The sequence below is a fragment of the Chelonoidis abingdonii genome, chromosome 7 (assembly GCF_003597395.2).
Source record: "Chelonoidis abingdonii isolate Lonesome George chromosome 7, CheloAbing_2.0, whole genome shotgun sequence".
Classification (NCBI taxonomy): Eukaryota; Metazoa; Chordata; order Testudines; family Testudinidae; genus Chelonoidis; species Chelonoidis abingdonii.
The window spans coordinates 14,584,055-14,720,150 of NC_133775.1; the positions used below are offsets into that span (position 1 = coordinate 14,584,055).

Sequence of the window (136,096 nt, forward strand, 5' to 3'; positions counted from 1 at the left end):
CAGAGTGCAAATGAAATCCCCAAGGGAATTCTGACTTGCAGGCTTTCATTTTGGAACAGTGTGCTGGTTATTTATTTATTTACTTATTTATTTGTTTGTTTGTTTGTTGGAAAATAAGGACGTTGCTTATGTTCAAAGGCAGAAGAAGCTACTCTATGTGAAGAAAACCCAGCTGCTTTCCATTTTTAGTGCATTCTACATTCTTCAGAAAGAATACAAACAATTGTTGAACAAAATAATGGTGGTTTTGTTTTCACTTGATTGAAAAATGAAATGCAGGATTTGTGACAATTTTGTAGACAAAGCAGTGTGACAAGAATAAGTTTCATTAACAGCTGCAGCTTTTATGTAAATGTTTTAATGGGCAAACTGCTCTTAAGAAACCTGTAGCTGACCTGACGAGCTTGTATCCAAGAATCTGTACACTGTCATATCTGATGAACACAAACTGGCCAAATAGCTGGTGATGAAGTATGGAGAAGAGCTAACCTATAAAGTATCCTGCATTCTAACAGCCTGTTTCTCCATTAAGTTTTTTTTTTTAAAGAAACCAATAGAACATATAGCACTGTATTGTATGTTACATGTCTGTGCGCTGTAAAAAACATTAGCTTTGTCAACTGAATACTTACCTTGATGGTATTTGCAACAGCTGGTGCTGAGGTGAAGACATTGCATCCTCTTTATTTTTGATTGAAAAGTTACATTTGGTTGTATGTGGTCACATGATCAGCAGGTTTCGCCCAAAATAAAACAGGAATTTAATTATTATTACTATTTGTAGTGTGGAAACACCTAAGATGCTGGCCCAGACCACCAGTGTTCTTGGCTCTGTGCACATGGATGGTCCTTATCCCAAAGAGCTTCCAATCTTAAATCAAGTTGGACAAATTCTACAGGGTGGCTGCTCCAGGGTAATGGAGGCAAAATACATTTACACAGCCTCTTTCATCTGGGCTTAATTCTGAAACAAAGGGCAGGAATAAATGGTCAGTTTTTAGAAGGGAGAGAGGTAAATAGAGGGGTCCCCCAGGGATCTGTCTTGGAAGCAGTGCTGTTCAACATATTCCTGAATGATCTGGAAAAGGGGGTAAACAGTGAGGTGGCAAAATTTGCAGATGATACAAAACTATTCAAGATAGTTAAGTCCAAAGCAGACTGCGAAGCATTACAAAGGGATCTCACTAAATTGTGTGGCTGGGCAACAAAATGGCAGATTAAATTCAATGTTGCTAAATGCAAAGTAATGCACATTGGAAAACACAGTCTCAGCTATACATTTAAAATAATGGGGCCTAAAGTAGCTGTTGCCGCTCAAGAAAGAGATCTTGGAGTCATTACCAATAGTTCTCTGAAAACATCCACTCAATGTGCAATGGTAGTCAAAAAAGCTAATAGAATATTGGGAATCATTAAGAAAGGGATAGATAATAAGACAGAAAATATCATATTGCCTCTATATAAATCCATGGTACAACTGGCATACTGCACGCAGATGTGATTGCCCCATCTAAAAAAAGATATATTGGAATTGGCAAAAAGTACAGAAAAGAGCAATACAATTATCAGGGGCATGGAGCAGCTTCCATATGAAAGCGAATAATAAAATTCGGACTTTGGAATAGAGACAACTAAGGAGCGATATGATAGAAATGTATAAAATCATGACTGGTGTGGAGACAGTAAATAAGGAAGTGTTAGTTATTCCTTCTCATAAACAAGAATTAGGGGTCACCAAATGAAATTAATAGGCAACTGGTTTAAAACAAACAAAAGGAAGTATTTCTTCACACAACGCATTGTCAACTATGGAACTCTTTGTCAGAGGATGTTGTGAAGGCCAAGACTATAGCAGAGTTCAAAAAAAAAACACTAAATAAGTTCAAGGAGGATAGATCCATCAATACATATCAGCTGGGATGGGCAGGGATAGTGTCTCTAGCCTCTGTTTGCCAGAAGCTGGGAATAGGCAACAGGGAATGGATCACTTGATGATTACCTGTTCTGCTCATTCCCTGTGAAGCCCCTGGCATTGACCACTGTCAGAAGACAGAATTCTGGGCTAGATGGAGTTTTGGACTGACCCAGTTTGGCCATTCTTGTGTTTTTGTGACCTCAGAAGCCAGAGCCTTACTAGTGAATGGGTTTGTAGTTCATCAAGCGTAGCTGAAGATTCCTCATGAGCAACACTCACAAGTGGGACTTACTGTATCTTTAAAAATATGTGGTTCCCACTTCTCCCAGTGCTGGCCCTTGTACAATATGCAGGGCCTTGTTGGTCCTCTGCCCTGCACCATCTCTAGGATTTCATATCACTCCTGCCACCACTATATTATGTGTACTGTGTACTTCATGTTACATCCATGCAACAACCTTCATGCCCTCTTTGAACTAGAACCCACTGATGGCTATGCAAGTCTGGTCAGCCCCCACCACACAATGCACTCAGCTTTCTGGTTGCCTCCTGGAGGTGTGAATTGGAGTTAGCCACAACTCAGTCCTAACTATGTAAGCTTCACAGTACTTAACATATTGTTACACTTATTGTTAAACTAAGGATTGTTGAGGTTAAGTGACTTGAACAAGATCTCAGTAAATCATTGGGAAGACAGAGAATAGAACGCAGGATTCCTGGCTCCCTGCCTCTTGCTTTAACTACTAGATCAATTACTTATCTATAAAATATTGTATTCCACCCCTGAATTATCATTAAAGACCCTTTCCCAATGTGCCAGTAATACTAATATGTATTTACTCTTTTAATCATTATACATGCAGCAAGATCCCTGGGATCCAATGCATTTCGTATCTGGAAACAACATAAATGACTCCATCACAGATATACACCTCAGAAAACAGGGAATCATAGCTAGAGCAGAGTGCTGCAAATGTTGGCATTCTAGCATTGAGAATATAATAATAACTGGAGATATACCTATCTCCTAGAGCTGGAAAGGTCATTGAGTCCAGCCCCCCCACCTTCACTAGCAGGACCAACTACTGATTTTTGTCCCAAATCCCTAAGTAGCCCCCTCAAGGGCTGAACTTGCAAGCCTGAGTTTAGCAGACTAATGCTCGAACCACTGAGCTATCTCTCTTACTAACCAGTCACTAACAAGAGTTCCTAGTGCCACTATAGTCATCAGTGTTACATCTCCCATCCCCAGTATTATCAGTGTACTTTCTTTATCATCTTTGAGAGCTCTCTGTTTGTTTGGGAAGCATTTCAACATAACGTTTAATGGTCATCCTCTATATTTGTACTGTATATGGGAGTTTACATCCTCTGCCTCTTCCGCCTCACCATTGGCTCCCTGGAAGAGAAAAAGCACACGCAAGGAACAGCACAACAAACAGTTCAAAGGGATGGGGGTGGGGGAGAGAGAACAAAGAATCTTCAACCTTGTAAAAAGTTTATAGTGGAAAAAGCAGTAAAGCCCAGGTCAATACCGGTAAGAGTATTTAAAAAGCATCAGGAAAGCAGAACAAAAGCAAAGATAATTAGGCTTAGCAGTACTTCTTCTTGTGCATTTTTTAGACATCATCCATACATGATTTTCCATATATATTTTCAGATGGGAAATATGACCCCTATTTATGAAAATTGCACCCTTTCTTGGGTATTTAACCTCTAGCCTTTAAACAGTGTCTTAAATCAGCGAATAGTTCTGAATGGGCAAGATGTTCTTGTGATCCAGTATGGGTCTACAGATAATACACCAGTCAGAACCTACTCTTCTCTACCCTTCCAGACACCCAGCTTTATCCTCACATGTCCATTGAAAACAATGTTGTTATGATCATCTTTTGGATCTGTTGTTCTGATGGTTTCACACACACACACATATACTCCACCCCACCCTACCCTTTTGGAGTCCATCCAAAGTCTCCTCTTTCCCTATCTTATACAATGACATGTTCTTGACCTCACATTTATGAGTTTTGTTTCTTCATATTTATCTGCTTTTGTAGCTTATTGCAGCCTCTAGTCCCCCCCACTCCATCACTGAGGCCAGTCTGCATTACCCATTTGACCATTTCTTCTACAAACACCTTTGTGTGTTCTTCCATACAGGCCTTTCAGTGTAAAACTCCCTCACTGAGCTAGTTGATAAAGCCACTTCCAGTCCTCTTTCTAGTCACTCCCCAAGACTAACATGATACCTATGATAAATTACCCTCTGATAATAGCTAAACAGGTAGCCAGCAAGAGATACCAACATCTATTTCATTTCATTTTCCTTGAATATTTCTTATGCTGCAAAACAAACTAATTAGTTAAACCATCTAATTCTTTGTTTTAACCTATTTTTGTTGTAACCCACTGGTCAGTGTTTGTTACATGTCCTCTTCTGTGCACAGTCCATACAGGATGTGAGTCCAGTACAACTCTCAGACAGGCTGGCTTTTTAGCTCAAGCTATGAAGAAGCATGCTCTGAGCTTCAGAGAGCTGTAGTTCCATCTCTGATGTTGGTTAAAATGGCAGCTATCACATTGTGTCCTGTCTTAACGACCCTGAAAATAAACACAGAAGCAGCATTACTCACAGGAATGCTCTCATTGAAATAAATGGGACTGATCGTGTGAGTAAAGTTACTCCTTTGTGTAAAGGTTTACTAGACTGAGTTCATGGATTATAGAATCTTCAAGTCATGGACTGTTTCTTATTACTGTACATGGTTGTACAATGCTTAACAAGATGGAGCACTAGCCCTACCTGAGGCCTCTGAGTGTTACTGTAATAACACAACGAATGACAAAATTACCATTGATTTACATTGGCCCCAGATTTGGAGTTTTATAAATAAAAAGGAATTCAAAGGAATTCCATTTCAAACCAGTTGCATTTAGCGCTGTATGGAGTTCTGAATTTTACTGTAGCCCTGTGACTCAGGCTAAGCCTGTCTCAGTCGAGCAAGCAAGGACTGGAAGCTCTGATCTTAGGGTATCAGTGGAAATTGCACTTTATCAGCTCAGTGATCACACACTTGGTTGACAGAAAAGTGAAGACATGTAAATGGTTGGAGGCATCAACACAAGGTATTTAAAATATCTAATGAAGGATTTTAAAAGTTCTGGTTTTCCTAAATTCTAGCTGCAAGTGCTATTGCCAATTTCATGCCAGGAATAATCAGTCTAGAAAACACTTGGGAGCTCATCAATGTAAGTGCCTTCCCTGGTTCTGCTGGCCTTAACCATACAGAGCACCCATCAAAGTCAGTGGGAGTTCTATGTGGAGGAAGACCATGGGATCAGACCCATGGAAGTTTCTGCTTCATATCTTGGTTAGTCTTCCAGTTTTACTATGTACTGCTGGGCAGTCCCATGGGCAGACTGATTCCAGCTGGGCAAATAGTAAGAAAAGTGGTCTGTGACCATTTCAGCAATTTCTGAAGAAAATCTTGCTTCAGTTCTGCGTGCACCCCTTCTTGTTCACACAGGGGTCTGAACAAACGCTCATGCAAAGTTTTGTTTTTCTGCATGGTCACAGAAAATGAATTTCAGTCCTGGAACTGATTCAGTAAGCAAGGCAATGAATAAATTGTTGGGGGAAGGAACACTAAACATGCCATGGAGGATGTGAGACCTTTCAAATAAACGCACTGAGAGTCTCATCCCTCAGTCCATGCCCACCCAAACTTCCACTGATTTCAGAGAGACTTTGGGGTCCAAGAGTAGTGTAGCTACAGAACCTGGGACTGTGTAATTATGGAAATAGATGCAACTCATGCATTCACCTGAAGGTGTGATCCAACTTTTCTATTGTTTTCAATTTCCTATTAAGAAAATCTTCCCCCTCATCCTAAAGAGATTACTTGCAAAAATCTGTTATTCATGAATTTATTGTAAGATTGAGATTTTAAACACATAAGAGTATGAAAATGTAAAGTTATCATTCCCATTAAGTCTGCCTCATTGTACATCCTAAGGCAAAATAAACGAACACCTAAATAATGACCCAATCAATCCCTGGACATAGAAGCTTGTTGTTTTGGTAAGCGTGGGGCTGGAGCCCACATCATTATAAATAAGGGGCAAAAATCCATTAAAATAAATGGAATTACACTGCAGTAAACTAGCTTAAATGAGACCAAACTCAGGCCCCAATAACATTGATTTTTGCATTCCTTACTCAGACAAAACACTCACTGATATCAATTGGAGTTTTGTCTGTGCAGAGATTGCCAGATCACAGCCCTAATGCTTTTAAAACTAAACTGGATGATTGCATGAGCTCAGATTTTTTTTTTTTTTTTGCACTGAATCTTTTGTTTCAGTTTAAGTAATTTACTGAAATGTTCCACTGAAACTTGTAAATAACATTTTTTCTCAATTATTATCCTAATAATTCTCTTGAGATTAAAAAATGTGTTTATTTTGACTCAGACTGTAAAACCACAGAAATAAAACAAGTGTAGGCTGCCAATGCTTTATTTAATTTCTTCTCCTATCGCTGAAGCTCTGAGAATAGCTGCTGTTTCCTGCTGAAGAAGGAAACAGTGTTTTCCTTAACTTATATAAATATTACTTCCTTGCTTGTACATTTTCCCAGTGTTGGAATCATATAGGCATCTTCCCAGACATGAAGATTGCAGCCTTTTTTAAAAAATTGACCTACACCCAGTTTACCTTGGACTGACTTGGAATGTTTACAATTTCCCATAAGGAAGTGGTGTGGCTGCATTAATCCTTACGTTCATAGATAGGGTCACTTGGAGCAAATAGAAGGTGCACCTCAGCACTGTGCCTGCCAGCTCTCTTGGAAACAGTTTGACTCCTGATCAGAGAGTGCTGACTACATTTTGACCTCAAGGGAATGCTTCTCTGTGTTCATTTTTCTGTGATTTAAGTCTCTAGGCTGTAACATATAATCAAGACTTCCCTTACTAAAAAAAACTCAAGCTAGAACCAAGAGAGTAAAATATAGGCTAGACAAGTAATGCAAGCGTGTGAATGTGGATGGGAAATGCAAAAGAGAGGATCTGAAGGAAGAGCTCCAATAGAAAAGTAACACTGACATCAAGAATTATTTATATGGCATGTATGTAATCATATGCTACTATAGTACTGGGAAGATGTAGTGGTGAACGTCAAACAAAGGATACAGATGCCCAGAATTCCTCTGGATATTTATTACAGCAACATAATAGCATAGCAAAACAAAACAAAGACAAAAGCCTACATTTAGAGTGAACGTAGCGTGGTCTTATTACCACTGTGTATAGCATTAGTGAGAACAGGACTGGACTGTGTCCAGTTCCGGACCCACAGTTTAGAAAGGATGTTGACAGACTGGAGAGGGTTCAGAAAAGATCTGCGAGAATGATTTGAGGTATAGAACTGGGTTTCTCATCCCGTGGGTCACGACCTAAAATTGGGTCTCCAGAATGTGTCAAAGGGTCATGGGGTTGGCTGGGTTCAGCTCTCTGCTCCAGGTGTTGTGATCTGGTGCATGGAGTCAAGCACTGCCAAGTTTTGTCTCAGTCACCCATCCATGATGATGACAGGGGGCTGGCTGGGCCTGATTGGAGGGAGTGGCTTTGTGACCCCATGCACCAAGTCACAACGCCACTCACATATCAAGGGGGCTGGCCCAAACCTGAGGTGGTACCGTGACCCTGGAGGTTGCAATGCCCTGAGCAGTGGGCAGGACGGGAGCCAGAAGGGTGCAGTTCTCCAGTAAATACTGTCCCCTGGATGTAACCCCTGCCCCACAGCCGGGTGATGCCCTGTATTCCATATCCCCAGCCTGCCCCCCAGCCCAGGTCTGTGATGTACCCCTTCCCCACAGTGGATAACTCCCCTTTTCTCCACCACCTGGCCCCCAGCCCACAGATCTTCCCTCACCGCAGCTACAGTCTCTTCTGCCTCGTGACCTTTTTGCTTATTCCTGATGTGATGGCAACTCCCTGTACCAGTATAATCCTGTGTAATTTATCATAGTAAGTCTGCTTTTCTAACATATGAGGGAGTCTATATTAGCTACAACATCGAAAGAGAACCTTACACTGCAAACCCTATTGCTAGAGTGGCCCCTATCCAAGTTTTCCTAGGCTAATCCCTTTCTGAGGTAGCTGTCCTGGGAAATCAGTAAGGGTGTTCAGAACCCACTGCCAGCTGTCCAGTTTTAGGGGCTCAGCGTCATCCCAGGGGTCCAGGTTTTTTCACACAAAGGTGGCAACACTATGTGTAGTATATACGTTCCTGTCAGGGTTTATGATCTGATGGGGGAAAGCTACACTGCTGCTGGTAACCAGGAAAATGTGGTGGTGTGGTGGTCTGCTTGATGAACTACAATGATTGCTACAAATAAGAGAGTCAGGGAAAGAGGGTGAAATAGGGACCAGTGGCCTTCCCAAGGGAACTGGTTAGGAAATAATATGCTCAGTCATGTAGCTAGGTTCTTTTTTTAAATTGTCTTGGCTGTATAAAATGGGTGCGTCCCAGAAGCTCAGGAAGCATCTCCATTAGATAGTGCAGGATCCTGCTTGGCTTGCTCATTTAGAGACCAAGTCTGACTTATGCCAAACTTATACTCAGGATAATCGGGTCCATGCTCCTCATTTCTAATTAGTCTACCCTGTACGGTAAAGTTCTGTCTAAATCTGGGAAATAGAGCTAACATCCCTTTCTCCCTCTCTCTCACATCTGTCCACATACTCACCCCTCTACTTCTTTCTGCTATTGTCACTCCTCTAGTCTTTATTATTTCTCATATTTCCCTTCCGTATTAAGACTTAGTAAGCTAGAACCCTGACAGAGGCTGAGATATATTACCTGAGTGGAAGGGGGCTGTAAACGAGTGGACTCACCCCCGCGGCACCTCCTGCTGGTGACTTCAGGGAATTAGCTCAAATTCCAGCCCAGAGCACCCTATGCAGGTCGGTGATCCACCTATCCACTGCTGGCTCCCGTGTCCCTCCATGGACCCTGGTGCTGCTTTAACTGGGTCTCCGCCCTCCCAGGGGAACCCTCACCCCACTATCCCCTCTTTGCCTCAGTCGTGGCTACTGCCAGTCTCTGTTTAGCCCCCTGCCCTGGGGCAGACTGCAGTGTATCAGCCGATCATCATAGGCAACAAGGGGTTTGGACGAGCTGCGTCTACCCACCCTCCGGCTGCCCCTCTGCAAGCCCAGTACCTCGAAGGCCTAGAACCAGCTCTGCAGCCTCGGGAGTTGCTGGCCTAGGGCTTCCCAGCTCCTAAGGCCTTTCCCCAGCCCTGCCTGTCTCTAGGTCCCCCACGTGAGTTCCCAAGCAGCCAGGCCTGTCTCCCTCTCCAGTCAGAGAGAGACTGTTTGCCCTTGGCTTCCCTGGCCTTCTTATTAGGCCCCGTGGCTCAGTTTGGGGCATGGCTCCAGCTGCAGCCACTTCCCCAATCAGCCCAGCTTAAAGGTTGCTTTCTCCAGCCCCAGCCCCTTCTCAGGGCTGTTTTTAACCCCTTCATGGCAGGAGCAGAGGTCCATTCTGCTACAGGGGCACTTTATGACACCTTTTGTTCCCCCTTCCACCAATCCTGTGGTTGGCTAGGGGTGGGTATAAGTTAGAGCAGCCTTAGGGCTGCTCTTAATTACATATCCATTCTCCCAAGGAGTGTATTCAAGCATTTGAGAATCATTGAGTCCCAGGGATTCCCTGGACATCTCTTTCTCCTGGGAAATTCCCAAAGGCTAGGAGGAAGGGTAGTATAGAGCAACTACATTGGCTCTACAGCCCCTGAGATTCCCTCACTGAAAGAAAATCCATCAAGAGGCTGGTAAGGTGGATATAGCTGCTTTGTACTGCTGGAGCAAACCTGAGAATTGGGCCCAGTATCACTGTGTTGTGAACTGCCATATAGCGTCTCCTTGGTATACAGCCTACAGTTTCAAATAGCTAAATCCAGGAATGAAAACAACTTAGAATAGTTATCTCTGTCTTTATTTTTTTTTCCCTTTGGATGATAAATTACCAATTAAAAGAAAATGACCATCTTCCTGAAATTTCTGCATCTTCTGCAGACTCCACCTCTGCCCTTAGCTCTTTCCTGGAAGTGTTGGAAATCTGGTTGCTGAAGATCATGTCCCCATTATTCTGCTTTTGTCATCTTCTAATCTACAGTTTCTCTCACTCCATTTTTTCCCCTCCTTCCTTTATGGTCATTATGGCCAAATGTTACCACTCACCTGCCCTCTTCCGAAAAGAAAATAGGATTTGCTCATAACCTTTATAAGCAAGATCTTTCACTTTTGAAACACACAAAAACACCCAAGTTGTTACCTCTTGTGTAACTTTGGGAGTCCCCTCTCTCCATGGAGAAGAGTCCCAGTTCAGTTCTGACTGAGTTCTCTGGCTCTTAGAAGATTCTGAGCGCAAATAAGTAACACGTGTTTCGCATTACATGCAAAATTCTTTGCAGAACCTCAGTGACAGTACATTTTACAAAATAGTGTCTTATAGAAAGAAGCCAGCATAGGGGGCTCCATCCTAAGAGCTGAAGACTCACAAAAGGTTGCATCCTTGTTAGAACTGGCCCCTAATAAATGGAGAAAAGGGGAACTTGATAGAACAGTGAGAGCTTTGAAACACTCTTGAAACTAACTTCCAACCTTTGTTTTTGTGGCAAAAAAAAAAGGTTCCCCAACCAGGCCAGGCTTAGGGATGTAATGTTCACAGTATTTATTTTGATCCATGTTATATCATTCTAGGTTGCTCCAAGAAAAGGTCTTGTTTACATTACCTCACTTAACTGGAGAATTCTTTTCAGTGCTGCTCTCACACTCTGACAGGCTATTCCCTCACTACACTTGGAAGTTTTCCCTTACTTCCAGCAGCGTGTTATAATCCCATTTGTTTTTCACTATCAAACCAAACCAGCCTACTACGTGGCTTTCCCCTTCTCTGCTGTTCATGTGTGCAATTTTGTGCTTGCTTATTATACGCAATGATCAAAACAATATAAATATAAGTATAAATCTCATGGCCAAGCTGTACCGCTGCTAAACATATTTGTACTGTTTGATGGTAGAGCAATCTAAAATGTCCTAATGCAGTCCAGATTATTCATAGCATCATCTTACTCATTTTTATTTGAATAAGCTCCCATATGAATGGCATGTTTATCAGATATTCCATTACAGTCACTGAGAATTATAGCATTTACTCTATGGTAAGACCATGGATTCAGCCATTAAATTCTAGGAGCAGCGGTTAAATGCCAGACTAAGCTGATTGGGTTTGCACAGACCATTTTGTAAAAGTTTCATCAAGTGTCTTCAGCCACCAGATAAAAACAATGAGGAGTCCTTGTGGCACCTTAGAGACGTATATCCCATGAAAGCTTATTCCCCAAATAAATGTGTTAGTCTCTAAGGTGCCACAAGCTCTCGTTGTTTTTACTGATACAGATTAACATGGCTACCCCTCTGAAACCAGTCACCAGATAGGCTCTGAAGGGCTTAACCTAAAATATTAACATTAAAAAATAGTCACCGGCTCAAATTTTGTGGCCAGGCACAGGGAATTTTGATAATGTAACCCTGGAGGCAAATGGGTAGATTATTCAAGAGTAATAAAACGCTTGCTCATTAGATGCAATTTTCTATCTAGAAAGTCTTAAAATGGATAAGGTTTTCAGAGCTGTTTTATCTCCTTGGAATTTGAGGAGTGTTTATGGTGCCACTCGACTGACAGGACTGTATCTGTGGATGTTATCAGTTGAGTCTTGAGTTGCTCACCTTTTCAGTGCAGCTCAGGCTGTTGATAATAACCTTTTCCCTAGCTTGGAATGTTGCTAGTTTTTGTTTGGACCTGACATTCTACCAGTATTCTAGAAGGGTGTTAGCCAGGCTGCTTTTACTTTATCTCTCACAAGCCTTTAGGAATCTCATTCCTTTTCCATTTTATATCTCTGTGTGAAACTCTAAAGTATCTGCTAATCCTATCTGATGTCCACAACTTGGTCCTACACATTCCTTGCACTGGAGCTGGGAGGGAATTAGGTGCTCAATTCCCTATGAAACTCCCTTATGCAACTTTGAATATCACAGTCTGAGTCTTCTCCCCGGCCCTTCCCCTTTGACTGATTATTCAGGAGATTAATTTCATTTCCCAAATTAATTTGAGAACTGTCTTTTCTGCCAGCTCAAACATCTGCTATGATGAAATGTTGACAGTTACACCCTCTTAACCTATTGCATAATCAGAAAAGTAGCGCTTATCATTCTCTCATCACTGATCCATTTATCATGACCGTTAGCACCTAAATACCTGATCTGCGCATTCAGGGCAATGGATATCACCTGATGTCTGATTCAGTTTCCTTTTAGTCCATGTGACCTGTGTAAAACAGGAGGCCACACAAAACTTTGTAAATTTCAGGTTCAAAATGAGAAATGAAACCAGGTGAGTTTCATGCAAAATTTAGATGCTCACATAAACCTTTCATTGAAACTTAGGTCAAATTCAATTTGTGGCTGGTGTAAAGAGTTGCATCAGGAATTATTTTTGCCCCTAAAAGTAAAAAAGGGGTTTTGACACTGAGTTTCCTGGTTTCGTTTTGATTTTGTGACACTACCGGCAACTGTTTGTCACACAGTAAGGCAATGTCTACACTAGCACTTTTGTCTGTATAATTTATGTCGCTCAGAGGTGTGAAAAAAACCAACCCTTTGAGAAATATAAGTTACTCCAACAGAAGCACCGGCAGGGCCGGCTTTAGGCCAATTCCACCAATTCCCCCGAATTGGGCCTCGCGCCTAAGAGGGCCCCGCACCCAGTGAGAATCCCTTCCCTGGCTAGAGGCGCCTTTTTAATTTTTACTCACCTGGCAGCGCTTCGGGTCTCCAGCGGCACTTCGGTGGAGGGTACTTCGCTTGCTCTGGGTCTTCGGTGGCACTTCGGTGGCGGGTCCTTCGGTGCCGCCAAAGACCTGGAACGAATGAAGGACCCACCGCCGAAGTGCCACCAAAGACTCAGAGCACCGCCCGGTGAATACAAGCCCCACGTGTTTTTCTACAGGTGTCTTTTGTTGTTGTTTTTTTGGTTTGGTTTTTTTTTTAGTCATCCCTGTCGGGGCCCCGTTGAAACTGTTTGAATTGGGCCCTGCACTTCCTAAAGCCGGCCCTGAGCACCGGTGTGGACAGCACTATGTTGGTGGGAGACACTCAGCTGCTGACACAGCTATCGCTGCTCATTGAAGGTAGTTTGATTACATGGACAGGAGAGCTCTCTCCTGTCGGCATAGAACGGCTAAAACAGTGTTCTTATAGGAGCACAGCTCCATCAGTACAGCTGTGCCACTGTACGCTCGCTAGTGAGCACCTGGCCTAAGTCTTCTGTGTTGAACAAACCATGTTATCCTGACTTCTTATAAAACCTTGTTAAGCACGGAGCTTAATGAAACTCACTAGTAATTCTCCCTTCACTATACTGGGATCAAATAAACCTGAAACAATCTCTGAGGATTAAAACTGAATTACCTGAAACTGATTTAATAGATTGTTTGAACAAAAACTGGCAACATTTACGCTGTCGTACTTCTAAGGACTTTAGAATGCCAATATATTATACTTGCTCTTAATCCTCAAGCTATTTATTTGTAGGAAATGTACCTGTTCCTCCTGTGTACGTGAGTGAGGGTGGGTACAAAAGGCCTAGATAATACAATACCTACGTAAATTTCCTGTAGTTGATTTACATAATGAATAAAGCATATGCAGACTGCCAAAATTGTGGGACATGACTTTTTCCCATCTTTTCAACATCAAATACCCTCTGGCACCAAAATGTGAATTACAAAACCCAAGTGATCCTTGCAAGTTGGTTTGTTTCTGCACAAAAGGTTACCCAGTCACAGGCAAGAACCCAACACATTGCAAAACCCAGTACAAGTGATTTCACACATTATAAACCATCCCTGCTCAAATATTAGGAGAACTGTTCAAAAATTTGTTTTCTTTTAACTGCACTGAGGGTTTTTATCCCACACCCACACCCAAGATGCAGCGTTTCTTGTCAAAAAACTAGTTGATATTTTCCCTGGAGCTGGCTTTTGGAATGGAGTTGAACTCTGATTAATTATGAAGCGGTTTGAAATGAAAGTCTCTAGCTGGATAATGTAATATTTACTTCTTTCTTAAAAGGATACAGCCAAGTACATACGTGTGTGTGTGTGTGTGAGAGAGAGAGAGAGAGAGAGAGAGAGGTTTTTTTAGCAGCTGAAAAACAACTTTTCCTCACCTATTTTTGTCCTTTTCTTTTTATTAGAAATGAAAAATACTAGAAATGGACCTGGAGAGAATTATGAATGAAGTAAACAAGGGCAAGAAGCATGTCTATTCATTCAGATTTCTGGCATGTAACTCACTGAGGCATGTTTCCTCCTAATGCTCATGTTTGTTACCTATCTTGCTTGGACAGAAGCTATTAAAAGCTCTTTAGCATTTCTTCCCCTCCCAGGAAAACCTCTCCAATCTCTAGGATGTGATGTTCAGCTTTTTGTGTGAATGTGGCAGTACATAACCCATTCATCTTCCTAATAATATCAGGATCATCCGTCATAAAGCTCCAGCCCATGTCTCCTAGTCGCCTTACTGACTCCTTGCCGGTTTCCTCCTCAGATATTTAAAGACCATCTTAGCATTTCTCTTTATTTCCTTTGCTATTTGTGTTCCATATCCTTGGCCTTTCTTATCATCCTTTTAATCCCTTTGTCCATATTTAATCAGAGAGTTCACATTCAAGGTTACGGATAAAAAAAGGAAACCTGTAGAACAGGTCCATGATGGCAGGTCTTGAAGAGTCACCTCTTAAATACAGAATACAGGGCCTGACACAAGTAATTTATATAGGATTCAGGTTTCCTATTAGTTTAGTCCACAACCTTTTCTGGTATGCCAACCTTTTCTTAGTGAAGCGTAAGTTCTATGATGTAAACTATTGTTCCAGTGAGAACTAAGCTCAGACCAAGTTTCTTTTCCTTTAGGACCACAGGCTATTCTTGAGTTGCAAGGGGACAGACCCGATGATTTATCCACTAAGCCATACAGGCCCCTCAAACTGTTTCTTAATATAAAACGTATGTCAGCAGGCCCAGGCAGTTAATTCTCACTTTGACTTTGTTCAAACATTGACTATCGCTAGACAATAGATATTTTCAGTACGGAAAGCAACACTTCTGTATTCTTCCTTAAATGAGTCTGCACTTTTTCTGTTGGCAATTATTTTGACTCAGATTTAGTTATTTACATAATGTAACAAAGGATGATTCATTTGCCTGCTTTCTAATTATGATTTGCTTATGCAGCTCTAAGTACTGTATGTTATGGTGTTTAGGACAAGTGCAATGGGCCCCGTTTATTGCCAGGACGTACGCTCTTGTGAACAATGTGTAAGTGGGTTGTTGCAATAGGTGAAAATGTGCATATAACCTTTATGGAGGTTTCTGAGGTTATGAGGGAGGTATCAACGCTAACTTACGCTGAGAAACAATTGGGGATCATCCAAGAATGGCTATACGGTGTGTGGGAGTGAAAGAAAGCGCTATGTACACCAGCTGAGGAAGTGGTCCAATATATCTGTTTAGTAGCCTGAAAAGGGACTGGCAAATGAGCCGATTCTTATTGAAGTTAATAGCAAAACTCCAGTCAACATCCATTTCTGAAGACCCATTCTGTGTAAATATATTGGACCACTTCCTCAGCTGGTGAAAATGGGCATAGCCCTATAAGTTTAGTCTACACTGCAATTAAACACCCACAGCTAACCCATGTCAGCTAACTCATGCTCATGAGGCTTGGGCTAGGGGGCTGTTTAATCAAGGTACAGATGTTTGGGCTTGGACTGGAGCCTGGTCCACGCCCCCCTCATAGGGTCCCAGAGCCTGGGCTCCAGCCCAAGCCCGAACATCAACACCACAGTTAAACAGTCCCTTAGTCTAAGCCCGCACAAGCCTCCATTAGCCACATATACCCATAGATGTCCATGGAGTAATGTCCATTTACACCAGCTGAAAGTTTGGCCATTGATGAGTCTTTCCACTTAGCATAGCTAAGAAATCCCTTCTATTGTTTTGGAGTATATTGAGGTACTTTCTAGAGTAAATAAAACAACAACAAATAGAAAGAACCACCAAATTATAAATGTATCACAGCGAGGATAGCCTTTCTGTTCGGTGTATGCTGCCTAATACCGAGGGGCTCTGAACTATAACTGGGGTCCAGAGGCACAGCTGCAATACCAATAATAACACCACACAGAGCTGGTCAGGAATTTTTTGTCACTGGTTCTTTGATGGAAAACTCCTTGCTGCAAAATCTTTCCCTTCCCTCTCCCCCTCTCCACTCCCGCTCCCCTGTAGGGGAAGTATTATTCTTCTGTGGAACCAGTGTGCTGCATCGTGGTAGCTTTATCGCCACAGTGTATCATGGGAGAGGTAGTTTGGCCCAATCATCCAGCCCATAAGGGAGAAAATGGGGCATGAGGCACCCAAAGGCACTTCAGCAGCTCAGATAGATGCAGTTCAATGTCAGACTGACCCCAAATGACACATTTTAATTCAGGAATGGCAAAGCATTTCATTTCCATCAAAAAATACCTACACAAAACATTTTGATATTTCCAAAGGGAAATTTTTCAGAACTTTCCATTCAATGAAAAATGTTAGTATTTTGACTTTTTTTGTCCTGATTCAGAATGAAACAAACAAACATAAAAATATCAGAATTTCTCATGGGGTAGAAATTCCAATGTTTGACCAGCTCCAGTAATTACAGAAATGTGTAGGAGAAACTCTGAAGCCTAAGTAAATACATACATCTAGCATATCTACTGCCTTCAAATAACTTCAATATATTTCACAAGACTACACAATTACTTTTGAATTATAGTGTATTATGGTTGACCAAAAATGATTTCTGGAATCCGATTGTCACTCATTCTTAAAGGAAATAAATGAATGTCTTATTCTCTCATTCATCATTATGAGACTCAATTCAAGGTTTTTCCATAATTCATAGATTCCAATGCCAGAAGGGACCATTGTGATTATCAAGTCTGGCCTCTTGTCTAAAACATGCCACAGAACTTCCCCAAAATAATTCCTAGAGCAGATCTTTTAGAAAAAAAACATCCAATCTTAATTTTAAAATTGTCAGTGATGGAGAATCCACCACAATGCTTGGTGAATTGTTCCAATGGCTAATTACTCTCAACGTTGAAAATTACCCCTTATTATAAAAAAATCATACATAAAGATAAGACAACATAGGAATATAGTTTAAAATAAGCCGATTTTGTGAAAGCATCCTATAAAAGAGAAATGTATTCAGGAATCCATTCACAAGATTCCTCCACTTCCCAAGAGAGGAAGCAGGAGGATCTTGTGGTTAAGGCACGGGTCTGAAACTCGGGTCTGGGTTGAATTCTTGGCACTGCCACAGACTTTGTGTGATCTTAGGGAAATCACTGTATCTGTCTATACCCCGGTTTTCCATTGTAAATTAATAATAATGCTTCCTTTTTCCAGTCCCTTTTCAGGCTACTAAACAGATTATGAGCTCTTCAGAGAAAGGATTGTCTTTCTATGTATTTGTACAGCATCTAACACAATGAGATCCTGATGTTGGTTGAGACCTCTAAATGCTATCGTAACATAAATAATAAAGCTCCAGAAGACAAGGACTGAGACATGGCCTCTGTGCTCCACAACACCTGTTGGAAGAAGGACCTGCAGCAGAATGACGGACAGGCCAGCATTGAGGCTGGCCTTCCTTTTATAAGGTTGAGATTTGGAGGAGCAGGATTAGTATGTGTGGTTCTTGCAGACCAAAGGTCCACCTGCAGCACTAGTTTGGTGGTTCTACCATGCTCTGCTGCTTTTGGCTAGTCTCCACCCCTACCAGCCAGGCACAGCTGCACATCTCTTGGTCTCTTCAAACTAGACTGAATTACAAGTTACTCTTGTCTTGAGCAGTAGAAATGCCGCATAGAAGTCCCTTGAGGACACTTCTCCTCTGGTGACTTACAACTGCCCTGAATTCTCACAGAGCTCCCAAAGCACAGTGTGAATGGCTTTCCATTGGCTGAGAAGGGGAAAGAATATAGTGTAGTAAAATACTAACCTCCATCTGGTGACTTTGCCCCATTTCCAATCACATTTGTTTCCCCTCCATGCTGTTTATTAAATCTCTTATCTGTATAATGTGATTCCCTCCCAGCTCCACCCCCCCCACACAGTATAGGTAAAATATGGCAGCCAATATAGGAACAAGGGCCTGTTTCTTCCTTATCCTGCGTTGCTCCCTATGTTCTGGGGAGGCCTGGGGGCAAAGGGGCAGTGTAGAGGCTGGCAGACAAAAAGATGAAAGCGGATTGTGGAAATTTATTCTGTTTTTCCCACCAGGTAACCAAAAATGGTTTCTTAACTAAGCATTACTGGGCAAGCAAACTCAAAGTACAGTAAGTGTCCTGCACTGGAAATATTTATATTTTGCTTCTAATAAAGTATACAAGGTATACTGATAGCTTAGTTATATACAATACTCAATATATTATACATCACTGTTGTAGTTCATGCATGTTTGTCCCTCCAGCCTGATTAGAGATGCTAAATTGTTCAAATACCACACCAATATGTACAAACAGTTGTTCCCCAATAAATCAGAAAAGGACTATATTTTGATGGGTCAATTTGCTCCCTGGGTATTCCTTTTTCTAATTATTGTCCCTAGAGACATGTGAGCCTTACAATACAGCTGCTCTACAGGAATACTGCTTTGCACAAGCGTTTCCTTTGAAGATTTAATCCGCATGTTAAATTTATAGCCAGGCCCATTCTCCATCTGCTTTTGGGAGCTACTGTATGTATTGCATGACAGTGCATGCATGGCTTAACACCCTGAGTGACTTTGCCTTCCATATCCAAATCTCAGTGTGGGAGCCTGAAAATACAATTACATACCTATTGTAAATGCTGTTTTCAGGGGCGCAGAAGGCATTCAAGATCTTTGAATATCTTGTCCTTAACAAATACAAGTGAAAAAAGCAACCTTCCACTGACTGTCTCCCTGTAGATTAGTAGGTCAGGGAGCAGCCGCTGAGAGAGAAAAGTCTGATGAATTATTTTAAGATCGCATGAGCCAGTGTCTATGCACTTATCCATTATTGACACAATGTACTGTTGTTTGTTCGAATCAAGGCCAATGCTACATTTGCCTGTTGTGTCTTTGCAGGCAAATAGTTGCTTTTCAAGAACTTGTGCGGATTTCTTACCATTTCTTTGTAACAATGTGTCTGCATTGCCCTGGAAAGCTGAAATTATTATACACAATACTTCTACTGCGTGAATATTTAAGGTGCTCATCACCAGCAGACAAAGTCTGCTCCCAATGAGCTTAACTCTCCAACTTCACCTCCTCACTTCTCAGGAGAGGAATTAGGCTCCAAAGACCTAAATCTAGTGTTGTATTGATTTTCCAACTTGGTCACTCAATTGACTTGATAGGAATCACCCTTGATGTATACCAGTGTAAGTAAGAGGATAATCAGACCTGAGGTAGCGTTTGGAGGATGCAGCCCATCTGCCTCAGGGCACTCCCTCAGCTACCCAGTGTGCGGCACTGCCTGGCCTGTTTGGGTGGTCTCTCATTCACAACACACACACAGCCTATTTCTATTCCCCAAGTGTACCTTTAATCTTTAGATACCAAGCACTGCAGAACATAGCACAGGCATGTGTCAGGAGGAGTCTTCCACCCAGCTTTCTCCACACACCCCACTCACTCTCTGAGCTCTCCCTTTACTTACTTTTCCTGCCAATTACACGTCTTCCCCTTATTGAGCTAATTACATCATTAATCCAACCATTGCCCCCAAGTGTCAACAATTCCCACCATAACAGGTTCATTGATTCCAATTAAGCCTGTAATCTTCTCTGTTGTGCAATTACCTAAGTAAGCAGGGTGCTACCACTAGCACGCTATCACATACCTTCCCCTTTTTATGTCATTTGAGACCTTTCATTGCCTCCTGAAAGGGAGGGGGCTCTTTGCAGGGCTGGGGTTCTACCAGATCACTGTGTGCCCTTTTACACTGGCTGTCCATGGGGCACCAGTGGAAGACAGGGGACAAAGTTAACTCAGAGACCGAAGGTTTGTCCCATATTTCCACCTTGACCTCTAGGTCACCACACCATTCGTGTCCCATTGATCTTTCCTCCAGCTTTCTTTGCCCCTGGATTGTATCTATATAGGGATTTCTGTCTTCCCTCAATTTACCGTGCCCCAGGCTAGAGGTTATCTGCCTAAGATCCTTCTCTTCTCCCCCAAGGTTTTGTTATTAGGGACCTCATCTCCCTCATTAGTATTTTTTCCATCTTGGGCTTTGCCTATGGCTTGCTCCCCCTGGAAGCTGGCTGAGACTCTGCCCTCCTTGTTCACTAGATCCATCACTCCCAGATAAAGTGCCCCCTTTCAGTACTTCTCCCTCCCCACCCTTAAGTCCACTAGCATTTGGATTCTCTCTGAGTTTGTTGGCGTGTGTCTAGCATTATTTAACACTAGTCCTGAATGGTTGCCTGGGGGGTATACGACAGAGAGTTCTTTACACAAGCCCCACCACGGAGGTTGTCTCCTCCGTTCTCCTGCTTTTTTTCTACCAGCAATGGAGACCAGTCCATTCTATCATTCCTGCATAGGGCAACAACTTCAGAATGCCCACTCTCTGCCACTTCTACCTCAACTGGAAAAACAGCCACTGGCTAAGTGTTCCTTTCCCCGTGGGCACAATTCTTTGTAATCAGCACCCCTTTCTGTCACCACTGCAGCCTGACCAAGGTGTGCTCTGCACCAGAGAACATGCAGCTGCAGAATCCATAATTGTGGCTGTCCAGCTCACTTTGATTGGAATTGTCCGTATCCCTAGACTAGCCTTTACCTTTGCCCACCACAGAACTCAAGACTCCCACAGTCTATGCACAGGCAGTCTTTCTTTATCTATCCTTTGCCTCACTCACTGATAACACACCACTGGGTGGGCACTAGAGGCACCCTTCTTCTCCTTTGACATCATCCCCTTTCCAGGCTTTGGTGATGGCGGCTTCTCAAACTTTTTCTCCCACTCCCTTTCTGGGGTGGGGAGGAGAGAAAGCTCTTTTCTTGGAAAGTCTGCCTCCACATATTCCTGTGTTAATGTCACAGAGGACTCCAGCTACTCCAGCTGGTACCTAACCTTTCAGAGTCTCATGGAGGCTCTGTGTTGACTGTTCCAGAGTAATTGAATCCACTACAGCCCCTGTGTGCTGTCTTTCTGGCCTCAGCCAACAATTGGCCCAATCCAATAGCTTTTGTATGAATGCCTGGGGATGTACCCCATCATTCCATCTGGCTGCCCTACATTTTTGGTGGTATTTTTCCACTGACGTGCCCACCCTATCCAAAATAGCAGCCTTCAGTGTGTCACAGTCTTTGGCACGATGTTCCTTTAAGCCACCTGAGCCTCACCGGTGAGTTAAGGGGCTAGTTGCAGCACCATGGCCCTTTGTCCCTTCTGACACTCCTAGCCAAGTGCTCAAACATTATCAAAAAGGCATTAGGATAATCTCCCAAAGCCATTGTACATAATCCCAGATCTACTGTCCAATGTCCTGTTCCCTCATTAGCATTCACCAGCCTCTGCTGGAGATGCTGCTGTACCTGGGATTGCTTCTCGATGGACTCCTGTATGGCCTGTTGCTGTCTGATCTGCCAACCCAAAAGTTCTGGTGTCTCTGCCTACTGGGTCCTCCTGCATCTCTTTTTGTTGTTCAGTTAGCCAGTGCAGCATCTCATCCATCCATTGCATCCAGATCTTCTGCCCTAGCACAGCCAAGATCCCCAGTATTGCGCTAATTACCTCATTAGCCCAACCATTGTCTCCAAGTGTCAGCAATCCCCACAATAACGCTTAATTGAGTCCAATTAAGCCTGTTAACTTTTTGGTTATGCAATTACCTAAGTGAACAAGGTGCTACAGACAGAACTCTGTCACACCATCCATTAGGTCTTCCTGAAGAGATGTGTCTTGTACCCTGCCGTGGAAGTGGCAAGGCTTGGTGGAGTATAATCTCTGTTGGAAGCCAGCTCTACAGTGATGAATCAACCAACAATCCACTTGAAACATTGTTGTCTCCTCTGATATGCACTCTGGGCTCCATTATCTGGAGACTCTGGGTTGAATATGGCATCAGTACAGTGGGAAAAGTTTACAAAATTGTCATTCTCCAGGGGACTGCAAGGCTTGGGGCCTTAAAATGGAATAAGGAGCCTTTTTCTTATGGGACACTAGGAGAAATCTGATTTCTGACTAAAAGTTACTCTTATCTCATGGCTGTTTGGTGGCTTATATGATATGAGTTGATGGTCACAGTGTGGTGCTAAGTGGCCATATCACTACCAACACATTTGACATCAACTGATGTGACAGTCTCAGAGAGGGCAAAAGACAGACTGAGTGTAATTCTAATATTAGAATAATTAGTGATGAACAAATCCCCATATTTGATGAGCAACCGCAGCATGGATGCATATCTAAAAAATTGGGGCAAAGATCTAAGATGAGCAAACAATTTTGAAATTTTCCCAACACTCCCACTTCCAATTTAATTTGTAGCACAGAAGCAAACAAACAGCTGAAAATGAAAAATAAGGAAAGAATTAGCAGTGCATTGATCACTGGAACAGATTGCCAAAGGATGTGGTAAATTTTTCATTACTTGGAATCTTTAACTCAAGATCAGATGCCTTTCTAAAAGATATGTTCTATCTCTGCAGCAACTTGTTAAGGTAGATGAAGAATCAGTAGGTGAAATCTGGCCTGTGTTATGCATGAGGTCAGACTATATGACCAAAATGGATCCCTTTGGCTAATTTGGACAAAGTTGTTGCATGAATCTCAAATATGGTTCCAGTTGGTCTTGATTCAGTTTTGGGGTGACATTCAGGAGAGGGGAGCTGTTATGTCAACCACATGGATTAGCTATGCCTCACTGGTTTTACTAATGCCCCTGCTGTACCTGTTCTGTGGAAAGGAGAATGACTTAGGCCTTGTACACAAAAAGAAAGTTGCACAGGTTTAACTTAAATCAGTATTTAAATCTATTTAGTTAAATCAGTGCAAACCTCTGTGTGCTCATAACAGCAGGTTGGAAAATTAGCTTTATTTATTTTGCAGAAGATTGCAACTTTTCAGTGAAAAATCAAACACCAAAATATTTTGGCTGAAAACCAAAATAGTTTGATTAGAAAATGCTGTTGTGGTGCCTTGTGGGAGTTGCAGCTTTCTTCTGAAAGTTGGACTGCCAGATTGGACTACATCTCCCATGATGAATCATGGTCTCCTCTTATAATGAGGGGAGTTGGTTGCATCAAGAGAGACCCTCCCATGAGGGATAGCTGAATCAAAAAATTTTGGGGTTTGGCTCAAATATTTCAGTTTTCGGGATGCCATTTTTTTCAACAAAAACTGAAATTTTCCCAAGGGAAAAAAAATCATTAATTAAAACCTAGTTTCCAGTATTAAAAAAAACCAAAACCAAACAAACAAAAAGAGTTTCAATGGAAAACTTCCAACCAGTTCCTATTTTGTTTTCAGCTGTATTATTTCTGTTTAACTCAATCCTGTTCCTAACCAACTTAAACTAAACAGCAATAAGTTTGGTGAAAAATGAAAGAAAAGCATCCACACAGTTTTCAGCATTGGCTTAACTAAATTGGTTTAAATTCACATCTTAAGTCAAACTAGTGCAACTTTATTCTATAGACAAGCCCTTAAAACTCCAGAGATGTTATTCATGCACCTTCCACCAACATTCAAATTTTCCTGAAAGAAAAAGTGTTCATTCTCCAGCGTAAATTGATGAGAACACAATATTTGTCCATTAGTTGGCAGTACATGCCCTCACTTTTATCTTGAAAACAGTTTTATTTCTGAGACTTTTATTAAAACAGCATAGTTACTTTTGGTGTCTCTTTTGGGAAAAAGTTAGCATAGTGTAATGTGTGTGCTCTCTTGCTTAATTTATACCTCAGCATGAGCTCACCCAACACTACAGAACTGAAACCACACATACACACACACATATATTTATAAAAATATTGGATAGAAAAGCCAAGCTGTTAGTACCAGTTCCTGTAGAAATGAAATGAATTTTTCTTACTTTGGGGTGGAGAGAGAAATTATACCTTTTAATATTTTGGACTTTTGCCTAATTTTAATTACTTCAAAGATTCCCATCAGAAGTGGTCTGAAGTAATTTCTGCACAAAGGGGTCATAGTGACAGAGCTGGGATAAGAATATATTTATATATTTACAAATTTCTGCTGACATGGCAACACTAAAAGGTGTTTTTTTTAAATAACAGCTCTTTGTTCCTTCTGGTTATGAACTTTTAATATAAAGTGAGATCAAAACCTGTAAACTTTATGGCACTACAGGCTGCATATGCCGATATTTTAGCTACTACCAGTGAGTTCACTAACAGACTAGTATTGTGAGGTGTCCCAAAGCGTGACATTGAAAGTTATCTGGTTACAGAGAGATCAAGTTTATTTCCAGATTAAATAAAAAGATACCTTATTACTTGAGGCAGCACCAATACCATGATTACTAGGAAGGTACACGATTACTTAGTGACTTGCTGACATTATTAGCAGTAGCATTACCATAACACCTTGGAGTGTATTCTATAGGAGCTTAGTCCACAAGTAGAGAATAAACTTTGTAGACATAGACTTTTCTAAGGAAAACAAATGATACATGTGGATAAGAGAATTGATCTCTCTTGTGACTTCCCTGCAAGTGTTGGTTGAACAAGAAATTCAGGATCATTTCCCTTATCAGCTGTGGATAGGGTGAAAACAAGGGATTGGGCAATTAGTCATTGCTGACAGTTTGATCAGTACTATACCAACACATAAAGAGACAGTCTGTGCCCTGAGGAATTTACAATCTAGCCATAACACAGTTCAGACATACATAATGCATCTGGAACCAATATGAGCTTGGGGGGTAGGGTGCAAAGATCACGGCTGAAAGACTTTTTGGGAGGTGTGTGTCTTAGAAGGTGATGTTTAGCTGATCCTCCCTGTTACCCCCAAACTTTCCCTAACTTCTGCTTCATTCAATAGAAATATCAACCTCCATTCACAAGTATCCATTAAACACTGGAGATATTTGGCAGGCTATATAAACAAGTCTATAAAAGGTGGCGACGAGGGGAAGATCAGTCAGTTCATGGGGAGTGGGGAATAAGGAGGGAAGTATGTCAAGGGGAAGAAGTGGTCAGAGGTACGGTGGCGAGAGTGAGATCATGGAGTCAGAGGTGGAGACAATGTTTTTGGAAGGTCTCAAAGTTTTCTTAGATCCGGGTTGCATATAGTCTCAGAGATGGGTATGGCCCAAAACCCCAGCTCTCAATGTTCGGAGTGTTTGTTAATTGAATCTGGATCCAAATTTTATTCTTGGTTTTATCTTGATAAAGAGCGATGAAAAACCCTGTACCCAAACATTGGGCTATTAAAAATCTAACGTAAAGATCTCGAGTATTAAATTGCCTCTGCTTGTGGAACATGCGGTGATCTTCTTCCTGGTATGGAAAGCTACACACGCCAAAATTACTGAACAGTACCAGAATACCTTTACTGTCTGAAGATTGCTTAGACCTCTTTTTGGGGATGGCAATTTACTGTTACAGAAAGTTTCAGATCTTACCTTGGAGCCAAAGTCTCTACTCCATGAAATGCAGGTGCTTGCATGCAGCCACATGTGCAAATATGTTAAATATGTTTGCATGCAAAACTATAGGTTTTTGGTAGGTGTTCCCCCATAGCTCTGACACTTTCACAGAAAGGCCAAAGGATCAAAGGCTGAAAGCAATTTTTCATGCTCTCTAGGGGCTGACATTATCACTTCCAAGAATGGCATCCAATTTTTTTGCAGTACTAAGAGCTATATCAGCAATTTACCTGGGGATGGAGCAATGTTCCTAATTTGTAGAGATGTGCTTAATTTTTTAATCCAACTCCACCAGCCATCCAGGTACTGATAGCTTTCCCAGTGTAACTGAAATAGCTGGCTGATTGAGTTCATCAACAATAAAATTCCATATCTGCTCTACTTCACCTAGTGGACAAGATCTATACGCTACAGATGAAAGCGGGCTGCATTTGGCCCTTCTTTAGACAGCTTCAATTTACAACTGTAAATTGAAGACCATCTACTGGAGAGAGATTCTGACTTTTGGCCACTTCTAAAAGGCTTGACTTACCTCACTGGACTTCAGGTTGCTGCCTTGGTTTGCTGTCTCCTTGTCTGGTTCTCCATTTCACTGGCTCCTCATTCACTTCCCTCCTGCCAACTACACTTTGATCATGACCTACCTGTTTGTCTCCAGTTGAATGCTTTACTATCTGCAGTGTCTGCTGCTCTTTCTGGAATCTAGACCTTTTTAATGAAGCCTCCTCTGCACCCACAGGGTATGCTAGACCTATTCTGACCTTTACTCACACTATCCAGTCTTTCCTCTTTTTCTCCTACCTGACAGTCCTGCTACTTTGGACCCAACCATCTCTGATCTTTACTAGGCCCTCTGCAGTGAACCCTGTTCCTATAACTTGCTACCTGGTCTTTAGCTTCCACCCCCTGAGATTCTCCTTTTCTCTTTGCTGATGCCATTCTTCATCTAGCCTGTTCTCTGTTTTGTTTTTGTTCTGCTCAAGCAAATGTTACTTCCTTGGCTTGCCTGTCAGCTTCTCTTGTCTGTCTTCTCTGGTGTGGTTAGTTTAAAAAATAACAACTTTTGTTTAATTTTCATTATCTCCTCCTCACTATTTTAATCCAGCTATGCTATATTACCAACACATACGTGATGTTTAAAATACTTTTTTACTGCTTGCTAGTGGTACAATGGTTGCCAGCTAAATCACACACCTCTGCAGCTATTGAAGGCCTCTGCTCTTCTTAACTCTGCAACCTCATTTCTTTGTAAAAGTCAGAAAATTACTCAAGTGGTACTAGAAACTGCCACAAACCTCCATGGCTCCTTTCCATAATATGCTTTAAATCCATGATTCGTTAACTTTCATCAATTTATTCTCCTCTTATATGCCTGTCTCCCATAAACCTACTCTCTACTAGCTTTTATAGGCTCTTCACTAATGCACCCTACCCATATCCCAGCAATCTATATCTTTCCTCTCCATTTGCTAAATCTTCCTCTATTAAACTGTCTTCTGTGTGTGGCATCCGAGCACCTCCCCACTCCTTAATATTCCCTGCCTGTAGGCACTCTTCCAAAACAAGCGTACTCCTGCATATTCCCTTAGACCCATCTCCACTCACTTTTTAGTATTTATGTTGCCACAGTGCCTAGATGCATGAGCTGATATCAGGGTCCCATTGCATTAGGCACTGTACATACACAATGTAAGAGACAGCTCCTGCCCTGAAGAGCTTACAATGTAAATAGCCAAGACAGACAAAGGATAGGAGGAAAAATAGCCCCAGAAGGGGCCATGCTTACCTCAGGTCACACAGCAGATCAGTGGCAGAGCCCTAGAAATAGAACCCAGGTTTTCTGAGGCCCAATCTGGTGCCCTGACCAGTAGAACATGTATTGGATAAAGTTCCTGGAGGATAGGTCCATCAGTGATTATTAGCCAAAATGGTGAGGGATACAACCCATGGTTGTCCTTAAACCTCCGACTGCGAAAAGCTGAGCCTGGATGACAGGGAATGGATCACTCAAAATTGCCCTGTTCTGGTCATTCCCTTCAAAGTTATGTGCCACTGGCCACTGTTGGAAGACAGGATACAGGCTACATGGACCATTGAGCTGAGTCAGTACAGCCGTTCTTATGTTCTTCCACTTCATTCCTCTTCTTCCACTCTCTTAACTGACCCAGTCTTTCTGCCATTCCTCATTTTGCGCTTATTAACACTTCCCTGAAGCAGTCAGAAACACCAGTCTCTCCCACTGCTCTTAATAGCTCCTATTCTGCTTCCCATTTCCTTTGACACTCCTCCAATTCCTACTCTTCCACCCATAGATCTGTATTCCTGCCCTCCTGCCTGGGTGGTTTAAGACCTGACATTAAAATCCAAGCAAGCACTTCATTTAGTCCAACAGTGCAGACTTCCTTAAGTTTCCCTTCACAGCACTTAGAGAATTTTGCATTCAACTACAGTCTGTTTGTGGGCTGCATGTTGCTAAGCCCAGACAGTGTTTCCCGCAAGGGAAAATTCAGGCTGCTGAAGATGACTCAATAGGGGGCGACTCTTCCCTCTGAGAAAGCTTTGGAAATATTATCAGACACAGTGCAACTAAAGATGTCATCTTTCAGATAAGTCCTGCTGATGAATGTTAATATAAAAAATCCCCTTGCACTAAAACAGGAGCATTTACCCAGCTGTACCAAGTTTCAGTATGAGTAATAGCAACTCCTACCATGTTCTGCCTGCTTAATTTCCCCCCTGCTGTTTCACTTTGAAGTGGAATTCACATCCTATCACAAACTGTCATGCATCTTTGCTGCTACTGTGCTTCACTTCAGAGTGAGCTATCAGCGATATACCTTGACTTTTAACTGCCACCTGTGTGCGGACATAAATAGATGTGGGCATTTTTTATTTTATTTTTTTTCACTCAGTAAAGATCTTCCATATCCATCTAGATGAAAGTTTCCTATTACATTGGAGAGTTGTTGGTCTCAGAAGAAAAATGTGTAATAGAACGGGGACAAAGTAGATTTCTTTGCAAATGCTGAAAGGTAGAGCATGGAAAGTGGCAGGGCTGCAGGCTGTGGCCTGTGGGTCTTTGGCCTGTATACAACAGACAGCGTGAGGCTGTTGTGCTACAGTGCAAACACGAGCAGAGATAACACATGGGCACACGCAAGGTTAAGTACCTGGCAGCCCTTGATGTTAATTAGAAGCACTGTGGTCTACTCTAGCGGATAGAGCGCTGGACTGGAAAGCTGGTTCCATCGATGTAGGAAGCATCTATACTACCACTCTGCAATGGTGCTTCTGTAACACCCATAGTGTGGGCACGCCCTTGGTGACCCCCACATCAGAGCTCTCATTTAAAGTGAGATCAGGTTCAGGACTGTTTTTAGCCTGGAACAGGTGTATGCAACATCTACCCAGTGCAACGTAAAGCCCTAGATATACCACCCCAATGCATTTTCTTCAGATTAATCTAAGAACAACACAAATGCAGAACATGGTTAAAATACGATATTTAGTTGTGTTATGAGCTTTTATTTAAAAAGCACATTTATACAGCAATAATTTCGCAGATACAAACTTCAATTTTGTATTCTACAAAAGTCTTTGAATATTCTTCTCTTTACAAAATGAAACATTACAAAAATACAGACAATTTAATATGATTTTTTTATACAATTGTCTCTAGTTGTAGTTATTTTCATTAAAATATTACTACCACAGACCTACAATATTTTAGTCAACTACAAAAAAAAATTAATTCAATGCTTTTTTAAGCAGCAAAATGTAAATAACACAGGTCAAGACACAGTTTATAATCATAGTGGATATATCTAAAAAATTGTTTCAGAAATAATATTTTACATAGTTAATTTTTAATGTTTTATACATTATTTATATAATATTTATATATAAAAATCATAGCTTGCTATAGCTGAAATGATAGGACGGATTGTGTAATACAGATGTGCAAATGGCCATTCCACGTGGTTTGCATGATCTCTTTTCAATTTAGCTTTTTTTCAAAGTTTTAAGATAGATCTTCAATATTTGTCTTTAACTTCCATTAGAAAGCCGAAAAGCTAGGAGAAATAGGTCAAATTCTGCTCTCTTTTACACACTCTTGATACACAACCCGATGCAACTGAGATCAGAATTTGACCTAATGTCTATTGAATGGCTTATAAACAGGACCCTAAACAGAGAAGATGAGGGAATGCTCAAAACTTGTTTGAAATCCAGGCTAGGACGTTCCACCCAGCAGTCCGTCCTAAAACTGCAGAATCATTGTTCCTCGGGACTCAATCCCAAATTCATAGTGCTAACATATCTTCAACAAGATCTTCCACTAACAACTGACGTGACGTGAACTCCCAAAGGTGGCGGCGATAGCACAGAAAATCCTTCTGCAATTTATCAGGGCCAGGAGTAGTGAAGGGAGCCTTTTTTAAAATTAGGCCATTTGTCAATTTTGGGTAGGCTTGATGCCTCGTACAGTACTAATGTCACCAGGTACAAAGTGGAAATGAAGAGATTTGGCTTCTAAGTGGATAACGGATTCATTCATGCACAATTTGTTGTGGAACCACCTTAGATTGCTGGGGTTTTTTTTAAGTTTGTGTAGTATGACCAGGCACCCTTCTGACATTTTTGACTGGGCAAGCTTCTTCTGAATCAACATCACAGTATGGAACGGAGTCAAACAAAGCAATATTAAAAAGAAGGAGGGAGGGGAAAAGAGCAGTGACACTTAGAAACCAATCCCAAATCTTGAATCAGTGCTGTTTCTTGTAAATAGTGCTATATAATTTAGTTGTGAGTTTTTCTTACAGGTATTGGAAATCTTCCTAGTAAAAGCTAAGATGGCCGGCTTTACATAATCGTTTAGTGTTCATTGTGCTATGAACAGTTTGGGTTCACTACAACATGAACACTCAACCAATTGCACGTCCAGAATTCCGGCATCACTGTTTGTGTGTTTGTTTTTATCATTGTTGCTTTTGACTTAGTTGAACAATACCCATTTCATGCAAATGTTGCAAGTGAAAAGGCCAGAGAGTAAGACCTTATTAGTCGGACAAGAAAGTCTCTCCCTACATTCTACTGTCTGATGAGATTTGAGAGCAGCAGGTAGTTGCTGTCAGCAGTCATTTTTGCAAAAAAAAAAAAAAAAAAAAAGGAGGGGAGGGGGGAGAGGATTGTGGAGGGAGGAGGGCTGCAAAGGTCTACACCATATTGTGGTGATTGTTCCGTTCAATGATGTCCACAGGTGAAAGGATATCTTTCCGGATTGGAGGAGGAGGCAGGGAGGTCCTTATCTTGGGTTTGAAGAGATCTGACACATAAAACACCTGTAAATAGAATTTAGAAATCAATGGAGCGACATTTGAAGTTTTCCTTAAACAATATTTGATAGATTAGCAATGAGAGAGTATTCGTGTTCTATTTTACAGCAACCAAATTCTTTGTTTATTTTTCTGACTGACTACAGGACTGGGACCCAGGAATTCCTGAGCCTGAATCCCAGCTTTGAAATCACCTCACTGTGTGTCTTTAGACTCAGGGTCTGGTCTCAGAAAGTGCAGAGCATCTTCAACTCCCACTGGGGCAATGGGAGTACTTAGCATTTTGTAAGATTGAGCCCTTAGCCTGGGTATGGCTGTTTTCCTAGCTGTGGCATAGGCATGTACGATACTTGACTACAAGCCACATAGGTGTTGGAAGGTTAAATGATAATGGCTCAGTATGAACTGTGGTGGGCATTAATAAATGATTGCATTTATTTGCTATAAATAGATTGATAACACACAACTCCAGAGCATAGGCTTGAAAGCCCAGAAATAAAGAGAGTTCCTTGGGGCAGGGACTATCTTTTTGTTCTGTTTGTACAGCACCTAGGACAATAGGGTCCTGGTCCAGGTATACACCTCCTGGGCACTACAGTTATACAATAATAATAATAACAATGATAATAATAATGACGATCAATATACTAGGCTCAAAGACCCCTCTCCCCCCAAAAAAGTTTTAATCCTACTTGCCTGACTCACACAAATAGCCCCACTGACTTAACACTCTCTCTGAGGGGCAGTTAAAAGCCCTAAAGTTAAAACTACTCTACAAACGACGCTATCTGTAACAGGCGGGAGGGATAGCTAAACCCAGGGTTGCGAGTTCAATCCCTGAGGGGGCCATTTGGGGATTGAGTTGGAGACTGGTCCTGCTTTGAGCATCAGGTTGGACTAGATACCTCCTGAGGTCCCGTTCAACCCTAATTATCTATGAATCAGGGCCACCTGATATACTCTGCTTTCCTCTTTTCTCACGACACGACCTACGAAATTGAAGTTTAGTCAGGATGACTGTCTAGCAGTCAGAGTCCAACAGAAGGAGGAGATATTCCTGAATCCCTTTTCCTGAATACCCAATGATGTAACCGCGCTGCCGGATGTGAAAAGGCCAGCGTTTAACAATTTAGAGAGGCAGAAACACAATAAGAAACAGAGTGCTGGGAGGAAACCTTCATTTCCTCCTTGGCAGCCTTGGCCTAACCCTTATCAGTCCGGCATGACTGCTGCACTTTCTCTCTTACTAAACTTAAACCTGAAGCCAGAAGGGAAAACAGTCAGACAGTGTAACTCTCCGTAAACAACAAAACGCAGAGAGGACTCATCTTTGCTATTTAGCACCAGAACTTTGATATAAACAAAAACGAACTTCAGTGACTGGTGAACACACATGCCAGTAAGCACCATGGCAACTTCCCAGCCCCACTTTTGATAAGTCGGTGGGTCAGAATTTACCAGCTGAGCTGAAACTTATTTTGACACTGAAATTTGACAGCTGTCCATAGAGAACGCACCGCATTTCACTTCAGCCAAAGTGATAGGGAGAATGATACTTGGTATTTTAATCTTTGTAGAATCATAGCAATGCAGGGCTGGGAAGGACCTCAAGAGGTCATCAAGTTCAGCCCCCTTTGCTGAGGCAGAACCTGAGAGGTGTTTCTCCAACTTGTTCTTAAAAACATCCAGTGATGGGGATTCCACAACCTTCCATAGAAGCTTATTAGTTCCGAGCATAAGCCAAACATTGCCTGGTGTGGGGTTAAGGTTCCCTTAAGGAAGAGTTATCCTTTGTAACGGTCCATTATGGGGTTTCTAAAGCATCTGGTGGAGACAGGATACTGGACTGGATGGACTGGTGAGCTGATCTGGTATAGTAAGCCTTGCATTCCTATCAAGCTTATAGGATGGCAGCCTTAGAATAAGAAATGTATTTGTATCTCTTCCTACTGCAGTGTCTGGAAGTGCCCTTGATTTAACACAATCAAATGGAAAAGGGATAAGATGCTTACATGAATAAGACTAGACTACACAATTACACTAGCTAGTCCAAATACAAGGGTTATTGAGCTGCATGCTTCAGGGTGGTTTATTGGTAAAGACAGGAAGACATTTCCCTCTCATTCCCTTGCTCATCGTATGGCTGTCCAGATGCACTATTCAGCAGGAGTATTCCTTTTCCGCCTCAACATCTTTCTAAGCTACTATCAGAGACAGGAAACAAGATTATATGGAGAATTGGCCTGATCTGAAATGACTTCTAAAACTGAGAAATTGGGAGTCTGAATCCTTCACTTTTCAAATTTTATTACTTATCCATAAATATTTGTCTGGAACAGAAAAGCATAAGAAGCCCAACATTTAAAAAAAAAATCTTTTCCTTGACTGAAAATACGGACATTCAGATGTCTAGCTAAATAACTGTGCCCACATATCTGCCGATTAGACAAATAAATGCTAGCATTGTGCTACAGTAAACTGAGGGAGTAAAATTGCACCCACAAAAACACAGGGTTGGATGAGTCCTTTTAAAAACAAACAAAAGTTATGCTCAGAATGTCCTAACGAGAGAATGCATTGCTGTAAAACATTTTACTTTTTTTGGTTGTTAGTACTCAAAGAATAAAATAAAATAAACCAGCTGTTTTGGAGTAATTCTGTTGCCATTTCTCTCCCATGCCTGCCCCCTACCACTGGATTCAATCAGAAAGGTGTCCAACTTCTACATCAAGAAATCCATGACAAATCAATTTGTGGGAGGAGGTAGGTGGCGGTTGCTACGTGCAGGAGGCAGATGGAGATTATACCGAATGTGGCCTTATTTTATACATGAGTCAGTTATGGACGGAGTATCATCCTGTGGTTGGTTGTTTTTTAGCCTTTCCTCTGCAGTTCATTGCTTTTGAGGGTTTAATTCAAATACTTGGTAGTAGTTTTAATTCCCCTTTAAACTGTATTTCTCTCTAGCCTGGCTTCAGGCTACGTACACACTTACAGAAATCCTGAAACATGATCTTTTAGGGTCAAAACAGTGTGTTAAATCCTCCTAACACTTGAACTGTTTAAGACTAAAAAAGGTAATAAAATGTGCAAAGTTTTTACTTGGATTTATTCCACTTCCTGTAGAAGGTGCTCTCCACCCATAAAGAAAATTTGACAGCAGAGAACAGGAATTGAACTGTACAAACTAAGTCAGTATCTTATATTTCCATTTAATAATCCCATTTCTTTTCATCATATTAAAGAAATCCATACTCAGATACACAACAGTAAAACAAACTAATATGACCTTTAAGAGTTGAAACCAAAAGGTATCTTGTCTCTTTAAATGTTTCCACTTGTGTAAACTACGTGATACCTATTAGTCTGCTTATCCTGCTATTTTGATTTTCGGAAATTCTCATCATATTTCACTTTGGATCCAAGTAAAAATGTTTCATCAGCTGGAAGTGCTTGACACAAATGTCTTCCATTTGTTATTTCAGGCCAAGAAGGACAAATGCATCTGCTACAACTTTTAACTTTGGTAACTCTTGGAGATGAAACACACAACTGGCTTCCATGGAGAATTACAGCATGATTACTACTGCACTTAACAGCCTGAGAAACAGTTCTTGAGTCACAGCAGAAGGCTGTTCTTCAGAATGATTTTGAGTCACCCTTCTCTGACACAATGTAGTAGGGAGTGATAAAACTGTGGCTAAGCCAGGAGGCCTTGAATGCCCCGTGAATCAAAAGGTCAAGCCTGGCTTTATCATCTTTACCAGCTAGTAACGTAACACAGAGAGAGCCCCAGACAAGTGAAGGGGAAGTTACTCAGTGTGCGTCTCCAGAAAGGTTTCCCTGACAAGAAGGAGTTTATTGTTCTATGAGAAGAGCTGATTAGCTCAACAAGGAAAGGGCAAGCCAAAGAACTGCATGACATATAACGGTTGATATTAACTAGCAATTCATTTCAAGGCAAATCTTGCCCCTGCATCACTGGTTCCAGTGAGTTTCCAGCTTTCAGAACGGGTCTGAAATCTGTTTTGCAAAGGTGTAGCAGAATCCTGGGGGGAGGGGTCATTAGGTTGATATGAAAGTGAGAGTGGGGCTAGGATCTGGCAGGGAGCATAAGGAAGTGAGTTGGGAGCTCCCAGGTAGGGTGACCAGACAGCAACTGTGAACAATTGGGACGGGGGTGGGGGGTAATAGGCGCCTATATAAGACAAAGCCTCAAATATCAGGACTGTCCCTATAAAATCTGGATCTCTGGACAGCCTAACTCCTCTTTTATAGGAGGGGATGTGATGCGATCCATTAGGACTCTGGACACTGCAGCAACCTCAAGGTTTCAGCTGTGGCTACAGAATGGCTCTGCAGCTGCACTGTGGCTTATGCGTCTGACGAAGTGGGCATTCACCCACGAAAGCTTATGCTCCAATACATCTGTTAGTCTTTAAGTAAGGTGCCAAAGGACTCTTTGTTCCTTTGAAAACTTCTGGTCTACAAGCAGTTAGCAGCTGGGCAAGAGAGGGAGGAAGAGAAAGTGAAGAGCTAGGCGTGGGAGTGCAGGGAAATTGTGCAGCCAGCCAATGAGAGCTGACCCTGAAGTTGCGGGTGGTGGGAGGGATGCAACCCTGTGATCTCTGAGTTGTTCTGGGACATCATGGTAGATGGGGCATGCAAATTTGTAGGATCTAGGGCTATCAGCTGGGGTGAGTCTGACCTTAGGCTAAGGATGGAACTGGAAGCTAGTGAATTCTATTATGAAAACAAAAGCCTACTGCTTACAAGAGAAGGTCTAAGGTCGGACTTAGACAGAGCCTGATCCTGGCTCCTTTACTCATGCAAGCCGTTCCTCTGACACACCCACAATTTAATTTGACAGGAGGTGGGAAGGTTGTTCATTCCTACACCACTGCCTGATTCCAGCTGCAGGGAGCCCTGGAGTGGCTTCACAGTGGCAGCAGCCTAGCAGCTTTTTAGAGCCTGTGGCCCTTACTGTTAAGGGAGCCTCCAACCATCCCTCCAAAATGAAGAAAAGAAATATAGGCCCATACTGGGCAAATACTAACCCTGGTCCTCATTTTTTTAAACAAGTGAGTTCAGGATTCCAAGAACATTTTAGCTGTTTGCACCTGGACAAATATGTGACAGGGGTTTGGGTCTGAATCCCACTGGAAGCCCCTTGTATCTTTTCCAGGCAGTAGGAACACGGCAATGAATCACCAGTGCCCTCTCCACATCCGGGCTTGCAATGTAGGCCTACAAAAGAGCAGTGAATAGAGTGGGTGTGCCCTAGGCTAGAAGAGAAAGATCAGGCCTGTTTGTGAAATAACCAGGCAGCTGCTTCCTATGTTGATTTATTTCGTCACAGGAAAGTCAGCCTATGGGAGCAACATTCTCACCCTCCTCCTGGCCCACTACAATTTGCCATCTGCTAAAGGGTCAGGGAGGAGACCACCAGATTTGCAACTTGTCACTAGGCAGGAAATGTATGAATGTCTATCTCTAGCATCTGGACTCCTATTGTCTTTCAGAAGCCACTACTTAGATCAATCTCATGTTTCATCCTTTTATCATGTTGTTCATATTCTTTCCCCCCCTCTACCTGTGACAAAGCTTTCAAAAAATGACAAAAAGAAGGTTATGAGGATTAGGAAATGCACACATAAAAAATCAGTCTGACTACATATACAGTTAATGCCCAGAGCAGTGCTGCCCAAACTTGGGACGCTGCTTGTGCAGGGAAAGCCCCTGGCAGGCCAGGCCAGTTTGTTTACCTGCCCTGTCCGCAGGTCCGGCCGATCACGGCTCCCACTGGCCGCGGTTCGCTGCTCCAGGCCAATGGGGGCTGCTGGAAGCGGCGTGGGCCGAGGGACGTACTGGCGTGCTTGGGAAAGAGGTGGGGAGGAGTGAGCTGGGGCAGGGAGTTCCCTTGCGTGCCGCCCCACCCCCTTACTTGCTGCAGGCAGCCCTCCCTGCGCTCCCCTGCCCCAGCTCCCTCTGCCTAAATGCCAGTGGCAACCAGGGCGGCTGAAGATATGGTCGCCGCGGTCACTGCCAAAGAAAATAGTGCCCCCCGAATCCTAGCCCCCTCGGCGACCACCTACGTCACCTAAATGGTTGCATTGGCCCTGGATATGAAGCACCTGAACTGAGAAAAACTGCTTCACTGTTCCAAAGCTTGCCTAAGACCTTTTTGCTCCCAGAACTTTTAACAGTGATGTGTTGTTGCTTTAATTGGCTGCTAAGGATATTAAAAGGTTTCTAAGGCTTTGAGGAAAACCGTGACATTTTAACAAAAGATATATATGAACCATAATGATTTTGCTCCTGCTATGCATAAAAGAGGCAAATTTAAGAAGGAAAGTCACCCATTGCAGTGGTCTACGTGGAAGACTTCCACCAATTAACCCTTTGGCACTGGTATTTAGGATTTACTGACACTAAGCCATAACGGTGCATGGACACTTGGCAATGGCAAAACCCAACTCTCACACCCAAAGGGGTTAATCATTTTTTAAACAGCTAGATTACAACATTTTTTTCCTTTTTTTTTTTTTTGTTGCACAGGTTTAGCATTTTATCAATAAGTGGAAAATGCACAAACAACCTATTCTCCACTCCTGTGAATAAACCTCTAGGGAACTTTATTCCTTGCCTCGAGGTTTACTTTACTTTCAGATCAAGCAAAATAAAAAGTGTGTAACCTTTTGAAAACTTGGTTTTTAGGAGTTTCTAAAGCCACATAATTACTTTAGTCCCCAGTCCCTTTGTTTCTAAACAAGATAACTACACTGAAAACAATCACGTCATTACACAGAGCCGGCGCCTCCCATTCTGCCTACATTAAACGTTTACATGTGTCACTTTGAGTTAAAGGACTGTGCAATCAGGTCATCCTTTGGAAAGTAAATTGCATGAGAACAAGCCAGGCAGTGACAGACAAGCAATCATGGCTTTTGTAAACCATTTTCTCACAAACCTTTTTGCCACATAAAGAACAAAACAAAAAACCTGCAATCAAAAGAACAAACCCAAGATCCACATTCCCAGGAAGGGAATTTTTTTGGTTTAACTCTGAAGGGAACATATAAGTTCCCCACCTCCAAGACAGTCTTCTGGGATCTTTGATTCTGTATAGATCCTCTGCAGAGCCTTGACAAGCAACACAGCTTTCATCAACAAAGGAGTGTTTAGCCTTTGAGGAAAAACTGCCACCACTGTTTGCATGTTAGCCTCCTTAAGCTGCATTGGTAATTTGCTTGGATTGGAGAGGGCCACTAATAATTGAATCCTTGCTAATCAGCGAACATACTGACCCTAATGCTGATAGAGCAGAGCAGAACTCAGCTGCTTCACTTAAGATGCTGTGTGGGTTTTACATAACTAGGGTTTCAGAGGAGACTCTCTACATTTTACATATGGACTTTGATCCTGCAAATCCTTGGCTGGTGCATTGTTGGTGCTGTTACTCATTAGCACGAAGTAGGGGGAAGCACTACGTGTGGTTGTCCTCATTGCAAAGCATTGTCAAGTGCCCCGCGTGGGCTCAGGGGTGGAGAACGTGCACAGCTGAGGATACAGGGGCTTAACAGCCATCCTCCTGCTAATGAGGCTCTCAGCTTTTCCACCCCGTCTAGACTACGCGCCGTATCGGCGCGTTAAAATCGATTGCTCGGGGATCGATATATCGCGTCTGATCTGGACGGGATATATTGATCCCAGAGCGCGCTTAGATCGATTCCGGAACTCCACTAAAACAAACGGAGTTCCGGAATCGACATGGCGAGCCGCACACATCGATCCCACGCAGTGAAGACGGGTAAGTAAATCGATTTTAGATATTCAATTTCAGCTACGCTATTCTCGTAGCTGAAATTGCGTATCTAAAATCGATTTTCGCGCGTAGTGTAGACGTGGCCTTAGCCTCAGAGCAGTTGCTGCACAGGAGTAACTAGGTGGCATTGCAGCAGTTCTCTGATGCAGGATTGAGTCCTCTTTGCCTCCCATCTCATAGCACTCCCGACCTGCTCTGTGCAACGTCCATGCCCCCAGTGAAGACAGAGTTTTAGAGAGGCATTTGGTTTACACTGCAGCCCACTTGAGAGAGCCATCCACCATGTAAATGTTAACTCTCAACACCCACACCTGCCCTAAAGTGGCTGGATTTCCTACCATGGTAAATAGCCTCTCTCACAGGTTATGCCCATCAGCATCTCCAGTGTTACCAGGATTGCCCTGTCATCAGTGCAATAGTAAGAGATGCCACTCACTATGCAGTAAGCCACCAGGGCTCCTTGTGCAAATCCTGCCAGCACATCTGTCGGGTGATGCTTGTGGTCAGACACACGGGACAATCCTGTGTAAAATGCCATCATGATCAGGGTAAACTGCAGAAGGGGACGTAGCAGACGGGCTCCTCTCCATGTGAATCTGGCCTGCAGATATAACTAAGGAGAGAAAAGAAAAACAAAGGGGAGCATTAATTTTACATCTTGGTCACCGTGTGCGCAGCAACGGAGAACAAATGCTTTAGCTAGCTGTAGCAATGGAGTGGAGGAACGTTGTTCCGCCCTTGGATGCATGCAGCTGGCTGCACTGGATACAGCATGAATTTCATGCATGTATCTAAGGGCAGAACTTGGTCCTTAGTGTGTTAAGGCGGAAGGGGACGGGGGTTCTTTCAAGGAGATGAATTACTTCAGATAACAAAAACTGCCCTGGGTGCCTGAGGTAGTCATCATGGCAGCACAACTGGTGGGATTCTAATCCAGTGGTGAGAGGCAGGGGGAGCTGGCTTTCTGGGGGCCCAGGCTGGACCTTGGACTGGGAGCCAGCCCCAACCCCTAGGCTTTAGAGCCTGAGCTCCAGCCCAAGCTGCAATGTCTACCTAGCTGTTTTTAGCACTGTAGCACAATGAGAGTTCATATTAACACTATTTAGCCAGACTGAGAATTAGGCTTGGCAGAATTCAATTGTTATTTTATTTTTATAATTTGAACAGATCACATTGATGTTTATTTTTAAGCATTTTTTCCAATTTTATCTATTTAAATGTTCAGTTATGCAGAATTATGGGATTTAATATCTTTTTCTATTATCCATTTATATTTCACAACCATGGGAAATTGGGCATGGGAGTGTCAGACAATAATTACTTAAGGGCAGTGTAGACCACAAAGTGCCAACAGCACGTGTCAAAATATACAAAGCAAATATCCTTATAGCAAGCGCTGATAAGTCCTCACTTTTTTCTTTGTCCATCTGTCAACTTCTATGATCATCAATGGAAATATGTTTTGTTAGTTTGTATGGAGACTGTGAACTTGACATTTACCGACATTTACCAATAAAAAGCTAATCTGAGAGGGAGGCGAGCTGCTTATCTAAAGGCAGGAACCCTTCAGCAAGAAAAAGCTGGTGCTCTGCCCATAGCCACCTGCTTCAGTCTGTGCAAACAGGATAATTGTTAATGGACCTACAAAGAGTCAGCCCTGCTCCAGAATAACTGACATGTTACAATGGGGTTCACTCACTACTTGCACAAGCAGACCTTATGTTGGGGCTACTCACATCAGGAAAGACTCTCTGCCAGCTTGAGCCCTGATCCTTCAGCATACAGAATTCTGCAGTGCCTTTGTGTTACTCAAAATATAGAGGAGTGTGTGTGGGGCGGTGGGGTACTGTTACTTCTACTTACAAGGGGAAACAAAAGGACTTGACCTGAAGTGAAGAAGTTGAAGTGACGTCAAATGGGTATTGTCCCCCATACAGTTATCTTGAGCTTTTTTCCGTTGCAAACGGTGGGCACAACCTACTTCCCAGGTTCCTGTGGGAACTGGGGAAACCAAACGGGAAGAGACGACAGGAAAACTGGAACCTTCTGTCCACAAATCAAAGTTGCCTGAGGCCGATCACCCCCCAAGGCAGAGCCAAGAGGAGCAGTGCCCTCCCAGAAAGTGCTCCCTTCCTGTGCACGAGTGAGGAAGTGGAGAAGGGGGTGAGGAAGACTCGATGGGGGAGATGTGGAAAGGATGTAAGTCAGGAAGTCATAGCACTGTCTGGGGTGTGTGGATGCCTGGGCAGGGGACAGGAGCAGTAGCTTCTACATTAACGTTTGCAAGACTGAATACAAAACCCCGCTAATGTCTAGAATTGTGGCCCAGCTAAACACCCTGCACAGCTCTGCCGTCCTTACCAATGAAATAGACAATATAGCCAGTAGCCACATGTCAAAAAATGGTGATTCAGTAAGGTTTCTAGGCCAGCCGCTCTGCTGGCAGAATGGTGTAATGTGGCCTTTGTGTAAATAAGAATCAAGCCCAGGGATATTTCCATAGCACCCCCAAAACCACAGTAACACTGTGCAAAGGCAAACCTGGAAAGCTGTACTGAATCGTTTAATATGTTGGGTTTGTTTCACAAACCTTTCACTTGCCCCTTTTGGAAAAAGTACACAGAATAACGTTAAAATGATCTGAAGAGGCATTTGCACCAAGCTAGCAGATGCTTCAAATTATCCAAATTGATAACCAATTAGGATTGAATAGAGCAGTACCAAAGCAGCTCAGTGTTGGCCAAAGCACATTACAGAGTCTGTGGAATACAGCAACATATATACTGGTAAATTCACTCCCACTCATTTGTACTTCCATTTTTAATAATAATTTATATGCTAGGGAAAGAATTAGTTCTTCATAAAAATGCTTTATAAACAGACTGCATCTTTCAACCAGAAGGATTTAAAAGCACTGCTCAAAGTACATGCACTTCAGCTACTGCTAAAATGCAGTCATCTCTGAAGTGGAAGACTGAAGCTGTTTAATAGCACAGTGCAACAGTACATAGCAATTTAAAACTATTTAACAGTAGGCACTTCCTTATTCACAGACCCAGCACCTTCCATGTGTTTCATTAACAGTGAACTGGTTTCTGAATGGTTTTCAAATGTCTGTGTGCTCATTCTAGGCCAAATTCTGATACCCTTGGTCATACTGAATAGTCCTTTACTCCTTAAGAAATCAATCAGTGGGAACTAATTGTGGAGATAAGATGCTGTGGAACAGGATTTAAGGGGCTCACAATCTGCTCCTGTTATCATTCAAATGCACTTTCCTGATGTTGTTATACAGAGACAGTGCTGTCCCTTTAAAAGTCTACATTTTGGGAGCAAGGATGGTGGTTTTTAAAGCAGCTGAGGGACATCAGCTAAATTTGCATTGCCAATGATGTTCAGATGCAAGATTGCAACCTCTGCCTCATTCAGATACAAGCATGGACCCTGTATACAGCATTACACTTTACGCACAGTGCTCCTCAGCTTTGCTAGAAGAACTCAAGACCTAGTTTCATGCATAAAGCTTCATGCTGGGTTCATTCCAGTTCTTTAAGAAAGAGGTTTCAAAGGTTTGATGTGCAACAATAATGCATCTATCCCCTTCTGCATACTGATTTGAATTACTTCCCTGTCCTCTCCTCAATGCAGCCCAAAGGCTTTGACTAAAGAGTTCAATCAGAGTAGAGAAAGCAAGAATTTAATTTAAAAATGACCAATTAAAAATGAGCATTGAAATTAAATAGAACATAAGCTCAACAGTGACAAACTCAAGACATTTGGGGGTAAAATGAGAAAAAATGTCTTCAAAATGTTCCAGTGCACCTATTTGTGTCCTAATTGTGCCACACATCAGGCACTGCGTGCACACAGTTCAGACTGGCACATGTCCTTCTGTAAATACGGGACAAAAGCAATGCATGCCTGTATTAGGTAATTAAGGCTTCTAGGTGCCCGAGTTGCATGCACGTCAACACACAACACACAGTCAACTTGTGGCACTCGTTGCTGGGTGATGTTGTGAAGGCCAAAACTATAACAGGGTTCAAAGAAGAACTAGATAAGTTCATAGACAATAGGCCCATCAATGGCTATTAGCGAGGATGATCAATGATGCAACCCCATGCTCTGAATGTTCCTAGCCTCTGTTTGCCAAAAACTAGTAGTGGATGACAGGGGATGGAGCACTTGATGATTACCTGTTCTGTTCATTCCCTGTGAGGCACCTGGCATTGGCCACTATCAGAAGACAGGATATTGGGCTCGACTGGACCAGTATGGCCAGTCTTATGTCCTTATGCACATACACCTGATTCTGGACATATAAAGAACATGCAAGTACAATAGAGAGGGAAGTCCAAAAATCAGAGCACTAGCCTGGAACTTGGGGGACCCCGAGTCAATTCTTTGCTCTGCCACAGACATCTCGTGTGACCATGGGCAAGTCACTAAGCCTCTCTGTGCCTCAGTTCTGCCTCTGTGAAATGGGGATAATTACACTTCCCTCCCTCACAGGTGTTAGTGAGAATAAATACATAGAATATTGTACCTAAAACATAACATTTCCAGGCATGAATTTAGGAGGCTGGACTGAAGCTATATTGAAACTGTAGCCCTTGGAGTGTGTGTGTGAAATACATATCATAGGAGAAGAAAAGAAAAGCAAATCAGAAAGCTAATGGAAAAACAGAAAGCATCAGAATCTCCTGGCACAGAAAAATCAGTGGCATAATGTAAGGCAGGAAACCCCCAGCAGCTTCTCCGCTAATCTTTTTCAGAGCAGACTGTAAGCAATTTGCAAGTGGCTTCTGCTAAATGTGTAAATGCTGCCATGTAGGAGAAGTTTATGGGTGAGCCTGGCTGGGGGTAAGATAATAAAGTGGTCTAGGGACATTTACGTTGAACACATCACCGGCCACCGCCAATACCAGGAGTGAGCCATCGTGGCTTCATGCACCCACGGGGGAGAGGGGGAAACCCTTAAAACCCCCTACTAAACTATATCCCCTAAGTCCTGAACCCACCGACCTGGATTCACCACGTGAGGGTCACCCTGTCTTCATTACCCGGCCCACCTACTCTAATCATGGCTATGTGTAACCCATTATATGAGCGATGTACCCTCACTGCTCCCCTACTGTATCTTGACCCCACCCACCGTACACCCCGCACTGGGGACATTACAGACTGTATATGTTATATGCTAGCCAATAACCAAATACCAACGTCCCCTATACTCTGTATGTTACCCCTGATGACTAATAACTGATGCATCAAACTCTGTGTATCATCTTTATTTAAATATTCTCTAATAAACATTTATATGTTATTCCCACTGTAGCCCACTGTGTAGCATTAAAAGAAAGTAACATATAATGATTAAAAGGAGCAGGCCTGACAAAACGCAAGAGGGAAGGAAGGATGAAGTGATCTGCAATAATATGTAGTAGTAGCTATTTAGAGAGCCTATCCATTGTTAGAAGTGCTGGCAGAGGAGCAGTTACCACTGAACAGATGGCTTTAGGAGCAATACATAGCTTTCCTCCTGCCAGGGAACTTCCACTGATGTCAGGGAGAGCAGACTGTGGTCAGCAAGTGAGCCTAAGCAAACAGAACGAGACAACAGTTTGTGTCCATCTGCAGGATTACAAGTCAGGAGCAGGCAGGCAGAGAAGAATATATACACTTAATCCTTGTACTTTGGAGTCGTTTACTGAGGAAGGTGCTGAGTAAGTAACGTGGCTGTCAAACAGAATTCTCCACTCACCCCATCCATATCACATGGCTGCATTCAGCCAGATCTAGGAAAGTTATCATTTTCTTTCCTAAGATTTTGCTCTGAGCATTGGCAGGGCCTTATCATGTGTCCCTGATTGGACTCTTTACACTTGACCTGACGTTATCTTCCATGTAACACGCCCTCCCCCCACCCTTGAAGAGGGCACAAAGCCTGGAATGCTTATTTGGGCAAAACTCTCTAAGCCAAATTCATCCCTGGCAAAGTCCACTAGCCTGACTGGATGCAGTTAACTGACTGATGATGAACTGCGGGATTAGGAGCACAAAAGACCTCATAGGAGCAAAAGCACATTTGCATTTTCTTCCTTTTGTCGACGCGTAATCTGAAATTTAATTGCAGATGGTTTACGTGGGGTCACATTTTGGCCCTGATCCCATCGAAACCCCAAAATTATCAGCCAAGTAGGACTTGAACCAAGCACTTGTTTTTCTTAAATGACTCTTGCCAGCAAGTTGAAGAAGTACGGACTGGATGAATGGACTATAAAGTGGATAGAAAGTTGGCTAGATTGTCGGGCTCAACGGGTAGTGATCAATGGCTCCATGTCTAGCTGGCAGCTAGTATCAAGTGGGGTGCCCCAAGGGTCGATCCTGGGACCGGTTTTGTTCAATATCTTCATTAATGATCTGGAGGATGGCATGGACTGCACCCTCAGCAAGTTTGCAGATGACACTAAACTGGGAGGGTAGTAGATACACTGGAGTGTAGAGATAGGATACAGAGGGACCTAGACAAATTAGAGCATTGGGCTAAAAGAAATCTGATGAGGTTCAGCAAGGACAAGTGCAGAGTCCTGCACTTAGGATGGAAGAATCCCATGCACTGCTACAGTCTAGGCAGCAGTTCTGCAGAAAAGGACCTAGGGGTTACAGTGGACGAGAAGCTGGATATGAGTCAACAATGTTGTTGCCAAGAAGACTAATGGCATTTTGGGCTGTATAAGTAGGAGCACTGCCAGCAGATCGAGGGACATGATCATTCCCCTCTATTCGGCACTGGTGAGGCCTCATCTGGAGTACTGTGTCCAGTTTTGGGTGCCACACTACAAGAAGGTTGTGGAAAAATTGGAAAGAGTCCAGCAGATAGCAACAAAAATGATTAGGGGGCTGTAGCATATGACTTATGAGGAGAGGCTGAGGGAACTGGGATTGTTTAGTCTACAGAAGAGAAGAATGAAGGGGGACTTGATAGCTGCTTTCAGCTATCTGAGAGGGGGTTCCAAAGAGGATGGATCTAGACTGTTCTCAGTGGTACCAGATGACAGAACAAGGAGCTCTCAAGTTGCAGTGGGGGAGGTTTAAGTTGGATATTAGGAAAAACTTTTTCACTAGGAGGGTGGTGAAGCACTGGAATGGGTTACCTAGGGAGGTGGCAGAATCTCTATCCTTAAAGGTTTTTTAGGCCCGGCTTGACAAAGCCCTGGCTGGGATGATTTAACTGGGGATTGGTCCTGCTTTGAGCAGGGGGTTGGACTAGATGACGTCCTGCGGTCCCTTCCAACCCTGATATTCTATGATTCTATGACTCCAGATCATCCCCTGAGCTTCCATCTGCATGCCACTAAACTCACACCATTCTTGGACCAGAGAGAATATTTCATGACCCAGCTCTCCCCACCAAGCCACATGCAAAGAACAATGCTAAAGGATTGCAATCAGTCAATTAATCTACGGTGACATAATAACAGCAAACCTAAGTAATAACTGCTGGCATCTCAGTTCTCATGAGGAAACAAGGATCCCTGGACTACAAAAAAACTCAGATAGTTGTGAGGTTATTAGGAAGATTCCGTCACCATGTGGCATTGAATTGCAGGCTAATAACTGATGTTTCTCCTTAATTATGCTCACTGACATGTGGGGGGAAATTCTCTGCTATTCTTGCTTTCAGAGAACAGAGAAAAGAACTCCGAGTAAAAGCCTGGTTCCCAGAACAAAGCTGAAACTTTCTGCAGGGCTTGAGGAATAGAAATCTCCCTTCAGCCCAGTTCAGGGCATTAGGGCATCAACGTAGCTAGTCCAAAGATGTTACTTCAGGTTAATGACCACCCTAGAATCCACCGGCTTTCCCCTTCTTCCGCACTGTGCTTAGCTCTATGATCCACATGGGCTGAAAAGTCCTATTGTACAGGCCATCTGCATCCTCGTAGTTCAACATTCTTATGGGCCTTATCTGACCTTCCGCCTTGGCTTCACTCAGAGGAGAAAAAATGATGTGTTCTTAACTCAAGTTAACTACCAGGAAGTAAAATCCTATTGCAGATCAGACAGTCTGTAATTTTCACATTAGTGGGTTGAGATAAACCCCAAGCTTCCCTGGAGTCTTTAACTTGACCTGCTAACTCCTGTGAAAACTACAAACCACCTTGTCTTCAGTAGGGTTTTATTTGAGTGAAGAACACCTCCTAGTAAAGACACGCCCTTAGTGTGCACACGAATACAGTTAAACTTTCTCAGCCATTTCCAAACCAAATTGTATAACTCCTCTTCACCCATCCCACTATAAAAATTACAATAAGCATTATGGTTCTACTCAGCCAACTGGTAACAGGGCAAGAAAAATTAGTACAAACAGGATTACCAGAGAGTCATTTCCTTTTGTAAACTGTTATACAAAGCAAGTGACGTTAATTGCATGTTTTTGATGACAAGAAAATGACACAAAACGTAGCCCCGAATCTATGTTTCAAATTGAGCCCCAAGCGCTTTTTGTGTGTATTAAATGTCTTCCTGGAGACACTTCCATAAGGATTAGGAATATAGAATCCTCTCTGGTATTTAGTATTTATTCCTATTTCACTAATGGGGGCAAATAGTAACAAAACTCTTGGCCTCATTTGGATATTTTATCAGTCCAGTTCCTAGTGGATAAATGTTCTCACTGGGAAAAAAAAGAAAAAAAGAAAAAAAAGCCACTACAATTTATACTAGTTGACAGCATCACCAGGGAAGCCAAGGACTGTCCCATCTTCTCATCCCCAGGGCTAAACTCTCCAGGTCAAAGTTGGAGCACATGGGTTGGGCACTATGGGGGAAACTTGCACTGCTATTTCTGCTCTAGATCGTTTCTGTGGATAAATGACAGGCATCCGACGAAGTGGCTATTCACCCACAAAAGCTCATGCTCCAAAACGTCTGTTAGTCTATAAGGTGCCACAGGATTCTTTGCTGCTTTTACAGATCCAGACTAACACAGCTACCCCTCTGATCCTTCAGGAATGCTAAATCCACCCCATATTTGGACACCACAAAATGTGCACATTTTCTAAAGCTGTCTGACAGTTTTTGGTAGTGTTTCCCCACACAAATACGTATTTCCTAGTGAGTTTGAGGTCTCCAGCTAGACTCTTATGGTCAAAGATCTGGCCAATGAATGGCACAGACCTGTTGAAAAGGAAGGTTTGCATGAACGATATTTTTACAGAGGATTTTGCACATCAGTGAATTATTTTAGATACCCACCCACTCACAAACACAACATCTTGATGGTTTCCTGGGGCTGATCATTTAAGAATGAGATACTTGCTGAGGGTGAGCTTCACCACTGAATGAGTGTTCTGCATTGTTCACTAAGCCCCCATAAATTTGTCCAAGCACATCCGGGACTAATGACCTCCAATGTGCAGGACATGCCTGAAAAAATGCAGCTAGTTCCCTGTTCCACGGGCCCCTGCCAAGCCCTTCATTATACAAGCCCTCAGCAGTGCAGCAGCCAAACTTTTGCTGAGCAGCTTCTCAGGAATCGGAGAGCAAACTATTTGTTTATATCAAGATGATTCCTTGATTGCATCCATCAAACTTACTGACATCCAGACATGTTAGAAGCATGCAAAAATAGTGCTCTGCCGTGATTTATGTGTGTTTCAAATCAGTCTTACAAAGCTTCTCTCACCCAATCAACTGGGAAGGAGAGAGGGTTTTTTAACACCTGCTAATACAATATCATTAGTTTTTCTATCGTTATCAGCTTTCAGTACAATGGATTTTGTGCCGGGGTGGTGCATTTTCATTATGTTTTTGGTGGCAGAAAACACAAAGAAGAAGACTCTCGCATGGAGTGGCAGGAAGGTGTGGAATGACAAAGAGGAAGCCACTACTGGACAAGGAGAGGGACTGGCTTGCTGACGTCAGACACAGACTATACACAACTATGTCTCTGTTTGTTTCTTTTTTCTCTCCCTCTTCAATTTCCATCAAACCCATTAGCGTAATTTTTGTCCCAGCTCTATGAGCACAATTGAACAGATAGCCTGACTGTGCCTGCTACCAATCCTAGCTCAGTCTTTCAAGCCTTAAAAACCTCTGGGAATTTTGGACCAGTAAGCCTCCATCCAGAGGGATAAATGGAACCAATCCAGTGTCACAGGTCAGTTTGTTATATCCCAGCCAAGGAGCAGAGGTTGGTGCCTTCCAGACTGCAGTCTTGGAGGCCATAGGCTATACCGGTCAAAAGCCAGTTTCCACAATGTTTTGTTTTCAGTCTCTAGTGGGTTGGGGGAGAGAGGCAGACGCTGCAGAGCGCTGATAGCCAAAGTGCTTCCATATGAGGAAGATGGGAAGGAAAGGGACAGGGAAGAGAAATCAGAGCTTGATTACTGTTGGTGTATGCCATGGCCGCAATCTCTCTCTCACTCTCTCTGATATATCACCACTGCCTGCTAACAGCTGAAACCGAGGCCCTGTCCCACAATGCACTTCTCAGTAGATTCAGATGAGCGTGCTTCCCCTCTGGAGGAGCTTAGCAGAAGGCTCATGGGCCGCAACTATTCAGCTGTGCGCTATCCCAGTCATTAAAAGCCACATGGTAGCCTACTGTGGAGCTCAGAGAAAAAAATACGGCAGGCACTGGGGCAAAGTGGTGAAAAATGGCAGGACAAAACAAGCATTGTTCCTAACGTCCTATGGGAGCATCTCACGCAAGATGCCATCTCCAGGCCTGGCTACGGCCTCTGCAGGGAACCCAGTGCACGGAGCATTTATAGGTCAGGTCCATCCTGCATATCTGAACTGCCAGTGTGCCGTTTTGTTTCTAATGTGCTGTATAACTGCTGGCCTTGCAGAAAAAACCTGGCAAAGTTTGTGAGAATAAAATAATCCACCCAGTGCTTTTAACATAGGAGAGAGAAACTCGGAGGTCTTTAGTCAACTTCCATTGAAGCCAGTTGGGCAAAAATCCTGAGAGATGCTGACCTGCATCTCTAAGTGTTGTTGAAGGCACCCGGCACATCTCAGGAAGGAGGTGGAAGGGATTTGCCTGAGTCAGCACTTCAACATTTGTCCCCATGTATTTTAATAAAGGAAGCAGCAGAACAGAGTACTGATGATTTACGAATGCAAGCCACTCTTTGTGGTATCAGGATCAGCAGAAGCCTGGAAAGGGTGGTGGCAGAATCTAGCAAACAATGGGATCAAACACAGAAAGACAGCACCAGTCTCACTTATTGTTCTGACAGAACCAGCCACCTGTTTAATTAAAGCCGCCAGTCCTCATAGTTTCCTGAAGTCAAGCCTGAAACCCTCTTAGAGATGACTTACTTGACTGCTTGCAGAACCTTATTTAATGCTCATGGCAAGCAATGGCTCCAAGCTCAGTTTGGAAAGTTTTTGCAAATCAGCCATTAAGGGCTTAGATTTCTGTGAAATGTCACTGCGTTGGCTTTGGCACTATGAATGATTCCCCTCCTCTCCTGACACAGCAAAGGAACTTTTAACCTGTTAACTTTAATTAAAGCTGCTGCACTTAAGGGTATATAAATAGAGATCACTCGCTGACAGCATGCTGGGGTCGGGGGGAGTTACTATTTCACGGAAAACTGAAGTAGTGATTTTTGTTGATGGGTAAAACAAAACAGTTATTCAGAAACCTTTCGTGCAGAACTGTTACCACAACCCTGGGTCTCTCTTTCTCTTACACACACAAACACAACATTCAACCCAATTTTGTTTGGGGGGGTTGGGTGGGGTGGGAAATGTTCGATTCCTTTCACATCACATATCCCCAGCCATTCACTGACAAGGTTGTTTTAATGTCGCTGAGAGGAAATGGCGTGAATGTTTCCAGAATAAATTTGAAATCTTTCAAGAAAAGAAAAAAGCAAATGAGGAAATCAATTAATGGAACCCCCACAACTGTCTAAAAACCCAGTAATTAAATTACAGAACCTGCTTCCAGCCTGGGGGAAGGAGGTAAAAAACCAGGAGAGAGCAGTCGTAATTTATCTTTTCAGATGGCAAAGTAAAGAGGAGGTGCAGAAGTGCAGCCCGTGGATAAATAAAAGTTCATGTTTAAGGTTTTCATAAGTGCAGGGCTCTTTCTTCGATTTCCAATCTAAGGTACAAGAGATATGGGGGCTGCAAATCTTTGAAAGTATCCAAAAACCTTTTTCCTAATTATTTTTTGCACAAATCACTGTCCAAATCCCCTTTCCAAAAGAGTTTACTGTAGTTCCACCCATAATTGACCTGTGCTGGGTTGTTTCATGAGTGCTATCAAGCATGCCTCTAGCAACTACAGGCAGGAAGCACCTTGGCACACTGCTCTATTCAAGGGCAGAGTAGAGGAAGGGCAGAACCATTTTTCATTGACAAAGAAAAATAGACCAGCCCACAGTTTTGGATCAGACTGTGTGGGGAGGCCAGTTCACCTGCTTTGCTTTCAGATTTGGCCCCAAATGTGACATGGAAACCAGACTTTAAGCTATAGGGGCAGCCAGTTAGGCTTATATATTCATCAAGTGCAGAGACCAGAGCAAGCTGCCTAATATAAACCTAAATAGAGCCCCTGTGCGTTGATCTTAGGTGATGCAGCTTCCTTGTTTGGCTCACCCCAAACTCTTGTTGACTTCAGTGAGAGTTTGAGTGAGAAATGCAGGATTGATCTGGAGACTTGGTAACAGTCCTGGTGCAGCCAAGGTCTGTGTAATCGGATAGAAATTTCAGGAGTCACAAGACCAAACAATGCTAAAAAGTTCAAGTATTTTTGAGTTTTTAATGGCAGTTGTTTATTCAGTCCCTGCAGTCTTCTGATGTAGTGAGAGCAATGTAATCAGCTGCCAAATTGCTACAAGTGGGGGTGAGCGTCCCATGTGGGGATGCTGCAGTGTGGAAACAGGTTTGGCTCTCAAAAAATTAAGGGTACTCACCACCAAATAAAGCATGGTATAGAGCGAGAAGGAGGCGTGACCAGAGAAGAAGGATTTCCTGCAAGACAGAGAACATGTATGAACCAGTTATTGAAATATTAGATTGAACCTGCCTATGAATAATGAAGAGGCAGGACTGTGACCTGCCTCTTGCAACAGGAGAATTACGAGATGTAAGGTACACCCTTATTTTTTCAGTATGGGCTACCTGGCATTGTGGATGGGGAGGCAACTTCTCTGGGGCTGCTGTTCCCCCCATACCCCGCAGGGTGGAGAGTGAGTGGATGAGCAAGGTATGTATTGAGCATCGGCTCCACCTCCATCCTGACATTACAGCCAATGCAGCTGAGCATGGTGACACGACAAGAAGACCAGTAGCAAATTATTTCCTCTCTGGATTAATAGGGTGAGAATCATGGGATCGCAGTTCCCTTTCTGGTCTGCTTTTGGGGCAGCACGGCTATGAACTGTTATATACTCAGCAGACTGCTAACCTACAATCTAGCCCCAAATATCTGGGAATTTCTATAGAAATAAAGGTAAACACCAATCCAGGCGCATTAAGTATAACTTGTAATACCCCCCTCACCTCCTAAAAAATCAAAATTAAATATCCAATGAACACGACACAAAAAAGACTTTGCAAAAGAGTTCCTGACACTGTTTGCTGTCTTTACACAAAGGAAGGGCTGCTTTGCCGTGTAGATCCAAACCACTGAACTGTGATGTCAGCTTTTATGGTAAATTCCCACATTGAGCAAGCATTCATAAAACAGTGGTGTGGGAGTTAATAGAAGGAAGGAGAAGTATTATTCAGCCGAGTTCAGTAATTCCTTAGGGAAATTGCCAGTCAATAGTAGTAGCTCAATGACAGTCTTTCCACAGAAGGAGGTTTCCAAATGATCCATTTCTGGCAGAAGGGACCTGAGGAGTATTTTGTGGGACACCATTTTGGCAGAAACAACAGTTTCCCCCCCTATATTGTCAAGGAAATGCCTCTCACCTGGCTTCCTGGACTTTGCTGTCATTTCCCCTACAGGTGTAATTTTGAACGTAGCCTTTGGAGCAGTCGATTACTGAAAAGTCTGGATTACAAGCTTCCAGGAAATGAGGTCGCAAGCGTCCGACGGACACTTTGGCAATGTCTGTGAAGGACTGGCTGATGGCACAGCCAAAGGCAAAACAGCCCACTTGTTTGTAGAGAGCCGCCACATATGGGTTCGGGATGAAGGACCGAGACTTCTCCTTTAAGTAGTGAATCCGGTAGAATTCCCCGGTTATGATCTGAGGGAGGAATTTAAAAAAATCTATAAATAAAAAACACGTTTTGCATTAAGAGGTCACATGAGGTAAATGTGCAACCACACAAGATAATAAGATCTCAGAATAAATGAGCATTTGTTAAGAAATAAACTACAGGGCCTGCATTCAAGTCATTCAGAGCCCCATTAAGTACTGTAGGCTTAAGGCCAGGTGCATATTAACACTTCTTAGTGAGAGAATTTTTGTTTCAGACAGAAGGCAAGCATGTTTCTGAATGATACATATTTATCCGCAAATCCTGTCTCAGAAGCAGACTCATGTTAAATAAATATTGACGGAATTCCAAGAACAACTTTTCCCTCTGAAAACTATTAGGTTCCATTATATCTCAGACTCACAATTCTACCTCAGAATGCAACACGGGGTTAAAAAACCATGCTTTTGTTTATTGCAGGGAGCACTGTAAAATGGCACTTACCAGTCTCTCTCTTTCCCCCCTCTGTAGGTTACAGTGACATGCCCAGAGACATGAAGAAACTGGCCTAACCTCTTTTTTTTGTGTGTAGATTCTAGCTATCCCATATTACTGTGTCAAAAGCCATCAGTCACACCTAAAAAAAAATTAGCATCCCCATATCGGCGATTGGACACTTGCTTCATGTACGTAGCAAGATAAACAGTGCAAATCAACAGCAAATGATTCCAAAAGGCAAATACTTCCTAAGAAGTGCTCACTTGGCTTGAGTCAGTCAGCTGAGCAAGAGAGAGAAAGAGCCCTAGGAATGCCACTATTCTTAATATAACAAAACTGCAGTGGATTTCAGAATTTTCACCTTTTTGCTGTGTTTTCACTATGTTGTTGATGCATAAAGCAGATAGCCCAGCCACAACAGGAAGGTAAATAAAAGGCCAGTGTATCAATACACTCCTTTTCAGAAATGTCCAGCCATTTCATTTTCTTCACACATGGATAAAACTGAACTTGGTCAAACCAGAGATCCCTTAAGTTCCAGAAAAACCTTTGTAACCGGATGATGTTCATGGAATCATAGATATGAAAGACAAAAAACCCCTGCTAGGTGTTCTGTTCTTCTCCATCCTCGTGTAAATTGTTCCCTAATTATATTTTGTATAATTTACAGTGCTTTGCTTTTTCTTGTTCTGAATATCTCAAGTAATGGGGCTTCCACCATGTCAAGTGGGAGAGTGTTCCGCCACCTGCAGGATCTCACTGTTTGGAATTCTCTTCTCCGACACATCCTAAATTTCCCATTTTTCTTTATACTTTCCAGAAGTCAATACCAATACTTTTTTTTTAAACATAAGGAAAAATTCTAAGGCCAAGCTAGTCATTGGATCAAAATCTGCTCTCTCATACATTGGTGTAAATCAGGAATAACTGCATTGACTTCAAATGCTCCAACTCCTCCAGATTTATACCAGTGTAACTGAGATCAGAATTCAACTACAACCTAATCAGAGAGACAAAAGAATCAAGGCTCCTTGAGGAACAAGGTTACTATGTTAAATTCCATATAGAAAAAAATCTAACATTCCAGAGGTGGGGTTTTTTTAATTATTTTTCATAGCTTTAAAAAAAATGAACACAGAGAATCAGATTCTTAGATCCTCAAAGTATTTAGAATCTGGCCCAAAATTTGCAGTGGCCAGACCCAATTTAAATCATACAAAGCTTCCATAAACACAGGACTTTCCTGGGAATTCCAATGGTCCTTGTAGTTATTAAGCAGCAAATTATGTATTTCTTGTGCCATGTAGGGGGGGAATGTTGTGGATTTGACAATGTTGTCATAAATCATAGTTATGAACCTGAGGACCTGGCTTCTTGTAATCCTAACTCTTAAAAGAAAATTTAATGAAAATCAGGCCATGAAATGAAGTCCAAATGTCTCACCTCTCCAAAAGAGGCAAAGGCTTAAATTGTTCTGTCACGTTGCACACCTAGTTTTTGAGCTCCAGATTTACAGCTTTAGGATTTTATTCATTACTTTCAATGTTTTTATACCTGAGTAATAAAATGAGGTGTTTTTTTTTCTCCCTCACTCCCCTTTCTGTTCCAGTCAGCAGCATTGTGATATGTAAATTTAACTGTCAGGAAAAATACCTTCATGCTAATCCCTTTCTGAAACAGCTCGCAATATTCTTCACAGCATGGCAGCCAGCCAACTCCATGCAGAAGAGAATTCTCCCCTACCTACCTTTTTAAAAACTTGGCACAACTTTTGGAAACTAATAAACTGGAAAAGTATTGCAATTAGACTAAGAGATGAAACTGTATCATGGTTTGAACTCTGAGTACTAGGGCTTGAAAAACAAAGGTTGACCTAAAGTAACTGAAATAATAGCTGTGCAGGCTTAATCAAAGGGAAGTAAAAAAAAAAAACCCATAATGCTGCAAGCAGGCCCTTATACTTCCATACTTCTTGGAGAAAGACATCGGGGCCATTGACCTGCCATGGAGGGTTTACAAACCACAGTCACACTTTACAAAAGAATATTAGTATCGAGCTCCCTGTAGGCTTGACTGAGGTTGTCTGGTCTTACAGCTGACCTGTTCCAGAATCATTTGGAATCTCTTGAGAATCCAAATGCTCTGCAGATGATGATTTATCTAGATTTTGGACTATCTTAAAACACAGACTGCGAGCCAGGAAGTATATTTGCATGAGGACCAAAAAAGAACGTCTGAACATTTCTCCTGTGGCAGAAAACAGTTCATTTGTGTCATGGAAAGGACATTCATGCTTTCTAATTGTCATTTGGAGGCAGTTTTTCTCCCTGCCGCTGTCATTTCAATTTCTCTCTGTGTTCGCTCATTTATCTGCAAATGAGTGGTTTAGGAATCTCCTGTGGGTTTTGTGGGCACTCGGGAATCTATTTCCACTACACACAAAGCCCTGGCCTACACGTAAAATTTAGATTGACCTAGCTGTAGTTAAGCCAAGCTAACCACTGGGTAGCTACCGCCACTTAGGGAGCTGGGTTACCTACACTGACAGAAAAAGCTCTTCCATCAATTTAGGAAGTGTCTATACTATGGCACTACAATGGCATAGCTGCAGTTGTGCCACTCATAGAGTCGACATACCCAAAGAAATGGCCTGTGGATTTTGCCACTCTCAAAGTGAAGGTGTCCAGTCTGCAACTACATCGCAGAAGGATACCTCACCCCAACTGCTTACTACAACTTTCTTTGATAGCTGGATGCATATAGTCATGCAGGGAAGAGGTGCCTGCATCTTATAAGGCTTAGAACTGCCAAGGGAAAATAAATTCAATTAAGGATGATACTTGACACCACAGGATGTACCATTATTCTTAGAGTTCACAAATGGATCCTCTTAAAGCTTAGACATGTGACCATTTTAAACAGGGACCAACAAAGTCTAGGGATTAATATTTTTTCTCACCGCTGGTGGTCTTGGTAATTGCACAGATGTAGCAGATTGTAAATTGGAGACTTCAGTCTCCCGCTAACACACTGCTGGGTAGACATGACCCCTCCCTATTTTAGTTAAAATCATGGCTGAACGTTAATGAAAAGCTAAAATAGGGCGAAGTTGTTTTTTTGGCAATGCTCTCCCTGATAAAGAGGGACTTAGAAAACTAATTCAGCACAGATGTGCACAAACTGAAACTTCATCCTGAACAAACAAGTCTTAAAGGTATTAATCTCCTTTTCTGACTTGTGTCTCCAGCAAATAATTTGCATGTGGCACATAGAGAATTTCCCTGTGTGAATTGCTGGAAACATTTAACATAGTCACTAGTAAGGAACAAATATCAAACTTTTCTCTCTAGTATCTTCTACAGTCTTTCTGATCAAGTGTAAGTTTTATATGCAATTATCATCAATCATCCAGTTGCCCCAGTAATTACACTTTCAGGGTCTTTCTAATCAGTTTTGTCTCCAAGGTATTGTTTTTCTGTGGCTTGCCAAATGGGAGCACTTAACATTGAAATACAAAGTATCTGACTATCCACATTTGTATTCTTATAAATGAGCTGATCTAGAAAACTTGTTTTTTTTTTCTAAAGCTGTCAAGATCTGACAGTACATGGAGTTGGGTACAAACAACAGTATTAGCCATAAGGAGGCTCAAAAAATGGAATAAAGAACCTTTTACCTCTAGGGCATGGTGTAACAATAATGAAATAAGATATACCTATCTCATAGAACTGGGAGGGACCCTGAAGGGTCATCAAGTCCAGCCCTCTGCCTTCACTAGGCAGGACCAAGTACTGATTTTTTTTGCCCCAGCTCCCTAAGTGGCCCTCTCAAGGATTGAATTTATAACCCTAGGTTTAGCAGGCCAATGCTCAAACCACTGAGCTATCCCTCCCCCTGAAATGGCTTCAAATCCAAGCCTAGCTGGAAGTGATCGCCAGTTGTTATCACCTGTTTGGTGGCCTATGTGAAACAGGTTTGTGGCCTCACTCAAGATCAGAGGGTTTAATTCATTCCTGTGCAGAAACCCACGATAAAGCTTGTGCACCACAGACGGCCCTCTTTGAGGACATCAGTGATGCATAAGCCTTGTGCTGTCCTCTGCACAGGTTGAATTTCAGTCCTAGTGAGCAATTGCCCCTCACTTGTTAACATTAGGAACAGAGAGGCCAAGAACTGAAGGGACATGAATAATTCTCTCCCTGATACAGGGAGTCCCTCCACAACTGGCTTTTAATGCTTGCTGGCTGGTCAGCACGGAGAATCTTGTATTATCACAGCTCATGCCAAGCCTCGTCTATGGATAAAAAGAGGCCTTCAGTCTCCATGAGGGTCAAATATTTTCCACAAGTAAAAGCACAGAGGTTAGGGGAGTATTACAGGAGTGAGTCGATGAGGTTTAGTGGCCTGTCATGTGCAGGAGGTCAGGCTAGAGCAGCGGTTCTCAAACTTCATTGCACCGTGACCCCCTTCTGAAAACAAAAATTACGACACGACCCCAGGAGCAGGGAACCAAAGACCAAGCCCAGCCAAGTCCCACCATCCCAGGCATGGGGGGCGGGAGGGACAAAGCTGAAGCCCAAAGGCTTCTGCCCTGGGTAGGGGCATGAAACCTTAGCGCTGGGCAGTGGGGCTTGGGCTTCAGTCCTGGGCAGTGAGGCTTGAGCGTCAGACTTGCGGGGGCCCAGGGCCAACACCAGCCTTGGCGATCCATTTAAAATGGGGTTGCGACCCACTTTGTGGTCACAACCCACAGTTTGAGAACCCCTGGACTAGATGATCATGATGGTCCCTTCTGATCTTAAAGTCTATGGGTCTATGAGCATTTAGTGGAGGTCTGAAAGCAAAAATCTTAGGGGCAATTAGTATCTCAATGCCAAGGGCAGTCTTTGTCTCCAAGTCAGTAAATATGTGGGCGCTGAACACAAATGCATATCCTCCTATGTCCTGACAGAAGCAGAAGTATTCACCTCTAAAGTTTACTCTGGCAGTCTTCAAGACACAGAAAACACAACCCGGACCTTTCGCTCTGGCCTAAAGATTCTGCAGGTGCCAGTATTTAAAGCTGGGAGTTGGGAATGTGAAATGGTTTTGTTTTATTTATTGTCCTAAATTGCCCCTACCTACAGTCATGTCTTTGAAGAGCAAACATTTCAAATGAAAGAAGAGATATTGGGGCTTTGTGGATTTGGAAGGATTTCATATTATGCTACAAAAATTCTGGTATCTGGGTTACATCTGAAAAAGAGGTCACCGTGACTTGAATTTTCCACATATTCTGCCATAGCAAGAAATCTGTTTCTTAAATCACTTGTTAGCCATTTGTATCACTCAGCAACAAATAACTGAGCTTTGTATTTTCCTTACCAATTTACTTTTGTTGTGAGTGAAGTGAAACCTACATAGAAAACATCCATTTCTTTCAGGGAAATTTTTTTTTGTTTTAATTGACCTGCCATTTCATGTTAGAAACTTGATGGATTAAATAGTCAGTTGATTATGTTTCCAATTTCAGTTCCAACTCTTGTATTTGCCACTGGCTCACTACTGATCAGAAGCAGATTCTGCATGGAGCCGACATGACGGTATGTCAGGCAGTAATGTGAAAATGAGATTTTTTTTTTCATTTTATTTTATGGCTTTTCCATACTTGGGGGTATGGAATTTTACCTGCAGGGTAAAAATTTCTCCTTGTTTATAGATTTTTTTTTCCACTTTCACTTTTGGAATGAGAGACAGAGAATTATTGGGACTGTTTGCCCATGGCTCTATGAATAAACTGGCTGGCAAACAATGCTGCAATCAATGAAAGCTGAAACCTGGCTTCATTTCAATTCTGCTTGGGGGAGGGGGGAAACTAACAGATAATTATCTTGGAAATGGAAAAAAAAACAAGCCAAAGGATGACTTTGAAAAGAAATCAGCCATCTGTTTGGTAGACACAACATAATGAGTCATATATTACCCTCAATCTATACATACGTTACTCCCATTGACAGGAGAGAGAGTTCCACTGGGGATCGCTTCCTAGTTTTGCACAGACTATAATGTAGCTTTAATCACTGCTGAAAGGCTCAGACAGTAATACTGAAATACATGTGAAATATTTCCCAGAGGGAAAAATTCATAGGATGAAATTCATCCCAGTGCGCAGGTTCAGCATAGGACCCCTCTGGACAGCTTAAGCCTTGAGCTGGTACACTATGCAAGCTAAGCTCTCTCCCTATGGCCCTGCAAAGGCTAGTGGGTAAGGCAGTAATTGGGCCAAATCAGAGGGAGGGTTCACAGAATCCACATTCACCTGAAAGGGGCACAAGAAGGCTGTGACTGCTACTGTATCCCACAGGCTTGCATAGCAGCTACTGAGGGCCTGTGCATCAGTTCCTCATGCTGCTCCCATTGGGAAGTGGATTTCACATAAACAACTCTCTCCCTGACAATTCTTCCGCACAGCCCCCAATAACCTCCCCGCTCACACACACCCCGTGTACACTTCGTCCATGCAATGCACAACAGCTCTGGCTTTATTCAAGTGAAGTGAATTCTACCCAGAGTGCATGAACCTTCTAATCAAACAGACAATATCATGATTCTGATTAATTTACAGCTGTAGCTTCTGATGGAGTAAAAGGAAAGGAAAACTCATGTGCACAATCTACTATTTGAACCACCAGTGTATGAACAAACAGTATAAAGCTTTGGTGTCCTAAAGATATTGGACATTACAGTGCTTGTAGGACAAAGAAAGAAAGCTAGGGGGAAATAGGAGCTTAAAGTCAATTCTGTCCCTTAACCCAGTGGTTCTCAACCAGGGGTCCGAGGCCTCCTGGGGGGCCGCCAAGCAGGACCGGCATTAGACTTGCTGGGGCCCAGGATAGAAAGCCAAAGCTCAACCGCATGAGGCTGAAACCCAGGGCCCTGAGGCCCGCCACCTGGGGCTGAAGCTAAAGCCTGAGCAATGTACCTATGCAGGAGCCCCTGTAGTGAGGGGCCCTAGGCAATTGCGCTGCTTGCTACAACGCCTGCCCTGCTCTTAGATGCAGAAAACCAGTTGTTGTGGCACTGGTGGGCTGTGGAGTTTTTATAGTGTGAGTGTGTGAGGGGGGAGAGGGGGGGCTTAGAAAGAAAAAGGTTGAGAATCCCTGCCTTAACCTACCTACTCACAATACAGTTGCTTTAGAGACAGAACTAAGCAAAGGACTGTTCTGAAAGTGATCCTTAAGGAAAAACCTAAATTATGCTCGAAGCAGGATAAAGGGAAACTTCGGTACTTCTCATACAGAAACGCTGGGGGTGGGGGGGGAATGGAAATGGTATCTTGGTATCAATGTTTAAACAAAAATTAAGGGCCAGAACCTTGCCTGTGAATGAGCTATGCTTGGTGCCAGACCTGTGGGGCTAGCAAGGAAAGTGGGTCAAAATCCCCTTTGCACTCTCCCAGTCGTGGGGAGCTTGGGTTTGGCACCCATCATACGTTAGAGCAGACTGCAGGCTGCTTTAACTTATCCTGGCCACTAACACCTGCCTGGGGCCATTATGCAGCTGGAGAATGGCAGAGTGCAAATTCTGTCCACACCCCTCACCTTCAGGATGGGATGGGGTGGAGCAGGTGGTGCAGAGCTGGGTAAGTGTCACCAATGGCTGTCCCCACATCAAAGGAATCCCCAGATATCCTTTTGCACTGCAAGAGTGGAGCCAAGGGACTAGAACAAGGGCAAAGATCTACCACCTCCAAAGGTGTTATTTTGTTTTTAAATACCAAACTGCGCTTCATTTCAGCTTTTCATGATGGCATTACAGACACCGGTCACATTTTAGTAGAGCACTGTGACTTGAGTGTAATGAGGCTTCCTGTTACATGTTTAGCCCAAGTGTTTTTAGTAAATAGCTGACAAATGTACTGGTGTAAGGAGCCTCAACTCAGCTGACTTTCCAGGGCTGGATTTGGCCCATTTGCTGAAACTTAAAGCAAATATGTTCACACACAACATAATCCCTCCACACAGCAGTGGGAAATTTGATAGGGAAAAAAAAAATCGGAGTAATCAGAAAGGCGACACAAGTAAGATCACAGCAGCAGAATTGCACTTTAATGGACGTCTAGCTTATTATTTATTAAAGCCTAATACTGCCTCCAAAACTTTTCCATGCAGTAGTTGGCTGCAAAGGCACAACCTCTTTTTAAAAACTGCATGAAATGTGGAATATGTAAATACCACAGCAATCACTCAAATGTGGACACAACATGCCAAATCCTTATTGGCACTAAATCCTTTAGCTTGTAAGGAGCATGCTTCCTGAAACGTGAACTCTATCTTATATTGTAACGTTTGCAAGACTTGTTTACTTGCTTCAGAAGTAATCTTACTCTTCCTGCTGTAAGTTTTCATTTGCCTGACTGCAGATTGTTGTGCGTATTGTGGAAGATGATTAACAGCACTGGAAATTTATGCCTCATATACTCAGTAAAGGCACATCAATAGGATGATGCTTCCCTATGCTGATAATCTGATATGGAAAGGGCTTCTTGCATTGGGACAGGAGGCCAGTCTCATCAGTCCCCATCCATTTCAAATCAACAGAAAAACTGCCTGGTTTCAATAGGTGCTGGAGCAGACCTTAAGCCTTTTAGTTTCTCTCCTTCAACTGTCTGCATACAGGTCAGTGCTTATTAGTATAACCGTATTTGAAATGGGGAGATCTTCTGCCACAAATGAAGCAAATCAACCCTCAGCTACCCACCAAATTATTAACGGATTAATTTCACCAGGGACACCAGACTGTGTTTGGCTGGTAATGAGTTTCAGTCACTAACCTGGACTGATTTTGAACAACTGACCCAGAGGTGAAAGGCTTCATATCCTATTACCAACACCATCTTGTCCTTGTTGCTGTTGAGAAGATTTTTTTTAACTTGTTCCAGGCACAGTCCTAACTCCCAATCCTTAGAAAATCTGTGCTCAGCAATTAATTTAGAATAGTTTTTTTGTGTTGATTGGCACGCTGTCTGGGAGTGTCAATAGGGCCCTGTTGGCATTACCTGCCTAGGAGACGACACAAACATACAGTCCTGTCAGAGAGGGGCAGAAGAGTGTGACCGATTCCACTTACCGCAAGGATGGCAATGAGAATCCCTGCAGCACACAGAACAGCGTCGTTAATCGTCTCACCCATTTTCAAAGGGTACTTGATACTCTCATCGTTGCAGTAAAACCCCCTTTGGTACGGCTGTATTGTGCTCGTTTCAATTATCAGAAAGGGTAGACCGGCTAGGGAAGAGAAAAGACAAACAACAGAGAACAACACAAAAGAAAAAAATCAGTAACATGGACACATACGAACAAAAAGCAACAAAGAGCCCTCCCCAAGAACTCCGTCAAACACAATGCACCACAACTTTGATGATGCTTCTCTTTTTTTCCTAATCCATTTCCAAAGTGCATAGTGTTGGGAACTGTTTTATTGAGTTTCTCCTGGGGGAAAGTACCTATTCTGCTATGGTTATCAGATGTACATGGTGCATGGTCCCAGTGAAGCCTTGCGCACTGCAAATATTAACTTACAGGAATGAATGCCAACAGCATCACTGCAAGAAAGCATGGAAAAGAATATGATACTATTCCCCACAGAGTGCCTGGTGCTGCGACCAGAGCACCAAAATATCTCTCTGACATGACATGATGGAAGCTGAGTTCAGCAGGGCTGTAGGAGGAGTTGCTGAATAAACAAACTCAAATGATCAAATATCAGATCATGCTTTTCCTGCCATATTGACCAGGCCAAGCCCCATCTACACTGGCTTTGATACAGTGTTTAAAAAACAAAACAAAGCTGCATTTCCATGGTTAATATACCTCTGTGTCTTAAAGGGGTTCCAACACAGTTTGCCTGGCCAATGTGGACAAAGGATATAAACATCATTAGCACAACCTCTCTTTGAACGCTTTTTGAATGCTAGTCAAACACAGCATCTATCCAGCCATCTACAATAGCTGGTGAAACTACATCAGATCCTATTGGCTGCAACCATGAGAAATGCCTTTTTAAAACATTGTTTTAAAGACCTTAATTGCACACTGTAGCTGGAACTTCAAACCAGATATACAATATATGGTCACAGACCAATAGAAACTGGTTCTAATACAAGCTAATAAAACTTAGAATTGTATAATTCAATAACAACAATAATAATGCTATTTCAGAGGAACGTAGCATTGTCTAGAACAGGGATCGGCAATGTTTGGCACGCAGCCCGCCAGGGTAAGCCCCCTGGTGGGCCGAGTCAGTTTGTTTACTTGCCGCGTCTGCAGGTTCAGCCAATCGCAGTTCCCACTGGCCACGGTTCACCACTCCAGGCCATTGGGGGCGGTGGGAAGCAGCTTGGGCCGAGGGAGCTGCGATCGGCTGTACCTGCGGACGCGCCAGGTAAACAAACTGGTCCGGCCCTCCAGGGGGCTTACCCTGGTGGGCTGCATGCCAAACGTTGCCGATCCCTTGTCTAGAAGTTAGAGTAGAGAATTGGAAATCTTTCATAGTTCTGTCGCTGATCCTAGATGAGTATGGGCAGGCCACTTAACACATCTATGTGCCTCGGTTTCACCAAGTGTTTTGCAGTTGACTTCAATAACAGCAGGATCAGTCCATTTGATCCAAAAGCTCTTTGTAACCCTTTCAAAGTGATTTACAACTACACATATAGGAAAATCTTCTTCCATCTCTGAAATAATAGCCCCACTGAGGTAAAACAAAAAACAATTTAACAATGCAGCAACACTACTTAACAGTTTGGGACATGACGCAAATAGCAACAACGTTTGACTGAAACTACAGGGGATAGCATTTAGGTAAGCAAAATGTAATTATCCAAGTTGGCATTTGGCTAAAACACCAGGACTGCTCACCCTACTGCTGCAAAAAGTGTCATGGAATATTTATTGACCACTAACTGGGTTAAATGTCTGAGTTCTAGTTTACACTCCTACAACTTTAAAATGATTAGATTTTTTTCTCTTAAATTAAGAAATGTTGCTTCCTGGTTTTCACTTGATTTGCCTAGAGCAAAGTTTTACTGCTGTCATAAACAGCTACTCTGTAATTAGTGAAGGATTTTGTCCAGAAAGGTAAAATCAAAGGCTCATTTTAAAAATGGTTTCAATTTGTGTGTAAACAAGTTAAGGTGCTGACATTTTGTAATCTGTTTTGGAGTTCCTTCATTCTGTTTTAACAGATTTTTCTAATCCATAGTTATTACTTTCTGCTGATTGCCTTAAATAAATGATTCACAATGTGAAATGCATAACTATACTCTGAAAAAGGTCTCTCTCTCTCTCTCTCTCTCTCTCTCTCTCTCTCTCACACACACACACACACACAGAGCTAAATTCTGTTCTCAGTTTCTCACATATAGCCAAGACCACAATTTGGCACAGTGTTCTGGGTTACTGTGTGTGTGATTTTCTATAAGAATATAAGGAGCTGGTAATATTAAACACACAGAGATCCAGGCTGCCTGCAATGGGCTGTCTGTTTTCCAACTCACTAATGAAATCGTGAATAAATGTCTCAGAACTATTCCTCTTGTCAACTCATCTCAGGCTTTGCAAATAAAATGGGACATCTCATGTGGATCCAGCTCATCTTCATTCTGCTCTCAAAGAGTTTTGAAACCTAGCCAGTTTGGCTCTGAAAGGTACCTCTTAAGCTGGCAATATGATATTAATAGCCTTCTTTAAAGACCCAGAGTAGCCTGATGAAAAATCGCACCAGAAAAGCTAACTCAGTTTGGTGCAAGCCAGTTTCACCACCACTTGAAACAGCAGCATAACAGTTGAACTTGGGGAGTGGACATACCACAGTTACATGGCTTATTGTTATTTCTCCAGTTCCTCTTTTTAATAGCATTCACATGACAGGTCTGTAAAACATATGCTCCCACAAACAATGAAACACATCTGAAAGAAAGAAAGAAAGAACGAACGAACGAACAATAGTGTTCCTATGTACTATAAGAACCCAGGAATAATAAAGATTTGTTTTCCCTTCATTCATTGAACAGCATGAGGTTGTAGTGTTTCTGTGTGTTCAATCATATATTTGATTGCCACAGCTATAATAAGAGGATATGTGGCATACATTGGGTATATTTGCCTAAAATGCACATAGACACAGTTCAGAAAAATCCAGTGGTTTTGTTTCTCTCCTATAAACTTGTGGTTTAGTGGGATATTGCCAATAGAGTCTTGACATTTTTCCAGCAAAACAGTAACCTCAGATTCCTTTCTTTTCTTTTTCCTTTTCTCCTTTTTTACAAGAGAAGCATAAACATACCCTCAATAGCTCAACGGATATTGCTTAGAAGACATAATATACTCTAGATTGTGGGCTAGAGGCTGTTCCTTCAAAGGTTATTATCCAAGTGACAGAAGGCACCACTCTTGTAATAAAGAATGTGCTGCCAGACACTCTGCTAAAGATGGCCCTTCTTTGAAAAGATTCTCTCTCTGAGCACAGATTGTCTAAGTGACTGTCACCACTCACACTTTCAGGCACTTCACATGCTTTCTGGCAATGGTTAGCACTGAGACTGCAACATAGGGAAGCCTGTACTGGTACCAGAAGCTATTTGGAGACTGGATTTTACTGAAGATGCTATGGATGAAAAAGAACACAGTAAAGGAACAAAGGAAAGGTCCCTTGAGCGTTCCTTACAGAGATGCTCCTGATTCTGCTTCCATTTACACTGGAATATTCACCAGAGAGTTAAAGACTTCCAGATTAGAGAGGTTGCACTTGTCTATCAGAAAGAGAAGGCAAGTGTCATGGAGGGTGAAACAATGGAGTTGAATCAATCAAGTTATAGCAAGTTTGGCCACATCACTTTTCCTGTACTAGTGCCATAAGGAAAATAAAAAGTCCAATTTTCCACTGTGGCATCTTAATAAGACATCCACATTTTTCATTTTGGATGCTCATATTGACACTTCCCCATAAACGTACATGCTGTGCCCTTATGAACTGATTTGTGTATCCAAATTCAAGATTTGGACAACATTTTAAGGCACCCACCTTTTAAAAGCTACCATCCTCCATGATCCCTTAATATCACTAGAAGACAATGGCAGAAGCCCTCAGAGTGTTTAGAAAGCAATGACAGTCAAAGAGGCAGCCCTTAGAAAGCAGGGGAGAGGTGGTAAGTCCATACCAAGGCGATTGGTTAATCCATGTAGTAGGCAATAGATTGTACCAATGGAATGACCACTCCATCCTAAAATGATCTCTGGTAGCTATTTATCCTGGTGCTTCTGTCCATGGCTCATGTTCATCTATGCCAGCAATCCCCAAACTGTGGGGCACCCCCTCCCACCCCAAAAGGGCACGGAGGAACAAACGGGGGGTATAGCATGGTTAGGGCAGGGCCAAGCCAGCCCCCACAGTGGCTGGGAGGGAGTGTCATCCAGCCCCTCCTGACTCCACTTCCGCTCCCAGCCATATAACCAACTCCCCGGCCCTGCGCCTGGCACTGTCCCCAGCTTTGGTGTGGCTCAGCTCAGCTCCCGGCCTCGCACCAGCCGCCAGCCTCTCATGCTGGCCACATCTTTGTTCTGCACCCGGCCACCGGCCCAGGTGCCAGCCCAAACCGCAGCCCAGATCCTGCCTCGGCCCCTCGCTGCAGCACCGCTCCCAGCCCCAGACACCCTCCCAGCTGCAGCCCCAGCATCAGCCCCCTTACCCCTGGCCAATGGGAGGGGGGCAGATGGGGTAAAGGGGGGTGAGACCTATGCTTTCAGTTCCATGGGAAAGGTCTGATCTATGCTTTCAGTTCCATGGGAAAGGTTGGCTTGAATAAACCTGTCCTCCCTCTAATACTGCTGCAGCGCAAAGCGATCACATCGTCTTTAGTACTGACAGTTCCCTTCTGAACACCCAGATATTGGCAGGCAAACTTTACTGTAATGCTTCAAGAAAGTACAATTTCACTACTACCCAAGGGCAGGTCTGCACTACCGCTTAAGTAGATCTGATTTATGTTGCTCAATGGTATGAAAAAGCCTCTCCTCAACCCCCAAGTGATGCAAGTTTTGCACAGTCCACACTAGCACTACATCTGCAGGAGAGGCTCTCTCACCAACATGGCTTATGCTTCTCGCCAAGATGCAGTAATTATACCGACAAGAGAGCAGCCTCCTATCTGCACAGTGCATCTTCACTAGACACGCTACAGCGACGCTGTGCAGATGTAGCACTGTAGTGTAGCCTGGCCCTGAGGCATTCACACACAGATTTGCCCTCACCAGACCCCTGTAAAGTAGGGAAGTGCTATTATCCCCGTTTTACCTATAGGGAAACTGAGGCATAGAGCAATTAAGGGATTTACCCAGGGTCACACAGGGCGTTTTGGCAGAGAGATGGGAAATGAATCCAGTTTTTTTTGGATTTCTAGTCCAGTCTCTTAACTGCAGGACCATCTTTCTAGCCTGAGGTCATATAAAGAGTTTTGGGTGTAATAACATAACAATGAAATTCCAACCACACACCCTGAACTAGATATGCTCTGCTCCCCAACAGGGCTCTGCCCCAAACCATGAACATAACAGAAATCTCTTGAGGCCTGATCCTGGACCATTAAAACCAATGGGAGTTTAGCCATTGACTTCATTTGAAGCTGGATCGAGCCTCTGCTAAATGCAGCGTGAAGCAGGTGTGGATATTAATGAATTCAGTTAGGCACTGCAGGACTCCATGGTGCTGTGCAGTGAAAAATTATGTTACTTTTGTTGGGAGGAAGTCAAAGCGACTTTCTAACCCCTCACTGCTGGTGTCCTACACTAAGATATTTCAGTAAAGGATTTAAATGTATTTGCCTTTATATTTAATAAAGCACATTATCCTGGAGACCAATCAGGTTTTGAAATCTAGCATTGAGGAGAGACATCTCCTCCCCTGTTTATTAATGCCTTGTCCCAACAATCAATTCATTTTCAATACCTCCTGGGAATGCTAACAACCTATAGGGGAAAAAAAAAAACCACATGCACTCACTGACCAGCTTCCAACATGCATAAAATCAAAGGCTGAAGAAAGGATTCTGTGTTAGGTTCAATGCTTTGAAACTTGGAGTCTTTGAAAAGCTAGCACTTGCACAGATTTAAAAAAAAACCCCAAAAAAAACAGGATAAGCTTTCATTGGCCACCCATTGATAAAGTAATGTGGGAGGTGTTACTGGGGTGACCCAGCCATGAAGCTCTGATCTTCCCAGCCAAAACTTCACCTTTGCACTAAATTAAACACAGTCTTTTTTTTAACAAAAATCCTTGGAAGAATCTTTACTCTTTGCTCTTCCTAGACATCACAAATCATCCAGAATTATATTTCCCATCATAGGCATCTCAGCTAAATGTCAGGAATTGCTACTTGAGCCATGGCTACAAGTATTCTGCCCTGTATTTGCTTTAGAGTCTACAATGCTCAGACCCCATAGAGGTTTTTAAAGTTTCACTGCATTCGGGTGCTAGCCTAATAGTTGAAAAAGATCTTTGAATACTACGGTGGGGTGGGTAGTGTATCTGATTCCTCACTCAGGACACAGAGTATAAATATTTGGGTTACATGTAAGTGACAGGGGTTCCTTTTAGAGTAATTAATGGCTGGGCTTGGGAATGTATAAAACTTATTTGGTTTACAATATTTCTTCAGATTTTGAAGGTTGGATAAAATCCAGATTAGACTAAGGTGGGCCCCTATTGAGACTTTCCCCAGCTCTTCAAGAAGAATTGCCATTTCAGACAAGGAAAGCACTAGCCCTGGCTGCTGCTCCTAATGTGAAATAGTCTGAGTATGGCTCATTTAGAAAATAAATATTTATAAGAAGACTTGAGCATTAAGGTGCCTCCCCCATGTCAAGCACAGGGAATCCTACCATGCCAGCCTTATCAAGGTGCTTAAACTGCAATGAAACCAGCAGGATTTTTATCAACTGTAAAAATAATTGAGGGGCCTGAGCCAATGCCTACTGAAGTCAATAGAAAGGATCCTGTTGACATCAGTGGGTGTTGGATTGGGCCCTAAGGCTGCGATTTCGAAAGCAGTCTGCCCAACTCCCAATGAATCTGCATACCTAACTTCTTTAGACTCCTATGGAAATCTCAGCCTAAATTACTAATATTTGTGTCCTATTGAAAGTAAATGAAATCGCTTTAGCTCCGTATTTTAATGTCTGCTTCTTTTAACTGTTATTCCTTTGGTTTCCAGCAGTCCAGTAGACCTCTCTCTGTCCTTGTCTACATGGAAATTGATCTGACTTCATTAACAAGTGGCCAAATTTTATCATCAACCCCCATTTAAATAGAACTCCCCATTCAAATCAATTAGCAGTTCCACTTCTCTTATAGGAAAGTCCTACAGAAATGAATAGGGATAAAAATGACTCCAAAACCCCACTCAATTTAATATCAGAGGGGAAGCCGTGTTAGTCTCAATCTGTAAAAGCAGCAGAGAATCCTGTGGCACCTTGTAGACTAACAGACGTTTTGGATCATGAGCTTTCGTGGGTGAATACCCACTTCGTCAGATAAATGTCTGACAAAGTGGGTATTCACCCACGAAAGCTCATGATCCAAAACGTCTGTTAGTCTATAAGGTGCCACAGGATTCTCTGCTGCTTTTACTCAATTTAATATGGGTCAGAAGCCTGCTTTAGAATCCTACAAATCTTATAGAAAGTCATCACTCGCTATTCAATTTGATTGTTTATGGAAAAAGTAATATGATACCATATGTGGATTTTAAGGAAAATATACAGGCTTTAGTTTATTTTCTCCTCACAACAGATTTTGCTACACAACTCACTCAGCTTTGTTTCTGTTTGTGTTAGTTTGGTCTGGCGTCCCTCCTGCTTACAAGAGGGGTGGTATTTCATTTCACCTTTTTTTACTACCATTATTAACTGCATTTAAGCCAATAGGTAGAGACATAATTTAACTTAAGCATGGACAAACCGCCAAGTCCATCACCTGCTACAGAGCCTAGAGGTGTGCTAATGGGAAAGTAGTGCAGGCTGTGATCAAGACATGAATCTTGCTGTCTAATTATTTGCAATGAGCTCGTTATTCATGTTTTCTGAGCAACATTAATCTCTCTCTGTTTTCCCACATGATACTTGCAGTCTGCGTCATATAACCTGGAAGGAAAGAATATTTAACTCCTGCATGTACGTCCCTGTATGTTTACAGTCCCAAAGAGATGTGCTACTAATGACCCTTATGCACATGTGTATTCCTTCTGAAGTGAATGAGACTGTGATTTGGTGTAGAGCAGTGATTTTCAACCTATGGACTGGGGGTCCACAGACTATGTCTAAGATTTCCAAAGGGGTCTGCACCTCTATTCGAAATATTTTAGGGGCCCACACATGAAAACAGGTTGAAAACCACTGGTGTAGAGAATCCCACTGGAGTGCTGAGGCCTAAGGCAGGAATTTACTTGTGGTACTTGAGCTTGATGTTCCATCCATCACTTCACAACAATTTTTTGGGATACATGAACCAATAATTTGGGAACTGCTGGCCCAAGGCAAACTATGTCTCCACCTACTGGTCAAATGCATTTTTCAGGAAAGCAGCAATGAACAATTCCAAGATTCTGAGGTACCTCTGTAAGTATAACACTGTTAAAAGGTCAGATCCTGACAGTGATTACCTGTGTGGGCTTTCTGGGCTGGTTATATAAAAAGATCTTGGTAGCAAACACATTTAAAACGAATAGCAAATCATCCTCACACACTGACAGATCATCATCAAATTCTTTCTGATTCAAAGTCTAAGCAGAAAAGGCTTCACTCTACTATTGGAATCTTAAGATGCCAGGTCTTGTTCTAAATTATATGAATGGGAGTTTTGCCCTTGATTTTAGTGGGAGCAAGACTGGGCCTCTAAAAGTGTCTGCTATCTATTTACTGAAGTGAACAACACATACAAAGAAAGAAAGAAAATTACACAAGAAGAAAATATCAAGCAGTAAAGTCACCTGTTCCTCCTGGGAATTCTACCTGCAGTTCTATATCTAAAAAGGCTTACATATTAAAGTATGCATTTATTTTTGTAAGGGATAAAAATGCACCAATAAGAATTAAAAGTCCTTATCCAAGACACACTACCCATGTGTATATAGAATTCTGTGCTCATGTGCTAAAACACAGGACCAGATGGGCAGGACAGCCAGTGTTGGACAGGGTAAATACAAAAGTTATTATAAATGCTAAACCACAGTCAACTGCAGCCCAACAAGAATGGGAACAAAGACATCATTTAAGATGGTCTAAAGCAAGAAATAAAATGTGATATGCAGTAAAAACCCAGAGTGTCAAGATCTTACAAGACACCTCTATAAATCTGAAAGTTTGGAAGAAATAGACAGATATGACATGGCTGACCTTGGATGTCCCAGCTAGAATGGGAAATGGTTTTAGAATGGGTTTGCAATGTCTCCGATACTCATGGAAAATACACCATGTGAAAAATATTCTGAGGAGATTATTATGTTTTCAGTTATGAATGTAGTGAATGTAGTTTACTATATTGGTCAATGGAATTTTGGACTGAGTTTTGCTTCATCATGACTTGCTCATGTTTGTGTATAAATTGCTCTACTATGACTTGTCATTCCAATGGAAGGGCCTGAGACCACATAAGGCCTCTGGATTTGAAACCCATGATTAAGTTCATAATTTGGGGGGCAGAGGTGGTGGGGGTGGGAAAGAAGGAATTCCACAAAGCCCAAATTATATTCTTTCAAGGAAACCTGGGAGCTCTTCTTTAAACTGGTTTAAGAGTAAATGGAATCTGTTCCCTCCTTGAGAAACAGTACTCCCATTGACACAAATAGGAATCATGAACAACCCAAGTACTCAGAGACTTTTTATTGTAATTATGGACCAGATCTTGCTACTGAGGTCAATGTGAGTTGTGTGCAAAGAGAGGTGGCAGGATTAGGTCTATTCCATCAGTTGTTACATATGCTGAAATTTAATGGAGTTATTCCTGTGAATAGGGACTGATGGAGTTTGCCTTTAATATATATGCAAATAACACACAGTGGCCTCAATATCTCAGTACACTGCCCTAAAACAGCATAAGCTATAACCCCTGGCTACTTTTCATACAACATTCATTATAACATCCCTGCAATTCCATGAGTCCACATTTTGACATTCACAAAACTTCATATATATTGAAAAAAAAACAAAAAGGTGAATGCAGAAGCTTTTGGAAATGAAAATGAAACCAGTTCACCTTCTCCATGTGTGGCCTTTTTTTAAATTAAATTTTCAGTTTCATCTGTTTTACTCTCAAGCTTTGTTTGCTCTCCCCCTGAGATTCCTGTCCAAGCATTTCAACTGTAATTACGCATGTTTTTGGAGCAACTTTCCTTTTCCAGCCTGCTCAGGATACAACAAGCCCCAGACTTGTAGCACTGAAGATTGCAGCGAGGAGCTTTCTGATCCAGCTCTGTCAATGTACCTATTGTAAAGGCAGAAACCTTCTTCAGATTTGAAGCAGCAGTCACCTGCACAAATAATGGAGCGATATAACTCTGTAACTAAATACAAGTACTGAAAGCTTAAAAAGTCTGTAGTCCAAAAAAACCCTTTTGACCTTCTACTTAAAAGTTCACTAATCACACTTTTTATTTATAATTTATTTCCTCTTGCTATATTTGCCTTAAATAATACACTTTTTTTGGAAGTTCCCCAGGAATAAATGGTATTACACAACTTCCACGATTAAGTGGAAGTGAAACTTCCCCCTCCCACTCCCCTCCTCCTCCCCTCACCCCACATGCCCGCCAGATAATCAAGGGTTGGTACATTTTCCACAGACCTGTCCATGAAGCAATATGCATCACACAACAAAGAGAAAAGGGCAGGTATTTAAGGGACCAGTCAAAAGCCCATTGACATTACCAGGAGTTTGGCTTTAATGAACTTTTGATCAGACCCTAACAAGCTTTGTCTACACACTGAAGATGTACCAGTTTAAAACTTTGCTGTTGTAGTTAAAGCAGTACACACACACACACACAGCGTGGATACAGTTATATTAGCATAAAGGTGATTATATCAGTATAGCTTATTACCATTGAGGAAGGGGAATAAGATACATTGTTATAAGACACCTTTATACCACAATAACAGTGTCCACACTAGAGGTCACATTGATCTAAAGATATCAGTTAAAAAAAACACACCCCTAACTGAAATAGTTATTGTGTGTGTAGACCAGGCCTCAATAAACACTTTCTTATCAAAAGGCCAGCACTGAGGTCGTTACTCAATCCTTATTGAGGTCCATGGGCGCTTTCCTGAGAAAGGACTGATGAACCAAGTTGCCCACACAGATTATGGGCCGTGTTCTGAATGCCTTGCCCCCAATCTTTGCCCATTCTTTTCTCATACCAACTCATGTTCTCCTTCAGGTGAGGAGCTTGCCTGGAAGCTGCAAACCAGATACCCATAGCAACCATAGTGCCTTGAGGATATGGACAACTGTTAAATGGATAACAGGGAGAGCAGAACTAAATCAGATGTCCCCTTAGAGCCATTTTAACTAGGAATGAAATTTAAATCTTGGAAAATCCTGTTTCAGTCTCCTCAATCTCCTGGTTTCACTGGGAATACAGAAGTGCTAAGTCTCCTGGATTTGCTTTGTGGGTACACAGGTTCATACACAACCACATCACAGTGAACTGATAGACCTTTCATGGTTTCAATTACTCCAGTGTGAAGTAGCTAGAAAACCTACAGTGAAAGGGAAAGCCACTGTCTATAGGACTGAAAAATCCCTCACAAGCCATTACCAGCGGAGGATGAATTCTCCACCCTGACGTTCCTGCCACTCTGTGGAAAGGTTCATAGGCAACTAATTTGCCTGCACATTATTTATATTCCCAATATTCTTTGGGTTGAGATTTTCAAAAGCGACTAGGGATTATGAGCACTTCCATTTTTGGGTGCCCAAATTGCAGGTACCTTAAATGGATTTGTTTTTTTAGAAATTGCTGAGCAACTACATTCTGAAAACTAGGCCCCTTGTAGGTGTTTCAAGCTGGGCACTTAAAAATATATTACCTGCTTTCAAAAATACAGGCCCCGGCTTCCATATAAGCAAGGAGCAGCAATAGATTTTTACTATGTCATCTTAGCTTACACTCTGGAACAATTTCCCACCCTTATCAAACTAGCTCCTACCATAATGCAGCTGAAGTTGACACTGTAACGGCAATAGCAATGCATTCGAAGGGCTGATGCTTTGCCCAGTTGCGTTTTGCAAGCAGGCAGGTCATGTGCTGGTTTATGCACACGTTTTCATCGATTACAGTTTAAATCAGGCCCACGTTTGTTCCTAACTCTAATGGTACAGGCAGCAGCTAGCCTGCTATTCACTTGTACTCCCAGGACACAATGTGTGTAGTGTTCTTTTAAACACAAAAATGGATAACTCCCAACTTCCCTTTTCAGACCTCTTGTAACAATGCAGTGCCCCACTGTCAAGCAATGTGTGAATAAATTGGGGAAAAAAGGTTAAAGAAGCCCAAGGGAATGGCAGTCCCTTTTCTTTATTGCGGTAAATTTCGACAAAGCCTTCACTGTTCTCTCCATTTTTTTCTGAAGGGCTTAGTGCCAAGTAACATTATTCCTCTTCACCATGGTACTGCCATGAAATCAGCCTGGTATGTTTGCCTGAAAATCATAGGTTTTCATGGAAATTGTTTTTCCTCCACATCAACTCCCTTTGTAAAATTAGACATGAATAGAGGAGGAGAAGCACTCAGGCTGAAATCTAATCACAGGAACAAAGCACTAAGCAAATGCCACAGCAACTACGAGAAAAGCACAAATAACATCTGAATTCAGCATTGCACAATACGGCTCCCAGAGTTCATTAAAATGTATACTTCCTTCCCAGAGAGTAACATTCTCAAACTCCTTTACCACCTACCTTATAACATTGAGCCTAGTATAGATATGGAGAATGCATTTTAAATATCTTTTCACAGCCAAGTATTTTAAACATTCTAATTACATGAAAGCATTTTTTCCACACCATTAAAACTATTTCATGATTTCTAATAAAATAGTCTATTTTCTTAAAAAGGAATAGTCCTGGCTCCTGTTAAGAGACAGGATCTCTGAGAATTCTGAGGAATGTCTTCTATTTCCAATCACTGCCTCATTTAAAAATAAGCAAATAGATGCTTTAGTCCTCAGACTGGGCCTTGGAGGGTCTTAGTTATTCAACAAACTAACCTTTATTAAATCCTGTCAAAAGGAAAGATTTGATGCTTTTCAATATGCTTACTATATAAACTGTTGAAAGGCCAGCAAACTTCAAAAGTTTCGCAAACTGAGCTCAGGTTTGGCAAGAGTTCATTAGCTGCCTCGGTCTTTTCTGTGTGTGGCTTGTAATTACATGCAGACTTGATGCCAGATCTTAATCTATTAAGGGTACCAATTAACATGCTGCTGGATGATTCACAGGTAGTTAATGTCAAGACGTATGCGCCCCACACACCAAACTTCATATGCTGATTTCAATTGATTTTTTTTAAAGTAGTGAACTTTTGTGGTGCTCGGGAAAGGAGATATTACCATGACAGGTGGTAGGAGAGTACCGAACAAGCTTCCTCATGCTTTCTGCTAATAGGACACAAATCAATGAGCCTGATCTCGCCATTTTTTCCCAGGCAAAACCTCCCATGGAATTCATGTTTTGCCCAGTCAGTGGCTGTTTTGCCTGAATGAGAACTGAAGGATAGGGCCCTAAATCTGATACAAGCCCAGTCATTTCACTGTTGCTCTCTTTCATGAGCACAGTTGTGCCATACTTTGAAGGGGTTTTTATTTCTGTAGGCAAACGTTCCCTAGGGAACCAGGTTGTGACAATGCAGCTCATTTTCTTTATGACTTGATTAGAATTTCAATGTAGATCTTCAGAGGCACAGAGGCTCCTGTATATATCAAACCCACTATTATTTCCCCTGTCAACACCTTTCTAAAAGCAACCTAAAATCCCAGCAAAGGCTCAACCAGTTGCCCTCAACACTATGAGACATGGTGTCATTTTTCACTCACTATCATACTAGTTGGAAAAATCTCTCCCTTCCTCCTCCCGCAATCATATGCACCAAATTGCTTTCTTCCTGCACTTCTCAATGTTAAAGTGCCACCTCCCCTACCAAGAATGCACATGTTACTCCTATTACTAACAAAGAAGCATTCTCCATCTAACATTCAGTGAAGCATGATGCATGGAGGCAGTTATTTCGCAACTATGTAGGAATTAATTAATGATTAAGAAATAATTATGAGTTTCCATCACTGGAAGGCACCATGCTACAATCCAATTTAACTGAGCAAAATTTACATTAATCCTTAACCTTGATGGCTGGAATTAAACTGCTCATTACCCACCCACTAGGCTATGTCTCTTTGCTTCCCCATGGCACCGGATAGGCATACAAACTGAGTCATGCCTGGGAGTTTTCAGGGAGTGAATCTATTTTATAAACACTACAATCTTTAACCAAAGGATCCTACTTTTTCCTGAGCATTAACATCCTTCAAAGTGGAATAAATTGCTTATGGAGGTTGTGGGATCTCCATCTCTGGAGATATTTAAGAGTAGGTTAGATAAATGTCTCTCAGGTATGGTCTAGACAGTATTTGGTCCTGCCATGAGGGCAGGGGACTGGACTCGATGACCTCTCGAGGTCCCTTCCAGTCCTAGAGTCTATGAATCTATGGTTGGTTAGTGTCACTGGTGTTCCCTTTGCGGGGAGGAGCGGGGGGCGGGCCCCAGGCCTTTGCAGGGGGCAGCAGGGGGCCTGGCCCCAGGCATCTGCGGGGGTGGGGATGAGGAGCAGGCCCCAGGCCTCCGTGGGGACTAGGGGCAGGGCTGGCTTGAGGGGCAGGGGGAAACTACCCCCAGCACTCAACAGTGGTACGGCTGGGGCCTGGTCACTGCACTCCCACCACCGATGAGTGCAGCCCCAGCCCTGCTGCAGAGCTCAGGGGAGTGGGGGCGGGGCTGGGAAGAGGTGGGACAGAGGAGGGGGCCATAGGGAAGAGGTGGGGCAGAGGCCACGGGGAAGAGGCAAGACAGGGGCTGGAGCAGCACGCAGCTACGTAGGGCACCAGGTGCTCTATGCAGTTGCGTACTTTGCGTATGGGTAAGGATGGCCCTGAACCCAGGACCTCCAGAACTAAAGCATGAGCTTCTGTAGCCAGAGATAAAAGACTAATTCTTCTAGCTGGCAGCTATAACAGGTTCATATTCTTTGTGGATCAAGCCTAAAGGGCCATGTGCACAACAATGGGCTGCACTGTCATCTTTGACTTTCATGGGATTGAACGGCTCTACATATGATCTGAGTATATGCAGAATTTGAACCTTTCAATCATAAATCAGAAAAAAATAATGAGCAAAAGTGCAGCTATTCAAGAGATCTTATTAAAAGGATATTCTTCACTCATAGGCTAAGTGGCAATTTTTTTGAAATTTTTTTTGATGTGCACTGTTATAAAAATTCCTCTAAATGATACATTTTTTAGGAAACGTAGAACTGCAATTTTGTGCAAAAAACCTATGATTTAAGGATTGTTCGCTCTCTTGACCCACAGTCATCTGAACGGGCTAAAAATAATAACAGATTTCCAAATACCCCAATTTATCACAATGATTGGTTTGCCAGGTGAAAACTAAGAGTCAAGGTCTCTTCTTTCTTATCCTACTTGACACACTCTAATGATTTGTATAGCGCTTCTACAGTCCCTGGATCGAATGCATTGTTTTGATAGCCAATCTTCATCTGCATCCTGCACTAGCCAACAACTTGCAGAGGCACCGTAAAACCAATGACTCATCTTGTTCGCAAGCTCTTAGTTCTGAGAACAATGTGCTGATAGATTGTGCCACCATTGTCCCTCCCGGCTGTTCTGCTTGCCATAACCCAGGAAAAAGCATAGGGACTTTCATGCCTATCTTGGATTTGGTTCCAATCTCATAGCTAAGAGGCAGCCTCTTCTGGAAGCCTATAGTGGGAATCCATTGGAAGATAGGAAACAAAAGAATGGAAAAATGATAACGCATATCTAACAACTGATTAGTGTTGCTATGGACATGCCCTCAGGCACCCAGTGAGTTTAGTATTTTGGATGCCATTCAGCAGATCAATCAGAGCTCTGCAGAGGTATATTTGTTATTACATTAAGCCTAATATTAAATATACATGTTAAATAGTCTGTCAACCGTTCCATAATACTACACTCCGGCAGGAAGGTAATACAATGGCAGGTGTACTGCTCCAATTAATCTGATTTTGAAGGAATAGGGGAAGCTTTAATCTAGCTGATTTCAAAAACAATACAGGGAGATGATTTAAAAGTAATTTCAGGCTTCCCACTGAGACCCCCCCCTGCTAATTTTTGTGGTTTTACCATCACATTTTGTTCTATGTTAATAAAAATATTTTTCTTCCCGGTTGTAGTGTGAAAGTGTCTCATAAACAAGAGGAGAAAATGACAAATGCCCCCAATTCAGTAATGCATTGCAAGACTGGCACAAAGAGATCTACTCACATGAAGCAAGACTGCAGGACTGCACGGGGAAATAGTGAAACTGACTATATGCAGAAATCCTGGATCCACTGAAGTCAGTGACAAGACTCCCTGTGCAGTTGGATGCACAGTGTAAACAAACGGGGGCAGGGGGGGGAGAAAAGAAAAATATTTTTCTACTCTAATCTTTTTCAGTTGCACTCATTTTAGGCATTATTTGTAACACCTAAATAGTAAGCAAAAAAACCAAAACCTGACATAAATGTGATAGTTGACCCTGTCCCTTGTAATCCTTTTGTTCCAGATAGCTGTTATTAGGAAATGCAGGTTTATATCTGTTGTGGTTTTTGTACCATGCATGTTCATACTGCAAACCAAATGCTGTTATCACTTTACAACCCAGATTTTGGTCTACTAAAGTTTTGATACTGCAGACACCTATGCACATGCTTAACTTTAAGCAAACGAGGCGTTCCTCTGATTTCAATGCATAGGTGTTTACAGATAAGACCGCTGTTGTGCTGAGATCAATGCCTATCATGCTGACTAATAAATATTGCCTCACTGTACACCCTGGTCTGTCTATATCCATCTCCTGTATCTTGTCTTACACTCTGTTGTAAACTCCTAGAGTAAAGGATTACTAAAAGTGGGGGGGAGTGATAGCTCAGTGGCTTTGAGTAGTGGCCTGCTAAACCCAGAGTTATGAGTTCAATTCTTGAGGGGGCCATTTGAGGATTGGTCCTGCTTTAAGCACAGAGTTGGATTAGATGATCTCCTGAGGTCCCTTCCAACCCTAATAATCTATGATTCTATCTTTATTTATTTTTGTTGTGTGTTTGTACAGCCCCGAGCACAGTGGGGTCCTGGTCTATGACTGGGATCCTAGGCACTATGGTAATACAAAATAATAAATAATAATAAAGCTGATATTTAGCCTGTAAGAGCATCAGTGTATCTAAGCCCTGCCTCTTTAAGGCATCTCAAGTCAGTCACCCAAAATCACTAGTCACCATTGATAATCTTGGTCTAAATCAGGGATCAGCAACCTTTGGCACCCAGCCCGTCAGGGAAATCCACTGGTGGGAAGGTACAGTTTGTTTACCTGCAGCATCCCTCGGCCTGCACCACTTCCCACAGCCCCCATTGGCCTGGAACAGCAAACCATGGCCAGTGGAAGCTGCGATCGGCCAAACCTGACAATGCTGCAGGTAAACAAACCGTCCCAGCCTGTCAGCAGATTTCCCTAACGGGCCACGTGCCAAAGGTTGCCAATCCCTGGCCTAAGTCATCTGCTATGGAGTCAGTTGTCAATCAGCACACCTGCATTATATTAAAAGGTGTATTAGCTGACTTGTAAACACTGGATGTGGGTTTAAAAACAATTTAAAAAAAAAAAGGATTTTCAAAAGCATATAGAGATCTTTGCTTACAGGAATCACACGGCGATGGTGCCATATTATTATTTTGATATTTACTTCACAGAGGCTAACCAAGAAGTGAGGTCTTTAAATCAAATTTCAAAAACGTCGGTTTTTGAAAAATATGAAATGAAAAGTAGCCAACAGAGAAAGGTTTTAGAATTTTTCCGTAGAACTAACTTTCATCGAATTTACCTTTTTAATAGACATTCTCCCCTCATTTTAAGCTGGATAGCTCCATTGATCACAATTGGGTTGCACAAGTATAATGAGTAGAAACTGAAGTATATTTCAAAATATGTATACACAATACATTGTAATAGTTCCCAAAGAATCATTTGGCCTCTGCTATTAGGTCTTAAAAATCATGGAAAAGCCAATCTGGTTTTTAGGGCTTTATCCTAAACCCAGCAAAGACCATTAGAGATTTTCCATTGACTTCACTGAGTGCTGCGCTGGATCTGTAACATATGTGGAATAATGAAACTTGTGACCTTTAATGTGGAATACATTTATCCCGACCTTTGGCCCCAAACAGCCCAGCCTGTGGACATTCAGGACAGGCTGTAAGCCACATCTTTTCTGGAGAGGTGATAAAGAAGCAAATCCCTTGGCGATGAAGTTTAAGGGAAGTGGGGAATATAGTTCATTTTTGTGCTGCCTCATTATCTGACATTATTGTCTGCCGTGAAACTCTGCTGCTTTTGGGATTTATTGATTTTTTAAGTATTTGCCAGAAATGCCTAGAGTGTTCAGAGAGAAATCATAGAAAACATACATGAGGGGTGAGATTCTTCCAAAGTGCTCAGCATTGGCTTAACTTTGCTCCCAGTTAAGTCAAAAGAAGCAGCAGCAGCATTTGAGTGTATTATGCCTGTCAGGTATATTTTAAAATACCAAGGGTCCTTCATTAGCATTAACTAGGAAAGATTTCAGTCTTCATTCTTCAGCTTTTACCTATATCTCTCTCCAGCAGCAACAGCTTCACTATATTTATTTTTTTGAGGGCTTTTAAAAATCCACATTTTCCCTTGTTTCCAAATCGTTGTGTTCTTTGCTATCCATAGAGGAAATGGTCTTCCAAGAGTCCTTTCTGAACTTACCTCTCCACTTTTCACGTCATTGCAATATTACTTTTGCCATGTTTGAACAGCCTACACTCCAAGGCTTGCTGATGCCAGCAGGCCTGCAGCTTAGCTCAACCGTTGCATTCTGTTTTCTAATAAACCTTTCAATGTGTTTGACAGGATACATATCTTGTCCAGCCATGAAAGCTTTTTTGTTTATCATGAGGCTTTTTAATAAACAGGAAGTGAAAATATGGACCTGACATTTTATTGCTTGCTTGTGCTTGACATGTAGATACTTTGGTTTTCTTCCATTTGTTCTCATGCTAGAATATCATGGTTGGAAGGGACTTCAGGGGGTCACCAAGTCCAAGCCTTTACTCAAAGGGGAACTAATCCCTAGACAGATTTTTACCCCAGTTCCCTAAATGGCCCCCCTTAAGGATTGAACTCACAATCCTGGGTTTAGTACGCCAATGCTCAAACCACTGAGCTATCCCTCACCAAGCTAATTTACTTTCCCTGGATTGTTTTAATGCTTTGAGTCCTCATGCCAACTATCACTGCCTAGATAATTTATGGGAAAATCAAGTGGGGGGAAAACTTAATACCATAATAAGAGAGAGAGAGAAAGCATCAAACTATTGAGTTCTGTCATTCACTGGCAGGTTATGGGGCATGGTTTTATCCAGGCCACAAATACAAAAACAACAAACAATATGTGAGAGAAGTCATAAATATTTCAGCTTTCCTCTGTTACAACCAAATATCCAGTTGGCTGGACTGGGACTTTACAGGCAGCACCCTCCTTTTATATGAGTATTATTTGTTTGTACTGTGGTGGCACTCAGAGGCCCCTGTTGGGGGCTGGGACAATTTTGTACCAGGTGCTGTACACATATAATGAAAATACAGTCCCTGTTCCGAAGAGCTCACAACTCTCCACCTTCAGCTGTTGCCCTACGAACACGGACAAACATGGACACAGACCCTTGCCCCTCCATCTCTCTTCCTCTCCTTTTTCTCTCTCCCGCAGCCCAAATAAGAGTTCATTACCAGGGGCAGGGTACAGTGCTTTCTCTTCCCTCTCCATTCTTTTCCTTCGATCACTCTGCCCCTTTATCTGATATCATGCCTTCTACCACAATATCTCGGTAACTACCTCCTCAACTCTCCCCCGTGTCTGTCTCCTTAGCCAACCAGCAATGGGATTGTGATTTCAGAAGTAAATGGCCCTTCCTGACCAGCTCATTGTGGAGTGCTGGGATGGTGGCGGCACTGCAGGGTGACCAGATAGCATGTGTGAAAAATCAGGACAGGGGGCAGGGGATAACAAGAGCTATATAAGAAAAAGCTCCAAATATCAGGACTGTCCCTATAAAATCAGGACTCTGGTCACCCTATGGCACTGAGGGGCAGTCAGACAGAGACACAAGCAAGACTCTTGGAGCCAGAGATGCTAGGGAGAGAAATCCACCTATCTTTGGGGGAAGAGAATCTTTCCCTGATCCATTACAAAAATGCAAAACTATATTCACACACCTTTGGCGAATCCTCTGCCACTAGAGAAGAGAGACAAACACCTACAGCTTATCTCCTCGCCTGGAAAACAAAACCATGCTGTGTTGAGAAGTCTTATACTTTCCTGCATCCACCTCACATCGTTCTAGTCCTGCAGATGCTTCACCAACCCTAAACTGCTCTCGTTTAGAAGCCAAGCCTCAGCCTCTCCACTGAAAAGCCTCTTTGTTTGTATTCTATTTCCAAATCAGCATATCCTCAGATTGAACCCCCAATGCTTTTTTTAAAGCTCAGATGCCTTGGCAGCAGAAAGATCCGCGAGCAGGTTTGTGGTCCCGTAATAGCTTTCAAAACCTCAGTGCTGGGGCACGTATATTGCTAAGGAACTCATTTCAAGTTAAAAGAGAGAAAAAAGAAAGTATTACAAAATTACTTCCAACAACTCTTTAATCATTAATTGCTACCAGAAGAACTAAATTCCTTCCCTCACCTCTCCTTGAGTTTAAATGATATAGGGTAAGACACACCAGAAAGCTTGAAATGCAGTTTGTTCTCCAAAGCAGGAATATTTTAAAGGGAAAAGAAAAAAAAAGTGTACCTTCCTCATCTGAAAGCACAATCATAGGCACCACATTTTGTGAGAGGACGTGCGGGCTCATGGGACGGAGACTAGGGAGGTTTTAGGTTCAATTCCCAGATCTGCCACAGACTTCATGCACCACCTGAGAGAAATCACTAAAACCTTCTATGCCTCATTTGAAAAAATGAGGATAATAAGCCTGCTATAGGATGCTGAGCTCAATGTTTCAGACCCAAATGTTTAAATCTGATCTACCTAAAAAAACCAAACCCAATATATCTTGGTTTCTGTCCTGTGCTGACTTCTGAACCCAGCTTCTTTCTACTAGTATCAGAGATGCAGTTTAGAATCCCACTTACTGTTACATCACACAAATGCCTTTAAGTGACTAACCTGAACATCACTGCATGAATGAAGGTTGTGACTCGCTACATAGTGCCTAGATTTTGCAACAGCCCTACAACAGAACCCAGACAGTTGTTCAAGACCCCCTATTGATACAGGTCTGATCCAAAGCCCATTCAAGCCAATGGGGGATGGTTCTTTCTCTTGACTTCAGTAGGCTTTGGATAAAGCCCTACCTGAGCAGCCCAAAGTGAGATAAGGAACCGAGAGCCTGATTTCCCCTGCCTCGCCCCTTGTGAAAGCATTTATCTCGGAGCAGAAATGTCATCGTTCTGGTCTGCTGGCATTTTCTGCCCCGACTGCACCCAGTTGCATAGGTTAAATGACTCTAAAAGGCAGGGTGGAACAGAGTACCCAAGTCAGTGGGATTCTTGCCATTTACTGCAAAGGAACAGCACTGGGTTCCAAAGCCTTACTGAGAATATCCCTGGCCTTTATGGATTTAGCTCATGCCTTTAATCAAAATTCATAGGCTAGCCTAACATACCTTTTTTGATGGCAATCGAAGGCCACAGTGCATAGTATGGAATAATGGGGTATGAAATGCTTTTCAATGACAGTAACGATATTCAGAAATATTCAAAGCAGGTTAATTTTTGCTTTTCATTTATTGTACTGTAAATTCAACCCACTAGACTATTTTAAATATATACTGCAGAGGAAAAAATGCCCCTGATTATATGTCATCTACCTTTCAGCCCAGCAGAGTTTCAAAGGCATGTTATAAGTCCCTTAAAACAATGAGCTATAATGGGAACACTTTCAAACCACTTGACTGAGAACTGCCCCTTATGAGGCACTAGCGCAGCTCCACTGATATGAGTGGTTCAACTCTGATTTCATTCAAAGACTTATATCCTCAAGTCTGACCCCCTATATAACACACAGGCCACGAAATTTCATCCAGACACCCCTATATTGAGCTAATAGCTTGTATCTGACTAAAGCATATGGTCCAGTGAGGTATCCTGTCTCGATCTGCAGATTTCACATAACTGTCAAATGAGAGTACCTGCATTGAAACCAAAGAATTTATAAGCCTGTCTGAAATCAGACTGAGGCCCTGCAGCTTTAATCAATCTCTCTGTAAGCAGACAGTTTGCTCTCAACTGCATTCGACTCCTATCAACCTCACATTTTTTATCCTGCCAATGATAGAGAATCTGCAGTTTTGCAAGTGACTTCAACGGAAGCATTATGAGAGTCTCTAAAGGCATAATTATATCCATGCAGGGGACTCAACCGGGGCCTATGGTTGACAATATCATGTCCTATTTGTAGCCATCTACTCATTAAAAAAAACTTTGTGTCCAGAATACATTCTGTAACAGCGCTTACAGCCCAGTCTTTAGAAAGCTTCTTTGTAACCTTGAATGTGCAGATTTTATCAAAATGGGCCTTCTCCAAAACCCCATCTGACTTTTCATGGGTTTGTATTTGTCAAAGATTCATGCCAGAAAAATAAATGCCACAAAACTTGTCATTTAAGAAAAAAAAACGTACAGACCAATGCTTTAGAAACTTGCCCACATGCTAATCACTCTACTATTCAGCTTCAGATTGAATAGGACTCCAACAACGGCATAGCAAAACACTGAACCTATTCCACATTTCATGCCCCTTCACTCAAAATGTTGCTGTTACCTTGGTTTTTAACTGCTTTGTGGAAACTGCACCAGAATGACAGCTGCATGCTAAAGCTGCACTCCTTCTGTGGGGATATGAAAGTGACAACGATTTCTTGGGAAACACCCACTTTATTATCCTACTTAACATATTTGAATGGAATATAGGACCTCATCCTGCAAACACTCATATAAGTAAGGATTAGGCCCTAACATAAAAGAACAGCCTTTTGTGGCTAGTAAAATCGGGAAGATTTTTGTTAGCCTGGCAATTACAAGTAGGATAAAGCTTTGGTAAATCATTTATCTTTAGGACTAACCATTTGTACTATGTGTTACTGTTTAACAGATGTCTCATGTATGTTTTTATCAAGGTACAACATAACTCGTCTGTTCCGGGTTTGGACAAGCCAGTTCCAAATGCAAAAGGTAGCCAGATGGCACAACACCCATTTCCCCTTATTTGAGAAGTACACATGAAACTGTGCTCACTTAAACTTGTAACATTAATAGGTTCAGTTAATCAAACATTAATTTTGAAAGTCTTAGCAATCTAGTGTCTTACTGATAGATGCACAGAACTCCCATTAATATTAACAGGAGTTATACACATTCCTCCTTTGAGATGAAGTTTAAGGCAATGAACTGTGACTTGGGAGATCTGGGTCTAATTCCCTTTTCTGCCACAAGACTTCCTGTGTGACTTTGGGCAAGGTATTAGGCACTCAGTCGGATTTTCAAAAGCATCTAAGCACCTAGTTCCCATGTGATTTAGGTGCCTAGGCACTTTTGAAAATCCCACTAGGTGCCTCTCTGTATCTTTAGGTACCTAAATATCTTTAAAAATGTGGCCCCTAATCTCTGTGCCTCAGTTTCCCACCTGAAAACTGGGGATAAAAATCCTTCCTTTTTTTCCCCATCCTTGATCTGCCTTGTCTATTTAGACTGTTAACTCCTTGGGACAGGGGCTGTTTCTTACTATGACTCTGGACGGCCCCTAGCCCAACGGGGCTCTGATTTCAATTGCAGACTCTGTGTGCTTCTGTGATACAAAAATAATAATAAATAATGAATCACGAGGAGGGAAAAAAGCCCTGATGGTTTAAGTAATCATGGGATCAACTTCTTGTTTAACACAAAGTGCACGACCTATCGCTGGTGTCAACTGTCCCATTCCTATTGACTTCCACGGAGCGACACTGATTTACAGCAGCTGAGAATCTGCCCCAAATTATTAGACCAGCTGCAGAACATCATTTAGAAAACAAATGCACAAGGAGATCCACTAAAAGGAACTCAACAGGGGATCAGTAAAGACAATGTCGTAATGAGATATTTTTAACTAGTGTTTCCCTTATGAAAATCTCAGTTTAAAAAGAAGGAGCAGGGCGATATATTTTTGCTAGGGCTTTATGAAAAGCCATGGCGTTTGAATCGCTGCTGCTAAGAAGCGTTTGGGGTTCTTGGATAGTTGCTATGGACACTGCACTTGTACAACAACTATAGGGAAGACTTGCCTGTAAATATCAGTGGGAAAGATAACTGGAGCCGTCTTCTGTATTAGTTCCGTACAGCATGAACTAACCCTTGCAAGAGGGTTTAAGGAATGTGGCATAAAATCCAAAATGCCAAGTTGTAATTACTTTGAAAATACCAGAAAGACTGGGGAAGAAGAAAATGCTTCCACCACATTCACTGTCTTTTTTTTCTCTTTATAATTAAATGTTTGGGCAAGTCATGCAATTATGTCTAAGCTCTGAAGAAGTGTATCATGAAAACAGCGGAGATGGAATTCATACGCATTCTGTGGTCCCAGCTTCAGCGCAGGCATGATCAGACCCTAGGGCAATGCTGTAAAAACTTTCCAAAACAGCTGTAACTTTGACGGGTTTACAATAAAACCATTTTGTGGTTAGTTACATATAGGTGTGATACCATTTTGTCACTTCCTTTTTGTGGTTGCAAGCATCAATAACTACCCCCCTTCGAAGCAGCAAGCTGTCAGAAAACCTGTCATTTGCTGCATGAAAGAGAGGAACGCCCACAGCTGCTAACTAGTGAATCTCGGTCTTCCTGTTTGATCAAGTGAAAGGACGAACAGGCCTTCTTTTTGGCTGCTGTTACTGATAACACAAAAGTGACTCCTGATCCTGCAGTCTTTACTGCCCTGACCCTGCAAACACTTATATGCATTTAACCGTAAGCACAGTTCCATTAAATTTCAGTGGACCCACTCATGTTTACCCACAGGCATTAATTAGTGTTTGCTGGATCATGGCCTCAGTAAGGGCAAGTCTTCACTGCAGTTAACTTGGATGATCAGCACACAGCTTAGCCTAGCACTGGTGTGAATAGCCAGTGCAAAGCCCAACTACAGTTATTGTGCCCTGGATGCACTCACCGTTGTGTGTGTTGCTAAGGCGTCCACTGACAGATCCCGTGGTTCTCTGTGCTATGTAAGCTGAGCCACTCTATGATTCTTTCCCAGCGAATTGTGGGAAGGCATTAGAGGATTATCAGCACTCAAAGGAGTTAGCCTGCATCCTCACTGCAAAGCAGGTGGTTTAGGTTTACCAGCCTGCGTGACAGCCTCACTTGGGCTTTATTACAGCCTCAGACAGCCCAGCCATCTCAGGCTGAATGTGCCACTAAACCCAAGTGAGAGGAACTTTGTCACACTTCCTAGTGTATTAACCACTTCCTCACACACACACGTTATTTAGATCAATTTTAACACAGTGATACAAATACAAAAGGCATAAATATTATAACCATCCTGAGAACTAAGATACAGGACCTGGAGTTCAATACATTAAATATGCCAAAACAATGTAGTTTAATAGTTAATATTGACTTGGGGAGTCAAATAATTGCCCTGTCTCCCACAGTTTAGTTAGAACTAACATCCAAAATATCCAACAAAATAATGAATAAGACACTGCTGTCAGTGAAACAAAGAACAAAATTTGACAGAGTTGAAGTTTGTGGAAATCTCTGATACACCTAATTTCTTTGGGATGAACACAATTTCCATTGTTCTAAAATATACTCCTTTGGGAACTATCTTACTCTTACTGCAGGTCTGAGCCTTCCATCAAAAGCTATTTAAAGATGCTTCAATTCTTCTTTTCAGCATCTGTCTGCCTATTCATCATGAAGGAAACTTCACAGGAGTTCAGAAGCTCCTTCTATTGATTAAACCGCACAGCTGTAATTAGGACTTCACATACAATGAAATGTGAAAAATGACACGTAAGCACTCTAGCATGCTGGAAGATGCAAGAGAGACAGCAGATAAAAAGAGAATGGAATTAAAGAAATATAAGGCATGTTTAAAAGTGATAGAAATAAGTTTTCCTGATAGGTTAGAGCTCTTATAGGAAAAAGCTATCATTAATTATTCTTATTATTTGTATTACCTGTGTCCAAGCTGTGAAGATGCCTCACAAATGGGATTCCCACTGACTTCAATGGCAATTCCATTCCTGGGGCAGCGACAGGATCAGGCCCAAAATCTGCAAGCAGGCAGGTTTCAGGTGCACAAGGAAGAGGTGAAAGATATGGCTTCCTGCAGCCTCCGAATGGGTGAGACAAAGAGTACTCAATGAGCCCCTCACTGACTCTCTTAATTTACCACCTGTTTTCTGAGTCTTTAGCGTTCACCTGCGCCATGTTTTCAAGCGTCACCCCACAACCACAAAGGCTAGAAATCTACTTTTTTTAGAAGACAAAAACCAAGATTCTCCCACAGTAACATAAATGCAGGAAGTGGAGCTTTAAGAAAAGTCATCGGACACAAAATAAAATCATGACACTTGGCAACATTGCACTAATACCCCTCTGTGTGATGCGAGAAAGCTTTATCTGGGAATGGGAGATTCCCTGTTCCCTGCCTTTCCCTGTTCTCTTATCACTAGACCATGCAGCTATGTATTTATGTACACAAGATTTACTTAACCCTAATGACAGTTGCACAGCATGCTGCACTCAGTTCTCAGCTACAGCTGCATAGTACACTCCCAGTTATCCAAATGCCTGGGGGACATCCAAAGCTTTCAGATAACTGGATGTTTGGATAAATGGAAGTGCTATTAACTAATGTAGGGGTACCCGGGGGACACACTATGGATTTGGATAAGTAGGATTTTCAGATACAGGGAATTCAAGTAACTAGAATTATATTGTACTTACATAAAGCTAGTCTACCCAAAGGGTGGAAAGGCTGTTGGTTTTGACTTCACTGGCATCAACAGGTGTATCGTGTGAGTAAAAGTATGAAGGATTGAGCTTGCCAAATGCAACACCATAGTGCCTAATTTTTAAAGGAACCTTAACTCAACTTTCCTTTTTGCAGCCACACATAATCAGACACAATTCATTTCAGGCATAGATGAGGGCATGTACATGTCTAACTACTTATCTTGCAGGCACAAAATGGGATACCAAGATTATGAACAACATGCCCGAAGTGTTTTGGACAACATCTTACTGCACCAACCTGACAGCAAGCTTCTGCCGTACTTCTCAGCAACCTTCACACTGAAACCTGCCTAGGCCATTGTCATTATAAACAATTCAAACAAAGGAAATGATCAGCTATATAGTGAGGCTGGCATACACTGAGACAATGGCATATATCAGGGCAACACAAATCAAATCTGAATTGCCTAAAGAGTCATGTGTGATAACATGAGATTTAAAAAGTCTAAAATTAATCAGGTTAAACTTGATGCTTTACATTAACTTCTGTGCCCTCTGTAAACTCAGACGATTAAAAGAGCTCTTCTGGCATAAATGTAATACATATATTATGTGCTGCCACAACAGGTAAATAGGAATCTGAGCATATTTCTTATTACAATTAAGTGGTTACATTTCCTTTGACCCAGAGTGATCAGTGTAGCTCCATTAATAGGAGTAGAGCTCAACAGCTGTAAGCCAGCTGAGGGTCTGGCCCAGGAGGTATATAACTTAGTTAAATGATAACTAACTTCTACAAGAGTTAGTAATATCCTGCTCACTGTACATACTTTTAAAGCCTGTGAGAATTATAAAAGAAACCATTTCAAAGGTTTCCCCACACTTTAACCCATCACTGATTAATTTATTTTCAGTAGTCCATCGCCACATGGATGCTAATTTCTGACCTAACTAGAAACCCACCAAATACCAAAGGAACCACTGTTCCAAAAACAAGGTTGAAAGTAACCAGCCAGATGAATGTAGTCCAATGTCAAGATATCACTTCAGGAAGCCTTTTTCTTACAACAGTTCCAACATCCGCAAGATGCCCCTGACAATTCCTAGGTTATGCTTACGTGCAAGGGTCTTGGGCCTCATGGTATCTCCACAAAGCCAGATCTGTTCAGCTTGTATTTAACTTTTCTCCTAATGAAGAGTGGGCAGAGAAAGCCCCATGAAAATGTATCAAGGTAAGTCACCATAACAGATCCAATAGATATTAAAATTTTCAGTGTCAGAAAAAGTTCACAGCTATGCCTGATGCTGCAGTTCTAACAGTGAGGTAAACACTCATCCTCCAAGTGACTTATATTATGCCGTATGGACTAATTGTTCTAATGAGCAACCTCGTAGCCATCTTAGAGGGGAAGATGATGCCAGTAAGCTGTGGAGTCTTTGGTGCTTAGTGTTTTCAGATAGATTTATCTCTTGAATAAAGTAACAAAACGGTTAGGTCACCACTGTTTTTTTTTTTAGGAGTGAATTGAGCAATGCCATCTAAAGCTAAACGGACACTGCACACTCAGAATCCTCTTTCAAAACATCATCATTAATGCTGCTTAGTCCAACATGTCTTAGTTTTGCAACACCCCTCATCTTTAACTAGCCCCTGTCCTTAAAATTAAGTCATGATCCACATACTGCTCCCATTGATTTGTACAGGACCTTGATCAGGTTACAGGTGGATTTTTGCTCCTGAGAAGCAGGAAGGTGACACAATTTTGTACATACATTTTTCATCATAGAGACAGTTACTAGATAACTAGTTCCCAAATTGCTAGACTACATCCTCTGCTCACATATACATTTGAAATTTTTGCTAATATAATACTTAGGTTTATTTTTTAAAGTGCGGTTTAGGGTCACGCCAGGACTAAATCTCTATGTGTATATATAAAAGAGAGTCATGGAGTCCTTTGAGGAAAATGAAGAGATTTTTAAATGCTCAGTGGGCTGCCACTCAGTCGCTTCCAGATTTCCCCAGTGCAGCAATTGTCTGTGGTAATGATTGCCCTGGACTGATGACAGTAAAGGAGAAAACTAAAGCTACATTCAGACAGAGGAATGAGAAGTGTAGTGAGTTGAGTATAAAAGAAAATGGTGGCTTACAGCTGTCCAGTGTAAAAAGCAATCTACATAACCCGCAAGAGACAAGAGAGTCTATCATTTGACTTCCAGGATTCCAACAACCACGTAGGCTAAATGAAATCTGTCTGTCATGGGGCACCACTAGGACTTCTGGAAAGTCCCAGCACCTGTGTGAGCTATAGAAAAGTTCCTAATCTGCCCCATCGTCCTTGCTGGCAGAGTTCTCCCTGCTTTCATAGAAACGATGCTTGACTGAGAGCTGGTTGACAAAGTTTAGGTGGCTAGAGCTTTCCTGATGTAGTCCCCTGCCAAGCAAAAAAGGCTGTTTTATGCAGAGCACCCTGCATTCATCAATGGCCTGAGCATCTTCAAATGCAGCCCAACTATAGGATATAGGGGAAGGGGCCTTTGCTGTGCAGGAGGCAAAGTGGAAAGGCAGGTCTGGCCCATTACTCAACCACCTGCATGCAATCAATGCACCAGGCAACTAACTGTTGGTCCAGTTTGTCCACAAGTCTATAGATGGAGTAACAGGCTATCTACAAGCTGACCTGTCCAAGGACATTTCCTCATGAAGGATCAATTCAGTCTGTATAATAGCCAGACATGGATCCTCCTGCACTAGTTTGCCTCAATCTATGTTTCCCACTCTCCAGGAAAACACTGCCGCTCAGTCGTACTGTCATGCTACTATCAGTTGTACTGCTGCAGTGAGACCTCCACTCTGAAAGTCATCATGGATATTAACATGAGCTGGAGAATATCCTGTGTCTGCTCTCCAGGGACGGCTATGTGCGTATTGGTTGCTTTTGCACCCTATCCTGAGTGCACATGCTCTAGTCTACAGCACTCCACGGTACTATGTTATAGTGTAATCCTTCCTGCATAACTAATGGCAGTTTGCCTACACAGAATTTTTGGCTGGCTTCTGCATCTGGGCTTCAGGCAGCAGACACTCTTTCCTTTTGCTATGCATTACTGCTGCCAAATGCTGCTCTGTTCATGGGGGAGAAGTATCAAAGACTGTTGGCAAAGATAAAGGAATATATGATTGGGCAGTGCTTAATATACAGGTGGAGCTAGACACTCCTATCAAGAGGAGGGGCCTCCCTCCTCTGCTATAAACCTTTTCTACAGTGAGCTAGAAGCCAGACTAGCTGATCACGATGGTCCCTTTTGATCTTAAAGTCTATGAGTAATGTGGATGATTTTAACCTTTATTTTTGGCACTGAGCAATGTCCACAGATTTTATGTCAGAGTTTTATTCATTAACAGAAATAAGCACCTTACTTAGCTGGACTTTAAACTAGGTAATCTGAAAAAACAAATACAAACCCCCATCTCTGTCTCCTTCCTCATCACTCTGTTTAGAGAATAACAGGATACTCCTTGAAATAGTTAGGACAGCAAGCAAGCCAGTCAAGAGTCCCTAGTCATCCATCCTCTTGGTTATTTGTTGTGTTTCACCAGAAAACGATATGCCCACAGGCCTGGTTAAAGTTCTGTCAGGAAGCAGTTAAATCACACAGTTGCTGTGTAGCTAGAACACTGTAGAGATACACTGGGGAGGTGGGGGAAATCAATCTAAGATACGCAACTTCAGCTATGAGAATAGTGTAGCTGAAGTCGCCGTATCTTAGATCGAATTAAAATTACTTACTTTGCGTGCTCGCGGCGCTGGATCGACAGCCACGGCTCCCCCATCGACTTTGCTTCTGCCTCTCGCACTGCTGGAGTTCAGCAGATGACGGGAGAGTGATCAGGGATTGATTTATCGCATCTACACTACCCGCAATAAATCGATCCCCGATAGATCAATCGCTACCCACCGATCCGGCAGATAGTGGAGACATGCCCTCAGAGTCCCATGCTTACAAAGTTTTAGAACTCTGATAACAAGGAACGAAAGGTAAATGTGTAAACAAGCAAGACACGTGATGTGGTCTGTTTCAAAAGATCTTCATCCAGGTCTAATCATTCAACTTGTAATTAACTGACAGCCAGTAAAATGAACCCTTTTCTGCCAGCTTTTCAATTAGTTTATTCCCAGAGATCCCTTTGTAATAAAGATGTGACTCCTTCTTTTAAGTGTTTACCGTTCTCCCCACATCAAGATAAACATTTTATTTAGTGATGAGTGAAAAGGTGGGTTAGGTTCCCATAACTATTCACACTTAGATTAAAGTTAAAAGGAAGCACCTGAGACAGGCTACTATTCTTATTTCCATCTGGCTGTCTCAGAATAAATGTTTCATATCTAGGCAAAAAAAAAAAAAACTAGGTAATCTCCTTCTCATTGGTAATTTGCTCTCAGAAGGAGGTTGATTATGTATTTAAACAAGGGAGTCTATACAGAACTAAATCCTGGAAAGTTAATAGTGGAGAAAGCATGTTTTTAATGGAAATTTCAAGAATATTTTATATTCTCCCACCTCCCCTAATATTTATTCATACTGGGAGAAGTAAATATGGCATCATAGGGTTTTAAAAAAAGAAAAAGTCTGGGAATCTGCCGTGCTTTGAGCAGGGAGTTAGACTAGATGACCTCCTGAGGTCCCTTCCAACCCTGATATTCTATTCTACTGCAAATGAAGGAAAGTTTTACTAATTTTTATGAATTACCTCCAAATCAGAAGAGCCTAAGGACTTGTCCCCTTGTCACCCTGTATGTTATGGACCAGGTTCTCAGCTGGTATAAATTAGCACAGGTCCACTGAATCCAATAATTTGCACCAGCTGAGAATCTGGTTCAGTGTCTTTACTACTGCCTCCCACCACCATAAAATAGATCACTATTTTCATTACAGTTCTGAACAGGAGTCACTACTCTTCATTTTACTAAACAACTGAATATTCATCTTCTTCTATTTGTCCCATCTTTGCCGATAGATCACATTTCCTTTCACTGAAATACATTCTTTGCATCACAAACCAAATGAACACAAGACACACTGAACTAAAACAAGCCTTTTTCTAAAGAGCTCAAAGGTATAAAATGAAGATTAGATGGGAATCAAGAGCTCATGAACACTGCAAAATTTTACTAGATTCTCTTCCCTGGATGAGATTATATTAAGAAGGTAATTACTCTTCTTCTGCCAGCTGGTCAGCAGAAAAGTTCCTTCCCTTGAAAGTAATAACTTCTAATCTTTGTTAGTGTATTTGCACATGGTAGTTGTGTCACAGAATAATCCCCCAACAATCTTGAAATTATTATTAATTTGAGTGTATTTGTAAAGCCCTTCCACACAAGTGCATCATGGTTACAGGGCATATAATTGTCTTACTACGTTTTACAGGCTCTCTGCATCTGCACATGATTAAGCAAGACTCAGACTCCTTCCTTCAGCTGTTCAAATTATGCTCTTACTTTCAAATGTTACTTAGATATACTAGAATATTCATCATTCCCTTTCTGCTCCCACCTGAAATAATCAGCATCAGAATGACATAAAGGAATAGTTACACTGCATACATTATCCACCTCAAACATCAGTTGTAAATTGGTGCTTTGGTAACATATGTCAGATAATTCCTGTAGGGTTCAGGACTCCAGCCTGCAAAACTTTACTCATTCAAGTAGTACTTGCTCGTGCAAGGAGTGCTGTTAGAGTCAACAGAACTCACCTGAACAAAGAGTTGGAGGATTTGACCTGTAGGAATCATTTCACCAAGAATTTAACCTTCTGTTTAGAAGAATGAGGAAAGTCAAGCTAGTTTATATCTTTCTACTTATATCAGTTTTATATAGAGCATATCAAATATTTTATTTTTTCCAGATACAAGAAGATTAAGCTTTCTGTACTAGTCTGTATTCCTGTGGGAATATAAAGAGAAAACCATGTCTCTCTTCTTAATATATTAGTGCCTAGTAATGGAGACCAGATGATCAATAAACTACGTAAAAATTAAATCAAACTGACAGTCTTCAGAAAAATGTGCTCTAAGCAGAAACAATTGTTTTAAAGACCGTGGTGTCTAGAATATTAAAATCACATGCTTCTGTTATTAATTTATTTGTTGGAAGCCAGTCGACTTTTCCTGCATGCGTCAAATAAATAGTCAACCTTATACAAAACTATCTTCAAATGCTAGATGTTTGAGCATGCAAGATATTTTGAAAGAAACTGTTGACAATGCCATACTTTTCTTTAAATGCCAAAGCAGAGTTTCTCTAGCAAAGCAAATCAACAGATTTCTAGATATATTACTACGAGATGTCTTAAATCACTTTCTTCAGTGCACACACAATACTTCAAGGAAATAGTTATTTTTTATTCTATAAATACATATAATGAGACGTCTGTACTTTGAAGGGGAAAGGGAAGACTGGACTAGAGCAAATGATGTATCCCAACAACCAAAAGTAACCTACAATGCCCATCCTTTCCTTCTCAGCTGTTTCTAAACTTCATGAAATGTGCTTAGACATCTGTTATGATGTGCTTAGTTGTTTGTTATACAGCACCCATCTCCATCTGTAGCTGTCTTTGAAGCTTACAAAAGGTAAGTACAGCTATTCAGAGGGGATAACTAAAGCACAGGAAGTTGATTTCCCCAAGGATACACAACAAGTCTGCACTGGAAACAGGATTGGAACCCAGGGCTAGGATTTCTAGTCGTACATGTGATCCACTAGACCACAGTGCCCCCTGGATACTGTTTAGAGCCATATCCCTTTTTCTTTTGTTGCAAGCACAGTGTGTTGTGTGAGACATCATTTTGAAGGGGGTGGGGGAGAGCTGTAATAAACCCCAAGTGTTTTCTCCAGTTTGGCACATGGATTTTATATATTTCTATGCACAGTTTTTCCCCTATGTGGGGAGAAGGGAATTGTTGCTTGGAAAAATCAACCTAAAAGCCTACCCCATTGGTTCTGTTTCCTGTCAATCACAGCTGCCAGAAAAGTTAGTGCTGCTACTTTCCAGCACCACAAAGTTGCGTCTAAAAGAGTATGAAGAGAAGCAGGGGGCCTGCTCCTACTCCACTGAAGCAAAACTCTCACTGGGAGCACGGTAGGATCTGGTCTCTATTTGCTTAAGGAAAAGAAATCACCTTTGCCAACCCCTCACAGCCACCAAAACACACGTGCCCATACTTTTCTTCAGTTTGCCTTATGAGTCAGGGATGGGTTACTGCAAATAGTTAACACACTCTTATCTGGTTCTACACAGCCACTAAGGGAAAATGGGCATCTGACATAGGCTTTCTGAGATTAAGAGGCTTGTTCTGAATCCTTTGCGTTTAAGTGTTAATCATCATATGACACATAATAGAGTAATGAGAGAGGGCTTTCACCTCCTGAAATAATGTCTCTGAGCCCAGCAGCTTGACACAGCATCTCAGTCAGTATTTGCAAACTATACAGCGCCTGAAGGGAAAGGGACGAGTTTGTTTTCACAAGAGTGACTTATAATGTCTTGTCCTTGCATTAATTTACACTGGGGAGGTACTATTATGATTGTGAAAGTGCTTTTAACACATTATAAACATGCCTCAGGTCAGGGCACTGGGCAGTATCAACACAAATTACTCAGCACATGGTCAGAGCTCATCTGGTGTGAACTGGTGAACCTCCAATGCAGTCAGTGGATTGGTGCCAGTTTACACCAACTAGGGGTCTTTTAATGCCACAACCTGGCCTGATTCAAGAGGAAGCAGGACCTGGTTTCTTTATCGGTGTAATCTCTCTATGAAACGCCTATCGCCATATCAAAACAAGGCTTGGTAGCTAAACCTATTACAAGTAAAAACTGTGATTTCATCAGTTTCCCGACTTAATCTTGCCTACCCCCCCCATCTCTTACAATGAGTTTTCTAAACTTGAGGCATGCCTGTTTCTTGATTAATGAGACCTATTGCTACTGTGGGAGATGAGTGTTTGTCAGCAGTGGGGCATATCAACTACTTTATCTCACTCTTTTCAACCTCCTACACTGACCTGTATAGTACCAAGTCCACCCATAAGATCAATATATTTCCCCTTTTTTTGCTTAGTTATGGAGATATTCCCACTCTGTAGCCTGAAAAAACCTAAAACCCTGAAGACAACAACCTGGAAGGACAAATCACACATTATCTCCCAAACTGTAACCACTGCTTCCCCTCCCCCCTGCGGTTCTTGTACTCTGCAGAGGGACACACACTACATGTTCTCCACAGACTAAATCTGGGATGGCACCTTTCAAACTATTGTTTGACAGAAGCAAAATGAAAACCATGCCTGTTCCCCAGGCTGCTCCTAAAGCTAGCACGGGTGGGAGATGCTGTGTTTACACACTGAGGACAGACAGAAGCGCTGCTCACTGCTGGGACATCCATTTTATTTGGATTGACACCAGGACTACTTTGTGTTTTCAATACATCGCTGTGGCTTTCACGGGGGGGGGAGGCTTTCGAAAGCCAACTCAAGCCACGTTCGTTGCCCCAGTGGCTTTTAGCAACATCTTCGCAACTTTGTCCCTACTTTGGAAACAAACCCCTCGGCATGGGGCTTTGGTTTGGTCACAGTCAGTGTAAACTGCCACTCTAGCAAATCTCTGCAGTGGGGTTTGTTTTTTTTTTTGCATAATTTTTTAAACAGGGACTATACAGCTGTCTGCACAGGAGAAAAAGAGAGAGGACAAAAAGCTCTTGCAAAAGCAGCAAAACTGGAAAATGCAAGGGGGAGGGGGGGGAAGAAGTCAGCAAATAAGATGCATTTGCAAAAAAAAAAAAAAAAAATTAAACCCCAAATCTTTTCCTTTTCGGTTTCAGCAGAGAGTTGAGCTGTTATGGGGGGGGGGGAGCAGAGAAAGAGCCGCGGAGCTGCCCAAGAAAGTGCATGAAGCACAAGAGAGAGAAGAGAGCTCCGGGTCGGCGACGCTCACCCATGAAAAGGCAGAGGAGATCCAGGCAGACGAGCAGCCCTTTCTTGCTGCTGCTCTTGGCCGGGTTGTTGTTCAGGGCAGGGCTGCCGCCGTTCTTGCTCTCCGGGGCGATCGCTTTGTCGTACTTGTAGTTCTGCATGGTCTGGGGGGGGAAGCAAACCCGGTCCCCAAGCGGCAATCCAGGCGCTGGAGCGGCAAGGGCGCGCTGCCCGGGCTGGGCTCGCAGGAGGCGCTCGCTGGTGGACAGATTTTGTTTGGGCTGCTGCATAAACTTCTTCCCGGCGGGGGAAAGCAGGGGAGGGACAGAGGGAGGCGAGAGGACGTTTGTGTTCGTCTCAAATCGATCAATGTCCGGAGGGGGGAGAAAAATACAAGAGGGGAAAAATGCGACCGAGAAAAAGTTGGCCAAGTTTGAAAATCACCAGGTCCTGGAAACGGGGGGGGGGGTGTCGTAGTAACGGCACCGCAGCCGGCTGTGGATGCTGGCTCAATGAATGGAACTTGGGATCTTGCAAAGCAACTTCCCCAGCCGGTTTAACACAAAGCTCTGCTTTTGATTGGGGGCTGCAGCTTCTACTGCTGGCAGGGGCTGGTGTCTGGACTTTTATTTCACCAGGTCCTTTCCACCCCTTTAACAACACACACACACACACACACACACACACACAAAGAAAAGAAACCCGAAGTCACTCTGGCGCTGATGGGATATCCAAGTACAGCCCCTTTCCTGAGGCTGACATATACGTATGATAATTAACTCCACATTTTTTTTTTTTTTTTTTGCAGAGGGAAGAAAAGCAACAAAAAAAATAAATAAAAGTCAGGAAAAGCTTCTCTCCAAGCAGAAGGGAGCCCCTAGTGTTCACAGTCCACGTGTAAAAGGAAAAGAAAATGTTTTCAGGCTGGAGGATTTCCACACTGGGGGTGGGGTAGGCGGTGGCAACTGCCTCTTTAAATCTCTCCACTGGGTTTTTCTTCTGATCCACTGTACAGGTGAGATGTGCTAAAATCAACCCCCTCTGACGGAGCACTCTGTTGTGTGCCCTGTGACCTAGTACAGGGATTATTGTGAAACCTCTTTGCAAGCACCCTGCTATGCCAGACCACAAACAGGGATACAGAAGCAGGTTTGGGTCTCAACTGCTCTTGGGGGCCTGGACACAACCGCTGCACAGTATGTAGGGAATAGGTTGACCACAGACATCCCTCCTGGCTGCCTAATCCAATGGCATAATCCCTCCACAAAGTTGGCTGCTTTGCCCTGCTGCAGAAGGAATGTTGTGTTAATGAAGCTAGAATAACTAAAGCATTTGGATTTTTGGCTTGAATAGTCCCAGAGTTACCAGGCTGCACACACAGTATTTACCCAAGAATATTACCTCTGTTGATCTCCCCTTTGATCTCATTAAAAATTGCCTAGGAAGTAATGGAAATTCTACCTTGGAATCCTGACTGGCGGGATTGTAATTTTAACAACCCTGAGTTGAAGGCAGGGAGACTAAGGTATGAAGATGCTTGAAATTGAATTAAAAGGACACTGTTAAGGACGTGTAAGCAGTGTCATTGTAGCCAGTCAGTCCCAGGATACTAGAGAGACAAGAACAGGAGCCTGTCATTATGCAGGAAAGACAAGGAGGGTGAAGTGATGATATCTTTTATTGGACCAGTTTCTGTTGATGTGAGATAGAAGCTTTTGAGCTTACACAAAGCGCTTATGCTTAAGGCTGGCACCTGCCCATACCTTTTTCCTTATGCTGGAGTGGTCCCTTCGGTCCTTGCACAAGCAAAGCACTCACTGGACCAAACCCTATGTTGACTTACATCCTGTGCAATCCCAGTGCTTCCAGTGTGCACTGAGGGGGACTGGTCTTGTTCTAGTTAATAAGAAGCAACTCTGAAAAGAGCAACCCTACAATAACAGGCTTATGTATATTCTGGGTAGGAGGGTAGTAAGTTTCCAGTGAGGAAACATGTCTAGGTCAAGCATCCAAGTGTGCTATTTCCAGTAACATAAAAACAACAACGTTTGAAAATTCTAAGGAACATTCACATGAAGGTCAAGGGGATTATTGTATTTGAACGACTTCAGGATAGCACCTCCAAAGTTCCCTATGAACCTGTTTAGACAAAGCCCAAATGTGCCTGAAACTCCATGCATATATATTTCCTGTGGCATTGCAGACAGGGCCGGCGCTTCCATTAGGCGACCCTAAGCAGTCGCCTAGGGCGCCAGAATTCGAGGGGCAGCATTTTGTGCGCTCCTCATGGGAGCTTCCAGTTCCCCTCCCGTCGCGCCGTCGAAGAAGGACCTTCTGCCAACGTGCCGCGGAAAACAGCGGCAGGCAATTGAGCAGCTCAATTACTGCCGCTGTCGCCTGTGGCATTTCGGAGGAGGGTCCTTCTTCAGTGGCGCGACAGCAGTGGAACCGGAAGCTCCCACACGCCCCGTGGGGAGCGCACAAAATGCCGCTCCCCAAATTCTGCCTAGAGCGCCAGAAACTCTGGTGCCGCTCCTGATTGCAGATAATGGTAAGTCTGCATCCATACACCTCTGGCGAAACCCTGCTTGCCTTACTCATTCTCGCAGGATTTGTTCTCTAGCGTTTGGTTTGAGTATCAAATTTACTCTCATTTTTTACATGAATTCATTATCAGTTGTGATTTGGCAGGTACCGCTCCTATGCCCCAGTACAGCCTACCTCAGTGGCTCTCAACTTTTCCAGACTACTGTACCCCTTTCAGGAGTCCGATTTGTCTTGTGTACCCGCAAGTCTCACCTCACTTAAAACTATTTGTTTACAAAATCAGACATAAGAATACAAAAGTATCACAGCACACTATTATGAAAAATTATTGACTTTCTCCTTTTTACCATAGAATTATAAAATAAATCAAATGGAATATAAATATTGTACTTAAATTTCAGTGTATAGTATATAGAGCACTGTAAACAAGTCACTGTCTGTATGAAATTTTAGTTTTTACTGACTTCGCTAGTGCTTTTTATGTAGCCTGTTGTAATACTAGGCAAATATCTAGATGAGTTGGTGTACCCCCTGGAAGAGCTCTGTGTACCCCGAAGGGTACACGGATCCCTGGTTGAAAACCGCTGGCTTACGTGGACCTTAGAGCTGCATGCAAGTGTCTTCACTTTATTCTGCCATTGGAGGAGAAAGAGAGAGAGAGAGAGAGAGAGAGTGTGTGTGTGTGTGTGTGTGTGTGTCATAATTTGCTGCTAGTTGCTCTGGAGCAAGAGGAAGCTTCCAGGGAATTGTGGGGTACAGTGTCTTCATGGACTACTTCAGGGTTCCTTGCTCAGGCCTGTTTTTAAAGGCCCTGTCTAGTCCTAAGAAATTTGCAACTGGTTCCCAATAACGGTTAACAGTATCCAGAGAGTTTCTTGCGTCACTGTTAGACAATTAGGAAAAGAGCAAGAGACTTACCACTGACTATAGACAAATGTGTCTTTTCTGTTTGGTAGCTCATGGCCTACAAGATGAGTTCATTGGTTAAGAACACTTTGTTTGAGCCTGCATTCAGTTGTTTCAAAATATGTTGACTGTAGATTATCCCAGTTTAGAATTCTCCAGGTTAAATTCAATTACCTTTTTAAAGTGGGTGGGTGGGAAACTATTATTGTAACAATGAATTTAAAAAAAGGAGGCTTTTCTTGTACTTCAAGAGAAAGCGAGGGGGTGTTTAAATGCAAGTTTTTCATTTCTATTTACAAGACCCTTCAGGCGATTCATGTTTATGTTTTTATAACAAAATGATTGTGCTGTTAATTGATGCATGCACTTCCATACAAATTAGTCCAAATTTTGGATTTTTTTCTTAAGGGAAAAGATGCTACAATTCTCCATTGTAAGGTGTGAACTGATCAAACTGTTAGCACTGAAAAGCAGCTTTAAGACATTAGTTAATAAAATGCCAGAGAGATTCATAATAATCTGGTATGTTGTTTATTCATAAATTCAATTATTTACTAAATTATGCATTAGCTATCATTTTAGGGCCCAATCTTTCATTTCTCCCATACTAAACTTCATTTACTTCACTAAGTCACTTGATTTACACCAGCAGAGAATTTGGCCTTGGGCGTTTTGGGGACCTTGTCCTGATCCCATTGAAGTCAATGATAAAACTCATCAGCTTCAGCAGAGGCAGGATTGGGCACTGGGTGTAAAAGGAGTGCCAGGTCAGGCTTCATGAGGGTATACTATGTTCACAGCAAAGGTCGTTACTGACCAGAATTGTATGAAATTGTTTAGCGGGAATATTTTAAACACATATTAAATAGACAATTACATTTCATTTATTTAATCTTGATATTTTTAATGAATAATTTCCTGTAAAAATAACTGAGTTTAATCACTAAAAACTTCCCATTCAGTTATATTCACTTTAAAATTAAGAGAAGCATGAGTAGTCATTACATTTCAGCACAAAGTGGTTTCATTCAATCTCAAATTGACTCCAATTTGTACTTTTTAATGTGAATTTCTTTGTAAAATTTATTGAAAGCTTTCAGAAAGAAAGACACTAGATAAATGCAGGATATTAGCTATCTATCATTTCTTTTACTCTTCCGTTCTCCTATCTCACTTCTTCTCCCATCTTTCTCCTTGGTGTGTCTCTTTATCTCCCACTCTCGATTTCTAAAATATTGTTTGAAATTTCAGATGGAGAAAAGCAGAAGTGCAAATCAAGGCGACTCAGACCTGTGGAACTCATTTCCCTAGGAAGTCACTAAGGACAAGAATTTAGCAAGTTTCAAAAAGGGATTAGACATTTATATGGATAAGAAGAATATCCAGAATTATCATAATAAATTATAACAATTTTTGAAGGGATATTAAACTTCATGCTTCAAGGCTTAAACCAAACCTAAAGTGGGGGGCAGATTATCCCACATTTGCCTAGTGTGGGGTTCTTACACCGTTCTCTGAAATATCTGTCCTTGGCTATTGTCAGAGACATGACACTGGACTAGACTGATGTCAGGTTTGATTTAGTCTGGCAATTCCTATATTCCCAAACTTCCGTGCTATGGGCGGATCATTTATTTTATTTTACTTGTAGCTACTTTCTATAAGTGATTATTACCATGGCAGGTGGGGTTTTCTGCAACAACAGCCACCTCTAAATATGCTTCCATTTAACAAGCCGAACTGCTCCTTATCTGAGATGGTGCACTGTTCGGCTAAATTTCTGCTCTCAGATCAGCACAGTGGCTCTCCACTTTAACTTTCCTGTCTGTTTAGACTGTCTGTAATGTTATTGGGAACTTCACCTATGTAAGCAGAGCCAAATATCAAAGATGATATCCACCATCCCAAGTCTGAGAGAGGAATTAGCTCTACTTGGAGATGAAACAGGTGCAAGGCTGAGAAAACATTCCTCAGAAGAACATCCTTCCTGAAGACTCCTTCCTTGTGGGGCTGACAGGATAGAAGAGGAGAGCTGCTTTAAATGGCAATGCAGAACTGATCTGTCCCCATGATTCAAGTTAGACCTCTCAGGTCAGTTTTCTTGTTCATCTACAGGGTTCATCTTTCTGTTGTCAACGCTCCACACCATAACAATGAATTCTGTTGCCTATCTTTTTGTTATTAAAGCATGCTCCTTCTATATTCATTTACCCCTGTGTAAAACACTACCAAATCAGAGTTCTCCCCTCAAACCAGTGTCAGTATTTTATACCCAGGTTACTCTTACTTTGGGCCTGTTAGCTACAAGGTCCATTGAAGTCTGTGGAAAGACTCTTACTGACTTTTTCATGGGCTTTCAGATCCTTCCTGTGGGTGCAAGTCTCTACATCAGATGCAAGGCAGTGGAGAATCAGACCCTGGGTCTTATTTTTAAGTCACTAACTAAAAAGAATATAACAAAACCAAAACAAGAAAGAAGGAAATGTTTGTTTCATTGGGTGTTGTCTATGCAAGCTTCAAACTCAGATGGAGGAACAAAGCTGGGATATACTGTGCATACCAAATAGGCCTGAATCAAAGCCCCAGACCTGAACAGCACCATATGTTTGGAAAGCTCAGATCTGGATTGAAACTTTTCAGCTGGGGTCCATTTCTCTTGCTACAAGCTGTTGCATATCCTGAGGGAATACCATCTGAGGGGTTACCATCCGAGAGAGAGCTCTGAGTCAGAGCTAGTGTGGTGTTTAATTACTGCTGTCACTTGGTTCCTAGCACTCCATGTCGGGCCATGCTCACTTTTAGATATCATCTGCCTTTCCTGCCACCTAGCCGCCACCAGTGTTCCACACACCATCAACCTGGGACCCCTGCTCAGAACTATTTGCCAGGTCTGAGGAAAGTCCAAGAGTCCCTGGGCACAAGATCAGTTCTGTTACACAGATACATTTGCACAAATGCATAAACTGAAATGGGGTGTTAATTCTTCACTCTGCAGCACCATAAGGATAGCAGAGTAAAACTGATGTAACTGAGTGAAGACTCAGGTCACAAATATTTGACTCACATAAAAGACTGCTTAGGTGATTAACACCCTGCTGATAAAATGGGCTTTGTGCTTTTTAGTAAAGTCCAGTGTATTTTGAAGCACACATTTGCAGGGTTATCAGTTCTCGCGATTTTTATGAGTTTTGTGATATTTAGTATTTGTCTTAAAGCCTTTGCTCAAGGGATGAGCTGATTACATGGGAATCTCAGCTTTCATTTAAAGAAATAAACAAGTTGGTTTCTAGTTTCTTGGATAGGGAGGAAAGCTGGAAAATGTGACCTAATAGTGTAACCTAAAGGTTCAAAATCCAGAACAGGGATGGGGGAGAAATGAAAGCCAATTTTTTTAGATTTTAAAAAATTCATGATTTTTAATCTGTCATGATTTTTAAAACAATCTCATGATTGTAGGGGGGCTAAATGATTTTTGATCACTTGTGGCTGGCAGAACTGCACTTGCAGCAGTAATAATGTGTATATTTAAGGCTTGAGCAGTAGCCTGATTGCTCAAAAAGAGAATGATAGCACCATCTAGTGCCCTTCTTTGGAATTTCCTTACAAAATAAAAATTCAACGAAACTGATTTCAAAGAGTCATGATTAAAATCTTCCAGGATCTTATCATCATTGGATTTCTAAAATGCAATTCTGCTCAAATATAGTATTTACTGAGGAATTAGAATAAGTTTTTTACTTTAAAATAAAGAATAGATCCAGCATAAAATCATAGTCATTTTATTGCTTTAGTGATTTTTTTAAAAAAAGAGTTTATATACAAAACAGTTTATATACTCATACAGTCTCCCCAAATATTTTCATGGATTTATTAGCAAAACCTTAAAGAGTTGTATGTATACTTCACCCTGATGTGCAATTTACCCAGGACAAGTCTTTTCACAGTCCATAGTTAGTAAAAGAAGTGGTACATCATCTAACAGTCTTTGTAAAGTCTGGTAAAATCTGAGTTTGTGCTTTTTGCTGGCAGGCTTCCATAAGTTTGTTTGAAATTCAGGTAATGTGGCATGTGTTAATGATGTACACACATCGGCATGTAAATGAAAGTCTCATTGTAAACAGCAGTCTCACAGGATATGTCTACACTAGCCCTTTTACTCTTAAAACTGATTGCAGGTTAACTCACGGTAGCTAACGTGTTTTTAAAGTCTAGTCTGGACATTCCCCAGATGTTTGTTCCTGGATGCAAGTTTTAAGGTTTATAGGGCAAACAGACACTTTAAAATCTGGTGGCTTGGACCTATCTCTGATCATAAATTATCCAGATATCCCACATGAAAGTGTTCAGAGGCCAAATGAAAAAATCCCTTTTCCAGATCTATACAAAACCACCTTCCCATTTTATAGGAAGCTTGATAGCTTTTGGTAAAACCTTAAAAGATGAATATGTCATGTTCATGACAATGAATGAGAAGATTAATATGGCTGTATTTTGTAAATCTGTGCTTCAGTGAAGCACTTGAAAAGGTAAATGAGAGCTAAAGAGCAGATTTTGAAGATTGTGTGTGTAGGCTAGTGTCTTCTAGGCAGGAGACAAAATCGCTTGCAGGTCGATGTTGATGGGGCTGGATGAGTTACTGGAAAAACAAGGAGAAGCTCTTAAAATGGGTCTTAGAAAAGGATATATGTGGATAGTTGATAGACTGATCAAGAGATAAGGAGGCACAAGGAAAATAACATATCTAGTCCCCAGGTCTGCTCTGTTTCCAGTATTGGTCCAATTTTGAAGTCAATCTAGATGTTTCCTATTGGGGATGACTGAAATTAATGGGAGCTTTGCCTTTGAAAGGATTTCAAGATCAGTCCTTTCAGTGCCAATCAGATGTCTGCATATGAAATGTCTGCAGAGCTGGGTCAGAGATTTGTATGCAACTCTTGCCACGGGCTTGTCTACACTAGAGTTTTTACCATAGTTAACTCACTGCTGGTTATCTTCAGGTCATTGACACGTTTGACAAGGCGAAGCTGAATTTAAAATTTATATTAAAGCTAATGTTAAAATTATGTAATCCGTAGGTTAAGAAAAGAGTCTCTGTACATCTGGATATAGTGCTTAAATTATTCAAAAGTAAAAACGTTGGTTTAAAAGTAATATAATACATAGAGTACATAATCAGCAATAACCCAAATATGATTAACAAATGTAATGAGATAATTTAGCTATTAGCATCCAAATATTCAGGTACATCACCCATAAAAAGTTGTACAAAGAGTTGGTTGTGGAAAACAAATATATCAACGAGTGAAGATTGTCTCTTAGTTTTTGAGAATTTAGGATAGGTTGACCTGTTTGAAAATAAAATCCATCAGGGAATTATTTCAGTTCCTTTCCCGACTGGGCTTACTACTCAAATATTTGTTCCAAGATAAAAATGTCTGTGGTTTACACTAGTCAAAGCACATAGGGTGAGCTCCTGACCTCACTCCACCTGCTTCAGCCCCTTCTTGCCACCCAGAAGAGCCAGAATGATGTCAAAGGGCCATAAAAGCCCCTGTTCTGCTTGGTGGACATTCCCCAGGTGCAGGCACTGCACTCTGGATGACAGCTGTAATAAGGCTGTCTTGTGAGACAGTCTCAAGCCCTCGCAGAGGGGTCAAACAGCTCAGGCTGGATGATGTAGGGGCACATCAAGGACAAGACCGCTGCACTGCAGAGATTCTGGGCAGCACTGCAGCCCATAAGGCTGCCCAAGGAGGCTGCCACAACTTAAATAGCTGTCTGCATTATGCCAAGGGCCTCTCCAGGATCAGCAGAGTACAAGGGTGGCTTAAAGGCACCTTAGCCAGCCCCCTCCCCCATCCCCACCCTCCCCACCACCATTCCTCTGGGCCACAAATTCTGCACTGTGTCTCTTACAAGCTCAGCACAGAATCTCAACCATAATCTTCAAAGCCTGCTCTTCAGCTCTCATTTAACTTATCAAGGACTTCGCTCCAGTACAGATTTACGTAACACACCTCTGCTGTATTAACGTTTTCATTCCTGGTTGGGATCTTGACACATTCTTTTTTCCAGGCCTTACCAAAAGCTGCCAAGCTTCCCACAAAGCGAAAAGATGGTTTGGTGTAAATCTGGGCAAAGGATTTTCATTCTCACTTGAATAATTTTGTCCAGGGTGTTTAGATAACTATGATCAGACATGAGTCCAAGCCACCAAACTTAGGAGTATTTGGATCCAGGTTTTTGGATCGATCCACTATAAAGTTAGAAGACACTTAGACAATTCACGTTCCGATCTGGGTGTGGATTTCAAATATCCCCAAAGGGTGTGGCCTGGCTTTTTGGTTCAGACCTCCTTCCATCTGATGCCTCATGAGGAAGGCTTCTCTCACCACCTTCTTTTTGCAGCCAGAATGAATTCCCCACCGAAGCTGGTTTTGTTCCATGCACCTATGTCCAAAACTCGTTTTAAACTATGTTTCCGAAAGCCAATTAAACATCACAGGGGAACGCCCAATTTTGAAGGGCTGCAGAAATGCCATGAAAAGAACCTTTGAGACAAATGATGCTGAAGAACTCACATTGACCTTAGACAACTTGGCTGACTTAATGATAAAATTTATGTTGTCACTGGTATGAAATACAGAACCACTTGATGAATGCTCCTGACGTTGCTTTCTGCATATCATCAAAACGTTTTGATATCTTCTACTTCAACAAGGGCGAGAGGCATACTTTATCTTAATAGGTATGCCTTCTCCTGCTCAAAATTCTAGTAGTTGAAAGTTAAAGCCAGACAAATTCCAATTAGAAATAAGGCACACATTTTTAACAGCTGATTATCCACTGCAACAAAATACAGAGGGAGCGGAAGATTCTCCACAGTGCTTAATTTGTAATGAAAGAGCAACCAGGGCTCAAGCCATTAGGTGCTGGGGCTCACACAATTTTTTTACTTTAATGAGTAATGTGGCAAGCCCAGAGGTGTCAGGCCTATGAACTGCCAAATTTAGAGGTGCCGGGGCTCAGCCCTGGCAAGCCCTGATGCAAATTAAGCATTGATTCTCCAGCTCCTGAAGTCTTCATATCCAGACTAGATGCTTGCTGGAAGAGGTCTTAGCCAAACACATGTTATTGGGCTCAATATAGGGATATCTGGATGAAATTCTATGGCCTGTGGGTCAGAATAGAGGATCCCTTCTGGCTTTAAATCTTTGAATCCTCTCTGAAACTGGGACTATTTAAATAGCTGATAGGACAATGCCAGTAAACACATTTGAAACATATGGAAGCACAGACTCATCAACAGCCACTGCACAACAGTCCTCAAATTGCTTGTATACCACCACATCCCTCACTCTCTGGACTGGCTTATCCAGTATTGCCAACTCCAAACAATAAAAATCATGAATCAGTCTCCCATCTCCCCCACCCCCCAAATCACTAGAGTTTTTAAAGAATGATCAATGCTGAGTTGTTTTTATTTGACCTTTGGGCTTTGAGTCTTCAGTGCGCACCTGGGTCACACTTTCAAGCTTCTGCACAATCACAAGGGCAAGAAACATCCTCTTTCTAAAAATGAAAGCTGAGACCCTTACCCCACTAAGAGCTGAAGCTTTAAGTCAAACATCAAATATCCTGAAATTCATTGGCAGTATCGCTTACCTGATGCCAAAACTACAAGTCATGGCATGACTGACTCATGGAATCTCTTTAAATTCACTTTAGTTTTCATCTTCCACTCAACTGTTGCCAGAATCTTTATCCAGGTGGATCATGTGGATGGCTTTCTGTGTCTGATGATTAGCCTGGAGAAATGCTGGTATGTTACCAATAAATACTAATGAACCCAAACACTGATTTTATCTGTTGCCCCTGGACTTCACTGAAAAGATTGCATGTGTCCATGCTTAAAGTTTGTGTAGAGAAATCAGCATAATTTTCATGGCTGCTCTTAACCCACTTTATCTATTTTAGGGTTTTCTACCAAGCCTGTCACGGTAGTGTCTTAATATCAGACACTGTCACTCCATAAATTATGCATGCTAGTTGGGATTGAGAGGGCTCTGGTGGAACATAGTGAACCAGTGAAATAAAATGTCAACAAATGCAATGGCCTTTGTCAAATTCAGATGAGAAGAAATTATGTCTATAAAAGGGGACTCTCAAAATAGCTTGGCACCAAGCTGTAACAAGAAACAGCCTTTCGATGGTGGAGGACGACAGAATGACAGTCTGCCCTTACGGAACTCAACCTGGTTAAAGTGAGGGCTTTTCCGCCACGACTGTCACTTTAATATCATTTATTTTTTTAAAAAGCAGTAAACAGGATCTTGCTTCAAAAGTTCCAGAGTCTTCAGTAATCAAAGAAAGCCATTTCATGATCAGCCAGAAAGACTATTATTATTCCTACTTGTGCAGATATGATCTGAAGAAAAACACACCTCTAGGACTAATAATAAATAATAACGCTATTCATACATTTGCACTGGTTACAAGATGTCAATTTCCCCATAATTGAAAGGAACAGAAAAGAGTGTACAAATAGTAGTCTGTGGTGAATAAGTATTGCCCAGTGTTTTGGGCTGAAGAGATTTCTTATGTTATGAAAGAAAAGTGTTTTAGCATCCAAAGGACCCTGGAATAGTTCTCCTGAATTTTTGCACAGAGCCTTATTCAGAGTGGCTGAAAGTGCCTGTTATTTAAACACAAAGATGTTTCAAATGGGAAATGATTTCGAGGAGACCAAGACACCTTAACCACCCAGGGGACAGAGCTTCAGGCAGACAAACAGGCAAGGAATCCAAGCAGATACTTCCATGTCTCTGTTATTCAGATCTCAGTGCTACAACTGAGGCCAGGTCTACACTATACACCTATAATCGGTATAATTACGAAAAATCCACACCTCTGAGAAACATAGTTATACTGACCCAGCCTCTGACACACTCCCCCCCTCACCCCCGTGCAGACAGTGCTATGTTGATGGGAGAGTTTCTCCCTTGGGGATGTGGATTAATTAACTGGCAGAAGACGTTCTCCTGTTGGTGTAGTAGCATCTTCACTAACGAGCTACAATGGCACAGCTGCATCAGTGCAACTCCACCGCTTTAGCACTGTACGTGAGGACAAGCCCTTAATTTGATCGGACTAGGAGAAGGAAGAGAGACAGTGATCAGGTTCCTGGTTGTGATTATGCAAGTTGTAGAATGAAGGTTCTGTACCCACTTTTGCTATTTTATTCTATTTTTTATGACTGGTTATGGGAGGAAGGAGCAGAGGGCTGTTGTTCTGTATAGTGGAGTTGAGATACTATCTTTTTAAAGCTTTCAGAGTCTTTTTAAAATTGTCTTTGTTCTGCCCCGGCCTGAGGACACAAAAAACCGCATTTGAGTTCAGCTCTGTGAAGCTTGAAAATTTGTCTTTTTCACCAACAGAAGTTGGTCCATTAAAAGATATCACCTCCCCTACCTTGTCTCCCTCATGTGTTTAAAGTCACACATGTGCTTAAATATCTTCTTGATTCTGGGCCTTCATTAGCAAAGTATTACTGAACTAGCTGTGGCTGACATCACTTATGGGCAAGAGTGGCCAGTTTATGTAGCTCATTCATCACAGCAAGCAGCTATTTTTGGAGTCAGATACTGCCAATTATGTTCCCTGCCACCCCATGTCAGTCCCTTTAGCCTGTGATGAACAATGTTTATTCTACATGTTGGGGATTGGGGAAGCTCTGATAAATCTATTAAGTTGCTTTCCCACTGTAGCAAAAACAACAGAAGGAGAAAAAATCACTAGGCAAATGAGCTCACCTCAAGCTGCCCATTACTGTAATTGTATATACTTTGTTCCACAGCATAGTGATAGCATAGTAACAACTTGTGTAATTTACGAGATGAGCAGGGTGGGGTGACAATTAAAATCTTTTAAGGAAGTCTGGGGAGAGAGTCTGCCTGAGGAGATGTTTTTCCAAACAGAACAGTCTGTTTTCCACTCAAATGCAGTCAAATTTTTGACTTCACACCTTAGTTTCTACTAAGTGAATGACTGTAAAACAGAGCTGAGGGTTTTTTTAGTGAAGTAAAATATAGGGAGAGCATTATGTATACTGGATGTATGCAGCAAATAGTAAAATCACCATTTCTTTACTTTTCTCCTTTTTCTTTTCCTAAGGCTGTAACGATCACTTTCCAAGCTGAGGCTTGAAGAGCGTTGAAGAAAGCCTGAATTCTAATTCTCTGGCACGTGCGCCATCTAGTGTTCATTCACTATGAAATGCAGACTTGTCAAGACTAGAGAGCCACATTTATCTTTGAGACAACTCCATTAAATGGAGTTACACCATGCATGAAATTGTCCTCGGATATCAGACAACCACCACTTCTATCAATACAGATGAACTAATATAGCAAACAAAAAAGGTGCCAGCTCACTAGTTAGTTAGATGGGCAGGTGGAACTCAGTATTTTTATGCTTGAAGTCCTGTGCAAATACCCCAGTTTTAGTTACTCCTCTAGAACACTCTCTGATGGTCTGAGCTTGTCTGGGGTAGATGCTATTGTCTTCCTTGTTCACTGATTTTGCCATATGCTGCCATTTCCTTTCTGTGTCACTGAACCAATTGATTTTTCAGTGAGCTTGTTTGCCCTGTCTGACTGGACTTTCCTGCTGAATTTTTTCAGGACCTTAAGAGAAATCGTATCTGGTGTTGGGAGGTAGGGCTTCTTCTGATTTCTTCTCTTTTGTTTGTTAAATTACACAACATTAAGGATAACACAAACAGGCAACCAGCAGGCTTTTGAAATCAAGTCCGCAAACATTCAGATAGCTTGCCAGAAGCCACCACAATATAATGCACACAAGTTCTAAAAAACAACTAATGTGCTGAGTGAGGCCTGGTCCACACTACGACATTAAATCGATTTTAACAGCGTCCCCGTCCACACTACAGTGCTCTTTAAATCGATTTAAAGGGCTCTTTAAATCGATTTCTGTACTCCTCCCCAACGAGAGGAGTAATGCTAAAATAGATATTATTATATCAAAATAGTGTTAGTGTGGACGGAAATCGACATTATTAGCCTCCAGAAGGTATCCCACAGTGCACCACTGACCGCTCTGGACAGCAATCAGAACTCAGAGGCACTGTCCAGGTAAACAGGAAAAGCCCCCACCCCGCGAACTTTTGAATTCAATTTCCTGTTTGGCCAGCGTGGAGCTCTGATCAGCACAGGTGACCACACAGAGCTCATAGACAGGTAACAATGCAGTCTCTTGAGAATCGAAAAAGAGCTCCAGCATGGACGCCGAGAGCTATGATCTGACTTATATATGGGAGAGATTCAGTGCTAACAGATCTTCTAAAGACGAAATGAAAAAATATTGAAAAAATTTAAAGGCTATGTTGGGAAAAGGCCACAGCAGGACTCAGTCGAGTGCAGAGTGAAAGTTAAGGAGCTCAGACAGCATACCAGAAAACAAAGCAGCAAACGGAATCAGGGTCAGGTCCAAAAACATGCTGCCTCTATGCTGAGCTGCATGCAATTTAGGGGGCTGGCACCACTATAACTCCTTGTCCGTGGATTCCAGAGTGGGGTCATAATCTCAACATGGTGGAGATTCAGCGGAGGGGAGATGAGGAGAGGAGGAGGAGGAAGAAGAGGATGACGTTGCACGACACACAGCACTCCATTAGTCCAAACAGCAGGACTTTTGTGACCCAGACGGATTACCCCCCCAGCCCTCCCAAGCCACTAGCCCAAACAGGAAAGCATGAACACCTGTGAGTGTATTGTAATATTAAACATGGTTTAAAAGCAAGCGTTTTTAATGATTGATTTCATAAGGCTTGGATGCATTTACCCACTAAAGTTACAAAGCTGTAGCTAAAGCTGGGGGGAGATGATAGCGCCTGAGCGTTGCGCGAGAAGTGATTTCCAGCTACCAGCGACCCGCGGTGGGGGGGGGGGGAAGTAGGGTGGTGTTTACACTGATAGCAGCCATGCGTGGGGGGAGAATATAGAAAATCTTACATAGGAAAGAGAGGGTGGCTCTGTGCTGCCTGTTAACTAGGAAAAGAGGCATATAGGGCACTGTGTATATGAAGGCTGGAGAAGTTAAAAGAAAAGCTTACCATGGCCGCATGAAGCTGAAGTATGATGCCGGACTGCGTCTGTGAATTCTGCAACACAGAGCCAAGGCCTCATTAAAAGTGCAAATATGCGACCTTGTAGTGAAATCACGTTCGTGCTATGTAAGGGAATAGTGTTGTTCATGTGAAAGAAGATAACCATTGTTCGTAAAATGTATCTTTACATACTTCTCTCCTGTTTTCCCTCCCCCATGCAGGCTGCACAGTTTCCAGCCTCCCTACTCCATCCCGAAGCTAGCTCAATAAGGCGGAGGAAGAAGAGGACGCGAGATGAATTTCTCTGAATCATGAAGTAACCCACAATGAAAGGCTCATCAGAATGAGCTGGAAGGACATGCACAAAGTACAGGGAAAGAGCAGTGAATGTGGAGCAGAGGGACGAGAGAGAGAAGTCCAGAGATCAGAGGTTAGGCAGGAAGATCAGCGGTGGCGATGCAACGCTGGAGCTGCTGCGTGATCAAACTGATATCCTCCACATCTGGTGGATCTTCAGGAAGAGAGCGGGGTTACGAGTATGCCAGCCCATGTTTAACCCCCTCATACTCACATGTTCCATCTTCCTCACCAGACGTGTTAGACCGGTGGGAGGCTTTCTGCACCGCCCACTCCACCCTTGGACAGTCCAACCAAAAGGCTGTCATTATTAAATTGCTTAATAGCCTGTTTCTTCTCCTCCTATCCTCTCCCAAACACACCTGGTTAACCTTGTAATTCCTGCCTCTTTTTATAATTACTGTTTAACAACGAATACATGCAAAGGGAGGTGGGTTGCTTCAGGGAATGTCTTTTAATAAAGAATACATGATTTTTAAAATGATAGTGACTTTATTTCCCTAAGCAAGCTGTAATCAAAGGGGGAGGGTGGGTGGTTACAGGGAGGAGTCATGAAGGGGTGGGGTTCTTGAAGGGGAAGCAAACAAGCAGTCAACCTGTACCTGGCCCGTGATGAAACTCGTTTTCAAGGTTCTCTGATATGCGCACCGCTTCCTGGTGTCTCTTCTAATCGCCCTGGTGTTGGCTTCGTGTCAGTGCAGGCGATTTGCCTCAGCCTCCCACCCCGCCATAAGGTCCCTTACTCTCACACAGATTGTGGAGCACAACAGAAAGCAGCAATAACAAGGGACATTGGTTTGGCTGAGGTCTGAGCGATCAGTAATGTTCGCATCAGCGACCTTTTAAACGGCCAATGCACATTTACACACATCTCTGCACTTGCTCAGCCTGTGTTGAACAGCTCCTGACCACTGTTCCATGTGCCTGTATGGCTCTATGAGCCATGACTCAAGGGTAGGCTGGTCCCCAGGATAACGACAGCATTTGAACATCCCCAATGTTATTTTCTGTCTGGGAAGTAATTCCCTTGCTGCAGCCGTTAAACGAGTAGTGCTTCAGAAGACACAGGCGTCATGAACCCTTCTGGATCAGCGTGGATGTTGGTGAAACGTCCCTTGTATCCACCAGTGCTTGCAGCACACTGAAAGTACCCTTGCGGTTTAACGTACTGGTGCCCTGGTGCTCCGGTGCCAAGATAGGGATATGGTTCATCTATGGCCCCCCACAGTTAGGGAATCCCATTGCACAAAGCATCCACTATCACCTGCACGTTTCCCAGAGTCACAACCTTTCGTAGCAGCAGCCTTAATGATTACTTTGGCTACTTGCATCACACAGTCCCACAGTAGATTTTCCCACTCCAAATTGATTCCCGACTGACCAGTAACTGTCTGGAGTTGCAAGTTTCCAGAGGCTATTGCCATGCGCGCTTTCTCCATCTGTGAGGCTTGTCTCATCTTCGGTATTATGGCATTTCAGGCAGGGGAAGCAAGCCAAAGTTCAAAGAAGTGCCCTACGCATGCGAAAGTTTGCAGCCATGCGAATCATCCACACCTGCAAAATTATGCGGTCCACCAGTCTGTGTGTTGTTTCCCGCCCCAAAAATCGGCGTTCAATGGGTAGAAGCTGCCCCATTACCAGCAAAGCTCCAAAACGCAGGGCCCGCGTAGGAAGAATTCAGTGTCCATGTCCTCATCGCTCTCGTGCGACTAGACTGCGTACTGGCCTGTAGCTGCCTCCTCCTCTCCTGCCTTTGCAGTTCACGGTTCACCAGGGACAGCACGAAAATGCGCGAGGTGTTTACACATGTCCATGATTGCGTACATGTACTCAGAGCGGTCCATGCTGCTTGTGTATGGGCGTTTGCTCGCTTTCACCCAGGGAAAAGGGCGCGAAATCGGTTGTCCTGGCTTACAAAGGGAGGGTGTGAGGCGTACACGAAACACGCGAAATGATTTTTTGCCCCATCAGGCACTGGGCTCTCACCGGAATTCCAAGGGGCAGGGGAGACTGAGGGAACTTATAGGATAGCTACAGAATAGCTACCAGTGCACGCGCTCCAGAAATCGGACCCTAGCTGTAGCCATGGACGACAGCCGTCGAATTAATGTGCCTAGTGTGGACGCGCACAATCGACGTTATAATACCTGTTTAATAAAACCGGTTTTAGCTAATTCGAAATTATGCCGTAGTGTGGACGTAGCCTGAGTTTAAACTGATTGTTAATGTTGATTTAGTTGCCTTGTCTGTGTGGGGAGATTGTTCCTGCAGGTCACAGAGTAAGAGAGGAGAGGAGAGAATGGAAGAAAAATAGACAACAATTTGAAATACAGAAAAGAAATAAAAACAACTAAATGAAGGCAGGAAGTAAAGAGAGAACAGCTAATTACATAGAATGACAACACCTTCAGAAAGAAAGTATTAAGCCAGCAAGTTGATATATAGTAGCACTCAGCATTACTAGTGGAAATGGAAACATAACTAGGAAGCCATCCAATAACAACTAATATGAACAGGGTCCATCTTTCCTCCCTGTATTGATATTTTTTTTTCTAAGACTCATATGTTTTCCCTGATGGACATGGAGATTGGAAAGAGAGTGTCCTCTTAATTGAGGAAAAAAATTTCTCACGTGCCTAACTGATTTAGGAGCCTAATTCCCATTTTCAAAAGTTACATTGGCATGTAGGAACTTAAAGGCTTGTCTACACAAACATTTAGTTAAGGATGTATCAAAGAGACTGCATTTCACATGTAAGGATAAGCAGGAAGTGAAGAACCAGTGAAAGGTTCACTGATGGCCGACTCATTACCCAGGCTGTGTGGCTGCACAAGGGCATATGGGGGAATTAAACCCAGTGCTCAAACACAGCCAATCCAGGCCCTACATTCAGGTGCTCAAGATAAGTGGGTTTGCACTCCTGCTGCTCACCCCTCTCCCTGTGTATGTAGGTGGGTGGGTTGGCCCCTCTGCCTTCATTTCTCTTCCCATCTAGCTAACCTCCTCCTGACAAACCAAAGAGAGAATTTAAAGGGAAAATTTTAACATGTTTGCAAACCATCATTCTGCTTCTGTGCTCTCTCTCTCTTTTCCCACCCTGTTTCTGTCTTGTTGTCGAAGGGTGCACCTGCCCTGTAGCACCCCCTTCTGGCCAGCATAGCTCTGCTGAGGCCCACATCAGTTCCCCTCAAAAAGTCCACACAGTCCGTATATTCAAAGCATTCCCCTTTTGGGATCCAATTTATTAAGTCCTGCACAAAGACTTTCCAAATAGAACTCATACCTACAAAGTCTTCATTCCTGTTTCAGTGGGGCCCAACCCCTCTTCTCTGAGGGTCTGTCTTTCCTTTTAAGTTTACTTTTTTCACCCCAGTCCCACAGCCCCTCCTCCCTAAAGGTCTATCTGCCCTTATCTTCTGTCAGCCAAGCTGCATCTACACTGGGGGTTTTGCCAGCATCATTATGTTTGCAGAATGTGTGGGTTTTGTCACACCCCTAAGCAACAAAGCCGTGCTGACAAAATTTTGTAGCATAGACCTGGCTTTGCAGCACTCTAAGGAGCCGTAACAAGGTGTAGGAATGTGTAAGTTAGAACAGGGTGAGGGCTACTTTAACTGACACTTCCTTACATTCTCATGCTAATTGCTTTTCTTGCTATTCCTCTCTTCTGACTTCTTGTGCCAGCAACAGCAGCTCAGACTCCCTAGGCTAGTCTATATTACACAGGTTTTGCCAATACAACTGAACCAGTATTGCCCCCTAGTGGAGATGCACCTTCTACTGGCAAAAGGAGTTCCTTCGCTGGTATAGTTAAACCCCCTTCCCAAATGACATAGTATATTGGCAAAAAGACCCTTTTGCTGAGGTAAGCTGAGTCTACCAAGGGACTTTTGCCAGCATAGCTGTGTCAGTCAGAGATGTGGGTAGGGTGACCAGAGGTCCCAATTTTATAGGGACAGTCCTGATTTTTGGGTCTTTTTCTTATATAGGGTCCTATTATCCCCCACCCCATACCGATTTTTCACATTTGCTGTCTGGTCACCCTAGATATGGGACCCAGACCAACATTGTTATGCTGACAAAGCTTTGTAGTGCAGACCTAGTCACCCATATACTTAGTGAGCCAAATTCAGAGGCGATAGGTAAGATGTAAGTTCCACAGTAGTGATTAGATGTGAATATAACTAAGGGCAGAGGGAATCTAAGGGCTTGTCTACATGCGTAAATTTATTGACAGAACTATATCAGTATAATTATACCATCATAACTATGCTGATATAACTCCTCGTGCTGACATTCCATTTCTGGATTTAGAATGCCTTTTTTTTTTTTTTGGTTTAGTTTATGTCTCTTTGGAAGTGGTTTAAGCTAATCCCCCGAAAAGCCAAAGGAGCATCTACACAGTGAGTTATACCAGCATAGCTATAACAGTATAATTATACTGCTACAGTTCTGCTGGTAAATTTTCCCATGCAGTCAAGCCTAAACTGGTGCAGGAGGCTAAGCAGACACTCTTATATCAGTTTAAAACTGGTTTATATCCATTTATCTTGAGTTGATTGGAAACTAGCTTTGCATGGAAGAAAGGCAAGCCTGGAGATCTAGCAGATGACATCTGTTTTATGAAAATATGCAGCAAAAGAGATAATCTTGCAAGTTCTGCCAACCAAATAGGTCTTATTATCAATACATCAAAGAAGGAAGTTATGAAAATTAATTTACCTACCAATTATTTTATCTACTTGGAAAGTGAAGCCTTGAAAACTGTTAACAAGTTTACTTTTCTGGGTAGCATCGTTGTTGGATGTAAAGGGCAAGTGCTGTATTTTAAAACTAATATAGTATGGATGTCCAATAGGATAAGGAAAACCAATCAGATCTTAAGATCTTTAGAAACAACAACCTAATCATCCTCCTCTGGAAAATTAATATGTTCACCCATCCCAAATTGAACAGCTTTCAATGCAGGTGTCTGTGTAGAATATTCAAAGTAAAATGGCCTGATAGAATAAGTAATGAAGAGGTCTGAGAACGGGCACAACTACTTACAAAAAAGTACAGCAGAGGTGATGGGCATCACTGGGACATCTTTTAAGAATAACAGGCTGCCTGAACAAGCATTTAAGTAGTGACCCCAGAGCAAGATATTGGAGAGGCCAACCTCTCTAGCACAATAGTGCATACTCCATAACACAATAATGGCTGAAGCAGCATATTTACATCTGAATATAAAGGCCTTGAAACAAAGAGCCCAGGAGGGGGTTGATAGGTACCATTTGACTTCTGCCTGATGCATTTGATGACATGGGAAGAATGATGGTGGGGATGATAATTAGAAACTTGTTTTAAGATAAACCAAAAAAAGCCACTCTTAAACCAATATCAGAATGCCTACACAGGGATTTGCACTGGTTATACTAACATGGTTTAACTAAATCTGTTTTAAGCTCTGTCTACTTGAAAGAGTTATACCAATTTAATTTAAGGTGTGATGTTAAACAGATTTAGATAAACAAAAATAAATGTCCACATAGCTTTTTTCACAGTTCAATGCCAGGTTGACACTTTAAACATATACCAGCATAACCTTGACAGTCAGAGGTGTGAACCCCCGCCCACACACACACACAAAGACAGAGCTCTGCCAACCAAACCCTCAGCATGACAGATGCAACTGTGCCCACAGAAAATGGTTTCTGTCAGCACAGCTTATGTTGGTCGGCGGGGGTGGGGAGGGGTGTTCGTATGCTGGCAGAACTCTTTATGTCAGCATACACCGCAGGTATGTCTATACTACCCGCTGATCCTGCGGGTAGTGATTGATCTATTGGGGATCGATGTATTGCATCTCATTTAGATGCGATACATCGATTCCTGAACTCGCTTTCTGTCAACTCCGGAATTCCACGAGGGCGAGAAGCAGAAGCGGAGTCGACGGAGGAGCGGCGGCCATCGATCCCACGCCGCAAGGACACGAAGTAAGTCAATCTAAGTTGATCTAAGAGACGTCGACTTCAGCTACGCTTTTCTCATAGCTGAAGTTGCGTATCTTAGATTGATCTCCCCTGTCCACCAGTATAGACCAGGCCCCTCTGTAGTGTAGACATAGCCTAAGTGAATTACAAATTAGTTTAAACTAAACTCAAATAAGCCAAAATGAGTGTCTATGCTGGGATTGCAACCATTAAATTAAATCCGTTTCAGAACCTGTGCAACTTTCTTATGTAGACAAGGCCTAATTAAGTTGCTGCAAACTTGTGGGTAAGCAAAGCCTTAACCATTAAGGGTAGAATTTTCTATGCTGTGGAATGTGTACAGATGTTTACTCTGTTCCATGGTAACATCCTGTTAAATACAGAGATTTGATGTTTATAGTAGTGTATAATGTTTCTCAAAACAAACTGTGTTGTAATGACTATAGTTGTGTTTTGTTTCTGATATTTACATGGCAAGGATTTGTAAACCTGATAAAACCTCCTGAATAAAGGAATAGTTAGAGAAAAGAAGAGAGCAAGAAAGAAAAAAGTAGACTTTTCAATACCTCCAGAAGAGTTGTATGGCCAATTTTTTCTAAAGGGAACTGGGTACCCATGTTCCTCAGGCAGCTGTGAAATTGCCACCTTTAGGGTGCTGGAAGAAGGTGTAAGTTGTACCAACTAGGCTTATTCTCTAGACTAGTGATATTACCCTTTGAATTTGGCTCTCAGTGCTCGAAATGAGTTCTACCTTAGCGTTGTGTGTTTGCTTTATGGCCTATCCTTTCTTATCAGTTCAACCCAGACCCTTACTTGCAAAAGGCAGCCAAACTCAGCAGGTGGGCACATTCTTCTCACTATCCCATGAAACTTTCTCTTTTAGATTGTAAGCTCTTTGGGGCAAGGACTGCCATTGATTGTACGTTTGCACCATTCCTGGCACGGCACTACTGCAATGTAATGGATTTTGTGCCTACATTCTGTCAATAATTGGCTAGTATGTCTGCAGTGCCATCACTCACTGTATTGCAAGTGCAACTTAAAGGAACCTTCTGATGCCATATTCCAGGTTTGTTCCTTTATATATGACCCTACTCAGTGATACTGCAATTTCAAGAACTATTCAGCTCATCTGTTTTGCTGGAGCCAGACTTCATTTGTCTCTGGTGTGTGGCAGAACATGAATCACTTGCATTCTCTAGGCTGTGAATCAGGAGCAACACAGCGTCCTTTGAATTTGGAATAAGGTGATTCATTTTCTCATACACATACTCTATCACCCCTTGTTTACAAAAAAAAAAAGTACTCACCCTCTTAGTTGGGTCATGTAGCAAGCAGAAGAGCCTGAGAGAACAGAGTCTCTCTTTTCTGATTATGCCCAATAGGTACATTCACTGCATAAGCTGTCTTACGATTTATGTGTTGCTGGTAAAACAGACATTATCAAATCAATATAGCAGTACCTTTCAAGATCCTACTGAGCCAAGAATTCCTTGATATTGAATAGGATTCCTTATCAAATCTTTCTGTGGTTTCAAAAACTTAGATTCAAACAACTTGGTAGGTAGATGGTTAGTTTAATGGAAAATCCATTGCCTTCAAATGTGTATTGGCTGGTATTGCAAAATTGCAAAAACAGGGAGCTATTGGCCTGCTAAACCCAGGGTTGTGAGTTCCTTGAGGGGGCCAGTTAGGGATCTGGGGCAAAAATCAGTACTTGGTCCTGCTAGTGAAGGCAGGGGGCTCGACTTGATGACCTTTCAAGGTCCCTTCCAGTTCTAGGAGATAGGTATATCTTCAATTATAATTTAAAATGGTGACAGATAAACATACAAAAGAGCACATGTAAAATAATATCTCTAGTATAATACAGCAGTATCACTGACACACAGCAATGGAGGAGTCTGGCATTTCACAGCACTCATGCACATAGCTAAAATTATCGCAAAAAATTATACCTATGTACAAGAGAAAGAATTTTTAATATGCCTGACCTGCTTTGGGTTTGCTTTTAGAACTATAATGGTGAGTTGACAAAGGAAGCCTGGTTTAGTGGGCAAATCTGAAAGTCAGGAGAAATGCCTCAGATTTTATCTGATTTGCATCTATCAGTAAAATGGAATTGATAATACTTGCTTGACAGGTGTCTTGTGAAATAAAATTTGCACAGTGCTTTGAGATACATAGATTGGAGAAGCCAGAGCTGTACTAAGCATTAGAAGATAAGTTACAGGGTTTACGTGCTTTCAAAATATGTTTTAATGAATTATTTCTCAGGAAAGTCTGGGAGAATTAAGTCCTCTATTCAAAGAACAAGTATAGCAGGTGTGCAAGTGCTCCCCTTTCCCCCCCGCCCCCCCCCATGCTTCACCAGTGTGCCTCAGTCTTGACCTAGAGGGCCATCTCCAAGGCTGAGAAGACAGTTCAGTTTCCATGCCCATGCTGTTCTTGACCTCTCTGCTAAGACTGCCAATAAAGCTGATAATTACTGATAATTGCAGTGGTGAGACTTTTTGTCCTTGATATGGATACTTGCCCAGGACTGGCAGGAATACAGTACATTCATATAGCCTCCCAAACTTAGATTGCGACTGTGATGCTCTCTTCAGGGAACCCAGAACCCTAAGCCACTGTGTAACCTCTCCGCCTCAGCAAGAGAGCACTGCTGGAACTTAAACTGTGTGACAGCTCCCTGCCGTACCAATCTGTCTGCCTAACCAGCAAACTCCTTGAGCCTCCGCCAGTCTGAACTTTACTCTCCAGGTAACATTCAGTGAACCCCAGTTTCTGAGTTCCCTAGAGGCATCTATCTCTCTGCAGCATCCAGTCCCTCTCCCTGGACACTCACAGCAATTAATCACGTCTGCTGTCTCCAAAGAGACAGAAAACACACCAGCCAACAGGGCTGATGACGCATATAACAGCACTGAGGTGGATCCCCACCTCAATTTAAAAATATTTTAAAGAAGTCACTCAAACCAAAACTTCTGACACACAACTCCATACTAGAGCCCCAAAACAGCAAAGTTATGAGTGCTTAAAGCGTTCGAGCAGTGCTTTAATTTTAAGTCAGATTTGAGAAAGGTTCCTAGCAGATGGAGAAAGTAAGGACCCTATTCATAAAACCTTTGGCGATTTGCCACAAAAATGGCACATTTATTGAGCGTGGAGAAAAAAATGTGGAATGTGCCTTTTCCACATCAGAAATGCATTTCTCTAATTCATAAATCCTGTCCCTTCTCCCCCACCATTCACTAAAATGAAACCTTTTTTTAGTTTGCCACTGGGGAGGGGGAGAGAATGATTCTCAAAGGGACAAGAGAGACACTTCAATGTGCTTATTAAACACACACACACACACACACACACACACACACACACACACACACTCTATCACATGGATGTTGGGGCAAAACTAAAGACCAATTAAAGACCACAGGAGCCATGACAAAGCTAACAAGGATGCAAATAACCCATTATCCTAGCAGTCTGGTAATAAATTAAAGTATGCTAGAGCAAATGAGTCTAAAAAAGCACAAAAGTAATTAGTACAAGATTTTTAAAATGTATGCAGAACCAGAACCTGCAAAAGCAGGCGAAGAGGTGACAGCAGCGCAGTGACGAGAGTGATGAGGACTTGGACACAGACTTCTCTCAAAGCACTGGCCCTGGCATTGTGGACATCATGATGGTAATGGGGCAGGTTCATGCTGTGGAATGCCGATTCTGGGTTCGGGAAACAAGCACAGACTGGTGGGATCGCACAGTGTTGCAGGTCTGGGATGAACCCCGGTGGCTGCGAAACTTTCGCATGTGTAAGGGCACTTTCATGGAACTTTGTGACTTGCTTTCCCTTGCCCTGAAGTGCAAGAATACCAAGATGAGAGCAGCCCTCACAGTTCACAAGCAAGTGGCGATAGCCTTCTGGGAGCTTGCAATGCCAAACAGCTACCGGTCAGTTGGGAATCAATTTGGAGTGGGCAGATCTACTGTGGGGGCTGCTGTGATCCAAGTAGCCGACATGATCACTGAGCTACTGCTATCAAGGGTAGTGACTCTGGGAAATGTGCAGGTCATAGAGGATGGCTTTGCTGCAATGGATTCCCTAACTGTCATGGGGCGATAGATGGAACGCACATCCCTATCTTGGGACCGGAGCACCAAGGCAGCCAGTACATAAACCGCAAGGGGTACTTTTCAGTGGTGCTGCAAGCACTGGTGGATCACAAGGGATGTTTCACCAACATCAGCGTGGGATGACTGAGAAAGGTACATGACCTTGCATCTTCAGGCACTGTGGTCTGTCTGAACAGCTGCAGCAAGGGACTTACTTTCCAGACCAGAAAATCACCATTGAAGATGTTGAAATGCCTACAGTTTCTAGTTATCCTTGGGGACCCAGCCTACTCCTTAATGCCATGATTCACGAAGCCATACACAGGCACCTTGGACAGTAGTCAGGAGCTGTTCAACTATAGGCTGAGCAAGTGCAGAATGGTGGTAGAATGTGCATTTGGATGTTTAAAAGTGCGATGGTGCAGTTTACTGACTCAGTTAGACCCTAGTGAAACCAATATTCCCATAGTTATTACTGCTTGCTGTGTGCACTACAATATCTGTGAGAGTAAGGGGGAGACATTTATGGTGGGGTGGGAGGTTGAGGCAAATCGCCTGGCCACCGATTATGCGCAGTCAGACACCAGGGTGGTTAGAAGAGCACAGCAGGGTGTGCTGCGCATCAGAGAAGCTTTGAAAACCAGTTTCATGACTGGCCATACTACAATGTGAAAGTTCTGTTTGATTCTCCTTGATGAAAACCCGCCTCCTTGGTTCACTCTACTTCCCTGTAAAACAATCACCCTCCCCCACTTCAATCACTGCTTGCAGAGGCAATAAAGTCATTGTTGTTTCAAATTCATGCATTCTTTATTAATTCGTCACACAAATAGAGGATGACTGCCAAGGTCGCCCGGGAGGGGTTGGAGAGGAGGGAAGGAGGGAAGGGCAAGGCCACACTGCACTTCACAACTTATTGAATGCCAGCCTTCTGTTGCTTGGGCAGTCCTCTGGGGTGGAGTGGTTGGGTGCCGGAGGCCTCCCACCCCCACGTTCTTGGGCATCTGGGTGAGAAGACTATGGAACTTCAGGAGGAGGATGGTCAGTTACACAGAGGATGAAGCGGCAGTCTGTGCTCCTGCTGCCTTTCCTGCAGCTCAACCATATGCCGGAGCATATCTATTTGATCCTCCAGTAGCCTCAGCATTGCATCCTGCCTCCTTTCAACACGCTGCTGCCAGCTCTCCTCTTGCTCCAGCCATCTATCCTTTCACATGTCCCTCCTTTCCTTGCATTCATTTTGTGCTTTCCTGGACTCTGACATTGTCTGCCTCTACGCATTTTGCTGGTTTCATTCAGTGCAGGAGGATTGTATGAGCTCAGAGAACATTTCATCGCAAGTGCAGTTTTTTGCCTTCTTATCTGTGCTGGCCTTTGGGATGGAGTTGATAGGGGGTGTGTTGAAACATTTGCAGCTGTGGTAGGAAAAAAAAGGGGGAGTAGTATTTAAAAAGACACATTTTAGAGTACAAGGTCGCATTTTGCCTCTTATATTGAGGGCCTGCCGGTTTGGTGTGAGAGATCACACACACAGCCAGGCACAGAATTCAGCTTGCAGGCAGCATGGTAAGCCACAGTCTTTTGGCTTCTTTAAGTTTTCAGGGCAAATTAATCATTAAACAAGCTTGCTTTTAAACCATGTATTATATTTACAAAAGTACACTCACCAGAGGTCCCTCCTCCAGGAACTCGCCTTGGGAGGTTTGGGAGGGTATTGGCTCCAGGATGATAAACAGTTCCTGGCTGTTGAGGAGAATGGTTTCTCTGCTTGTTTGCTGTGCACTATCTTCAAATTCTTCCTCCTCCTCCTCCTCCTCCTCATCCCCAAAATCCTCATCCTTGTTGCGTGACACTCCCTCTTGCAGGAGTCCACAAGTGGCGGTGACACCCCCTAGAATTGCATGCAGCTCATCATAGAAGAGGCACGTCTGGGAGTCTGACCCAGAGCAGCCTTTTGCCTCTTTGGTTTTTTGATAGGCTTGCCTCAGCTCCTTAAGTTTCACTCGGCACTGCTGCGGGTCCCTGTGATAGCCTCTGTCCTTCATGCCCTTGGAGATCTTTTCAAATATTTTGGCATTTCATCTTTTGGAACGGGGTTCGGATAGCACAGATTTGTCTCTCCACACAGCGATCAGATCCAGTATCTCCCGTTCAGTCCATGCAGAAGCTCTTTTGCGATTCTGGGACTCCATGGTCACCTATGCTGATGAGATCTGCACGGTCACCTGTGCTGATCAGCATGACACACTGACCAAATAGGAAATGAAATTCAGAAGTTCCCAGGGCTTTTCCTGTCTACCTGGCCAGTGTATCTGACTTGAGAGCACTGTCCAGAGCGGTCACAATGGAGCACTCTGAGATAGCTCCCGGAGGCCAATACTGTTGAATTGCATCCACATTGCCCCAAATTTGACCCAGCGATGTCGATTTCAGTGAGAATCCCCTCGTCAGTGAGGAGTACAGAAATCGATTTTAAGCACCCTTTAAGTCGACAAAAATGGCTTCATCGTGTGGACAGGTGCAGGGTTAAATCGATCTAAAGCTGCTAAATTCAACCTAAACTCGTAGTGTAGACCAGGACTAAGTATCTGAAGCTCCTACTATGGGAAAAGTTTGCAGCTATCGGCAGGAGTGGATCAAAATTCATGGGGGAATCAACAGTGTGCTGCATTAGCATCCACATGGATTACAGTTTCCCTACATTTTCCGATACAGCCTGATCTGACTACATCCATCTATGGCATACATGCAAATACACATGATAAGACAGACTCTCAAAGAACTGCACAGCCATACCCTGTCCTTCTCCTCCCTTACCCCCACCCCCCCAACAATTTCTGGAGTGCATACAAACCCCCAGCCATATTTTTGACAGTGATTTTGTCACTCAAGGACTATACTTCTCCCCTCTATACACATCTCGTTATGCTGTGGCATGGCCAATTTGTACTAATCAGCATATTAAAATGGAAGGCAACATATGTTTCTTCCTTTTAACACCCCAGCACATCTGTGTAAGTATCTGTAAGTATCAAGTAAAAAGTTAAATTTAAACGCTTGCTGTAGTGTTTACATTTCTCAAGATCCCTTTTTCAACTGCATGTGGTAGGACGACGCTGAGGTGCCGGTGTGTATTCCGCCCTTAATGGACACACATTGCTAACCAGGGCTTGAAACAAAATTTTTATTGTTTCATAAACTGGAAATCCCTCCCATTCATATATTAGTAACAAAAAACACGGAGCTAAACGCTTACCAGGATCTGGGGCCACTTCTTCCTCATCTGCTTCTGCTGCTGGTGCCATGGCGGACTGCTCCTCTGTGGGTTCCAGGCGGGGAGGGGAATCAAACATCTCCTCCAAGTATGGGCCCGGGAAGTGATGCAGCTGCTCCAGCAGCAAAGCCTCCTGAAGGAATAGTGTGAACTCCAGAGTCACTTCACTAGCCTGATCTGCCTCCTGCTGCTGATCCAATACCAGATTCTGGAGTGACAAGGGCACCATCACTGCTGATGGGCTATCATGAACCACCGCTGGCTCAGCACTCAGTGCATTACTCAGCACCTAGCCAAATGCCTTGTAAAAATGGCAGGATGGGGAGTTCCCAGAGGTGTGGTTTTCATCCCTGGCTTCATGATAATCACTCTTGAGCCACTTAATCTGCTCCCTGAACTGGTCCCAAATGCAGACATCTTCTTTGCTATTTACTTGTACACATTCCAGGTACTCTTATTGAAGTTGAATGTTTTGCTCACCTTGCACTAGGGATTATCAAAATTTAGATGTGACCCTGTGACCAGATAGCAGCACGACTGGCAAAGGACTTCTTGTTGCAAATGCACGAGAAGGTTCACTCTCTTTGCAGCTCAGTGGTCAGAATACAATGGAAGGATTAAACACCAAGCAGCTGTATTTGCACCAGGTGGGTTGCTTCCATTTCCTCAGAATTTATCGGCTAGTCTTGGGATAGGACAAGGACCACTTGCTCATGGGATCGTGCAGTAGTGTTGATAGATTCTCAGAACCCTAGTTTGTGGGACCCGGGCGTGAGCTGCATCCACATTGCAACATGATGGAGTTTGGACTTGAGTGCCTGTGTGACTCGGGCTTGAACTCACTCCACTCACTGGGTCCTGGGCCCCAGAGGGCTTGCTGGTCCGAGTCAAACAGAATTATATGTAGACGGAGGAGGAGTTTGGATTTGATCCTGAGCATGAGCCTAGATTTACATTGCACTGTAGACATACACTGATAGATTATGTCCCCCTTCTCACAAAACAAACAAACCAACAACAACAAGCCACTAAAAGCCAAGTGCCTGGCTGAACAGACTCTGCAAGGGTTCTGCTCTCCAAAGCTTGCCTGTGGCTCACCCAAAAACCACAACTATCTTCAGATCTGCAGATTAAATGGATGGAACCCATAGTTTCTTCCACAGAGGGGATGGGACAACAAGCTGTCTATACATATCAGAATTACCAAGAAATGCCCATACCATGCATTCAGCTTCACAGCAGGGGAGATTTTCCAAGGCAAAAATGGGAGCTGGGTGCCTGAAAGGCCCATTGACTTTCAATAGGAGCTAGGCGTGTCACTGCCCATATGTGCCTTTAAAAATCTCCTTCCAAATTTCCATTCCTGCATGAAGGACTAATCCACACAGAGAATTCAGCCTTATATAAGTGTATATACCATGCATGTATGTGTACGCATACAAAGTGTCTCTTTGTCAGTGGTCACTCTCATAGCAATGTTTATCATGTTATATGTGCTATATATCTTTTATTTTCTATATAAGGAGTTCTATACCCACTACTGCTACATACAAGGGGTTTTCAACAAGTATTGTCAATTCTACGGCATGAGATACAGCCATACATGCTAGAATTTAATTAACACCGACGAGATGAAAATTTGACTTTAGAGGCAGCTTCGTAGTTTGTCTGCATTTTTGGAATAATAACTAGGAGTTCGGTGGCACCTTAAAGATTAACAGATTTATTTGGGCATAAGTTTTCATGAGTAAAAAAACACTTCTTCAGATGTATTGAGTGAAAATTACAGATACAGGCATAAATATACTGGCACATGAAGACAAGGGAGTTACCTTACAAGTGGAGAACCAGTGCTGACAAGACCAAGTCAGTCAGCGTGGATGTGGTCCTCTCCCAACAATTGATGAGGATGTGTCAATTGAAGAGAAAGGAAATTGCTTTTGTAGTGAGCTAGCCACTCCCAGTCCCTATTCAAGCCCAAATTAATGGGTTTAAGTTTGCAAATGAATTGTAGCTCTGCTGTTTCTCTTTGAAGTCTGTGTTTGAAGTTTTTTTGTTGAAGGATGGCTACTTTTAAATCTGTTGCTGAATGTCCAGGGAGATTGAAGTGTTATCTTCCATTTTGTATGTTACCATTCCTGATGTCTGATTTGTATCCATTTATTCTTTTATGCAGAGAATGTCCGGTTTGGCCAATGTACACGGGAGAGGGGCATTGCTGGTACACGATGGCATATATCACATTAGTAGATTTGCAGGTGAATGAGCCCCTAATGGTGTGGCTGATGTGGTTGGGTCCTCTGATGGTGTCGCTGGAGTAGATATGGGGACTAGGGTGACCAGATGTCCTGATTTTATAGGGACAGTCCCGATTTTTGGGTCTTTTTCTTATATAGGATCCTATTACCTCCCACCCCCGTCCCGATTTTTCACACTTGCTGTCTGGCACCCTAATGGGGACAGAGTTGGCAGCGGGGTTTGTTACAGGGATTGGTTCCTGGGTTAGTATTTCTGTGTTGTTGGTGAGTATTTGCTACAGGTTCGGGGGCTGTCTGTAAGTGAGGACTGGCCTGCCTCCCAAGGTCTGTGAGAGTGAAGGATTGTTTTCTAGGATAAGTTGTAGATCGCTGGTGATGTCCAGGTTTTCAGTTCAGATCCATCTTTACAGGCACTAACTGAAATCAATGACAACGCCCCCCCTTAACTTCAACATGTGTGAAACTGAGCCTTACATATCTGATTCTCCACTGCCTTGCATCTTGTGCACAAATGAATCAGAGTGGTAGTAATCGACACCTAATTTACACTCACTTGGCACAGGTGCAAATGTCTACACAGGGTGCCGAGCTATAGAGAACTAACACAGGATGTCATTATTTAAAATTAATACCATGAGAACTAACCAGTGAGCTGATCGTTACACGAAGCATAACTTTGACTGTAATATGTGCAACACTGGATTGCAAACAAAAAACACAATGCCAGATCTTGCAGCTTTTCCCCAGACCACACTTAGGCATGTCCCCCATTAGCATGAGTGAGGCTTTTACCTAAGTTAAAGTAAGCAGTGCAGAATTTGGCCACGCGACTATCTTTTAAAAATTATATGTGTGTATGCCCCTTAGCACAAATGAGCTCTATGACTGGGTCCTCTAGGTGATACAACAATACAAAATTAATAACAACAGTAGCACAGGTCAAATTTTATCCTAATTTTAAGTAATTTGCAGCACTGTACATGTGGTGGACTACACATTAACATGAATTTATGTAAATAGCAAGAGATTTCTATACTGTTTTACAGTAAAACATACTTTAACATGACCCATTTTCGAAATAGAAATGTTTCTTTGGCACAGCCCTCATCCCCATGACAAGAGTAGGCAACCTATGGCACGTGTGCCGAAGGTGGCATGAGAGCTGATTTTCAGTGGCACTAACACTACCTGGGTCCTGGCCACCGGTCCAGGGGGGTCTGCATTTTAATTTCATTTTAAATAAAGCTTCTTAAACATTTTAAAAACCTTATTTACTTTACATTCAACATTAGTTTAGTTATATATTATAGACTTATAGAAAGAGACCTTCTAAAAACGTTAACATGTATTACTGGCACGCGAAACCTTAAATTAGAGTGAATAAATGAAGACTCGGCACACCACTTCTGAAAGGTTGCAGATCCCTGACCTATGACATCACATCTCATATATCATGCTGTGTGGTCTCATGGGGCCCTTCTACTTACCTCTTTTCCATGCTGCTCCCTATTTTGGGGCCCAGCTTCATTCTGTGGTGCACCAAGACACTTATTCTCCTCCTTCAGAGCCAGTTTACAAATGCATATAGTCTGGATACCTTGCCACTAATCACCTCCAATCGCTGGTGTCTGACCTCACATTATAATTAGTTAATTTAGCTAAATTTGAAGAATATTTAAAAATATTAAAAGGGGGAAAAGTACATAAACAAACCTTAAAAGTAACAAAACATACATTTGTTCAGCCACTTTCTTTCCCCTCATCAGTATCAGTATTTTATCTACTTATGGGCTGATCCCTCATAGTAATAAATGCCCCCCTCCCCCACTCTCATTGACTTTAACGAGCGTAGGATGGTCACCTGCATGAATGTGAGCATTTCTGGGCAAGGGCCTGTCTTAATCTACGTCGTCTGCATATACCATGCCCAGGTGAATTATGGAGCTATGGAATAATAATAACTGACAATAAGAATTAATCATTCATATAAAGGGACCCCTGTTTAGTAATCATGTTACTAAATAATGAGTTTCTACTTTCAGGTGGAGGACTTGTTAGAACTACTCCATTTCTCCTAAAGGAAGACCATTTAATGCTAACCTAGTTAATCAGGTCATATTTTATAAGAAAGGTACCTTTATTCATGATAAATGATTAATAGATGTCATAAATATGTTACAGATATGAGCAGCATTCATTGCTATAAGCACACAGTAGAATTAGTAATAGGTGGGAATAAGCCTCGACTATAAAAAAACATATTCCCCTATTGGATGCTGTAAGAATTAACTAACAATGTCTTGAGACATCAATAAAACATTTATTAACACTTTATTATAATAAAGATATCTTTATAACTAGTTTATAAAGTGTAATGCTTACTCAACTAACCCAAACACAAAAGCAAAATGTAACAAATTTGTTTAGTGACAGAATATATTTTTTCTACAGAAAACAAGATCTATTTGTAATAAGTTTCCCATGTATACCAACACACACAAACAAAAGTGATAGAAAGACAATTGCAAATTGTGGTCTTTGTTTTACATGATTCTATTTTTTGCTCCCAAAGAATTAATAATTATAAAAATACTTACAATCACCAATGAGACAGGGTGTAGGAGAAAGGAAAAATAAGATTTAACCATTAAAGAATGAATTCATGCCACTCAGCCTGCAGGGCGGTACAAAGCAAACCATTGGGGTTCATTCCAGAGCCCTGTTTGACTGATATGCAACCTATATTTCGCCTCTCCTATCTGTATGTCACATTATATTTAAAGCCTTGGGAGACATGTCTTCTGAACATTTAAATGCCCATGGGAAGAGAGCAGCCCCAGATTTCTATAGGGTTTATTTCTTTGATTTCATTAAATATAACTCTTTTTGTATCATAAATTAGCTTCTAGTTGCTGCTGTGGCACTGTTGTTTCGGCTACTTATATCAATGGAACTGGTGGTGAATTAAGTTATTTTATTATTGGTATAATTACATAATTTACTTGTGATTTTTACCACATGCATGTTTATACATGTTTATACAGCTTAACTGCACGTTTTCTACTCGTGATTTTACAGTGTGTATTACCGTCATGATTGCTGAAGCTGCTTTTTTGGGTCTTCACCTTCACCTACAGCAAAAGATCCAATGTTTAAAAAGGTGTTAGGCATACAGGTGAACCCTAGTTCAAACACCAGTAAACATTTTAAAAGCCCTTTTGGAGCTATTAAAAATCCTGTTATAGATTAGTGTTCAAACATGTTAAACATGTTAGCTAAGATGAGTTAAATATGACTTATATTGCTAGTCTAAGTCCTGTTTAGCAAAGAAGGTCCTGGTGTCTCCATTTAATAAACTTTCTTGACTTTTAACACTTTAGTTGAAATTCTCATTCAGAAGTCCATTGGAAAGTGAAACCAGGTTGAACCACGCAAGGGACAATTAAAAACAGTAAAATGTAACCCATGTTAACATGATGTAGTGCTTTGTTCCTCTCCCCTGCCCCGAGTGGCTACACCATGTATAGAAGTTTGAGTCTGCTACCGTCTCTGGGCTCACAGACCTATTTCTTTTGTGCAGACAGTAGAGGTTTTTGCTTTTTAGCGCCAGCAGTCACAGGTTCAATGCCCACACATGACCGGAACAGCTGTGTTGTTACACAAGCTCCATCTAGCCAGGGTCTTGAACAAGGGTGGGCAAACTACGGCCGGGGGAGGGGGGGAAGGGCATATCCAGCCAATCAGACCTTTTAATATGGTCCTTGAGCTCCTGCCAGGGAGCAGGGGTTAGGGGCTTGCCCCACTCTGCACATGCCATAGCTCCCGGCAGCAGCAGCATGTCTCCCTTCTCCAGCTCCTATGCATAGTTCTGCAAACCATTGGGGTTCATTCGGCCCGCACCTAGTGCCAGTTCTGCAGCTCCAGGAACCATGGACAACAGGAGCTGCTGGGGCACCACTTGCAGACAGGGCAGCATGCAGAGCTGCCTGGCCGTGCCTCAACGTAGGAGCCGGAGAGGGCCTCATGCCGCTGCTTTCAGGAGCTGCTTGAGATAAGCGCCGCCCAGTGCCTGAACCCCTGACCTCCTCCTCCACACCATTCCCCTGCTCCAGCCCTGATCCCCCGCCTGCTCTCCAAACCCCTCTGTCCCAGTCTGGAGAACCCTCCTGCACCCCAAATCCCTCACCCTCAGCCCCACCCCAAAGCTGTCCCCCTCCCCAGTTGGAGCCCTCAGCCCTCCCCCCCGCACTCCAACCCCTGCTCCTGCCCCAACCAAGAGCCCCCTCCCGCACCCCAAACTCATTTATGGCACCACCCCAGAGCCTGCACCCCCAGCCGGAGCCCTCACCTCCCTCCTGCACCCCAATCCCCAATTTTGTGGCCCACCATACAATTTCCATACCCAGATGTGGCCCTCAGGCCAAAAAGTTGGTCTTAAACCAATCTGAGGGTGATGCTGCTACAGGAGGTGCCAAAGCCTGCTTGTCAACTCTTTTACTCTGCAACATGAGGTGTTTTTTTTTTTGTTGTTTTTTTAAAATGAGTAAGGGAAAGTCATCAGTTGGGAAAAGGCTAATTATCAGTAAATAAGCATAGCCTTCAGATGGTTAGTCTGGGTCATAAATGGTGAGTTTAAAATTCTCCGTCTAGTTTTTTGAGAGCAAGTCTAACAAGAATGAGTAAAAACAGCCTACTTGAAATAATTGTATCTATTATTATATTACATGATTAGCTCTGTTTGCATCAGTGCTGAAATGGAAAAACTCACTAATGTTTATTATTTTGGTTTGTTTATGGCAGCATTCACTAGATTCGAGGCATTTTCCAGTCTGTCACAATAGGACAGGCCCTGCCCTAAAATGCTCACAGCCTCAGGTCTGACAGAGATTCGGGGAAAGGGAAGAACACATATGGCTTTTGTATACAGGGCAAGATCGCAAAAGGGACTTAGTTGTGGCCAGGGCCTATGTCAGGCTGTGTGGACGAAAGCCTGGCTGTGATTGCATGAGAAACTGACAAATCATGAAGCATTTTGGCAAGGGGGAGAGGAAACAGAGAAGAAAGGACACAGGTTTCAATGTGGTGACGGGATTTTAAAATTTGTCGTGCTAGCGGAGGGAGCACCAGGGCAGTGGTTTGAAGAAGGCAGCAACATGAATCAATGGACAAGGAAGGCAGCTTTAGGTGCTGCATTGATTTCTGCTTATTAATCATGTTTCCCTTTCCGTGCACCATCTTCATTCTGTCATACTAATAGAATGTCCATCTGACAGGAATGAACCTGCAGCCAGTCCATTAAACTATGGCTAAAGCTTGGACAAATGGGTGCTACTCATCATTAAACACTGGCACCTGAATACAAGTTTAAGGCAATTGGTAATAGAGCAAGTACACACAGCCTTCTCCCCTGTCACAGTACCAGGCCTGGCACATAAGAACGGCCATACGGGTCAGACTAAAGGTCCATCTGGCCCAGTATCCTGTCTTCCGACAGTGGCCAATGCCAGGTGCCCCAGAGGGAATGAACAGAACAGGTAACCAACAATTGA

At 42.5% G+C, this 136,096-nt stretch overlaps 1 protein-coding gene across 1 annotated transcript; it reads right to left on the minus strand.

The window, feature by feature from the left end:
- Positions 1 to 30,900: 30,900 nt before the first annotated feature.
- PLPP3 (phospholipid phosphatase 3) lies at positions 30,901 to 99,635 on the minus strand. Its single transcript, XM_032803138.2, has 6 exons — positions 99,009 to 99,635; positions 62,691 to 62,848; positions 52,851 to 53,131; positions 51,848 to 51,905; positions 39,346 to 39,522; positions 30,901 to 31,090 (listed from the first exon to the last, which is right to left on the minus strand). The coding sequence occupies exons 1-6, from the start codon at positions 99,274 to 99,276 to the stop codon at positions 30,965 to 30,967; spliced, it is 1,068 nt and encodes a 355-aa protein (XP_032659029.1). The 5' UTR covers positions 99,277 to 99,635; the 3' UTR covers positions 30,901 to 30,964.
- Positions 99,636 to 136,096: the final 36,461 nt, after the last annotated feature.

Excerpts from the sequence above, each read along its gene's own strand:
- PLPP3 (XM_032803138.2), bottom strand. The coding sequence starts at position 99,276 with ATGCAGCAGCCCAAACAAAATCTGTCCACCAGCGAGCGCCTCCTGCGA. Across the intron at positions 53,132-62,690 it reads TTCTCATTGCCATCCTTGCG|ATCATAACCGGGGAATTCTA; the intron begins GTAAGTGGAATC and ends TTCCTCCCTCAG. Across the intron at positions 51,906-52,850 it reads AGCAAAGTCCAGGAAGCCAG|GAAATCCTTCTTCTCTGGTC; the intron begins GTGAGAGGCATT and ends TCTGTCTTGCAG.